At 43.6% G+C, this 125,154-nt stretch overlaps 3 protein-coding genes across 6 annotated transcripts in view; 2 read left to right on the forward strand and 1 right to left on the reverse strand.

The window, feature by feature from the left end:
• The window catches only part of INA (internexin neuronal intermediate filament protein alpha), a 12,697-nt gene extending 9,157 nt beyond the window's left edge, over positions 1 to 3,540 (forward strand). Inside the window, exon 3 of the mRNA XM_077258672.1 lies at positions 1 to 3,540. This exon is cut by the window's left edge and continues 689 nt beyond it. The gene's annotated coding sequence lies outside the window, so the exon portion shown is untranslated.
• A 44,681-nt stretch (positions 3,541 to 48,221) lies between these two features.
• On the reverse strand, positions 48,222 to 95,204 carry PCGF6 (polycomb group ring finger 6). 4 transcript variants are annotated; one of them, XM_077258674.1, is made up of 10 exons: positions 94,848 to 95,201; positions 91,774 to 91,873; positions 90,954 to 91,050; positions 86,542 to 86,597; positions 85,010 to 85,069; positions 84,758 to 84,866; positions 73,094 to 73,121; positions 68,895 to 68,993; positions 64,063 to 64,149; positions 48,222 to 48,541 (listed from the first exon to the last, which is right to left on the reverse strand). In XM_077258674.1, exons 1-10 carry the CDS (start codon positions 95,160 to 95,162, stop codon positions 48,485 to 48,487), a joined length of 1,008 nt encoding a protein of 335 aa, XP_077114789.1. In that variant the 5' UTR covers positions 95,163 to 95,201; the 3' UTR covers positions 48,222 to 48,484. The 4 variants fall into 4 exon arrangements, with proteins under 4 accessions (XP_077114789.1, XP_077114792.1, XP_077114790.1 ...); XM_077258677.1 differs by lacking the exon at positions 94,848 to 95,201 and adding an exon at positions 94,623 to 94,761 and having other exon boundaries at positions 48,262 to 48,541; XM_077258675.1 differs by lacking the exon at positions 48,222 to 48,541 and adding an exon at positions 56,455 to 57,916 and having other exon boundaries at positions 94,848 to 95,081.
• A 5,699-nt stretch (positions 95,205 to 100,903) lies between these two features.
• TAF5 (TATA-box binding protein associated factor 5) lies at positions 100,904 to 120,308 on the forward strand. Its single transcript, XM_077258673.1, has 11 exons — positions 100,904 to 101,410; positions 106,216 to 106,456; positions 108,669 to 108,984; positions 109,254 to 109,417; positions 112,842 to 112,977; positions 113,090 to 113,210; positions 113,692 to 113,821; positions 113,910 to 114,074; positions 114,278 to 114,455; positions 114,650 to 114,827; positions 117,834 to 120,308. The coding sequence occupies exons 1-11, from the start codon at positions 100,969 to 100,971 to the stop codon at positions 118,049 to 118,051; spliced, it is 2,289 nt and encodes a 762-aa protein (XP_077114788.1). The 5' UTR covers positions 100,904 to 100,968; the 3' UTR covers positions 118,052 to 120,308.
• Positions 120,309 to 125,154: the final 4,846 nt, after the last annotated feature.

Below are 125,154 nucleotides of genomic sequence, written 5' to 3' on the forward strand. Positions count from 1 at the left end.
TATTTTGTCCATGCATGGTGTAAATTGAGGAAAGAAATAGGTTTTCAGATACGCTGAAGAATTTGGAGAAAAGTCTGCATGTTTTATGATTTTGCTGCAGATTTTAATCTCTGCATTGCAAAGCGTAAAATCCGCAGTGTATCCTGCCCCATAAATTGACACATTGTGGATCTAAAATCCGCATCGCAGGTCAATTTCCATGTGGATTTTTTTCTACACCGTGGTGAGATTTGATAAAATCTCATCTACTTTGCTGCTACTGTCTTATGCTGCTGATCTTCAGCCTCAAAATCCGGACAGAAAATTGTCAGCGTATCTACCTAAAATGGACATACCCATAAGAGTTTTTCGTTTTCCCTTTTACCTGAAATAGCACCATTTCTGCTCATAGGCTTACTGTAAATCATCCCCGTTAAAATTAATGAAAAAATCTGGATCATGCTGTGGTGGTGCTGAAAAAACGGGTGCTGAAATAAATCTTGATCCTTTTTTTTTTAAACCGCAACTTAATAAGAAAGATTTTTTTTAAACAATTAATTTTAGCTATTTTAGTAATAAAAAACTTTGGGCTCAAACTCTTATAGCTGCTCTAAGGTTATGTGCACATGGCGTCTTTTACACGCATAGATTTTGAAGCAGAAGATGCTTCAGGAATATGCTGGAGGCATTTTTCCAAAAGCACTTTTTTTATCACCTTCTATGCCACTTGCATTTTTTTTATTTTATATAAGAAATAGTGCTGACTTTCAAGCGTAAAATGCCAGAAGAATAGGCAGGTCACTTCTTTTTGCCACTTAATGGCTTTTGAATAGTGATGGGCGAACCCCCCGATGACCGGGACTGGCGGGTTCGCCCGAGTTCTTTTTGTAAAGTTCGAGCTCAGGGTCGAAGATGGCGTGAACTTACGTGCGAACCCCGAGCTTGGACTTTACAGATATGGGATTGGGCATGGGGGGAACTGTAAACCAAAGCATAAAATGAATAAAAAACATAATTATACTTACCGGTCCTGTGACACGTCCTCCATTCCCGCTCTTTCCCTGCAGCATCTACTTCCGGGGCCGCTCATTAACTTCCGGGTGTTAGGGTTGGCGGAACACACCGAATATATATATATGAGACAGATGGTGCGTTCGCAACCCAGGGTCCACCATGCAGGAGAGAAACCTGCTGCTAGTAATATGCGGGACTATATGGCGGTATTAGCGAACTCTGTTACTTCACAGATTCGCTAGAATTACAAGATGCTGTGCCCTGTTAACCTCACAGAGGAACACAGCTACCAAACAGAGCAAAACTGTGGTTATGTAGTTAGCATAGCAGACAAACAACTCCTCACCGGAGATGCCGGTATTCTAGGGGCTTATTTCAGCCAAGGCCCTGATTCCAAACATACAAACTCCTCACCGGAGGTGCCGGTATTCTAGGGACTTATTTCAGCCAAACCCTGACCACATACAAGCATGACCACACTGGCGCTGAGCTCTTTAACATTGGTTTGATACTAGCGCATGGCTGTGCAGCCATGCGACCCTTTTATAGTTTTAGCACTCAAGGACCTTCCTAGTAATCCAACAGGAACCACTTCAGGACCTGCGCATGTGACCCCCGACCTCCAATGGGAGATCGTCCCGTGGGCATGCCCAGTATGGGAAAAGCAGGACTTAGTCCCAGAAAGATCTGCTCGCTGCTGATCAGTGCTGGCTACAAAGGCAGAGCCTGGAAGAACAGTAGTAGCCAGTCACCCAGTATCAGCCTGAGTCAGACGCTGGGACCGACGTGTCCGCTGAGCGGGTTCCACTGCGGCTGGAGAAGAATGGGAGACTGCAGCGGAGATGGTTCGAGATTCCCCCTGTGCAGAGGTGGGAACTCGACACCTAACACCGGGTTATTCACTCTACTGCTCGGCTATTTTCGGCCGGCGTCGGCAGTGTTCGTGCAGTGACATCAGGGTTCACCCCAGTTCATGGCCCGAGACATGAACTCAGGTGAACCCTGACATCACCGCACGAACACTGCCAGAAAAAGCTGAGTGCAATGAATACCGCCAGAAGTTAATGAGCGGCCCGGAGAAAGCGGGACAGGAGGACGCGTCGCTGGACAAGCAAGTATAATTATAATGTTTATTATTAATTTTATGCTTTTACAGACCCTGGACCCAAACTGGACCCAAACTGTAACACGGGTTTCCCATGGAAACCCGTGTTCGGGACCTTGTGACCAAACACTATGTGTCCAGTACGGGTCCAGAACTTTACAGTTCGGGTTCGCCCATCCCTACTTTTGAAGTCTGAAGTGGTTAGAAGAAGTTACAAAAGACTGAACATGTGCGCAACAAGTCGTTTTGACATTGCAGCGCATATGGAAATAATTTTTTTTAGCGCTTGGAATCCACCTGAAAAAGATGCCATGTGCACACACCCTATGCTGGGTTTCTCCCACGCCAAGGGCCGTGACCATGCTGATATGATGGATGCATGATGCAGACTTCTACATATCATGAGTAGACCATTCATTCCATAGTGAATTGTCATAGCCACCCATTATTGAAAAGCACATCACTCCTTAATCTATTTCTTAGTTTAGGACACAGTCTAAAATGTGCACTTAGTTCTTAGACATTTGGATGTAAACTAGTATCCAATTCTAATGGAAATGAATGGAAATGTGGGGACCATCAAAATCTAAAGCACATTGGAATCTGTGGGCATTTCAGATGATCACAACCTGTTTTTCCGATCAGCCACCAACTTTTTCTTCTAGAACACCTAGTACTGTAATACACAACTACTGTAAGTCACCGTTATCTTACAAAGCTGGTAGCATTACACGAAAACTAATATTATCAGGCAAGTTACAACGAGATGACTTGGGACAGAAGCCAGTAATGGTGAACTGCAATATACAGCAAAGTGAGACATCAAAATACCATCTAGTTGGAGGAGTCACATACACGGTGCAAATCAAAGTTAAGGCATGTGCACAAAAGACTCGACAGCATGTCTTAAAAATGCCTTACGACTAGTGACATCCTTCCAATCATCGATGTATGATGTATGTTTGATATTTAACCACTGGTGATGAGCAGTGATGAGCAAGTATGCTCGTTGCTCGGGTTTTCCCGAGCACTGCTCGGGTGGTCTCTGAGTATTTATGACTGCTCGGAGATTTAGTTTTCATCCCCACAGCTGAATGATTTACAGCTACTAGACAGCTTGATTACATGTGGGGATTCCCTAGCAACCAGGCAACCCCCACATGTACTTAGGCTGGCTAATAGCTGTAAATCATTCAGCTGCCGCGATGAAAACTAAATCTCAGAACACTAACAAATACTCGGAGACCACCCGAGCGTGCTCGGGAAAACCCGAACAACGAGTACACTCGCTCATCACTAGTGATGAGGCAATGATTAATGGCATTTCTTAGGGTGTTCTTTTTAAACTTTGCACCCTGAAATGTTAAAATAAATGCTAAAAACAGAGCGGAAGTAACATTGTTGTGCCTGCAGATAAGATATGAAATAAAAGTCATGAAATCAAACCATGTGTCCTTCTTTAATTGGGGAGGTGAATAGTTTTCCGGGTACAAAATGTGTTAGATTGCAATTCTAGAATATCAAGGTTAAATATCAAGGCTTAGTTATGAAAACCATTAATGGTCACAGCTTTATTTTATTTGAGTTTTCATCATTAGATCTCTGTTTTATTGGGAAGTAGGTGAGCCTCCATGATGGGGTCTATTTATATTGATGGCCTATCCTTAGGATAGGTCATCAATATCTGATCAATACCCGGCGCCCCCACTAATCAGCTGTTCCTGGTGCCGGATGTATGTTTCAAGTTGTGAACAGCTCGATCAACGGACAAGTGGCAGCATCATGTTCTGCACATCGGCCCCCTATTCAAATCAGTAGTCTTGAGCAACCCCCTTTGACTGCTTAAGACCTTCCATGGAGCAAGAATTGTCCTAATCTGCCTGGACTGGAGTCGCTGTGATGTTATGACAATCACTTTTTTTTATAAGACACTAATTTTAAGATTACAATATTTATTGCTTGGCCTAATACAGGATACAAGGATTATACAAAGTGGGGATGGCGCGATGGCAGCCATGTTACTAAGCATGACAGCTCCCTTTTTTTTTTTCTTTCTACCCCCCAATCCAAATTTCTTTATAACTTATAGCAGGTAAAACAGATGCACTGGTTATAACTAGTACAATGTATATGGAATCTGAGGTTAAAACAAATTTAGCATTAGAACATGACACTGTAATTAAGACTATTACGTGCTTGTGCTAAATGCCCAATAAACAACATATATGATGAAGTAAATCCAAAAAATGGATTTATTCAGTTCTAAAATCATACAAAAATAATACCAATCTAGCCTACGCTCAGGGCAGTACTACACTTCTTGAACCCTGAACTCTAAGGCAGATCCTAGATTTACGGAGTTTCACCCTCAGCAGTCTGGGTCACAATTCCCTTCTCGGTACAGACCACCCATTTTTCTCTGACAGGTCTACAGTTCACCTGTTTTTTAGAAGGCACAAAGAGCAATGTCTCTAGGCTTGACTGTGGTCTAAGTAATGGCGTATATAGAACTAACCAAATTGAAACCGCCATCTCTCTGCCATTAGACAATTCAGCGGGATCTCGTGTTTTCGTCACGGGCAAAGTGGCGGTCAGAGAGGTCCTCTACCACATTTAACCACATAGTTGCCTTGGTCGCAGTTCACCACTGTGAGGATTTAACTGTGGAGACTATAAGGTGGACCCACTGGACCGTGACAATGAACCTCCCATGGGCGAGCTGACCAAGTGAACCACCCCCTATACAGGGAGCGTTAGGGGCAGACCCGAGGGAGACTATCGCCACGGCAGCTGGTAATGAAGGACGGACAAGAAGGCAAGACGTGGGCGCAGGGACTGGACGGAGGACACGGGCACACAGGCTGGAGACAGGAACACGGACAAGGCGGAGGACACGGGCAGGCTGGCAAGGACACTGGAACACGGACAGGACGGAGAACACCGGCAGGCAGGCAAGGACACTGGAACACGGACAGGAAGGAGAGCACGGGCAGGCACTAAGAGGGAACAAGGAAAGGACCTGGATTAGATAAAGGATACAGCAGCGGGAAGTGAGCGTCGAACAAGAAGATAGGGAGGAACGCAGGAGAGATGTGGAGCCAGATTCACTTGTGGATCACAAATGAGCATCAGGCACGGCAAAGAGGAAGAGGCTGCCTAATAAGGTCAGTGCAGCGCAGTACTTCCGGGTTGGGATCCTCCAGGGAGACAGAGAGGACAGGCAAGAGAGACCAGGACCGAGCTCAGAAGTGTGCACGCACAGCGCTGAACCTAGCGCATGTGCGCTCCCGACATGGAGCAGAAGCCAGGTGCGAGCGCTGAGAAGGAGGCGGCCCCAGGTGGGGAACAGCAGCTGCGGGAGCGAGCTGGGACGCCGATGAGAAGTGAGTATGACAGGGCTCAGGAAGCGGCGGTGGCGGCGACGTGATAACCACAGCATCTATGGTGTTAAACTGTTGCAATCAGAGCTAGCTCCAATCTCAGCAGATACCAGCGAATGTCTGTTCTGTAACAGCTTGCCACCCGCGTATAGAACACTTTTTTTGTTGAGTCTCAATTGTCAGCTTTGCTGTGTAGACTGGGGCTGAATGATCAGATTCTGTATGCAGCTTCTTTATCAATTTTATCAGGCAAAGTTCTTTCAAAGGTTGCACTCCATAACTTCCATGACCCTTATTAATATCCGCTTCCATTAAACAAACACACCCATCTGTCGTATTGATGCAAGAAATAAAATATGGCCACCCTCAAGGAATGTTTTAAAAATAAAATTAATACATTATTTCTCTTTTTCAGGCTCATCTCTCACAACTAAATTTAAATTCACTGTGTTGTGCCAAGTACACGACCCGAGGGAACAGGGACACAGGGATCTCCTCTCTGGTGTTCTTTGAAGTCTGTGTCACACATGGTCCCTCAGGCACTTCCCTAGGCATTACATAGTTATTCCTTTTGATGGGAATGTTCCTTTAAAGAGGGTCTGTCACCAGGTGAAAAGTGGTCAGAATTTGCTCTAATTTTATTCCCACTGCTTCCCTGAATATAATAATATAGATGAATCCCCTTATCATATAGGACACAGGTATAAGGGGAATGTGCATTATAAAGATAAGAACTGCAAGGAAAATGATTTCATCTTCTCCGCACCAAGGAGGAAACCTACAAGAAAGGAGGCAGAGCAATAGCTGGAGGCTGTAAAAGCAGCACAGTGGGGGAGGCCATGGTCAATGAAATTCACCCCTGAAAGCACCGGCTGCCAGGACAGATTTCATACATTATGAATTATGAGTAACATTGAGCTTGCAAAAAAAAGGCATGAGTCCTTAAAATACCACCCGCCATTTAAGGAATATCTATTCCTAGGAAAGCTGAGTGATATAAGGTAGGAGTTCCCAGAGCTATACTTTAGGAAGTTATGCAATAGCCTCTGCTGAGTTTCTTTTATCTAATGACATTTGTGGATGGTATTATTCAATTTTTTTTTAATATTTGCAACTGGACAAGTCCTGGATGGAGTGTATGTGTCACAGAGGTACCTAGCCTCGGTGATGTGAACCCTAGATAGCAGGCTGCAGCATGGCAAGTGCTGGGAGTTTTTTTTTTTTTATTAATAGGCCCGGATTTTGGGGTCTGGGTTTTAGGAATGGCGAAAGGACTTGGTGAGACTGGTCTCATTCCCATACCTACAGTTCCAGGCCTTGGAATAGCCTATTTAAGGCAGCTAAGCAGCCCCATTCACTGTCTGGGAATGGAAGGTAGAAAGACCTGTATTGTGTTGGTCAATCTTTGTCTGAAGGCTGACTAGGTACAAAGCTGATTTAAGCGGGTGAGCTTGTACTTGCTGCATGGACTGTGTTTTTGTTATGTTGTACCTTTAATGCTGGAGAAAGGCCATTTGTTTTTCCTTTGGAAGATTTATGAACTTCAATACATTTTCCAAGTTGATTAAGAACCTCCTGCCTGTGCCTAATTCAAGCGCTGCCAGAGTGAGTGAATCCCTTCAATGTCAATTATGTGTCTTGAATGATTATTTTATAAGACGGATCAGGGTTTGTCCCATTCCAGACTTTTATGGTAGATTTTTAGAAAGATCTGATAAGTGTGGATCTCACATTTGGGTCTCATACTTTTTGAGAACACGCCCTGTTTTGTGGCCTTGGGAATAAAAAAGCGGCGTCAAATCCACAGCGCTCTCAATTCACCCATATGGGAGTTTAAACAATTGACAAGCAATTGTGTTTGGCAATTTTCTTTCTTTTTTTTTTTTTATAAACTGACTTTATTGAACAATAAACAAAGAGCACAAAAGTTGTACAAAAACATTATAAAAGATCTAACCAATAGAATTTCACTGTACATTGAACATTAGACAGTGTATTATGACTATAACCAACATCCCCTCCCACCCCCCTCACCCGGGCACACATCCATATCTTCATAAAGTAACATCAATCAAGCCTAAAAATGTGCTTTCTCATGTACCAGTCTGTAAATTGGAAGCAACCATGAATCGCCTGGCGTATAGACAATGTCTGGGCATTCATAAAAGAAGACCAAGTAAGGAAAAAAGCATTCAGCGTAATTCTCTTTATTCAAAGTGGACTCTATCGAGTCCATCTTAAAGAGATAGGCTACCTTCTTAGTAATTAAACTCAAAGAGGGAGTATTACCCTGTGCCCATAAATGAAAAATACTTTTGCGGGTGGCTGCCGCCCAGTTTTGGCAATTTTCAAAGTTACTATAAATGTAAATGCAAGACAGGGTCTGGATCTCAAAATGGGTTTCAGACCCAGAGGTGGGACCATATGGATCAGAAATTTATGGCATATTCAGTAGATAGCAATATCCCTTTAAATTAAATTTTAATTAAATTAATAACTAATAAATTAATGTAAAGCATCTGAAATGTTGATTATGTTCATACCTCTGTATTAAGAGTCCATTTCTCCATTTTATAGAAATCCATAGGCGAATGTTTCTGCAAATGAGCTAGTAAGTGCAGCCCAAAATTCCGAAAATTGAAAATGTTACAAGTCTCGGGAAGTGGTGACAAAAGCAAAACAAAAAAAAAAATCTATATTTTTGTCTTTTTACAAATTTCCAATTTTTTTTCACCACTTAAATAAAAAAAAACAGGCATGTTTATTACCGGTACAATCATACGGACCTGGAGAATTATATTGCCAGGTTAATTTGACCATATTGTGGATATACGGTAGTTAATAAAAAATCCCCCCAAAAATGGAAACTGGTAGCGGCGGAACGAGGTTAAAGTGAAGACATAAATTCTATCAGTTGTAAAAAAGACCATTGCTGCAATGCACATTTTTGTTTTATTAAAAGCAGACATACAGTATATCAAGAAACATTGATTCTAGAATTGCAGGTTCACTGCTTTCTGATCCATTTTGAAGGTCACAGAAGGGTTGCAGACAAATTAGCTGTTATCTGCCTCCTCGGTAATCTTGGCGTCTCCCATGTCTACTTATAGCACCTTTACCTCTGCCTTTGTTCTCTGCCCATCTGGGAATCACTGGCGTTTAATGAGAAAATGACACAGTGCAGCTGTTGCCTTGTGATTTGGGCATAGAAAGAACAGGAATGGGCCACCCCCCTGAATTAAAGACAAGAGGGCAGCAGGGGGATGTCTGGCACATTCTCCTGGGTGTCTGTCAATATATATTTTATCCCTTAACAAACTAATCTTCTGACTTCCTGAGCCAAAAAGTGAGATTTCCACATGGGACACAGTCTGCTATGAATTAAACAAGTGCATTACAAGTAATAGTGATTAGCAAATCTGTTGAAAGTCGAAAGATTTGCTCAAATTCGACAAGGAAATTTTGGTTTACATAGAATGTATTCAATGTGAATCAAAATAAGCCCCAACTGCCATGAATACGAAAAGACAAAAATAAACCTTTTATTGTGCTATGAGGTTTCCCGACCCTTAAGAATAATAAACAGATGTGTCAGGAAGCGGTTAAAGACATAAAATTATTATCCTCACCAAGGGCCGCCATCGGGGCATTACTGCCCTTACTGGTGTATGGGGCCCGGTGAGCAGAAGCAAGGAAGAGGACTCGGACCTCACCCCCTTCCTTGCTTCTGCTCACGGACCTCACCTAACCCCTAACCCCTGCTGATGCAGATCCATGATGACTTCGTAAAGGGAATCTGTCAGCAGGTTTTTGCTACCTCATCTGACAGTAGGCAAAATATCAAAAAAATGGAGTACTACGTCCACAAAATAGTTTAAAAAGGTATAACTTTAAATAGATACATAATAAATACAAAAATATCATCAAGAAATGATCATATTGTACATAAATAAGTAGGAGAGACACAAAAAAGCAAGGGACATCAGTCCAATCAGTCCAGATAAGTACCATGCCTCCCAGAACTAAATCCTCACCCCAAAGTGATTACCCATACTGCTGCTCAGACCGTAACACACACCACTCCGCCACCAACGCGCGTTTCGTGTAAACCTTTTCAAGGTGCGGACTGATTGGACTGATGTCCTTATACATTGATGTCTAACCTCTGTATTCCTCCTCCTTAACTTTATATGCACTAGCACTTTATAATACCCCTGTTTGTCTCAGCCGGGACACATGAGCCACCACATATCTGATCCCTTGCTGTTTTGTGTCTCTTCTACTTATTTATGTACATTATGATCATTTCTTGATGATGTTTTTGTATTTATTATGTATCTTATTAAAGTTATACCTTTTTAAATTATTTTGAGGACGTAGTACTCCATTTTTTTTATATTTTGGCTGTATAGAGGAGTGTCCTATTTTTGGGCTGTTTAGCCAATCCACTTGACGATTGGGCTATCTGGTACCGACTACTAATGGTTCTCTCGATGGTTTATATTCACCTCATCTGACAACAGCCTGATGTAGGCAAGGAAACCCTGAATCCAACAATGTATCACATATATAGAGTTTTTAGATTTCGCAATGAAGAAGAGCTGTGAGGCTAACCCCTCCCCCACCAAGCTCCTCATATACAGTGTCCATAAACAGTGAGATACCATATTTTTCGGACTATAAGACGCACCAGACTATAAGACACACCCCAAATTTGGGGTCAAAATTTCAGAAAAAAATATTTTTTATAAGATGGGGGTCCGTCTTATTGTCCGAATTTACAGTATCTTACCTGAGGCCTGGTGTCCATGGGAGTGTTGCAGCAGTGGTGTGGCGATGGCAGAGATGCGGGGATAATGAGCGGTATGACGTGAGCAGGGTCCCTTCCACAGGTGAGGTGACGCAGCGGAGCCGGGTTAATACAGGCTTACTGGCACTGGTGTGGCGGCGGCAGAGGTGCGGCGGCAGCAGAGGTGCGGGGATGAGGAGGCACAGTGAGCGGTATGGCGTGAGTGGGGTCCCTTTCACAGGTGAGGTGATGCAGCAGCCTGGTAAGCAGCAGAGCCGGGTGAATCATATTGTTATCGGTGGTGGCGGCCATTGTTATGATCCTAGTGGCTTAGGATCACAAATCTAACCAGCTAAGTAGAAAATAATAGGACGAGCTCTGGGGATGTGGTAACTGGACTAACCGCAAACCTGATCCTAACTGCACACACTATAGGCAGCCGTGGAACGTTTCCTGAAATCCTAGACGTCTCTTCACGGCCTGATAAACTGACTACCCCTAAAGAGAAAGTAAAGACCTCACTTGCCTCAGAGAAATCCCCCAGAGATATAGATGCCCCCCACAAATAATAACGGTGAGTTAAGAGGAAAAGACAAACGCAGAGATGAAACAGGTTAAGCAAATGAGGCCCGCTAATGCTAGATAGCAGAAAATAGCAAGGGATCTGTGCGGTCAGTAAAAAACCCTATGCAAAAATATCTACGCAGAGAATGCGAGAACCCCCACACCAACTAATGATGTGGGGGGAGCAACTCAGCACCCCAGAGCACCAGCAAGCAGGGAAATCACATATTAGCAAGCTGGACAAAAACTCATCATATACTAGGAAACATCTTGAACACAGATGAGCAAAAATAAGCAAACAGAACTTAGCTTCTCTTGGAGAGACTGATAACGGATGTAGACAGGAGCAATCAGAATAGCACTGAATACAACGGCAACAGGCAAGGAATGAAGGACCAGGTGGATTAAATAGGAAACCTAACTAGCAGATGACGAGACAGCTGATCCTGCCAGAAACCTGCAAAATAACAAAAAGAGCCACCAGGAGGAGCCCAAAGAGAGAACTCACACAGTACCACTCATGACCACAGGAGGGAGCCCGGAAACAGAGTTCACAACAGTACCCCCCCCTTGAGGAGGGGTCACCGAACCCTCACCAGAACTCCCAGGGCGATCAGGGTGAGCCACATGGAAGGCACGAACCAAATCGGCCGCATGAACATCAGAGGCGACAAGCCAGGAATTATCCTCCTGACAATAGCCCTTCCACTTAACCAAATACTGAAGCCTCCGTCTTGAAATACGAGAATCCAAGATCTTCTCCACCACGTATTCGAATTCTCCCTCAACCAGCACCGGAGCAGGAGGCTCAACAGAAGGAACCACAGGCACCACATACCTCCGCAGCAAAGACCTATGGAACACATTATGGATGGTAAACGATGCCGGGAGGTCCAAGCGAAATGACACAGGGTTGAATATTTCCAAAATTTTATAAGGACCGATAAAACGAGGTTTAAACTTAGGAGAAGAAACCTTCTTAGGAACATAACGAGAAGACAACCACACCAAATCCCCCTCACGAAGTCGGGGACCCACACAGCGACGACGGTTAGCAAAGCGCTGAGCCTTCTCTTGTGACAACATCAAATTGTCCACCACATGGTTCCAAATCTGCTGCAACCTATCCACCACAGAATCCACCCCAGGACAGTCAGAAGACTCAACCTGACCCGAGGAAAAACGAGGATGAAAAGCAGAATTACAAAAAAAAGGTGAAACCAAAGTAGCCGAACTAGCCCGATTATTAAGGGCAAACTCGGCCAATGGCAAAAAAGCCACCCAATCATCCTGGTCAGCAGAAACAAAACATCTCAAATAAGTTTCCAAGGTCTGGTTAGTTCGCTCGGTTTGGCCATTCGTCTGAGGATGGAAGGCCGACGAAAAAGACAAATCAATGCCCATCTTAGCACAAAAGGACCGCCAAAATCTGGACACAAACTGGGATCCTCTGTCAGACACAATGTTTTCAGGGATGCCGTGCAGACGAACCACATTCTGAAAAAATAACGGAACCAAATCGGAGGAAGAAGGCAACTTAGGCAAGGGCACCAAATGGACCATTTTAGAAAAACGATCACAAACCACCCAGTTGACAGACATTCTCTGAGAGACCGGAAGATCCGAAATAAAATCCATGGAAATATGCGTCCAAGGCCTCTTAGGAACCGGCAAAGGCAAAAGCAAACCACTGGCACGAGAACAACAAGGCTTAGCCTGAGCACAAATCCCACAGGACTGCACAAAGGAACGCACATCCCGCGACAAGGAAGGCCACCAGAAGGATCTAGCCACCAAATCTCTGGTACCAAAAATCCCAGGATGACCCGCCAACACTGAACAATGGACCTCGGAAATAACTCTGCTGGTCCATCTATCTGGGACAAACAGTCTCTCTGATGGACAACGGTCAGGTCTATCCGCCTGAAATTCCTGTAACAACCGTCGCAAATCTGGGCAAATGGCAGACAAAATTACCCCCTCTTTGAGGATACCAACCGGCTCAGAAACTCCAGGGGAGTCAGGCACAAAACTCCTAGAAAGAGCATCAGCCTTCACGTTCTTCGAACCAGGAAGGTACGAGACCACGAAATCGAAACGTGAGAAAAACAACGACCAACGAGCCTGTCTAGGATTCAACCGCTTGGCCGACTCAAGATAAATCAAATTTTTATGATCAGTCAAGACCACCACACGATGCTTAGCTCCCTCTAGCCAGTGTCGCCACTCTTCAAATGCCCACTTCATTGCCAACAACTCCCGATTACCAACATCATAATTTCGTTCAGCCGGCGAAAATTTTTTTGAAAAGAAGGCACATGGCTTCATCACAGAGCAATCAGAGCTTCTCTGTGACAAAACAGCCCCTGCTCCAATTTCAGAAGCATCAACCTGGACCTGGAAGGGAAGAGAGACATCTGGCTGACATAAAACTGGAGCCGAAGAAAACTGGCGCTTCAGCTCCTGAAAGGCCTCAACGGCCGCAGGAGACCAGTTAGTCACATCAGAACCCTTCTTGGTCAAATCCGTCAAAGGTTTAACCACACCAGAAAAATTAGCAATGAAGCGACGGTAAAAATTAGCAAAACCCAAGAACTTCTGAAGACTCTTAACCGATGTAGGTTGAGTCCAATCATGAATAGCCTGGACCTTGACTGGGTCCATCTCAATAGAAGAAGGAGAAAAAATAAAGCCCAAAAAGGAAACTTTCTGGACTCCGAAGAGACATTTGGAACCCTTCACAAACAAGGCATTGGCACGCAGGACCTGAAATACCATCCTGACGTGCTTCACATGGGATTCCCAATCATCTGAAAAGACCAAAATATCATCCACATACACAATCATAAATTTATCCAGATATTCTCGGAAGATATCGTGCATGAAGGACTGAAACACAGAAGGGGCATTAGAAAGTCCAAAAGGCATCACCAACTACTCAAAATGGCCTTCGGGCGTATTAAATGCTGTTTTCCATTCATCGCCCTGTTTTATACGCACAAGATTATACGCACCGCGAAGATCTATCTTGGTGAACCAACTAGACCCCCTAATCCGAGCAAACAGATCAGACAACAATGGCAAGGGATACTGGAATTTGACCGTGATTTTATTTAGAAGGCGATAATCTATACAGGGTCTCAACGAACCATCCTTCTTGGCCACAAAAAAGAATCCCGCACCAAGAGGGGACGAGGAGGGGCGAATATGTCCCTTCTCCAAAGACTCCTTTACATAGCTCCGCATAGCGGCATGCTCTGGTACAGACAAATTAAACAGTCGTCCCTTAGGGAACTTACTACCAGGAATCAAATTTATAGCACAACTAGCTGTACTACCCGGCTTCGCCCGGGTTAATGACTGCTGTTAGCAAAATAGAATGTGTTAACAAAAATTTATTCTGCACACAAAAACCACAAAACAAATAGATAGAAATGTAATTATTAAAAGGCAAAAACTAAGCAAATAGAAGCATTTCACAACATATATTAGCTTTGTTATACTGAGAATGTCTTTGTTGCCTATATTAACCAATCAGAGCTCAGGTTAATTAACTGTAGCAAAATAGAAGCTGAGCTGTGATTGGTTGCTATTGGCAGCCTGATAAATCCCCAGCCAACAGGAAGCCCTCCCCCCTGGCAGTATATATTAGCTCACACATACACATAATAGACAGGTCATGTGACTGACAGCTGCCGTATTTCCTATATGGTACATTTGTTGCTCTTGTAGTTTGCTTATTAATCAGATTTTTATTTTTGAAGGACAATACCAGACTTGTGTGTGTTTTAGGGCGAGTTTTATGTGTCAAGTTGTGTGTGTTGAGTTGCGTGTGGCGACATGCATGTAGCGACTTTTGTGAGATGAGTTTTGTGTGGCGACATGCGTGTAGCAACATTTTGTGTGTTGAGTTGCATGTGACAGGTTAGTGTAGCAAGTTGTGTGCAGCAAGATTTGTGCATGGCGAGTTTTGCGCGTGGCGAGTTTTATGTGTGGTGCATTTTGAGTATGTGCAAGTTTTGTGTGAGGCAACTTTTGCATGTGGTGCAACTTTTGTACATGTGGCAATTTTTCTGTGTGTGCAAGTTTTGCATGAGGTGAGTTTTCCATGAGGTGAGTTTTGCACGTGTGGCGAGTTTTGCGTGAGCCTAGTTTTGCATATGGCGAGTTTTGCATGTAGCGAGTTTTGAGTGGTGACTTTTGTGTTTCGACTTTTATGTGGCGAGGTTGGTGTGTGTGTGTGGTGAAATGTGTGCTGAGGGTGGTATATGTGTTCAAGCACGTGGTAGTGTGTGGCGCATTTTGTGTTTGTGTTCATATCCCCGTGTGTGGTGAGTATCCCATGTCGGGGCCCCACCTTAGCAACTGTACGGTATATACTCTTTGTCGCCATCGCTCTCATTCTTTAAGTCCTCATTGTTCACATCTGGCAGCTGTCAATTTTCCTCCAACACTTTTCCCTTCACTTTTTCCCCATTATGTAGATAGGAGCAAAATTGTTTGGTGAATTGGAACGCGCGGGGTTAAAATTTCACCTCACAACATAGCCTATGACGCTCTCGGGGTCCAGACGTGTGACTGTGCAAAATTTTGTGGCTGTAGCTGCGACGGTACAGATGCCAATCCCGGACATACACACATACATACATACACACATTCAGCTTTATATATTAGATATACCTGTATGTAATCTCCTGTATATAGTATATACCTGTGTGTCATCTCACCTATATATAGTATATATCTGTGTGTCATCTCCTGTATATAGTATATACCTGTATGTCATCTCCTCCTATACATAGCATATACCTGTGTCATCTCCTCCTGTATATACTATATACCTGTAGGTAATCTGCTCCTGTATATAGTATATACCTGTGTGTCATCTCCTCCTGTATATAGTATATACCTGTATGTCATCTCCTCCTGTATGTAGTATGTACCTGTATGTCATCTCCTCCTCTATATAGTATATACCTGTGTGTCATCTCTCCTGTATATAGTATATATCTGTGTGTCATCTCCTCCTGTATATAGTATATACCTGTGTGTCATCTCCCCTGTAAATAGTATATACCTGTGTGTCATCTCCTGTATATAGTATATAGCTGTATGCCATCTCCTCCTGTATTAGCCCTCGTTCACACGTTATTTGGTCAGTATTTTTACCTCAGTATTTGTAAGCTAAAATGGCAGCCTGATAAATCCCCAGCCAACAGTAAGCCCACCCCCTGGCAGTATATATTAGCTCACACATACACATAATAGACTGGTCATGTGACTGACAGCTGCCGGATTCCTATATGGTACATTTGTTGCTCTTGTAGTTTGTCTGCTTATTAATCAGATTTTTATTTTTGAAGGATACCAGACTTGTGTGTGTTTTAGGGCGAGTTTCGTGTGTCAAGTTGTGTGTGTTGAGTTGCGTGTGGCGACATGCATGTAGGGACTTTTGTGAGATGAGTTTTGTGTGGCGACATGCGTGTAGCAACTTTTTGTGTGTCGAGTTGCATGTGACAGGTTAGTGTAGCAAGTTGTGTGCAGCAAGTTTTGCGCATGGCGAGTTTTGCGCGTGGCGAGTTTTATGTGTGGTGCCTTTTGAGTATGTGCAAGTTTTGTGTGAGGCAACTTTTGCATGTGTTGCAACTTTTGTGCATGTGGCAATTTTTCTGCGTGTGGCAATTTTTCTGCGTGTGCAAGTTTTGCGTGTGGCGAGTTTTGCACGTGTGGCGAGTTTTGCATGTGGAGAGTTTTGCGCGTGGCGAGTTTTGAGCGGCGACTTTTGTGTTTCTACTTTTATGTGGCGAGGTTGGTGTATGTGTGGTGAAATGTGCACTGAGGGTGGTATATGTGTTCGAGCACGTGGTAGTGTGTGGCGCATTTTGTGTGTGTGTTCATATCCCCGTGGTGGTGTGATTATCCCATGTTGGGGCCCCACCTTAGCAACTGTACAGTATATACTCTTTGGTGCCATCGCTGTCATTCTTTAAGTCCCCCTTGTTCACATCTGGCAGCTGTTAATTTGCCTCCAACACTTTTCCTTTCATTTTTTCCCCATTATGTAGATAGGGGCAAAATTGTTTGGTGACTTGGAAAGCGCGGGGTTAAAATTTCACCTCACAATATAGCTTTGACGCTCTCAGGGTCCAGACGTGTGACTGTGCAAAATTTTGTGCCTGTAGCTGCGACGCCTCCAACACTTTTCCTTTCACTTTTTCCCCATTATGTAGATAGGGGCAAAATTGTTTGGTGAATTGGAAAGCGCGGGGTTAAAATTTCACCTCACAACATAGCCTATGACGCTCTCGGGGTCCAGACGTGTGACTGTGCAAAATTTTGTGGCTGTAGCTGCTACGGTTCAGATGCCAATCCCGGACATACATACATACATACATACATACACACACACACACATTCAGCTTTATATATTAGATCACAATCCCTATGAGGAGGTAGGGCACTGGATTTGGGCTCATCAAATACATCCTGGTAGTCCGACAAAAACTCAGGGACTTCAGAAGGAGTAGAGGAAGCAATTGATACCAAGGGAGCATCGCCATGAATTCCCTGGCAACCCCAACTCAACACAGACATAGCTTTCCAATCCAGGACTGGATTATGAGCCTGCAACCATGGCAGACCCAACACGACAACGTCATGTAAATTATATAACACAAGAAAGCGAATCACCTCCTGATGTGCAGGAGTCATACACATGGTCACTTGAGTCCAGTATTGAGGTTTATTCTTGGCCAATGGTGTAGCATCAATTCCCTTCAATGGAATAGGGAACTGTAATGGCTCAAGGATAAAACCTCAGCGCTTGGCAAATGACAAATCCATCAGATTCAAGGCGGCACCTGAATCTACAAAAGCCATAACTGAGTAGGATGACAGAGAGCAAATCAAAGTAACAGACAAAATGAATTTAGGCTGTACAGTACCAATGGTGACAGATCTAGCAAAGTTTTTTGTGCGCTTAGAGCATGCTGAGATAACATGAGCTGAATCACCACAGTAAAAGCACAACCCATTCTGACGTCTATGATTTTGCCGTTCAATTCTGGTCAGAATCCTATCACATTGCATAGACCCAGGTTTCTGTTCAGAAAACACCGCCAGATGGTGCGCAGGTTTGCGCTCCCGCAAACGCCGATCAATCTGAATGGCCAAAGCCATTGACTCATTCAGACTCGCAGGCGTGGGGAACCCCACCATAACATTCTTAATGGCTTCAGAAAGACCTTCTCTGAAATTTGCAGCCAGGGCACACTCATTCCATTGAGTAAGCACCGACCATTTCCGAAATTTTTGACAATACTCCTCAGCTTCATCCTGACCCTGAGAGAGAGCCAGCAAGGCCTTTTCTGACTGGTTCTCCAGATTAGGTTCCTCATAAAGCAATCCAAGCGCCAGAAAAAACGCATCCACATTCAGCAATGCAGGATCTCCTGGCGCCAGGGAGAAGGCCCAATCTTGAGGGTCGCTGCGTAACAGAGAGATAACAATTCTAACTTGCTGAGCGGAATCACCAGAGGAACGAAGTCTCAAAGAAAGAAATAATTTACAATTATTCTTAAAATTCAGAAACCTAGATCTATCTCCAGAAAAAAACTCAGGAATAGGTACTTTTGGCTCAGACATAGGACTGTGAACAAAATCGTGAATGCTTTGCACCCTTGCAGCACGATGATCCACACTTGAAGTCAGACTCTGAATATCCATGTCTGCAGCAGAACTCAAAGCCACCCAGAGATTAAGGGGAGGAGAGAAGCAGGACAGACTGAAGAGCAGAAAAAAAAAAATTGAACTCAGGATTTCTCTTATCCCACTTTTGCGATGCATTTAACACTTTTGGCCTGTTGCACTGTTATGATCCTAGTGGCTTAGGATCACAAATCTAACCAGCTAAGTAGAAAATAATAGGACGAGCTCTGGGGATGTGGTAACTGGACTAACCGCAAACCTGATCCTAACCGCACACACTATAGGCAGCCGTGGAACGTTTCCTGAAATCCTAGACGTCTCTTCACGGCCTGAGAAACTGACTACCCCTAAAGAGAAAGTAAAGACCTCACTTGCCTCAGAGAAATCCCCCAGAGATATAGATGCCCCCCACAAATAATAACGGTGAGTTAAGAGGAAAAGACAAACGCAGAGATGAAACAGGTTAAGCAAATGAGGCCCGCTAACGCTAGATAGCAGAAAATAGCAAGGGATCTGTGCGGTCAGTAAAAAACCCTATGCAAAAATATCCACGCAGAGAATGCGAGAACCCCCACACCAACTAACGATGTGGGGGGAGCAACTCAGCACCCCAGAGCACCAGCAAGCAGGGAAATCACATATTAGCAAGCTGGACAAAAACTCATCATATACTAGGAAACATCTTGAACACAGATGAGCAAAAATAAGCAAACAGAACTTAGCTTCTCTTGGAGAGACTGATAACGGATGTAGACAGGAGCAATCAGAATAGCACTGAATACAACGGCAACAGGCAAGGAATGAAGGACCAGGTGGATTAAATAGGAAACCTAACTAGCAGATGACGAGACAGCTGATCCTGCCAGAAACCTGCAAAATAACAAAAAGAGCCACCAGTAGGAGCCCAAAGAGAGAACTCACACAGTACCACTCATGACCACAGGAGGGAGCCCGGAAACAGAGTTCACAACAGGCCATCTTCCTGAGGCCGCGCATGCGCAGATGGAGTGCTCTGCTTCCTGGGGCTTCAGGAAAATGGCCGTGGGAGGCCGCGCGTGCACAGATGGAGATTGCGTCGGCCATTTTCCTGAAGCCGAGATCTAAATCTGCAAACTCGGCATCAGGAAAATGGCCACCGCGATCTCCATCTGCGCACGCGTGGTCTCCCGTGGCCATTTTCCTGAAGCCCTGGCTCACCCGGCTCTGCTGCTTATCGTGCTGCTGCATCACCTCACCTGTGAAAGGGACCCCGCTCACGCCATACCGCTCACTGCGCCTCCTCATCCCCGCACCTCTGCCGCCGCCGCCACACCACTGCCGGTAAGCCTGTATTCCAACTATAAGACGCACCCCCCATTTTCCCCCCTTTTTTTGGGGAGAAAAAGTGCGTGTTATAGTCGGAAAAATACAGTACCTATCACAGGAAAGGGCGTGTTGGAACAAGGTGCACAGCAATGATAAGCTACTGGTGCTAAAACAATCATTGTAAGCAAACAAAACCTTAGAGCTTGATAAGAAAGAAATCGCTGAAATCTGTCTTTTAACCTTCATCTCCTGTTGTCTTCAAATTACATAGCAAAAACACAATAACTAAAGCCGTTTGTTGGCCACAGTGATGACCTCACTATGAACAGCAGGCGTCAGCACCCGGTAATAATGGACAATGCTAGGCCAACTTAGCTTAGGGTACTGTCACACTCTGCAACTTTCCAATGATCATGACCAGCAATACGACCTGGCCGTGATCGTTGGAAAGTCGTTGTGTGGTCGCTGGGGAGCTGTCACACAGACCGCTCTCCAGCGACCAACGATGCCGAAGGCCCCGGGTAACCAGGGTAAACATCGGGTTACTAAGCGCAGGGCCGCGCTTAGTAACCCGATGTTTACCCTGGTTACCAGCGTAAAAGTAAAAAAAAACAAACCGTACATACTCACATTCCGGTGTCCGTCAGGTCCCTTGCCGTCTGCTTCCCGCTCTGACTGAGTGCCGCCGTAAAGTGAAAGCAGATCACAGCGGTGACGTCACCGCTGTGCTCTGTACTGCCTTACGGCCGGGAGTGTGTCTTCAGGATTCAGCAAAAGAGGCCACTCTAGCTAAATAGGGAAAGATAGGACAGAATACTAAGCGGTCAGTATTAAAACCCTTCCAAAAATATCCACAGCAGATAATACAAAAAGTTCCACAATCTAACTAAAGACATGGAATGTATATCTGCCACTCCAGAGAATCCAACAAGACTGAGAAAATACTGACACAATCTAAGCTGGACAAAAAAAACACTGAATAGCACAGAATTATTAAGCACACAGCATGTGTGCCACAGAAACCAAAACCAGACACTTATCTTTGCTGATTTGGCAGAAGGCAGAAGGAACCAAACCAGGACCAAAACCTCCCAACAACCATGGACAACTGGCAAGGACTAATGAATCCTGCACGCCTAAATACCCCAGTCAGAACTGCAATCAGCAGATACACATGACCAGGACTGCAACTCAGGGACAACTGCATTACCACCTACAACCACCGGAGGGAGCCCAAAAGCAGAATTCACAACAGTATATATATTCGGTGCATTGGAATCGGAGGGGTATATACCGTGCGTTCACTGCGAGTTCCCAATAACCGGCCCAGTAGTGAAAGCAATCGCGGCCTCATCCATCACCCGTCAGTCAATTGCGTAATTGTCCTGATGACTGGAGGCAGCGGAGTTGCGTCCCTTGACAAAACCCATTTAATGTACAGTTCTTGTACTGTTGCCAGTTTGCGTGAGAGTTGTCATCCTCTGACAGTGCCATGTTTTAGGTCACTGAGATTTCAAGTACAAGGCACACTAATAGCAGTGTTTGTCTATTGAGATTGCATGTGTCTTTTACCTGTCCCAGCTCCAGCGTTGGATTCCCCACTTGTTTCCTGCTATGGCTGGCTCCTTCCTTTCCTCTGTGCTTTGAGTTACTATATTAACCGCATACATCTGAATTCATGCTCCCCAACTTTATAGGTCGGCTAAGGCGGCAGCACATTTCTGACCATTTCGATAATTGGCTTGTAGCCAATACTTTACTTTTTTTTCTGATTCACTTGCCTTTACTCCAATACTAGTGAATCATATGACAAAACCATTTCTGCTACACCGCTGGGTACTGCTACAACAATCCACTCAGCTGCCATTACTGGACTTTCTTCCTTTAATACAGTGACATACCCAGCTCTGCTATTCTGCTTGACTTACTACAACACTCCAATCTGTCACATTGCTGGGCTCTGATACATTGTTAGTTAATTCACCAAACCTACTCGGCTCTGCTACATGACAAGAATGAATCTGCTGGTGCACATCAACGGGCTCTCCCCTCTTGTGCTCTACTATTCTACTCACCCGGTACCATCCAGCCATTACAGCCTCTACGGCTGGCCTGCGCCCATTCATCTCACTGCACCAACCTCATCTGTCCTTGTCGCAGTGGTCCTGCACATCCGGACCTAGGGTCTTTAGAATCCACCTTACCAGGTGGACATAACAGCATGGCCGAGCGGTTGAGGTTTCCCATCATTTTACAATAGGTCAGTAATATATCAGCAAATTCTATGTAATCGAAAAGTTCAGTTCTTTCCATTTCCTTTTCGGAAACATTACCTCTTTAACAATTTTAATTTCCATGAACTTGATAGGAAACTATAAAATAATCCTCCATGGAAAAAAAAAACAATCATAAATCAGCTTTTCTAAAAATGTGAGTAAAAGAATATATAATCCACATGAATGGTAATTCCAAAGGTCAGCGAAACAAAAGGATTTACTCAATCAATGCTGACCTTTCGCCTGCTCCCTGGTGACCAGGTCATTACAATTCCAGAAAACATCATTATCCCACAATCAACCTAAGAGCAATAATAGATGAGTTTACTGTAGACATGACATTAGCAACCATGGTACACGTGTGATGGGCTCAGAATAGTCACGACTTACAGATTGATGGGCATAAAGATACAGCAAGAAAGAAAAGAAAACATCAATGGCTTGGACACCTCAGGTGTTCTCTAAGGAAAATCTTTAGTCTTTGACATTCCAATCTTTACAGTGAATCTCGAAATCTTGTGAATAATGAGCATTGATTGCAGCCCTTTTCCCTTCACATCTCCCTGAAGGGCAAAAAAAAGTATTTTCTCTCCTGATTGATCTATAAATAAATCACGGTTTTCATCATGGCCCGGAGGAATAAGACATTTTAAAAATCGCATTATAAATAAAGTAATGTAATGCCAACAAAGGTGTGACACATTCTCTCCATTTATTGTTTTATTTGAACTTTAGCTAATTAAAAAAAAAAAATACCCCCCAAAATTGCAAGAAATTATGATTCATTCATTAACACCTCATGCACAAATCTCTTTCAAAGAAATCCAAGAGCCTCTGCTGTACCCCCTACATGGCGAAACAGTGGTTTTCGTTTCTATCAAGATCCAAGAGAACAAAATTACTAAACTCATTTTTAGACTATAACAATTTAGAGTAGAGAGTCTTGTGGCAAATTATTAAAAAATCTGGTACATGTTTAGACGCTTTTTTGTCTAACTATACATCATCAATTGGTTTACTTATGTTTCGCCAATTTTTGCTGCAAAATTTTGGCACAAAATGTCACTTTTTGAACCATACCATTTTCTGTTAAGTAACATTCCTTAACCTCTGAGGGCTGTCCCACACGTCCAGATAATTCCGGTACCGGAAAAAATCGGTACCGGAGTTATCCGTGTCCGTGTGCCCGTGAGCTCATGTAGGCCATACGTGCGGCACACGTGTGTCGCCCGTGTGGCGAGTGGGTACCACACGGAGCGTGCAGGAGACAGCGCTAAAGTTTAGCGCTGTCCACTGCATCGTGCTGAATCCGCGATTCATATCTTCTGTGCAGCAGCGTTTGCTGCATAGAAGATATGAATAATAGTGTTTAAATGAAAGATCTATGTGTCCGCCACCCCCCCACCCCCTGTGCGCCCCCCCCGCTGTTCTGAAAATACTCACCCGCATCCCTCGTTGGCTGTCGCTCCTTCCTGGTCTGGCCGCGGCTTCCACTGTATGCGGTCACGTGGGGCCGCTCATTTACAGTCATGAATAGGCGGCTCCACCTCCCATAGGGGCGGAGCCGACTATTCATGATTGTAAATGAGCGGCCCCACGTGACCGCATACAGTAGAAGCCGCGGCCAGACCAGGAAGCAGCGACAGCCAACGTGGGAGCGGGTGAGTATTTTCTGAACAGCGGGGGGGCGCACAGGGGGTGGGGGGGCGGCGGACACATAGATCTTTCATTTAAACACTATTATTCATATCTTCTATGCAGCAAACGCTGCTGCACAAAAGATATGAATGGCGGCTTCAGCACCATGTGGGGGGGACAGCGCTTACTGTAGCGCTGTCTCCTACACGCCACAGGGACTGCACACGGAGACCGTCCGTGTGACGTCCGTGTTTTACACGGACCCATTGACTTTAATGGGTCCGTGTAATACGTGCGCTCCCACGAACACTGACATGTCTCCGTGTTTGGCACACGGAGACACGGTCCGCAAAAAATCAATGACATCTGCACAGATGCATTGATTTTTATGGGTCTACGTGTGTCAGTGTCTCCGGTACGTGAGGAAACTGTCACCTCACGTACCGGAGCCACTGACGTGTGAAACCGGCCTTAGATACGTCCCCTGATGAAAGAGGCCCTAAAGCACTTAACGGAGTTGAACTATCCTTTGAATGCAAACACAATGGACCAGATTTGTTAGGACTAGTGTTTCATACAACAGTCATAATGACGAATGTGTAGTAATGAGATGTGCCAAATTCATGTGGCAGCCTGTTCTACTCATTGATCACCCTCACTGTCTAAAAGTTTTTTCTAATATCTAATCTGTATCTTCTCCCTTTCAGTTTCATGCCCTTGCTTCTCGGGTTTCCTTGTGCAAATGAGAATAATGATGATCCCTCTACACTGTGACATCCCTTCAGATATTTGTAGACAGCTATTAAGTCTCCTTTCAGGGTATGTGCACAGGTCAGGATTTCTTGCAGAAATTTCCTGAAGAAAACCGGAAATTTTCTGCAAGAAATCCGCATTTTTTTTTTTGCGTTTTTTTCCCATTTTTTTCGCGTTTTTTTTTAGCATTTTGCAAGTGAAATTAGCTTGCAGAATGCTAAAGTTTTCCAAGCGATCTGTAGCATTGCTTGGAAAACTGACTGACAGGTTGGTCACACTTGTCAAACATACTGTTTGACAAGTGTGACCAACTTTTTACTATAGATGCTGCTTATGCAGCATCTATAGTAAAAGATAGAATGTTTAAAAATAATAAAAAAAATTAAAAAATGGTTATACTCACCCTCTGCAGACAGCCGATGTCCTCAGCGGCGTCCGTTCCTATAGATGGTGTGGTTCAGGACCTTCGATGACGTCGCGGTCACGTGAGCGGTCACATGACCGGTCTCGCGACCAATCACAAGACAGCGACGTCATCGCAGGTCCTGAACCACACCATCTTTAGGAACCGAAGCGGCAGCATGCATCGGTGAGAGGCGGGAACCCTCCGGGGGCCATCGAAGGTGAGTATATGACTATTTTTTATTTTAATTCTTTTTTTTTGACCAATTATATGGTGCCCAGTCCGTGGAGGAGAGTCTCCTCTCCTCCACCCTGGGTACCAACCGCATATAATCTGCTTACTTCCCGCATGGTGTGCACAGCCCCGTGCGGGAAGTAAGCAGATCAATGCACTCCTAGGTGTGTGGAATCCCCGCAATTCCGCATTTTTAATGAACATGTTGCTTTTTTTTCCGCGATGCGATTTTTTCGCGGAAAAAAATGCAACATTTGCACAAAAAATGCGGAATACACTGTAAATAATAGGAGGCATATGTAAGCGGTTTTTTTGCGTTTTTATCATGTTTTTATAGCGAAAAAACAAGAAAAAACCGCGAAAAATACTGAACGTGTGCACATGGCCTCAGACTTCTTTTTTGTAAGCTAAACATTCCCAGATCCTTTAAGCGTTCCTTGTAGGACATACTTTGGAGTCCGCTCACCATCCTGGTAGCTCTTCTTTGAACTTGCTCCACTTTTTCATTGTATTTTTTAAAATGTGGTGCCCAGAACTGGACACTGTATTCCAGATGAGGCCTGACCAAGGAGGAGTGGAGGGGGTAATTACTTTACGTGATCTAGACTCTATGCTTCTCTTAATACATCCTAGAACTGTGTTTTCTTTTTTGCTCCTACATCACAATGTTGACTCATGTGCAGTCTGTGATCTATTAGTATACTCAAGTCTTTATCACATGTGCTGTTGCTTAGTTCTATTCCTCCAGTTCTGTAGATGTAATTTTTGTTTTTCTTGCCCAGATGTAGAATCTCGCATTTCTCCCTGTTAAATACCATTCTATTAGTCACTGTCCATTGTTCAAACTTATCTAGATTCTTCTGAATCCTTTCTCTGTCTTCTCTAGTGTAAGCTAATCCTCCTAGCTTTGCATCGTCTGCAAATCAATAATAATAATAATCACTGGTGGCAAAACGAAAAGAAAAGAAATAGACTAACAGTTTGCTGGGATTTGTGACGTTGAAGGGAATGTGTCATTAGAAAATGATCTTTTGTTTAAATCAAGTTTTTGCATGAACTATAAAAAAAAAATCAAATAAAAATTTTCCTTTATCCATATTGCAATATATATATATATATATATATATATATATATATATATATATATCTATATAAAAAAATCAGAAATCACACTGATCACGAGGCCTTATACTGGACTCATACTTCTTATGCTGTACAGGATACGTTTCATCAGTCTCATTATCATAACAGACAGGATTACACTGAAAGGTTATACCTCTATATACGGCAGATAACACAGGATCCAACATTCACAATAGGTAATGTCACTCCCATAGGTGTACTGTGCACCTTCATGTTTATTGGTGTTCTGTTCTTATCTGGAATGGCCCACCCTTCCATTCTGGGCCCATGTTCTGCTGCTCCAGCTCCACAGGCAGTATTTTTTATCTCTGCACAGCTGATGCTGGGCTGTGGAGTCAGGAGGATAAAACAACACTGATTGTCTGCAGTCATTTAACCAATTAGTGTTAGTCTTAATACCAGCAGCACTGGTCTCCTGGGAAGAGGGGTGAGCAATCAGTTATTGGAGCTATTAAAGAAAGCCTGGCGTTTCAGAAAGTAGGTGAGGAGATGCAGCAGTAGTCAGCAAGGCCAGTACCACGGCCTACTAGTGGATCCTCCGATGAACCTGTGGGCCAGTCCGATGCTGGTCACAGCTCTCCTCCTCCCCCTTCCTACACCATGACCTTTGCCCAGGTTAGAGCAGCTCAGAAGGCTGCTATACTAAAAACAAAGTCATGTGGGAAAATTGCAATACTTTTTATATGTTTTTTTATGTAGATAGTGATACTAAAATCATTTTAAAACATTTAGCATAAAACCTGTGGTCATTTTCTATGGATGCATTTCCCAAAAACGTGACTGCATGACAGCCATCTGGATGTGGCTTAAGGTTGGATTTACGAATAATAGTTTTCTGCTATTTTTGATAAATCATAACAAAAAATTAAGTGGATTTGCAAAATTACAGCGAAAACTGTGTTTGGCAATTTTTATGTCTCCTTTGATTCCTATAAACTATAGGGCTTCAATCTGCGGTTCTGCAGCCTTTGTGAAATGTTGGGAGTTGTAGTTCCTCTGCTGATGACTCCTCTGAGAATTGCACTGCCCGCACTTCCTCCTTTAGCTTCACCACTCAATTCCCTGCAAAGGCAAATTACAAATATTTGATGCCAGCCTTTCCTTGTCTGATACAAATGAAACGTGACCTCTCCTTTACGCCGATGTAGTGAGATGTTATGAATTGGGAAATGGTGAGTCACTGAACGGTGGAGCGATCCTGCAGGGAATTCACTTTATGCAACTACAAAAACACGCTGGATCATTAGCGGAAAACACCAGAGTCATCTCAAGTTCAGCAGTCAAACACTATCAGAAAGTAAAAGATTGTTTAGAGGTTTGCGTAGGTTCGAGGAAGATTGGGAAGGAATTGTCCCCTTGGCCATTTATGTGCGGGCTGAGAGCTGGTCAGTGGCTTGTCAAGAAATAATCAGATTCCTATCATTGTAATACACATGGATTTAGTTTGCTCTACTTGGGCTACACCAGCTCCCCTTCTATTCCATAGGACATCCACATAGACCACTTTTTAGAATTCTCAGCCCACGTCTTAGGGTCCTTGCACCTGGCATGGGCAGACCTATACCATGTGCCACTGAGCGGTGCTTCTGTACGGCATCACATTCTCCTCTATAAGCAGGGGTTCTGGATATAGTATCATTACCAGATTTGACTTTGCACTAAACCAGGGTGTGGATTTCCACCAAAACAGGGGTGTAAACATGGGGAAAGGTGGCTTTCTTGGAGTATTGTAGTTTGAAATACTTCCAAATACAGCCATTCTTTTTTTTTATAACTAATTTTTAGTAAGTTTTGTACCTTTCTAACAATCAAACTAAGCACAAAATATACCGTATACAGCCATTCTGACAAGGATTTTCAAAATTAGTACATCAGCCTCATCAGGTCTAAGATCTATGTCATAATGTCTTGAGCTTTTATTGTAAAATCTGGTGAAAAATCTGCTTTAAGGAGAAGCGCCATGCATTATATTCATATACTGTAGATTGCTCTGCCTTTCACCCGCATAGTTGACACGTATATACGTTTCCTCTGCCCAAAATCAAAGTGTCTGTTTTGTTGTATGTGATATTGGCTGCAGCACTGATAACGCCTTGAGAATGTGGCAGCCAATCAGGGAGCTCAGCAGCTATGGGGGACATTACCGTCTAGATGGAACCCCTTTAAGACTGACTTTGTAAGGCCGTATCCATCTACCGGGAGAGCTGCCATGGTGGGGCGCTTACATGACATTTCTGTTACAAATATATTAAGAACTACAGCTTATTGCATTGTAACTGCAGAATTAGGTAGTTGTCTGGGTCATCTGGCCCTTGAAGAAGCCCCGGAGACACAAAGCCCTATATTTGTTGGACAGATGGTATGAATATGAACAATTCCCATTACTGTGACAGATATCATTAAGGAAATGAACAGTTGTGATCAGATTAGTCTATAACACGTTGTTATTGAGCCTGGAAGAAGGTACAATATTATTGGAGTGTCTTTCGTTTTTTATTCTTATTTTATTCCTTCCAAATATTCTTTTCTTTTCTTAATTGCTAAATGGTTTCAGAGATACTGGCATTTTTATTTAGTGTTCATTTTAATGGCTTTTACAAGACGGCGTTGCGCAAAGGATCCTCGGGGGCGTGTCTTTAGATAGTCCTGCAGTGTTACCCTGTGAGCAACGCCCTCTTGATAAAAAAAAAATATAAAAATTTGGCACTAACTAAAAAGGCCCATATCAATAAAAATAATTAAGACTCAGGAGAGCAGCGGGAATAAAATACGAGCAAAAACCTGGCAACTTCTGCACACCTACACTTTCTCACAAGACTGTAGCAAAGTATGGTGTTGTTCCTCCACTTTCATTTCTCATCCCTCAAAACATAGCAAATTGCTACTGGTAATCATACTAGTCTAGAATGTCCAGTAACTGTCCCAATTCCAGCCATCAAGAAACCTCCTTATGTAACAGGTGACCATACAACACACAAGGCTTTTTTGTGTGTGAAGGAGATTTACACATCTTTATAATATGTTTTTTCTATAGGCGTGGGGAGGTTGTAATTCTTTTGATGAAGGGTAGCCTATTCCCTGGAGACTACATTCCCTCTATATGCCCCTAAGCCTTGGTGATACAATGTGGTTATGGTTCTGTATTAATCCTGAGGTTCAGTTTCTTATGGTAATAGATGGAGTCCAGGATTTCCAATGTATGAACATATGATAATGTTAATTGAGCACCTTTGAGGATGTAGACACAAGGGATTGAGATTTTACCATTTAGACCATGTATTTAGATCAGAATACATTCTGCACAGGTGTAAAAAGACAATATGAAACTGTACCCCTGATACGCAGGTACTGAAACTTGTACCAATTGACATAGCTTACTAGAATGTAAACGCATCTAAATACGGGGAATCTGCTGTGTGGGGCGCATGCGCATAAAGGAATCAATGCCTAAATATTATGGCCATTTGTAGACCCCGCGCAAGCGCAAGACGGCAAACAATGGGTGCCTCCAGCGCGCAGGCGCTGATCTCTGTATGACATGATACGGCTTACCAACGCGCAAGCGCATGTAAATATGGGTCTTTGGCCTCAGAATGCGCAAGCGCATAGAGAAAGGGACTATTGCGCAGGCGCCATGATACAACATGACCCCCATGACGTATTTCCGGGCCTCTGTCGGCAGTATGGACGCCACAATAACGAAATGTCTCTCACACCTGCCGCTAAGGTAAATCCAATTTACATAGTTTAAATAGCCGCTATCGCACACATGATATGCACTCACCTTGAGAAAGACACCGTGTGCGTGTCGGAACGCGTGGGTCTCGCGCTCTTCCATACACTGGCTGCACCGCTGCTTTAAAGGACCAGGGGGTGACTGTAGTGGACCGGTCAGGGTAAAGTACTCAGCCGTTGCTGATTGCCTCTTTTTGTCAACTACATGCTTGGTCTATCATGTCATTTGATCTATGTGTGAGCATCCCTCTGGGTAAACTAGGAGGTTAATCTGATTATTGTATCTAGATTACCATGTATCCTGATTACATTCATTATTGAAAGGGTGCTAGTACATGAAGAAGGCTCTCTCTTTATTTCTATTTTTTCAGGCTTTCTTTATCTTACATATACATATATATATATAGAGCGGTTCACTTTCAGATCCAAACAGAGCCTCCATAAAGGGTTCTATTTATTTGTGAAATTTTCTTTGTTAAATGTATGTGCAGCATTTGTATTCCATTACTTGGTGCAAATAATAATCTACGGCCAGATTATACATATTATAGTATGGAAGATTGGAGTTCTCTATTTTTTAGAGTAACCTTTTAGATGTTTTTAACTGTGTGTTGTATTTCTTGTGTGCATAAATAAAATTTGATAAATTTTGAAAGAATTTATTTGTGGAGTTCCAAACATTTTTTGCATGTATCTTTTTTCTTACTTCATAAATAGCATATATATTACATGCTTGTTAGTGAACCCAGAATATATAATAGTATTATTTGTGGATGGTGCCCACTTCTTAAAAAACTTTTTTCAGTATATGTTGCTTTGATTCCTTTTTTAAGGGTCATTTCTCTTAGTGGAGGCACATTGGATAATTATATATAATGGATTTAAAAGCCAGAGAAGCAGCCTGGCAGGATCAAATGAGAGACATTTTTGGGCCAGAGGATGGCGCGGCAGCCGCAAGCAGTGGCACGGGGGATGGGGAATTTCAAAATTTAACTTTAGAATTAACCAATCTGCATAAAAAATTGACCAAAACATGGTGGAATATGACAAGTCTGATTGAATATAAAAAACTAGAACTAGTACCACGGGGCCTCAGGGTTCAAATATTCCCGGCTTGGGAGGTGGATCAGGAGTTTAGGGCCACCTGGGAGGGTGGTCTACAGAGATGCTCATACATCATCATAGACATGTTGATAGACCAGGATAAATTGGTATTGACAAAAATAAAGGAGGATATAAAAAAGAGAGAAATAGAACTCGAGGTTTTTGACAGTAAAACTCAAATAGATCCCTTTAAGGTTCGACTAAAAGAAACAATTGACAAATATGAAAAAGACATTATCAGAGGGAAAAAAATTAAGTTTCAGCGGGATAAACTTGATAAAGAGAAACAGAGGATGTACAGATGGACACACCAAGGCAATGGGAGAACCTTTACCAAACCAACGGATAAAGGGGTGGGACTAAGCAAAAATGGAACAGGACCTAGCCTTAGTAGTGATTTTTTATCAACAGACACGAGCGATCGAGAAAGCAGCATAGAAGGGGGCGAAGAAAACCAAAATACTCGCACAAAAAGAAACCGCAATCTGAGACATTGGTCCCCGAGCTCGAAGCGAATCACGCGCTTCAACAACAGGAAACGGTTCTAAATACCTACCACCCCAGTGCCAATATGGGTAATGATACAAATGAATTTCGTATCATTAACCTTTCAACATATCAGCTATCACCAATGGAAACCAAATTACTTACAAAGGGTTTGTCCTTCTCACCTATGAGTGGGTTGGACAAATTCGAATTGACCAAAGACCTCTATTTATTTTGTCGACAATTGACGTTTAAAATGTTATACCATCAACCATCGCTAATAGATGATTTACCAGACCAAGATAGACAGACCTTTAGGGATTTACTGGATCTACTAATTGAAAATGATGGTGACAAGGGTAGAAGACGGTTTAGTGGCAGATTGCCGTCTCAAGCAACTCCCAAATTCTCCATGTTCCCAGCTATACAGATCTTCTTTGAAATGACATGTAATGATATTAAAAAACTCCATATAGATAAACATGGCCAGAACAACCTTACAAGGGAAGAAAAAAGGGCACTATCGATTTTGAGAAATAATGACTCAATAGAAATCAAAGAATCGGACAAGGGAGGAAATATCGTATTATGGCCCAAAGATATGTACCATCAGGAAGCAAAACGTCAATTGGACAATATTTCACATTATCAAAAATTGCCAACAGACCCAACATCAATCTTTAAAAATCAGCTAGATAAATTGGTTACAAGGGCCTTCACCCTGGGTATTATAAATAAAAGGGAACGAGATTACCTAACAACAGCTTATCCAATTGTTCCGACGTTCTACCTGGTGCCAAAAGTCCACAAATCTATTGTTAGGCCACCAGGTAGACCTATAATCTCGGGGATGGGGGGGCTCTACGAGAAACCATGCTCATATGTCGATTATTTTTTACAGCCGCTGGTGAAATCCCTGGACTCCTATGTGCGAGATTCCTCACACCTTATAGAAATTTGTGAGACCCTGGAAATCCCGAACAACGCAATTCTAGCAACCTTAGATGTGGAAGCCCTATATACGAATATTGGACACGATTTGGGTATGGTAACAACATCTTATTTCCTAAACAAACAATCTACAGGGGACAGGGCCCATGATGCATTTGTTTTGGAACTACTCAAATTTGTATTGGAAAAGAACTATTTCGTGTTCGATAGGAGTTTCTACAAACAAATTTCAGGCACAGCTATGGGGGCAAAATGTGCGCCCTCATATGCCAACCTCTTTATGGGGTGGTGGGAGGAGACCCATGTACAAAAACTGGAGGACTTCTCCACCCATGTGGTCAAATGGCTAAGATACATTGACGACATTGTCATAGTATGGTCAGGGACTTCTGAAAGGTTGCGGACTTTCATTGAGGGGCTTAATAACAATGACTGGAACATCAGGCTAACATCTCATTTTTCTACTATCTCGGTTGAATTTTTAGATCTGAAATTGATGATTGACCATAACCGGATTATGACCACCCTGTTCCGAAAACGGACAGCTACTAATAACCTTCTACATTTTGAAAGTTTTCACCCAAAGCATCTAAAAAGAGGTATTCCAAGAGGACAATTCCTCAGACTCAGAAGAAACTGTACTCGCACAGAGGATTTCTACAAAGAGTCTCGTGACCTGACCAACAGATTTCGTGAACGGGGATACCCTGGGAGAGTTATCTCGGGAGCGTTTGAACTTTCCAGAGAGAAAACGAGGGAAGAAGCCCTACAACCCCGGGTAAGATCAGAATCTAACACTATTAATTTAATCACCAAGTTTAACAATCAGTGGGGTGATATATATCGCATTTTAAACGCAAATTGGAACATCCTGAGGAGTGAACCCAAACTAAGACCCCTGATTGGAGAACGACCCAAAGTGATAGCAAGAAGGGCTAAAAATCTAAAAGATCATTTGTCGAACAGCCACTATAGACGCCCCACTACAAAATTAAGGACAGGTCACGCAAATAAAGGATCTTATCCCTGTGGGGGTTGCTCCATTTGCCCAAAAATGATTGCTGATAGGGGCATTATGGTAAAACATTTGTCAACACAGATACAATCTAAAGCGTACTTTAATTGCCGTTCACGCAATGTGGTTTACGCGTTGATCTGTGGGTGTGACAAAATCTACGTCGGACAAACAACGCAGGAGATAAGACGTAGAACCCAACAACATTTGTCTAATATAGCTACAGCCAAATCGGATAAATCAAAAGGGAAGCAGATCACATCAGTGGCATCACACTTTTTAGAGGCCCATGCAGGCCTGGGAGCCTCCCTCAGGGTCATGGGCCTGGAGGGAGTAAGTACCAACATAAGGGGGGGTAGTGTTGTAGAGGAACTTATGCGCCGAGAAGCAAGATGGATATATGAGTTGGGTAGCCTTGCCCCAGATGGTCTTAACGAGGAGCTGTTATACTCAGGCTTCTATAAAAAGAAATAACCTGAGTGTCACCTCCTAGTTAATCATGATAAATAAACCTTATTCGTCGATCAATTTCTTTTCGCCCCCTTTTTCTCTTGGACGCACACCATTTGAGTACATGTTTTACATCACCTTGTGTGCGTGTGTGTTTTCTCCACCAATTTTTTCATGTGTTTCACCATTCTAGGGGTGACTAAGGAAGCGATGTCTATGAAATGTGAAGACAAGATCTTTGGAAGGTCGGGAGTCACCAATACAAGCCTTCTACATACTTTACAGCGGACGTTAAAAATAGGTTTCCCTTTTTTTTTTTTTTTTTTTTTTCTCTCTTATATCATATGTTTACAATTTGGGGGATAGCTACAGCCATCAAGAAACCTCCTTATGTAACAGGTGACCATACAACACACAAGGCTTTTTTGTGTGTGAAGGAGATTTACACATCTTTATAATATGTTTTTTCTATAGGCGTGGGGAGGTTGTAATTCTTTTGATGAAGGGTAGCCTATTCCCTGGAGACTACATTCCCTCTATATGCCCCTAAGCCTTGGTGATACAATGTGGTTATGGTTCTGTATTAATCCTGAGGTTCAGTTTCTTATGGTAATAGATGGAGTCCAGGATTTCCAATGTATGAACATATGATAATGTTAATTGAGCACCTTTGAGGATGTAGACACAAGGGATTGAGATTTTACCATTTAGACCATGTATTTAGATCAGAATACATTCTGCACAGGTGTAAAAAGACAATATGAAACTGTACCCCTGATACGCAGGTACTGAAACTTGTACCAATTGACATAGCTTACTAGAATGTAAACGCATCTAAATACGGGGAATCTGCTGTGTGGGGCGCATGCGCATAAAGGAATCAATGCCTAAATATTATGGCCATTTGTAGACCCCGCGCAAGCGCAAGACGGCAAACAATGGGTGCCTCCAGCGCGCAGGCGCTGATCTCTGTATGACATGATACGGCTTACCAACGCGCAAGCGCATGTAAATATGGGTCTTTGGCCTCAGAATGCGCAAGCGCATAGAGAAAGGGACTATTGCGCAGGCGCCATGATACAACATGACCCCCATGACGTATTTCCGGGCCTCTGTCGGCAGTATGGACGCCACAATAACGAAATGTCTCTCACACCTGCCGCTAAGGTAAATCCAATTTACATAGTTTAAATAGCCGCTATCGCACACATGATATGCACTCACCTTGAGAAAGACACCGTGTGCGTGTCGGAACGCGTGGGTCTCGCGCTCTTCCATACACTGGCTGCACCGCTGCTTTAAAGGACCAGGGGGTGACTGTAGTGGACCGGTCAGGGTAAAGTACTCAGCCGTTGCTGATTGCCTCTTTTTGTCAACTACATGCTTGGTCTATCATGTCATTTGATCTATGTGTGAGCATCCCTCTGGGTAAACTAGGAGGTTAATCTGATTATTGTATCTAGATTACCATGTATCCTGATCAGGGCAGTTTCTAGCCCAAAAATGACACAGGGCGAGAGTAGGAAATTTCTCCCCCCCCCCCCCCCCCCCGGCACCGAAAATAATAAACATTATTTTTGTGGGCTTGAGTAATAAATAGAGAGCAGGCTTGTATCTTCCCTTTTTTTAATAAATTATAATTTGCCTTTAACTTATATAGAACTTGGGGAAAAGGGACAAGTATGCTAATTATTAACGGTGAGAACAAAGTTGTAGGTAAATAATATCTATTAATTATTTTGGAAACAGATCCTAAAAATTGTAGGTTGCAGATTTATGAGAAACTGACTCTTCTAGATTTAGCCGCTGCAAAAGCATTAATAGCTTCCGAATAATTCAGCTTTTCTGCCAGTTCATTTTCTAATTCCAGGTCACATTTACTAATCTCTTCTAAAAGGAGATTGGCGAGACTTTCCCCAGATGTATCAGTAGCAGGACGATAGCCAATAAAATGTTCCTTTATTGCTACGTGATCATCATCTATATCAACAAATCTTAAGGTGTATGACAACTGTTCAGTGTGACCTGCATCTTGTGTGCAGTCCAACATTATTGAAAAATACTTAGATCTTTTGGCTTTTTCTAGAATACATTTCTTCACCTGAGAGGCCATCAAGCAGATAATTTCATTTTGAATTAAATTTCCACAGTAATGTGTATGGATTTCCTGGGAAGTAATTCGTTTTAAATGATCTCTCATTACTGGTTCAAATTTTCCAAGAAGCTCTATAAGCCCAAGGAAATGTCCATTATTTGGTGTAAACAATGTATTTGACGATCCTCGAAAAGCTAAATTATTGGTTGCCAGGTATACAGTTACTGCCATAACTCTTTCCAACACTTCTCGCCTGGGTGAGGATGCCACCAGACTGCCAAAGATGAGGTAAGTCAGCTGGGCCCCCTCCCGGGTTTCATGCTGTGGGGCATGCCAAATCAGCATGCCCCAAGGGTGGTTGGGGGGGGGGCAGGTGTGGGGGTCCCCATCCAAAAAAAAAGGCTAGCCCAACCCATCCCATCCCTCAGACCCCCTCACCTGTTCAGTGTGTCAGTGCCCTCTGCCCTCTGAGTCTGAGCGCGCTCAGACTGCTAAATGGGGCTGCTGGGAAGGGAAGGACTAATCCATAGGCAGGGGGTGGGCATTTTTGCTATACTGCTACCACTGTCAGACTAGACTGCAGCCTGTCCTGTCCAGCATTGAAATTGGCAACAGCCAGGCAGCCTAGTCTGACAGTGATAGTGTGTGTGCTTAGCTCTTTGATCACTGTCTCAGGGAGCGCCCGTGCTCAGCCGAGAGCGCGGCGCCCCTGCTATCAGTGTGGGAGTGGCCGAGCTGCCTCATCCTGGCTGTTCATTCTCGCTGTTCATCCAGCGCGGAGCGGAGGTGAGTCATACCTCCCAACTTTTGAAGATGGGAAAGAGGGACAAAGTTTGCGGCGCGCTTTGCGCGCCGCGGCAAATTTTAGGCCACGCCTCTGACCACACCCATTCATAATTAGTCACACCCATATCCACATCCCAACCACACCCATTTAGCACTGCCGATCACACTGTTTCATATACAATAATTATAAACAAAAAAATATGGCCACACAGTGCCCCATACTGTATAATGGCCACACATGATGCTCCATACTGTATAATGAACACACATGACGCTCCATACTGTATAATGGCCACACATGATGCTCCATACTGTATAATGAACACACATGATGCTCCATACTGTATGACCGCACATGATGCTCCATACTGTATAATGACCGCACATGATGCTCCATACTGTATAATGACCCCACATGATGCTCCATACTGTATAATGGCCGCACATGATGCTCCATACTGTATAATGAACACACATGATGCTCCATACTGTATGACCGCAAATGATGCTCCATACTGTATAATGACCGCACATGATGCTCCAGACTGTATAATGACCGCACATGATGCTCCATACTGTATAATGACCCCACATGATGCTCCATACTGTATAATGACCGCACATGATGCTCCATACTGTATAATGACCGCACATGATGCTCCATACTGTATGACCGCAAATGATGCTCCATACTGTATAATGACCGCACATGATGCTCCAGACTGTATAATGACCGCACATGATGCTCCAGACTGTATAATGACCGCACATGATGCTCCAGACTGTATAATGACCGCACATGATGCTCCAGACTGTATAATGACCGCACATGATGCTCCAGACTGTATAATGACCGCACATGATGCTCCAGACTGTATAATGACCGCACATGATGCTCCATACTGTATAATGGCCACACATGATGCTCCATACTGTATAATGACCGCACATGATGCTCCATACTGTATAATGACCGCACATGATGCTCCATACTGTACAATGACCGCACATGATGCTCCATATTGTATAATGACCGCACATGATGCTCCATACTGTATAATGACCGCACATGATGCTCCATACTGTATAATGGCCACACATAATGCTCCATACTGTATAATGACCGCACATGATGCTCCATACTGTATAATGACCGCACATGATGCTCCATATTGTATAATGACCACACATGATGCTCCATACTGTATAATGACATACAGGCACGCAGCTCACACACAGGCACGCAGCTCACACGCACGCAGCTCACAAACACATGCAGCTTTGACACAAATGCATCACACACGCAGCCATCACACACACACGCAGCCATCACACACACACACACACGCAGCCATCACACACACACACACGCAGCCATCACACACACACACGCAGCCATCACACACACACACACACGCAGCCATCACACACACATGCAGCCATCACACACACACGCAGACATCACACACGCAGCCATCACACACACACACACACGCAGCCATCACACACACACGCAGCCATCACACACACGCAGCCATCACACACACACAGCCATCACACACACACAGCCATCACACACACACAGCCATCACACACACACAGCCATCACACACACACAGCCATCACACACACGCAGCCATCACACACACACAGCCATCACACACACACGCAGCCATCACACACACGCAGCCATCACACACACGCAGCCATCACACACACGCAGCCATCACACACACGCAGCCATCACACACACACACGCAGCCATCACACACACACGCAGCCATCACACACACAGCCATCACACACACACACGCAGCCATCACACACACACACACACGCGCAGCCATCACACATGCAGCCATCACACACACACGCAGCCATCACACACACACACGCAGCCATCACACACACACACGCAGCCATCACACACACACGCAGCCATCACACACACACACGCAGCCATCACACACACACACACGCAGCCATCACACACACACACACGCAGCCATCACACACACACAGCCATCACACACACACACGCAGCCATCACACACACGCAGCCATCACACACACACACACGCAGCCATCACACACACACAGCCATCACACACACACACCCAGCCATCACACACACACACACGCAGCCATCACACACATCACACACACACAATCTCCTCTGTGATGCAGGGGCGGCTGATGTCCATGTGCAGCTCTCTGCTGAAGTCTTCAGTCTCCTGCTCACAGCTCTGCACTATCCCGGCACCTCCCCCGTCTCTCCTTCTCTGCCGGGATAGCAGCTAAGAGCAGAAGCCGGAGCTCCGTGCACACACAGCCAGAGGTAGTGAATCGCTGACCTTTCTTCTTGATTGCTGCAGGCTCTCTCCTTCAGCGTGGCAGCGCCGCACAGGGGGCGGGAGGGGGGGGGGGTGTTGCGCGGGCGGTCAGGAGGCAGCTTTTATATAAAAAAAAAAAAAAACAGGCTCTCTCTACGTCCCGGAAGTGGGCGGGGCTTCACCGGCGGCCGCAAATTCGGGATTTTAAATGCCCGAAGCGGGACAGCGGGACCCCGGTGCCAAAGCGGGACTGTCCCGCTGAAATCGGGACGGTTGGGAGGTATGGGTGAGTGGCGGCGCCGAGGTGGCCGCAACCATTATGTGCGGTGCGGGGGGGGGGGCGCGGCGACGCGAGGCGATGATCTGACCGCTCAGCTGTCAGATTTGCAGCTGAGTTCGGGCAGGGCGCGCCCGCGCTCAGCACTGAGCGCGGCATCCGCGCCCCTGACAGCCCTTAAACAGCAGCAGCAGCGGGCAGGGGACCACCGGGGCCCGAGGCCTCTCCTGCGCCCCCCGGCCCCACGGCGCCCCGTGTGGCCGCCCTGCCCGCCCTGTTGAAGAAACGGCCCTGATCCTGATTACATTCATTATTGAAAGGGTGCTAGTACATGAAGAAGGCTCTCTCTTTATTTCTATTTTTTCAGGCTTTCTTTATCTTACATATACATATATATATATAGAGCGGTTCACTTTCAGATCCAAACAGAGCCTCCATAAAGGGTTCTATTTATTTGTGAAATTTTCTTTGTTAAATGTATGTGCAGCATTTGTATTCCATTACTTGGTGCAAATAATAATCTACGGCCAGATTATACATATTATAGTATGGAAGATTGGAGTTCTCTATTTTTTAGAGTAACCTTTTAGATGTTTTTAACTGTGTGTTGTATTTCTTGTGTGCATAAATAAAATTTGATAAATTTTGAAAGAATTTATTTGTGGAGTTCCAAACATTTTTTGCATGTATCTTTTTTCTTACTTCATAAATGTCCCAATTCTTATATTCTTGATCTATCTATCCAACCTATTTTGAGTAAATGGCTCCTCTTCATCAGCATTCTGCCAGCACTATAGGAGCTGGAATTTCCTTACTTCTACTTCCCATGATGCAATATGCCTTCCATTGTCCAATAGCTTGCATGTCCTGAACTGAGAGCACGCCTCTATTATTCCTGCCTGCTGTTTAATAGGTAGGTGAGGAATTAGAAAGCTGTACATATGGCAGAGGTCTCTATGAGGGGTTAGGCCTTATTGAGGTGGGCGAGTAAAATTTTAGCTTTTGGCCAGTATGACCTAGAAACACTAATTATGGACTATAAAACTAGGATAGTTCAGGCATATATAACAACACAAGGCCACGATCTATCAAACTGTCCCTGTCTGACATTTTATGTGTTTAGTGTGAGAATAGATGACAGGCAGGCATCGCTCTGCAGCCGCTGTGCCGGGATGAATTGGAGCTGTCCTCCATCACATTATGAGAGGTTCTCTCGGAGAGGTGGCAGGAAGGCGGCATTAACATAATATTCTCTGCGGCCTCCGCTCAGCTCGAATGTAATTATGTTAAGAGGGAGCGAATGGCTCAGGAACGTCCCTGAAGAAAAGAAGAATGTCTGCAACAATGGTGACGAGGAGGGAGTTACTGACTGTACACTGGATATGGCTCGGGTGAGATTGGCGTGTAGAGCGCCTGTTATGAATTTACAAGTGGCGCCAGGTTTATTAGGGACAGAGGGGATTGCTGCCGACTCTATAGGGCTCTTATCACTGAGGGATTTGCTTCTCACGTCTTGTTGACATTGCAGGGACTGAACCATGTTCTCTGCAATAGTTCACAGGAGCTAGAATATAGGGAATGCTTACCGATAAATGGTGGCCAGGCTTTAAAAGGGACCTGTCATGTCCAGAAACGCTATTTACCTGCAGATTTAGGGCTAAGCTGCAGGTAAAATCATGCCTGGTGGCTATAGGGAGAAAATGAAGTTATATCCTCCCTGCAGCCACTTACTTCCAGTCATAGGAATGGCGCACAGAGCCAATACAGTCACCGCTTACTACACTGTAAGTGGCAGTTGTGATCACTCCCCGGCCTGCTCTGCATCGTGTGTGTGCACCGCATGCTGTCAATCAAAGGAAAATATTGTAATGCACAGCCCATAGCCCTCCCTATAGTATAATTCACCTTAATTATCCTCCATATAGTATAATGCATCCTTCATAGTCGCCCATACAGTATAATGCACCCTCATGTAATATAATGTACAGCCATATAGTATAATGCACAGCCAAGTCATCCATGTAGTATAAAGCACAGCCCCATCGTCATACATGCAATATAATACACTGCCCAGTCATACACGTAGTATAATGAACAGCCCAGTCATACACGTAGTATAATACACAGCCCATAGTCATACATGTAATATAATACACAGCCCAGTCATACACGTAGTATAATGCACAGCCCAGTCATACATGTAATATAATGCACAGCCCAGTCATACATATAGTATAATGCACAGCCCATAGTCATATATGTAATATAATGCACAGCTCAAAGTCATACATGTAATATAAGGCACAGCCCATAGTCATACAATGTAATATAATGCACAGCCCATAGTCATACATGCAATATAATACACTGCCCAGTCATACACGTAGTATAATGAACAGCCCAGTCATACACGTAGTATAATACACAGCCCATAGTCATACATGTAATATAATACACAGCCCAGTCATACACGTAGTATAATGCACAGCCCAGTCATACATGTAATATAATGCACAGCCCAGTCATACATATAGTATAATGCACAGCCCATAGTCATATATGTAATATAATGCACAGCTCAAAGTCATACATGTAATATAAGGCACAGCCCATAGTCATACAATGTAATATAATGCACAGCCCATAGTCATACAATGTAATATAATGCACAGCCCATAGTCATACATGTAATATAATACACAGCCCAGTCATACACGTAGTATAATGCACAGCCCATAGTCATACATGTAATAACGCACAGCCCAGTCATACACGTAGTACAATGCACAGTCCAGTCATACACGTAGTATAATGCACAGCCCATAGTCATACATGTAATATAATGCACAGCCCATAGTCATACATGTAATATAATGCACAGCCCATAGTCATACATGTAATATAATGCACAGCCCATAGTCATACATGTAATATAATGCACAGCCCATAGTCATACATGTAATATAATGCACAGCCCATAGTCATACATGTAATATAATGCACAGCCCATAGTCATACATGTAATATAATGCACAGCCCAGTCAAACACGTAGTATAATGCACAGCCCATAGTCATACATGTAATATAATGCACAGCCCATAGTCATACATGTAATATAATGCACAGCCCATAGTCATACATGTAATATAATGCACAGCCCAGTCATACACGTAGTATAATGCACAGCCCATAGTCATACACGTTATATAATGCACAGCCCAGTGATGCACGTAGTATAATGCACAGCCCACAGTCATACACGTAGTATAATACACAGCCCAGTCATACATGTAATATAATACACAGCCCAGTCATACACGTAGTATAATACACAGCCCAGTCATACATGTAATATAATACACTGCCCAGTCATACATGTAATATAATACACTGCCCAGTCATACACGTAGTATAATGCACAGCCCACAGTCATACACGTAGTATAATACACAGCCCAGTCATACACGTAGTATAATGCACAGCCCACAGTCATACACGTAGTATAATACACAGCCCAGTCATACATGTAATATAATACACAGCCCAGTCATACACGTAGTATAATACACAGCCCAGTCATACATGTAATATAATACACTGCCCAGTCATACATGTAATATAATACACTGCCCAGTCATACACGTAGTATAATGCACAGCCCACAGTCATACACGTAGTATAATACACAGCCCAGTCATACACGTAGTATAATACACAGCCCAGTCATACACGTAGTATAATACACAGCCCAGTCATACACGTAGTATAATGCACAGCCCAGTCATACACGTAGTATAATACACAGCCCAGTCATACACGTAGTATAATACACAGCCCAGTCATACATGTAATATAATACACAGCCCAGTCATACACGTAGTATAATACACTGCCCAGTCATACATGTAATATAATACACTGCCCAGTCATACATGTAGTATAATGCACAGCCCAGTCATACACGTAGTATAATACACAGCCCAGTCATACATGTAATATAATACACTGCCCAGTCATACACGTAGTATAATGCACAGCCCAGTCATACACGTAGTATAATACACAGCCCAGTCATACATGTAGTATAATACACAGCCCAGTCATACACGTAGTATAATACACAGCCCAGTCATACATGTAATATAATACACAGCCCAGTCATACATGTAATATAATACACTGCCCAGTCATACACGTAGTATAATGCACAGCCCAGTCATACACGTAGTATAATACACAGCCCAGTCATACATGTAGTATAATACACAGCCCAGTCATACACGTAGTATAATACACAGCCCAGTCATACATGTAATATAATACACAGCCCAGTCATACATGTAATATAATACACTGCCCAGTCATACACGTAGTATAATGCACAGCCCAGTCATACACGTAGTATAATACACAGCCCAGTCATACACGTAGTATAATACACAGCCCAGTCATACATGTAATATAATACACAGCCCAGTCATACACGTAGTATAATACACTGCCCAGTCATACATGTAATATAATACACTGCCCAGTCATACATGTAGTATAATGCACAGCCCAGTCATACACGTAGTATAATACACAGCCCAGTCATACACGTAGTATAATGCACAGCCCAGTCATACATGTAATATAATACACAGCCCAGTCATACACGTAATATAATACACAGCCCAGTCATACACGTAGTATAATACACAGCCCAGTCATACATGTAATATAATACACAGCCCAGTCATACACGTAGTATAATACACAGCCCAGTCATACACGTAGTATAATACACAGCCCAGTCATACATGTAATATAATGCACAGCCCAGTCATACACGTAGTATAATACACAGCCCAGTCATACATGTAGTATAATACACAGCCCAGTCATACATGTAATATAATACACTGCCCAGTCATACACGTAGTATAATACACTGCCCATAGTCATACACGTAGTATAATGCACAGCCCAGTCATACACGTAGTATAATGCACAGCCCAGTCATACACGTAGTATAATGCACAGCCCAGTCATACATGTAATATAATACACAGCCCATAGTCATACACGTAGTATAATGCACAGCCCAGTCATACACGTAGTATAATGCACAGCCCAGTCATACACGTAGTATAATGCACAGCCCAGTCATACACGTAGTATAATACACTGCTCAGTCATACACGTAGTATAATACACAGCCCAGTCATACACGTAGTATAATACACTGCCCAGTCATACATGTAATATAATACACAGCCCAGTCATACATGTAATATAATACACAGCCCAGTCATACACGTAGTATAATACACTGCTCAGTCATACACGTAGTATAATACACTGCCCAAACATACATGTAATATAATACACAGCCCAGTCATACACGTAGTATAATACACAGCCCAGTCATACACGTAGTATAATACACAGCCCAGTCATACATGTAATATAATACACAGCCCAGTCATACACGTAGTATAATACACTGCCCAGTCATACATGTAATATAATACACTGCCCAGTCATACATGTAGTATAATGCACAGCCCAGTCATACACGTAGTATAATACACAGCCCAGTCATACACGTAGTATAATGCACAGCCCAGTCATACATGTAATATAATACACAGCCCAGTCATACATGTAATATAATACACTGCCCAGTCATACACGTAGTATAATGCACAGCCCAGTCATACACGTAGTATAATACACAGCCCAGTCATACACGTAATATAATACACAGCCCAGTCATACACGTAGTATAATACACAGCCCAGTCATACATGTAATATAATACACAGCCCAGTCATACACGTAGTATAATACACAGCCCAGTCATACACGTAGTATAATACACAGCCCAGTCATACATGTAATATAATGCACAGCCCAGTCATACACGTAGTATAATACACAGCCCAGTCATACATGTAGTATAATACACAGCCCAGTCATACATGTAATATAATACACTGCCCAGTCATACACGTAGTATAATACACTGCCCATAGTCATACACGTAGTATAATGCACAGCCCAGTCATACACGTAGTATAATGCACAGCCCAGTCATACACGTAGTATAATGCACAGCCCAGTCATACATGTAATATAATACACTGCCCATAGTCATACACGTAGTATAATGCACAGCCCAGTCATACACGTAGTATAATGCACAGCCCAGTCATACACGTAGTATAATGCACAGCCCAGTCATACATGTAATATAATACACAGCCCAGTCATACACGTAGTATAATGCACAGCCCAGTCATACACGTAGTATAATACACTGCCCAGTCATACATGTAATATAATACACTGCCCAGTCATACACGTAGTATAATGCACAGCCCAGTCATACACGTAGTATAATGCACAGCCCAGTCATACACGTAGTATAATACACTGCTCAGTCATACACGTAGTATAATACACAGCCCAGTCATACACGTAGTATAATACACTGCCCAGTCATACATGTAATATAATACACAGCCCAGTCATACATGTAATATAATACACAGCCCAGTCATACACGTAGTATAATACACTGCTCAGTCATACACGTAGTATAATACACTGCCCAGTCATACATGTAGTATAATACACAGCCCAGTCATACATGTAGTATAATACACAGCCCAGTCATACATGTAATATAATACACAGCCCAGTCATACACGTAGTATAATACACAGCCCAGTCATACACGTAATATAATACACAGCCCAGTCATACACGTAGTATAATACACTGCCCAGTCATACATGTAATATAATACACAGCCCAGTCATACACGTAGTATAATACACAGCCCAGTCATACACGTAATATAATACACAGCCCAGTCATACACGTAGTATAATACACAGCCCAGTCATACACGTAGTATAATACACAGCCCAGTCATACATGTAATATAATGCACAGCCCAGTCATACACGTAGTATAATACACAGCCCAGTCATACATGTAATATAATACACAGCCCATAGTCATACACGTAGTATAATGCACAGCCCAGTCATACACGTAGTATAATGCACAGCCCAGTCATACACGTAGTATAATGCACAGCCCAGTCATACATGTAATATAATACACTGCCCAGTCATACATGTAATATAATACACTGCCCAGTCATACACGTAGTATAATGCACAGCCCAGTCATACACGTAGTATAATGCACAGCCCAGTCATACACGTAGTATAATGCACAGCCCAGTCATACACGTAGTATAATGCACAGCCCAGTCATACACGTAGTATAATACACTGCCCAGTCATACACGTAGTATAATACACTGCCCAGTCATACACGTAGTATAACGCACAGCCCATAGTCATTCATGTAGTAGTATGGCCATGGTGTAATCACTGATTTAAAAGAAATAATCATCTTCCTTGTGCTCCCCTGCCGTGAAGCGTCCACTTCTGAAGCCGGCATCTGACTTCAGCGTGCAGGCGACGGGAGCGCATGATGTCACTTCCATGCACCCGCAGTTACGTGCACGCTGACATTAGCTGCTGGCCTCTGATTGGACGGCAGCATGAATGTGTGTCACCCACTGGTCTGGTCGCTACACCCCTGCACCATCCCTATAACTGGAAGTGAGCAGCCGCAGGGAGGAGATAACTTAATTTTCTCCCTTCCGAAAGTGAACTTGTCGTCAGGATTGTGCACAGTAAGCTACAGTGTCAGGTCGGTGCTGTTATACGGACTACTATGATACCTGGTGATGAAATCCGTCTTGTGGTTGTTGTTTAATCTTTATTCTCAGTTTTGTGTTAATGATAATCTCATGCTCCAGGGGCGGCCTGTGGGGTCTTCATGTGGTGCTCTAACTAGGTATTCATAATTCAGACTGCTGACAGATCCCTCACTGACCTGCCCCCTTGTTATGGTTTAAAAAAAAAAAAAAAATCACTTTTATCAGGCAGGTGGTGGCGCCTGTGCTGTAGCTTGATGTGGTGGATAATATGCTTATTTTCACTTTATTTAGACATATAATTTTTTTTTTTTTAATTATCGTAATCAAAATGGCCCGGCGGACGCGCCTGCGTAGTAGCTTCTATCATGTTCTGATGGTATTGCACAGGCGCCTCCTGCGACATTTTGCTAGAGAAAAAAAAATTAGGCTAAATTAAGGTGTATTGGAACAATGCTACTGCGTAGGCGCCGCCGGCACCATCCTGATGGAATCTAATTTTTTTCTCTACCAAAATGCCACTGGCGCAGTAGCATTGATCGCGTCCCGATAGAGGATCCTGCGCAGACGCCGCCATCTTGTTGGAGCCTAGTTTTATTTTTTTCTATAGCAAAATGGGGCAGACGGCAGCACCTGCGCAGTATCATCTATCGGAGCGCAGCAGCCGGCACCATTTTGATTAAGATAATTTTTTTTCCAAACAAAGCTATACGTCTAAATAAAACAAAAATATGCATATTATCAACTGTATCATACTGCATCGCAGGTCCCACCGCTGGTGCCTGCCCGATGAACGTTAATTTTTTTTTTTCAAACCAGTTTATATTTAGAATATAAAATAGGGTGCAGGTCACTGAGGGATCAGGTTTTTTCTATTTTTGAGTTTGCGTTATTTTACTCTCCTTCTTCCCAGAGCCATAACATTTTTATTTTTCCATCGATATGGCCAGGGACGAGATGTACTTTTGAAAATGCCACTGGCTTTACCATATGTCACATTTTTTGTCAAATATGTAAAACAAAACAAAAAAAAAACTAAACTCAATACTAGATTCACACTTCTTGAGTTTTCAGGAGTCTCATTATCATCACAGACAGGATTTTAATTAAAGGTAACACGTCTATTTACAGTCGAGAAAATTCACAATAAGCGATAACACAGCTCCTGTCGCTCCACTATGACCGCTGCGCTAATCCGCTCATTAGATTTTAAATACAACTAAGTAAGATCTGAGTCAGTCTATTGATGTCAATGTCCATGTGGCTTTACTGAAAGAACAGGAAGTACAAATCTGGAATAGAAAAAAAAAAAAAATTACAAAATAAATAAATTTAACATGAAAACAATTGTCTATTTTCTGATTACACATTTCCTCTATAGATGAAGATACACTGTAAGTAAAACGAAAGGTTCAGCGTTTCCCCACACGTCACCCTGACATTATCCTAGTTGTGTACTGGCCATCTGTTGTTACCGCCAGTAATTTGGCCTCAGTCGTGTGGTCATTAGTTATTGGCCACGTCTCTAGTGTCTCACTGGCCGGCCTGATGAATTGCGGTAATTATTTCTTAGGCAGAGAATTGTTCTGGCAGCGGCAGGTTTTGGAAGAAATAACCATTGTCTATTGTTGCCTAACCATCCCTACTGGATATCATGGCGCTGACCTCCTATTTGTCTTAGTGAACTACATTTTCATTTTCTATTTAAAGCACATTTTTTTTTACTTTTATTTTATATAGGAAAAACGTAGGAATAATCTTAAAAGTTTATCTGTACATGTGGCTTTACTTGTGGTTCTCTTTCCATCATAAACAAAAAATAACGAGGTAAAAACATAAAAGATGTAAACATTTTGAAATGGTGAATATTATGCCGCCATCTCACACCCACGTTCTTTCTGAATAATATTCTCTAATATGTTCTATGTTTTGCATCAGTCTCCAAAATTGGCCGTAATTCATCCAAGTAATTATGCCAAAATTCAAAAATAGTTTTTGAAAAGTCGCAAAAACATTTTTTGTTGTGATTTTTGGTGCTTTCACAACAGTTTTGCCCAGTTCTGCTAAAGTGGGAAGACCTGGGGCGGGACGGAGGCATGACGCCACAGCTTATCTACGGTAATCCACTTTACAAATGTGCCCGATTCGGTAAGAGGTGTGCCCATCCTATGACTCCAACCCGACGCCTCATAAAGACCGGCATGAACATCGCCAGTCTGGATGAATCGGGGCCAATCACAGATCGTACACCTCTGAAAAAGAGTGCACCATTACTCCCTGAGGAAGCAAACGCGAAACATGCTTTGACTGCTTGGCTGAAGAGCAGAGTTTCTTCTATCATGTACATTGGGGACGGACTATCTACTATATATTTTTTTACATGTGTGTTTGTTTAATTATTTATATAATTTATTCATATATATTTTTATTTATTAGGCCTATCTGTACATTGAACCATTTTATTCTGATACTCTGCTTTATCGTGATATTTTTATTGTGTCTGGTATGTTTATTTATTGTTTCGAAATTAGTTTATCAATAAATATTTCTATGCCTTCATGGTGTATGAAAAAGTAAATATACATTTTTGGGGGCTGGTATATGGTTAGTTTTATCCTTCATGTACCCGTCTTTTCATTTTGATACATTTTAAATATTGTTCATTTTTTTCTTTTTTTGGTTGGTTTATCGTCATCTAAAAATAACCCAGATTTAAAGTTTTTAAGCAAAACTTTTTTTTTTTTTTTTTTTTTAATCAATGTCACTTTCTAAATATTTTTTTCACAGTAAACCTTATTCCGGGCTGATATTTTTCAGCAGCTACATTATCATTACAGGCAGAAAAAAAAAAAAAAGAAAATTACAATTTATAAAGATAAGACAGGATTCACAGCTTAACATACAGCTCACCGTCTCCCCCTCACTGTACAATTACCGCTGCATACAGTATGTCTAGGAACTATTCCACAGAAGTCAATGAACGTCTCCTGTCTGTTGTTTCCTACGGTCCATGTTTTTGCTGTAAAGCATCTCTTTAAATTCCGTTACAGAAGCTAACAAATTATGGCGGCCGTCATAATCATGTACATAAAACAGAAAAAAAATGTACAATAAAACACATTCTATTCAGGGTGTTCTACTGTAAACTTGTAATACTGTATAGTCATTTACCAGAAACTACTATTGTGCTTGATTATTTATTTGACATTTCTTTTATTAACATGTAACAAGAAACAACAATATAGTTATATAAAGCATATGTGCAATCAAAAAGGTAATACTGTATAAAAAAACAAAACAAAACAAAAACAAACAAACCCAGTTTCACAGCCTGGAAAGACATGCATGTGGAACAAATACCGTGGGGAAAATCAGTATTTGATACACTGCCAATTTTTCAAGTTTTCCAATTTTTCATGTAATAAAATGCTAATTACTGTAATTATGTAAAAATAATACAATGTAATTTTCTGTTTTTTTTTTAATTTTTAGATTTTGTCTCTCACAGGTGAACCATACCTACGATATAAATTACAGATCTCTCCATTATTTGTAGGTGGGAAAACTTGCAGAATTGACACACATCGGACTGGACAGCTCTGTAGCTTTTTTTCAGGGCAGCTTGGAAAGGTAGGTTACATGGGAAAAGCCTAGTGACAGGTTCCGTTTAAGGGTATGTGCACATGTATTCCTGAGGTCTGCAGACTTTTCCTTTTTACCTGCGGATTTCCCGCGTTTTTTGTGCAGATTCCACTGTGGTTTTCTATTATGGAGCAGGTGTAAAACCGCACAAAGAATTGACATGCTGCGGAATGTAAACCGCTGTGTTTCTGCGCGTTTTTTTCCGCAGCATGTGCACTGTGGATTGCGTTTCCCATAGGTACTGTAAACGCATGGGAAACCGCTGCGGACCCGCAGCTGCGGAAACGCTGCGGATCCGCAGCGTGTGAACATAGCCTAAAGAATCACTCTTCTTCATCCTCCCATCAAATTTGTATCCTCTTAATATATTGCAGCAATCATATTATATAGCACTGTGTACTTACAATTGCTCATTTTACCTTTCTACCCAGATAATTCTTCTCTTTTCCATTAGGTCTATGACATTACGTGAATAAAAAACTGACTAGCTGAATCCTTTTAAGCTCTATGTAGAAACAGGAGGTCAATTTTGTATGTCATGAGTCACTGCAAAAGTCCATGGCGGGGGGGGGGGGGGGGAGGGAAGGAGCATCTGGGTCAGGAGTTTAGGAGGGGAATGATAAATGCAGAGACAAGAGACTTCCTGTTTTTTTCATAGAGCAAATAGAACAATTAGGTGGGTAGAAAGGCAAAATAAGCAATTGTAAGTACACAGTCCTATGTAATATGATGATTGCAATATATTAAGTGCTTCTTTAAAGGGGTTCTCTGGTGGAAACAAGTTATCGGCTATCCATAGAGTCAGTGGTACCTGTGTGCCCTAGGAACCCGAGTCTGACACAGATGACACCCCACATCTCCACCCACCCAGCTGGACGGTCGGGGGTGTACTTTCAAAGGATGCCAACTATTATAGAATAAATGTAAATAAACACTACGGAACGTCATAAATACTTTCTCTTGACTGATCCCAGATTATAACCTCCACTACAGTCTAGAGCAGTATTTACAATTTTACAAGCCTCACCGCAGAAATTCTATTTTATTCCTTGCCGGCGCAAAGTCTACATAAAGCTGTTGACGAGAGACATCTTTACATCAGGAACCATACAGTAATCTGGTGTTAAATAAAAAAACACGCCTCTAGCATTTCACAGGCGCTCTATTAATCATATACAGATGTGACTGCTGGTAAGATAGTCAGGCGTTTCAAATATCAGAATTATGAATGCAGCTCTGGGCTATAATGACACAGGCTGCTGCTCGGGATCTGTGACAGATAAGTGATGTAATGGTGAGCAATTACAATGTGTTAGCACTTTGCTGTGGGGAACTCTCATTCTTAGCTGCTGGATTGCCGGCAATGCTATCAGATAAGTGGTGCAATTTATGTTTCAGATTGATAGAAACGGAATACAATAAAATGAATAATCGGGCAGATTTTAGAAATCTTCTGCAAAATCTGGAAAAATCTGCTTAAAAGAGAATCTGTACGCAGGTTTTTGCCACCTAATCCGAGAGCAGCAAAATGTAGAGACAGAGACCCTAATTCCAGCGATGTATCACTTACTGAGCTGCTTGCTATAGATTTAGTAAAATCAGTTTTATCAGCAAGAGATTATCACTAGAGGACTTGTATAGCTGCTGCCAGGTAGTCCTCCATACTCATTAGCTCGACATAACTAAGCCCCAGCATTCAAAGAACTGGTAGATCTGCAGCAGATAATACAGTGATTTTATCAAAACTGCAGCACGCAATAAAGTAAGTGACGCATCACTGGAATCAGAGTCTCGGCCCCTACATTACAGTGCTCTAGGAAGAAGTAGCAAAAACTTGCTGACAGATTCCCTTTAAAACTATGTTCACAAACATGCTTTCAAAACTACCATTTTATGATGTTTTCTGTGTTTTTTTTCTTTTTGGGGGTATGATTTGCACGTGCGCTTTGTCTACAGTACATGTTTCCTAAAGTTAGTTTTAGCCATAAAAAAACACAAAAATGCCATGCAAAAGTTTGTTGCAGTGTTTTTTTTTCATTGCTTTCTATGGTTGAAAATTAGCTGCAAACTCACTGATAAGAATTCATAAATAGCAGTTTTCTAATTCAATCAGGAAAAAAAAACAAAACGGGTGTGCATGTGTCACTCCCCCTGGAATACTTAAGAGTTAGAAAATCACATAGGGTAATGAATCGCAGATCTTCTTTACAGATGGTGTGATGGGTCCCGTGGATTTAGGTTCCTCTGGTGATGAAGAGGTTAACCACCTTTCTATGCTGGTCAGAAACATGCAGCTCCATTTCATCTGCTTCTGATCTGATAATTACCTCTTCCTATTGTCCCTGCCGGTGAAAGATTCATCTTCCTGCGCTGTGTGCTAAAGCTAAGTGGTTGGAGTGGAGTTGCTGCAGTAGTGATCTGTGGTTTGCTGTAGTACCTGTGTGTTTATCTCCCGGACCCTGTTCCCATTTAGTTTATTCCTCCCTGTCCCTATCTTCCTCCCTATTGTTGGTTAGTGCTTTTGTATGATAGGTTTTCTGTGATCCGTTTTGTCTTTGTGCCTTGGTTACATTTCTGTCCCATGCCTCATGGGTGGGGGAGGGGACAGATCCGGGTTTAACAGGAACATAGTAAGGTCAGAGACTCAGGCCTCTCAACCTTCAAGAGTTTCCCTGCGACAGGGATACCTAGGGTCCCAGTTCCAGGGAGTTTGATGCCCCTCTCCCTTACCGAAGACAGTTGCAGCGTGACATTATAAGATTTCTGAAATCTCATACTTTTTTGCTGGTACTGTATAAAGCAGCTTTTATTTTGCATAAAATATGCAGCAAAAAAACCCTCTGCATAGTCCAAGCCTGTACTACATATTGCTTTATTTTTAATGCTCCACTTTAGCAGGAAATGGTTAATATTCTATTGTTTTTCAAGTACTGGGATTAATATGCCTTAACTAATTAATGTCACCGTTTCCTGTACCGGTAGTAATTACTTGCAATCAGTAAGGAATAACTATCATTAATTTACATTACTGGTCGCTCCTTGCTGCGGGTAATAAGCTGCAGTTTCCTTGCAGAAAAGGAGAACAATGGCGGTGCGGTGAGAGTACGACGGCGCGGTCAGAGTACGACACCGGTCTACAAGACAATACTACACGGCAGGCTTTGAGAACTGTTATATTCTTGCGGTCAGTAGGTTTGGAAAACATTGGCAGAGGTCGTCCATTACTAAAATCCTTTGGGATTTCCCATCTCAGAAATTCGACAGGAGATTTATGGTCCATCTTTTCCTATTCAGCCACAATTGATTGTTTATGTGGTTAAATTGCAGATCATTTTCTTGCCCATTGATCTCTGTGGCAGAATAGATTTTTACATAGGATCTACTAGATACGTGAAATCAGAGTATTAATTGTCAGACTGGCCCTGAAAATGTCAAACCCAAATCCACACATTCTTGACTGCATTCGCCTCCGTGAATAAAATCTTGTCATTATTTCATTTTTTTTTTTACTGCAAATTTATATTCATTGTCCACTTGTGCTTGCTTCCCGTCGCCCCTTTAAGACCTTATACTGATTCAGCACGTCATCACAAAAGATTAAGCATAGGCGACGTCTCACCCCAAGAGACCACTGCAGCCGATGGCAATGGTCACAATAACAATTGCAAGGTCCAAGCTTCACTTTAGTATTCCAGCAATTTTACCTTAAAGTGGATTTGGCACCAGATTTTTACATACAATATTAATAGATCTCCTAGGACCTGATGAGGTGTGTGTACTTACTTTGAAAATCCACGTAAAAATGGCTGCATGATTCTTTGTGCGTTTCTCTCTCTAAAATAAAATTAACATTGTAGTTGTAGCTGGACACAAAAAATGTTCAGTTTTAATATGGCGATTATAAAACCATTGCGACACGATTTTTAAAGTAAACACAACAGCCTCATCAGATCTAATAATGTATTCAGCTTGAACAGTTAAGTATGGTGACAGATCCGCTTACATATTTTTTTCTAGCTGTATGAGGGCTTGTTTTTTGCCAAGCAAGTTGCAGTTTTAAATGACGTCTTTCATTTTAATTTATGATGTCCTGAAAAACGGGACAAAAATAAAAACAAGTGCAGAGAAATGGTGAAAAAAACCCCAATGTATTGTTTTTACACTGTTCAATGTTTTTCAGGTCAGTATTATTATGATAACACCAAGCTTGTATAGTTTTTTTGTTTGGTTTTTAAAATGGAAAAAAAATAGATTTTTTTTTTTAAATCTGCAACAGTAAGGCTGCCGTCACACTAGCAGTATTTGGTCAGTATTTTACATCAGTATCTGTAAGCCAAAACCAGGAGTGGGTGATAAATGCAGAAGTGGTGACTATGTTTCTGTTATACTTTTCCTCTAATTGTTCCACTCCTGGTTTTGGCTACAAATACTGATGTAAAATACTGACCAAGTACTGAGTGTGTGACGGCAGCCTTATGTTGATGGAGATGTGATGTTTTTATTGAGGTGCTGAAGAAAGATGAGGTGAGAAATGCACCAGCAGTCAGTCCATTTAAATGTCACTGTTTGAGACATCTAAATATTTAAATTAAAAAGGACCCGTTACTAGGTAAGGTAGACAGTATTTCTCTTGGCTACTTCTTGCTCCTCCCGAGTACACCATTTTTAGTTGTTTTTAAATCCGCCATACGGTTCCAGAGATGTGGGCCATTTATTTAAAGGGAACCTGTCACCCCCAAAATCGATTGTCAGCTAAGCCCACCGGCATCAGGGGCTTATCTACAGCATTCTGTAATGCTGTAGATAAGCCCCCGATGTCACCTGACAGAGAAGAAAAAGAGGTTAGATTATACTCACCTGGGCGTCCGGTCCGGGGCCTCCCATCTTCATAGGATGATGTCCTCTTCTGGTCTTCACGCTGCGGCTCCGGCACAGGCGCACTTTATCAGCCCTGTTGAGGGCAGAGCAAAGTACTGCTGTGCGCAGGCGCCGGGCCTCTGACTTTTCCCGGCACCTGCGCGCTGCAGTACTTTGCTCTGCCCTCAACAGGGCTGATAAAGTACGCCTGCGCCGGAGCGTGAAGACCAGAAGAGGATCTCATCTGATGAAGATGGGAGGCGCCGGACCGCGACACCCATCGGACCGTACCGGGACCGCCCCTGGGTGAGTATAATCTAACCTCTTTTTCTTATCTTTTAAGATACATCGGGGGTCAGTAGTGAATCAAGCGAGTTCTGGTTTCTGCTGTTATAGGTAGATGGCGGCTGTGTAACATAACTTGCATCAGCCAGGTATTGTGCAGGCTCAGCTCCTGAGCATGCGCCATACATGACGTAGGACACATGTTGTGAAAAGGTTAAAAAGGAAGGTGTTGTTGAAGGACCAACTCACTATTTGGCCAGGGCCTTACGTCTAGGACTCTGTTAAACCTTGCGACTTATAGTACTGCAGTTAAGTGCTAGCTTGTCATTGCTCCCTTGAGGAAAACCTCTTTTATTGCAATCTGCATTTTATAAAAAGTAACAAATCAAATCACAATATTAAGAAGACGTCTCATACTTTATGTTGAAACTATTTTATTACAAGTACGGTATATACAGGAAAAAAAAAAAGAAAGAAAAAGATATATTTTCTTCCCAACACCTATGGAAACGCATGTCCACTAGCACAAAATAATCTGCAGTTGTAAGTGAATTAATTTCTGCCTGTAGAGGAGGATTTTTGGTACTAATCTACCCCCCCCCCCCCCCAAAAAAAAATGAATATGATGCCCAGCAATGTAAGAATGACTGTGTCTTACTCTCATCCGTTTTGTGAATCAGACTCCGCTATTAAAGTTTATGGGGATCCATTAAAAACAAATGAAAAGCAGAAGACAGGCTTTGTCCTTCTATTTTCCATCCGTGCTTCATCTATTTTTTCACTAATCCACTGCGAAGTCAATGGACCCCCCAAAAAATTTCAGTCAGTCTGTCTACTTCAATGTTTTTAAAAACTGATGCAAACAGGTTGACACACGGAATAATAATAATAAAAAAGTAGATTTTTCATAAATGTTAAAAAATGGAAGTGTCAGTGTAGCCTTATATCTGGACTGTGTGTGCGCCTTGTACTGCTCATGTTTATTGTTCTTGTCTATATATGCCCCTTTTTTCACATGTAAAGCTCCATGGGATAAATGGCACAATATAAAAATGAATAATAATAATAATATCTATTACTGGTTTTGATTTTGAAAAAAAAAAAAAACTGCATTAAAACCTGTATGTGTGATCCTAGCCCAACACAGAGCACCAGTGAACGACCAATTTTTTGTTGAGGTGGTCAAAAATCATGAGTTTTTCAAGCATAAACATCTTCAGGAAACAAATGTTTTAAGAGCGGCTTTGGAGGAGTTTTCTATTTCCTGAAGCAGTTTTTGATGAGTTTTGGAAAAGGTTTTCCGTTCCCTGAAGTGTTGCATTATGATTGGTCAGTGTCTACTTTCAAGAGAATTTTGAAGGAAACCACTCTAAAGAAGTCACAAAAGTAATCTCTTCAACCCCCCCTCACCCCCCAAAGAAAGGGTAAATTGGAAGAGTTTCTTTTGAGGAGGATTTTACTCCAAAAGCCTTTGTGTGCTCATAGCCCATCTGGTTCACATTTGCCTGAAAATCATGATTTGTTTTTTTACAAAGACTTACCAGTGCAAATTTACATCAGTGGTTTGCAATCAGCAGCTTGTTAACTACAAGTCCCAGCAAGCTGGAGACGATCACTACTCATACCAAGCTCACTGACATAGGAGAACTATGCAACACTAATAAGCACTGATTAGACTGATGCCGGTGACACTGACGACAGATAAACCCGCAGTAGCACTTCCAGAGTGCTCTTCCCATATCTCACAAACAGGACCAACGTCTGACTTCATTAGTGTCGTCTTCACATCCTCTGAGACCCGTGGAGAAAACTTGTAGAAAACCCTCCCAAGTCAATTATATTGGAGACAGGCCCAGGCCAAAGTGGAGGACGAGTAATCCATCCTGAAGGCAAACAATGCAGAACAAGGATACAGATTAGAATAGGACACATTGGTCTTACATAAATGGCGTCAAGTAACTAGATGCCCTGGTAAGCAAGGAAAGGGCGCGAGGCAATGCAGAACACAAGGAAATTTACACTATACACGGACACATGAGCCAGCATGGAGGTTACAATACCAGAAAGCTCGGAACTTATTAACCAGCTTCTCTTCTGCCGTCCCTGGGCACCTGCGCTAATTGCTCACTGGCCGCCAGGCTGTCTGCCAGCTGCCATCATGTCTCCCCAGCCAGTCAAGGACTTGTGTGCGGAAACACCCTGCTTGGGTGCACAAACACGACAACGTGCAATATTCTGGCTGTAGCTCTGTGTCACTCCCTATATTTTTATCTGCCCCTCAGCACGGAACTGCAGAATCACATTACATCCAGGTCCTTTTGTAGTCTATGGAGACACACGTCTGATCGGGACTGAATACATAAGCTAGCAGGAGGCAGTATTTTAGATACCTACCTACAGGATTTCACACCCCAAACTATTTGTCTGCATGTAGTGCTTTCTAAGACAAGTCGAGCAATACCTTTACGTGGCCAGTTGGTTCCTCCATTCCTGAGAAATCAGTGTTTGTTTGATATGGAAATAAGGCTGAGGGACCAATTGTAGATCCGAAGCCTCTGTCACTCCAGCTCTATCCTCCGCCTCCTCCTGCTTGACTTAAGACTAGTGATGAGCGAATATACTCGTTACTCGAGATTCCTTGAGCACGCTCGGGGGTCCTCAGAGTATTTTTTAGTGCTCGGAGATTTAGTTTTTCTTGCCGCAGCTGAATGATTTACATCTGTTAGCCAGCATAAGTACATGTGGGGGATGCCTGGTTGCTAGGGAATCCCCACATGTACTACTGCTGGCTATCAGATGTAAATCATTCAGCTGCGGCAAGAAAAACTAAATCTCCGAGCACTAAAAAATACTTGGAGGACCCCCGAGCATGCTCGAGAAATCTCGAGTAACGAGTATATTCGCTCACCAATACTGAAGACTCTGTTGCCTGAAGTTATACAGCAGAGAGGCTTTCAGTCAAACAGGAAGCGGCGGCTCCAGTTCCATGGTTAGTAAATCACGTCATCGCTACTGTTATCTCTCTTTCAAAGATAATTCCAGAAACACCTTTACATGGCCAGTCCGTTCTTCCATTCCTAAGAAATCAGCATTTGAATTGATATGCAAATGAGTCTGAAGAGCTATGGTAAATCTGAAGCCTCTGTCACTCCAGCTCTATTCTCTGCCTCCTCCTGCTTCACTGATGAACCATTTGCCTGTAGTTACACGACATAGAGGCTGTCAGTCAAGAAGGATGCGGCACTGGGTGGCCGGATAGAGCTGGAGTGACAGAGGCTTCACATCTACAGCCTCCTTTGCATATTAAAGCGCCAATATCTCAGGAATGAACCGCAGCTGATATTAGTATGGATGACACGCTGTGGTCAGTAAGTGGATGCCGCAGTCTCATGTCAGCTAAAACATTGGTTTGAGGACTCCACACATTATTTTGCTCGAAAAGTGAAAATTCTGGCATGTGCTGTCCACAAAATATACATTAAAATGGCCATGCAGGTACATGTACGTTAGGAGAATGCTTCTTTCTTCAATTATATGGAGTGGGAATGTGCAGTGCAGTCCCTGGAAAGGCCACAGCCCGGCCTGGATTGTGAATTCTTTCCATACAAAGGTCACCTTCCCGGCTGCGCTGCCAAGATTGTTATATTAGCACATTATAAAATATTCCTCCACTGAAACAATAACTGGAGCTACAACGTTTCCACTGAGTGCATCTTATAATTTATTTATTTTATCCTATTAATGGTGGATAGGAAAAATATGAAATTAGAAATAATCACTGGCGCTGACCTTGGCATTCTACTGCTTGGCACAATATATACTTGCTGGTTAGAGAATTATAAAGTAAAAATCAGTCACCGCAGTTATATCCTGTACAGTAATTAGGTAAAGTACAGAAAATATATAAAGAAACGCACTGGCGAAAGCTGGAGAACGAAGCATCACATGGCGGTATAAGGCCGAGCTCAGACGTCGGTGTAGCACGGTGCGGGACTGCATGCATGTACAGGCCTACAAGGCTTTTGTGTTAGAATCAGGAGATCCGCGGTCAGTACTAAAGTCGCTGTCCGTATTTGGCCCATGATACACGGACGTCAGAATTGTGCCTAAAAAGGATACTATGTCTATATAGAATCCTCCATGTCATGTCTTACAGGGAACTGCAGAGAAAACTACTAAACTAAACTGTTTCTGACAGTGTGAGCAGACACATGGATGATAGTCGCCTGCTGGAGGTCATTTTGCAGAGCTCTGGCACTGTTCCTCCTTGCACAAAGGAGGAGGTAGCAGCCCTGCCCTACTATGGCCCCTTCTATGTCTCCTGGTGTACTGGCCTGTCTCCTAGTTTTTGCTCCATGCTCTGAACATTCTGCTGACAGACACACAACCCTTCTTCCGACAGCCCGCATTGATGTGCCATCCTGGATGAGCTGCACTACCTGAGCAACTTTTGTGCGTTATAAACACCGCATAATGCTACTGTACCTCTAGGGGTGAGAGCATTTACATTACTGAGTTTCATTTCCCTGTCTTGAGGCATTTCCACTGAAGTTGGATCAGCCTGCAATTTGATTTTCCACTCTGATTTTGAGCATCATTCTATATCCAGACCTCCATGGGATATTAATTTTGATTTACATTGATCATTTTTATGTTTTATTGTTCTCAACGCATTCCACTATGTAATTAATAAAGATTTGACCGTATATACTCGAGTATAAGCAGAGATTTTCAGCCCAAATTTTTGGGCTGAAAGTGCCCTCTCGGCTTATACTCGAGTCATGATCGGTGGTGGGGTCGGCGGGTGAGCACTGTCATATACTCACCTAGTCCCGGCGTTCCTGTCGCTCCCCCTGCCTGTCACACTGTCTCCGGGTGCCGCAGCCTCTTCCCCTGAGCGGTCACGTGGGACCGCTCATTAGAAAAATGAATAGGCGACTCCATCTCCCATAGGGGCGGAGCCGCCTATTCATTTCTCTAATGAAGCGGTGCCGGTGACCGCTGATAGAGAAAGAGGCTGCGGCACCGAAGACAGGCAGGGGGAAGGAGCGGGACGCCGGGAGCAGGTAAGTATGACATATTCACCTGTCCTCGTTCCACACGCCGGGCGCTGTCTCCATCTTCCCGGCGTCTCTCCGCTCTGACTGTGCAGGTCAGAGGGCGCGATGACGCATATAGTGTGCGCGCCGCCCTCTGCCTGATCAGTCAGTGCGGAGAGACGCCGGGAAGATGGCGCCGAGGAGCTGCAAGAGAGGTGAGTATGTTTTTTTTTTTTTTTTTATTGCAGCAGCAGCAGCTATGGGGCAATAATGGTGCAGAGCACTATATGGCACAGCTATGGGGCAACGGTGCAGAGCACTATATGGCACAGCTATGGGGCAACGGTGCAGAGCACTATATGGCAGAGCTATGGGGCAACGGTGCAGAGCACTATATGGCACAGCTATGGGGCAATGGTGCAGAGCACTATATGGCAGAGCTATGGGGCAATGGTGCAGAGCACTATATGGCACAGCTATGGGGCAACGGTGCAGAGCACTATATGGCACAGCTATGGGGCAATGGTGCAGAGCACTATATGGCAGAGCTATGGGGCAATGGTGCAGAGCACTATATGGCACAGCTATGGGGCAACGGTGCAGAGCACTATATGGCAGAGCTATGAGGCAATGGTGCAGAGCACTATATGGCACAGCTATGGGGCAACGGTGCAGAGCACTATATGGCACAGCTATGGGGCAACGGTGCAGAGCACTATATGGCACAGCTATGGGGCAACGGTGCAGAGCACTATATGGCACAGCTATGGGGCAACGGTGCAGAGCACTATATGGCACAGCTATGGGGCAACGGTGCAGAGCATTATATATATGGCACAGCTATGGGGCAATGGTGCAGAGCACTATATGGCACAGCTATGGGGCAACAGTGCAGAGCATTATATATATGGCACAGCTATGGGGCAACAGTGCAGAGCATTATATATATGGCACAGCTATGGGACAACGGTGCAGAGCATTGTATATATGGCACAGCTTTATGTGGAGTATCTATGGGGCAATGGTGCAGAGCATTGTATATATGGCACAGCTTTATGTGGAGCATTTATGGGGCCATAATGAACGGTATGGAGTATCTATTTTTAATTTTGAAATTCACCGGTACCTGCTGCATTTTCCACCCTAGGCTTATACTCGAGTCAATAAGTTTTCCCAGTTTTTTGTGGCAAAATTAGGGGGGTCGGCTTATACTCGGGTCGGCTTATACTCGAGTATATACGGTACCTGGAATATTTCATTCAGTGATATTTAGGATGTGGTATTTTAGTGTTCCCTTATTTTTTTGAGCAGTGTATATGCTCCAGCACCAGTGACTCCAATGTGATGTATATACAGCAGTCTCAGTGTATCCTGTATGATGTATATACAGCAGTCTCAGTGTATCCTATGTGAGGTATACAGTAGTCTCCTTGTCTACTATGTTATACTCCAGCATCAGTGACTCCAATGTGATGTATATACAGCAGTCTCAGTGTATTCTTTGTGATGTATACAGCAGACCTTCCAGTGTCCGAGTTCTATGATACGTGAGCAGATATGAAATTCCCACTTTGAGAAGACCTGCAGAGTAATATACTTCTGTGTTCTATACGACTTACTGCTGCGAGTGCTTTACAAAACAGATTACAAAGAGTTGACTACACTCCAGACCAACACAAACCTGACCCAATATAGCAGGATCATTTTTAAGTTGATAATTTTGTATGGTCCCCAAATGACGGTGTAAATATCCAAATGTTTTTGGCAGAAAAAAGGTTCTCCACCCCTGGATTAAAATGACTTTTACCAGTTTTTTCCTGACTAATCTGAGAGTAGGTGCAGAGACCCTGAGTTCAATGATTTGTCACTTAGTGAGCTGTTTGATGCAACTTTTTTTTTTAATAAAATCATTCTTAATCAGCAGGAAATAACCACTAGAGACCAAGTAAACCTGCTTCTAGTTGGTCCAGCCAGTTATACAGAGCTCAGCATTCAGAGCACTGGTTGGACATGTGACATTTTTATTATAGTTTCTGTACATCTTTTATCCATTGAGTTATAGAGCCGCAGTATCATGTACGTGGATGTGGCTTCTTGTAATCAAACCGCTGTGCTTACAACACATAAAATCAGCACAAATAACATTTTTATTGTTAACACTGGAGATTCAGCAGACAGTGAAAATCTAACCAGTAAAATAACAATTAGCTGCACTGAGCAATTACATAGAAGTTATGAGCCAGGAAAGCCCATGTCTGCACTAAAACTGTCAGCTATAATGAACGTCTTGCTCCTCATCTCACTGCAGCAACATGATTTACAGGGAGGACGGAGATGGCTGGGGTATGAGCACTGGACATTATTCACAAAGGTTTCAATGGAACAATAGAAAAAAAGACATTTCCAGCCACACTGCACTCAAACCCCCACCCCATGATATTCAAGAAATTCTAAATGATAAATTATTAGTGTTAATTCCCTAGTTTGATGACCTACCTTAGGGCATTGATATGAGATGGGTGGGGGTCTGACGCCCAGCCCCTCCAATGATCAGCAGATGTAGGCAGTATACAAAGTCAGAACAGCACAGCGCCATACACTGTGTAGTGGTCATTCCTGGGTACTGCAGCTTAGCTTTTATTGAAGCAAATAGGAGCCGAGTTGCAGTACCAGGAACGACCACTACACAGTGTATGGAGCTGTGCTGACCCAACTCCATCCTGGCTCATCAGTATCAGACCCCAATGATCCGATATTAAAGGGCCAAGTCCTGGACCACCCCTTTAATTCACAGAAAAAAATAAAATAACATAAAAAAAACAGCATTTTGGGGTGAGCAGATTTTGGAACTCTGGTTAAAAAGAAAGTAGAAATGGAAGTTCTTTATTTCTATTTCTATTCCTCCAAAGGAACTATATGTGAATGAATGAAGCCTGGCGGTGGTAAAATGATTCCGTGGTGCTGGATGCCCAATATAGATTATACTATACCTGGACAGCGCCTTTCCCAATTTCAGCACTAATTTCCCTTAATGTCTGGTAATGTTCCAGGAGGTGATCCGCACATATAATATCCACCTGTCAACAATAAAAAAAAACAATAAGTTGAACCCTTAGATGGTCACAAACCCACCAAATCGTGGTAAATCAAGTGCATGTCTACTTATCTGTCTGTCCTACAACATGCGTGTTGACTAGCGGTGGAGGAGGCGCGATGTGCTGCGGTCTAGATGGAGGGGATCCGCACAGACTGATATATACCGACTATTACTGCCGTGCCCTGGATAAGGGGCTCCAACTCATGTTTAATACATTTCATCACGGCAGCCGTCGTTGTGTATGGTAATGCCAATTATTCATACAGAGGGAAGTGTGGAGGACCCGCATATCAAGACAAAGGAGGAGGCAGAACTGACTGCAGCTCTTTCCTCCGCAGTATACCACTATGCTGTAGTTATGCCGCACATTGGGGGTTCATATTAGTACACAGGGGTTTGTGTTACGTCATCCTCAAGGCATGAAAGTCATGGATCCAAGTGTGGAATTAATCACAAATCTAAGAAAAAGCAACAAAAATAAAACCAACAACTTATCTTATGCACATTTTTTCTTTACATTCAGTTTTCTTTAAGTATGTTGCAATATTCTTTTAAATCTCTTAGGAATGAAGTGCGGCTGTAAAAACTCCCCGATGATGGAAGCTACGACCTAGGCGCTGTATGATACAGTAAGAGTGGTCTCATTCAAATGAATGGAACTTGCAGAAATCTGAGAGTTTAGCGCTAAAACAACCCCATTTAGACATACGGGGCAGATTTTTAGTAACAGAAATTGAACCCTTATGGCTTTCTGATGGCCTATAAAAAGGTGTCTCATTATGAAGGAGCCACACAAGAGTCTTCACATGATAGATAAAACCAGTGAACTGTCTCAAGACCTTCACAACCTTATTGTTGCAAAACATACTGATGGCATTGGTTACAGAAGAATTTTAGTGATGAGCGAGCAAACTCGTTGCTCAGGTGGTCTCTGAGTATGATAGTGTTCGGAGATTTACTTTTCATCGCCACAGCTGAATGATTTACAGCTACTAGCCAGCTTGAATACATGTGGGGATTCCCTAGCAACCAGGCAACCCCCACATGTACTCAGGCTGGTTAATAGTTATAAATCATTCAGCTGCGGCGATGAAAACTAAAACACTAACAAATACTCGGAGACCACCTGAGCAACGAGTACACTCGCTCATCACTAAAGAATTTCTAAACTTCTAAATGTTCCAGTGAACACTGTTGAGGCCATAATCCAAAAGTGGAAAGAACATCATTTCACCATATATCGGCCTCAACCAGGTGCTCCCTGCACAATTTCAGACAGGAGTGAAAAGAATTATATGAAGAGTTATCCAAGAGCCAAGAAGCACCTGTGGAGAGCTACAGAAAGACCTGGAATCAGCAGGTACAATTGTTTCAAAGAAAACAAAAAGTAATGCACTCAACCTCCATGGCCTGTATGCACACTCACCACACAAGACTCCATTGCTGAACAAAAAGCATGCTGAAGTGCGTTAACAGTTTGCTCAACAACATTTAGGAAAGCCTGTAAAATACTGGGAGAATATAGTCCGGTCAGATGAGACCAAAATTGAACTCTTTGGATGCCATAATACACACGTTTGGAGGCCACAAGGCACTGCATATCACCCCCAAAAACACCATACCAACAGTGAAGTTTGGAGGTGGGAACATCATGGTGTGGGGCTGTTTTTCAGCAAAATGCACTGGCAAACTTCATATAATTGAAGAAAGGATTAATGGACAAATGTACAGAAACATTCTTGATAAAAATCTGCTGCCATCTACCAGGATGATGAAGATAAAACAAGGGTGGACATTTCCACAAGACAATGATCCTAAACACACAGCCAAGGAAACTCTCAATTGGTATAAAGCTGCTAGAATGGCCGAGCCAATCAAAGGACCTGTACCCAATAGAAAATCTATGGAAGGAACTAAAGCTCAGAATTCATAGAAGGAGCCCAAAGCCCCTTCAGGATGTGAAGAGTGTTTAAGAAGGAGCCAAAATCACACCTGAGCAATGCCTGCGACTAGTTTCTCCATACAGGAGTTGTCTTGAAGCTGTCAACACCAACAAAGGCTTTTGTAGTGTTAAATAGATTTCAGTAAGCGTGTTCAATACTTTTTCCCTGTGTCATTTCTCATTATTACACATAATGTATGGACATCTATGGGTTGAATTCTTTGCCTGTGTGGATTGGATGGGTTTTTACAGTAAGAAACAATGGTAACAGAGGAAGAAAGACTCCAAAGAAGTCCACTCAGAGAAATCCTGCAATGGAAGAACTGATGCAGGTCGTCACATGTGGAAACGAGGATTGAAATCTCCTTCTAGAGACGATGCAGAGGGTTTTATTGTGAGCAAAATTCCAGCTAGTAATCATCTGGAGATGATTGTATGTCATAGTCAGAACTTATAAGCGCAGGCACAGAGGAAACCACATGATTTATGGCTCACATTCATTACTGCGGGACAGAAATTGGCTGATCCTTCCAGCTGACCGAACACCCACAATTAAAGGTGACACAATTAAAGAAAACCTGTCACCAGACAGACCCCCACCCCCGAACATGGAGCATCTGCTGGACCTGGAGGCACGGCTCGATTAGTATACAGCATCACATGGCCGCCGTCAAGTGCCTCATTTGCACATTTTGGCAAGTAGACGTGCTTCTGAATCAGTTTCTAATAAATACAGGATAGGTTCACTTGAAAGGGAATGTGTCATCAGAAAATTAATTAAGGTTTAAATCAGGCTCTTGTGTTACATGTATTTTAAAGAAAAAATGTTGGGAATGTTTTTTTTTAACATCCAGATCTCATAAGACAAAAAAAAACCCCTAAAAACAAAAATAAAAGGCAAACCAGATCACAACTAGAAATCTTGCAATTTTCAGACTGGCCACTAGGGATTTTTTTTTTTTATTTAAAGGGAACCTGTCAGCAGATTTTGCCGCTATAAGGTGCGGCCACTGCCATTCAGGGCTTATCTGCAGCATTTTATAATGCTGTAGATAAGCCCCCGGTCCGACCTGCAAGAGAAGAAAAATAAGTTATATTATACTCACCCGGGGGGGGGGGGGGGGGGGGGGGCGGTCCGGTCCGAAGGGTGTCACAGGTTCGGGTCCAGCGCCTCCCATCTTCTTGCGCCGCCGCCCTCCTGCTTCTGCATCGCTCCCTGGTATCGCGCTCCGGCGCAGGGGTATTTTGTCTGCCCTGCAAAATACTGCAGTGCGCAGGTGCTGGGCCTCTCTGACCTTTCCCGGCCCCTGCGCACTGCAGAACTTTACATTGCCCTCAACAGGACAGACAAAATACCCCTGCGCCGGAGTGCGATACCAGGGAGCGATGAAGAAGCAGGAGGGCGGCATTGCAAGAAGAGTACAATATAACTTATTTTTCTTCACTTGCAGGTCGGACCGGGGGGGCTTATATACACCATTATAGAATTCTGTAGATAAGCCCTGAAAGGCAGTGGCCACACCTTATAGCGGCAAAATCTGCTGACAGGTTCCCTTTAAGAGTCCTACTTCCTGCTCTTTCATGAAAAGTTTCCTTATTATTAGAGGCAGGATCTACACCTCTATACAAAGCTAATAAAGGATCCATCAATCACAGCGGACACTGCTTCTCCTCCCGTTACAGTGACCATTGCACCTGCTCATTAGCTGCTTCAAGACAAAGATGAGGTCAGAGGCTGTTCATTGCTGCTAATGTACATGTGTTTCCCAAGACAATAAGTTAGAGTTTAAAAAAGCCCCAGTGGCCACTGTGAGAATTGCAAAATGTATTTTTTTTTTTATATTATTACAGATTGCGCCATGTAAAAGAAACCCAAAAAACATTATCACTTATTTTTAAATACATGCAACATAAAAAAAAAAAAGTTAAAGCACCATTTCAACGTTTTCTTCCCCCCCCTCCCGACTGGAGTTTTGTCCCTAATATAAGTTTGCCGTGCTGCTCCAGTTGTTTTCTGCAGGTTGTGATCTGCCAGATCGCTCCAGTGTTTGCTGGGTGATCCGGAAGTCACAACCTAATGTAAGTCTGTGACAGCCAGAACTATGGTCTCGTAGACTTACACTGAGAGCTTGTGACCGTCACCTCTGACTGACGGTCAGCCAGAAGTAGCAGTCACAAGATGGCGGATCGGGATTGGAGTGGCATCGGGAAAAGCTGAAGATGGTGGCTGGTAGGTAGAATACTAGGGTCAGGGAACCTACATTAATGGCACCACTCCAGTGCTGATATAAAAAAACAATCGCTGGAGTGGTGCTTTAAACAATGGGTCATTTTCTGATGATAAAAAGTAATTAACCTTTTGACCATTTAATATATTGTAGTCCTTTAGTTGCCTAAAGTTTGGTGAGAAGTGCATAGGCACCAAGCACAAAACGGCCTCCCAATCTGATCACCTCTCAGTGGTTTACTTAGCAATCGGTGGAGGGGGTCTCAGGACCTGGACCTCCCCTAACCTGCAGGCAATTAAAGGGTCTGAAAAATATAAAAATAAATAAATACAAATTAAATGATCAAAGCTAAGCTACTCTTATAAATGACATATAGTATTCCTGACAACCACTATGGCTGAAATCACAGTTTGCACAAAAGTTGTCAGCTTCTAGATTCTTGAAAGCCAAATGTTCCTTGGTACACAGTAATATCCTTACACTACACAAAAAAAATGTCACTATACTAAAAATTAACTGTGCACATTGAGGCTCCGTAGCTAATGGTTCACTCACCTGACAGGTCGCGTTCAATTCCATCTTCCGTCTTATAAATTTCTCAACATGTCCTATGGTGGCGTCTCCCGAGACACGTACAAACCTTCTCTCCAAAGGCTAATTCAGTGATAAAAGACAGTGAGCAGGATATCAGAGAATGAACATGGCTTTCTAGTCACGGAGCAATAACTGAGGACTGTGACAAACTAAGGGGCAGGTCAGTGAGGGATCAGGGACCTGTCAGCAATCTTCATTATGAATACCTAATCAGAGCACCACATGAAGACCCCCACAGGACCCCCGGCGCACGAGCATATCATTAACTCAAAACTGAAAATAAAGATTAAACAACAACCACAAGACGGATTTCATCACCAGGTATCATTGTCATCAGTATGACGGCGCCGACCTGACACTGTGTGTAGTTTACTGAGCACAATCCTGCTGGCAGGTTCCCTTTAAACAGTAAATGTATCCTTTACAGCCTTTGGGCCAAGCATAGAGGTCATCTCCTATGGATAGGATAGGGGGTAAGTTCCTGATCATTGGCGGTCCACCTCCAGCCCTTTCATAAAGTATTAATGGGGCAGTGGCGGGTGCATTCTCGACCTCGACTCTATTTAGATTGGGCTCTGCAAAGCCCCTTTCTCTGGATTGGTGAGGGTCCCACTACTCAGATCCCCAGCGATCAGAAAATGATCCCCTGTCCCAAGGATAGGGTACATCTTTCATACTTGGTTCAAACCCTATAAAAGGTGGCTGAACACTTGCTGAATGTCGGCCATATCGCTCATTTCAGTAGGATCAAATGGGGGTAACCCAACACTCTGATAGCAGCAAATGTCAGGGACAACTTGGGTGGGCATGTTGTATTTCATCATGCCCGATCCTTTGTTTGCACTGGAGATTAGCCGCCACCAGAGGTATCTGACAGCTGCCTGCTTCCCCCTCTTCCCATTGAAATCACATGCATGCCTGGCTGGGCTGAGCACGCACGCCTGTGTATGGGGAGGGGGTGAGGAGGAATAGATGTCCATCGAATGCTCAGCAATCTACAGCGAGGCCAGCTGGGGAGTACAACTGAAGCCGGGTTCATGAGAAGTCCACGGAGCCAGAGGACACTACAACGAGGCTTGTCACATTAATGCCCCGTCTTCACGATCAGCCTGTGACAGCTCTGCTCCTCCAGAGAGGTTTTGGGAAATTTCAGAGCTTGATAGTGTGAATAAGAAAATCGATGTTAATCATTGATGAGCAGAGTCCAGCGGCTGCAGTGGTTAGTAAGCACCAGGACTCCAGCAGAGACTGCAGATCTCGCTCCAGCTCCTGAACATCAAACCGCATCTGATGGGTTCTCCCCCCAATAACAGAGCAGGGCAGTCCCCAATATAACATCCTCACCTAGGTATTCTCAGGAGCCTGACAGTCAGATACATAACTAACAGCAAGTTTACCAAACAGTAACAAAAAGTCATCAGCGTCCCTGACATCTGCTCTAAATACTTGAATTTCCCATAAAATACTGGTATCTGTAGAATAAACTCCGCATTATGTCATTCCTCTGTTATTCTCCCTGGAAATGTATGAAGAAACAGGGTGCAAAATTCTCATGGGGCGGTGTCCCTACAAACTGCCCAATCAGAGATGACTGATACACTACAGGAACATATCCTATTGGCAAAAGGAACGGTAACGCCCAGTTGGCAGTTTCCATCCCTGTATCCCAGAGGAATAACAAGCAGTATCATTCAGAGTAGATTTCAGCTGGTACATTGTTGGGAGATATCTGATCTCATACACTGGCACCTCTTCACTATTGATTACACAACACCACTAACAATATGTCAATGTTGATTACTAGTAAAGAAGTGGTCCCATGATGCACCAGTACAACATAACATGGGCATCTGGAGCCAGTGCAGTCTCTGCCTGCTCTGGGCACAGTATGATTAACCTTCTCTGTATTTTGTAGTAAATAATCTAATATACTACAAGTATATAGTCAGGAGGCTGAATAATAATTGTTTGACAGAAGCTGTGTAATCATCAGCAGTACCTGTGATAGAAGTTTATGTCCCGTCACTGTGGTGACGTTAAGGTTGTATTAAAAATAAATCCTACTTCAAGTTTGACAATTATATTTCTATTACTAGAGGATCTTGGCTGCCTTGCAGATTTCCAGTGTTGGTTATTGGTATATCGTCTGATTGACTGATTTGACATTATGGGTAGAAATTCACATTTTAACCCTGAAGGAAATGAGTTTTAGGTCTCCACAGGTATGTGAAACTTATTTTCATCATACTGTCTAGATACAGACACAGTCTATATAAACAGGAGAGCAATCTGCATCGTCTTCTATTGACCGGAGCGGCCATCACTGGTGATCAGAGTGATTGGTTGTGTTCATTTAAGATTGGGATTCTTAATCTGAGGAGTTCGGATTTCTAACAACGAAGACAAAAAAATGTATCCCTCTAATGAGCCAAATATATAATTTAAAAGGAATGTTTCATGTGCTGACATCTTCCTACTAATCTGTGATAATTCATGATTCTTGCTGCAGGAAAGAAATATATCTTGGTACCGTAACTGTTTATCACCCATGGTAATTCTGCTTCATGTCACCTGGCTTATCCATGTTTTTCCCCCCCCCCCCCTTTTTTTTTTTTCTCTATACTATGTTGGGCATAAATATGTGATTCTTCAGAATTTGTTTTAGTCTTTGCCTGATGAAGAGACCTGTGTAGTCTCGAAAGCTTGCAATTTGTTACCATCTTTTCAGTTAGCCATTAAAAGGTATCAACCACTGAGGACTCTCAATTCTAAATATGATTCTTGCTGAACATTTCCCCTGCAGTAACCAAAACCATTCAGGTATAATCTATTTTTTTGGGCATAACCAAGCTGAATGGTAATAACTGAGTGAGAAAAGCATCAATAGTGGCCAGACAAACATGTCTATCCTAAGTAGCAGCAGGTTCTGCTGGCATATAGCTACCGTAATTATGTTTTTGCACATGCAGACTGTCTGCGGCCACCATTGGGTATTTGTCAGCAGAACACACTAACAATCCATCTAACCATTGTAGAGATTCACACTCTCAGGTAGACATAATGTGGTTTGGTCCAAACATGTGCAGCTTTATTGCTTTCATAAAACTCCAAGGGACTCAAAACAAAAAGCACCTCTTCTGTGCACAAAGGTATCACAGCAAATAAACAGATCATTCAGCAGGGTCATATATGTCAGTGAGGGCACACCCGAACAGATTACAGTCCTTTCTCTTGGAGCAAACTTTACACAAAGAAAAGGTATGATCCTGCCAATCTCGGTATCCCCTTCAGCCTGAGTTCCAGCGCCAAACAAAAGTGTTCATATCCGAGCACAATTCACACTGAACAGACAGCAGCTTCCGCACGTTCCCTGCAGCTCCAACACACACACTGCTCAGCTTTCCTAGCTTACCCGTGCAGTCTCCACTCAGAGAGAGGCTCGGTCTTGTCTCTCTCCCAGCTACAGCTCACATTTTGGATGGTCACTCGCCAGCTTGAGAACACTCGACTCTGCTCCACCCAGCAGACTAACACTCCAAGTGAACACAGTCCCTGGCTCTAAGTGAAAGCTAATCAGGTGCCTCAAGACCTGCAGTGCTAGGATTTAACCCTGTCCACCCTGACTTTGCTACACCCCCTATTTCTAAAAGAGATAATCGGTGCTACATGTCTGGCAGTCATTTATTTTCCTCTGTTACAGAAACGACATTAGGCCAAATGTGCATACTTTGGGGAGACAGAAGACAGTTCTTGGCCATAATTTGCAAAAGGAGTGGAAACATATTTCTCAAGGTGGTTCTTTCACAGTGCATCATCCAAAAAGTATTTCTGTTATTACAGAGCGCTTTGGTCCATTTATTCTGTCCCGCCATTATTCTACGTGGCCCTTTACGCAGATTGCCCAATTCCTAAGCGTCTGCCCTGTGGACTGAAAGTCATGCAAACCTATGTAACTCCCATCACAGCTCACATAGAGACCAGACGAGTGTAGCACACAACTGATGATGGCCAACCACCTGACGAGTGGCCAAAATCCTCCCTTTGGATGCCCATATTCCAGACAAGAAACAACCCCTCTAAGATTATGGTCAGTTTAGAGGGGTCCAGCCGATGCCACACATTTAAATATAAAAAGCCACAATTCATAGTAACAGCCTTACCTTAAAGCTTCCCGTGCCTTCATCAGCCCTAAAAGAGAACACAAAAAAACCTTTATTAAACCCACAAGGCAATCACCTAATTCCCGGGACAGACATTGTACATTTTGTAAAGGTTGGAAGCAGACGTGAAACTCTCTCCATATAATGAGAAGACTTTTCATTTGAGGTCCTAATGCACTTCCAGAACCAATTCATTGCCATAAATAATGCAGCGAGTCACGTGGGCGATAAGCACTTCCAGCTCCTCGTATGGAGCATTCACATCAGAAGGAAAAAACAGGGTAGTGTGTCACTAGACCCACGTCAGGGGAGAGCGATTATATCCCAGGGAGTTCTTAACGTCAGCCTCAATACATCAGGGTAATTGAATCCATCCTGACCGTCGCTGCGAGGCCAAACCAGAGTGCAAAAGTACTAATAAAGCAAAATATAATACAGCAGCTGTAACATACAGCACACAACATGTTACCAAAACAAGCACATGTTCACACTGCATGAATAAAGCATCAGGTCACTTGTCAATCACTGAATCCAGGCTTTTCAATCAGTCCCATTGCACTAGTATATTAAATTGTGGTCCTGGAATTGGAGCCACCGATGTAACAAGCCAGCATGACAAATTTCTTCCTTATATAATCCACCATCACCTGTGAAGAATATTAATGAAAAATGGAAGGGATAAAGCTATGGGGTTGCTATTCAGGGATTTGGCCTAGACCAGTAGTGGCGAACGTATGGCACGCATGCCAGAGGGGGCACGCAGAGCCCTCCCGGGGGGCACGAGCAGCATCTCCTCAAAACTAGCTCCGCTACCACTCTCCTCAGCCCGCTCGTAATCTCCCTCATCACTAGCACCGCAGCCACTCTCCTCTGCTCCTATCTCTCCCATCAGGCCGCACGCCGTTCCATCAGTCTGCGCGTTTGCTGAGGACATGGATCTTGCGTGGGCTGAGAAAGGGGATGGCGGCGCTACTGACGAGTTGGCGCCCATGCCCACAGGTAGGACTGATATATGAAGAGACCAGATCAGCTTTGGAGTGGGCAGAAGTGAGTTTTTTATGTGAGGCCATTATACAGTATGGAGCATCATGTGGAACGATTATACAGTATGAAGCATCATGTGGGGCCATTATACAGTATGGAGCATCATGTGTGGCCATTATACAGTGTGGAGCATCATGTGTGGCCATTATACAGCATGGAGCATCATGTGGGACCATTATACAGCATGGAGCATCATGTGAGGCCATTTTACAGTATGAAGCATCATGTGAGGCCATTATACAGTATGGATCATGTGTGGCCATTATACAGAATGGAGCATCATGTGGGACTATTATATAGTATGGAGCATCATGTGGCACCATTATACAGAATGGAGCATCATGTGGGGCCATTATACAGTATAGAGCATCATGTGGGGCCATTATACAGTATGGAGCATCATGTGGGACCATTATACCTTATGGAGCATCATGTGGGACCACTATACAGTATAGAGCATCAAGTGGGGCCATTATACAGTATGGAGCAACATGTGGGACCATTATACAGTATGGAGCATCATGTGGCACCATTATACAGTATGGAGCATCATGTGGCGCCATTATACAGTATGGAGAATCATGTGAGGCCATTATACAGTATGGAGCATCATGTGGAACCATTATACAGTGTGGAGCATCATGTGTGGCCATTATACAGCATGGATCATCATGTGGGACTATTATATAGTATGGAGCATCATGTGGCACCATTATACAGAATGGAGCATCATGTGGGGCCATTATACAGAATGGAGCATCATGTGGGGCCATTATACAGTATAGAGCATCATGTGGGGCCATTATACAGTATGGAGCATCATGTGGGACCATTATACCTTATGGAGCATCATGTGGGACCACTATACAGTATAGAGCATCATGTGGGGCCATTATACAGTATGGAGCATCATGTGGGACCATTATACCTTATGGAGCATCATGTGGGACCACTATACAGTATAGAGCATCATGTGAGGCCATTATACAGTATGGATCATGTGTGGCCATTATACAGAATGGAGCATCATGTGGGACTATTATATAGTATGGAGCATCATGTGGCACCATTATACAGAATGGAGCATCATGTGGGGCCATTATACAGTATAGAGCATCATGTGGGGCCATTATACAGTATGGAGCATCATGTGGGACCATTATACCTTATGGAGCATCATGTGGGACCACTATACAGTATAGAGCATCAAGTGGGGCCATTATACAGTATGGAGCAACATGTGGGACCATTATACAGTATGGAGCATCATGTGGCACCATTATACAGTATGGAGCATCATGTGGCGCCATTATACAGTATGGAGAATCATGTGAGGCCATTATACAGTATGGAGCATCATGTGGAACCATTATACAGTGTGGAGCATCATGTGTGGCCATTATACAGCATGGATCATCATGTGGGACCATTATACAGTATGGAGCATGATGTGAGGCCATCATAAAGTGCAGAGCATCATATGTGGCCATTATACAGTATGGATTATCATGTGGGACCTTTATACAGTATAGAGCATCATACGTGGCCATTATACAGAATGGAGCATCATGTGGGGCCATTATACAGTATGGAGCATCATGTGTGGCCATTATACAGTGTGGAGCATCATGTGTGGCCATTATACAGCATGGAGCATCATGTGGGACCATTATACAGCATGGAGCATCATGTGAGGCCATTTTACAGTATGAAGCATCATGTGAGGCCATTATACAGTATGGATCATGTGTGGCCATTATACAGAATGGAGCATCATGTGGGACTATTATATAGTATGGAGCATCATGTGGCACCATTATACAGAATGGAGCATCATGTGGGGCCATTATACAGTATAGAGCATCATGTGGGGCCATTATACAGTATGGAGCATCATGTGGGACCATTATACCTTATGGAGCATCATGTGGGACCACTATACAGTATAGAGCATCAAGTGGGGCCATTATACAGTATGGAGCAACATGTGGGACCATTATACAGTATGGAGCATCATGTGGCACCATTATACAGTATGGAGCATCATGTGGCGCCATTATACAGTATGGAGAATCATGTGAGGCCATTATACAGTATGGAGCATCATGTGGAACCATTATACAGTGTGGAGCATCATGTGTGGCCATTATACAGCATGGATCATCATGTGGGACCATTATACAGTATGGAGCATGATGTGAGGCCATCAAAGTGCAGAGCATCATATGTGGCCATTATACAGTATGGATTATCATGTGGGACCTTTATACAGTATAGAGCATCATACGTGGCCATTATACAGAGTGGAGCATCATGTGTAACCATTATACAGTATGGAGCATTATGTGGGGCCATTATACAGTATGGAGCATCATGTGGGGCCATTATACAGAATGGAGCATCATGTGGGGCCATTATACAGTATAGAGCATCATGTGGGGCCATTATACAGTATAGAGCATCATGTGGGACCATTATACAGTATGGAGCATCATGTGGGGCCATTATACAGTATGGAGCATCATGTGTGGCCATTATACAGCATGGATCATGTGTGGCCATTATGCAGAATGGAGCATCATGTGGGACCATTATACAGTATGGAGCATCATGTGGGGCCATTATACAGTATAAAGCATCATGTGGGACCATTATACAGTATGGAGCTTCATGTGGGACTATAATACAGTATGGAGAATCATGTGGGGCCATTATACTTTATGAAGCATCATGTGGTGCCATTATACCGTATGGAACATCATATGTGGGGCCATTATACAGTATGGAGCATTATGTGTGGCCATTATACAGAATGGAGCATCATGTATGACCACTATACAGTATGGAGCATCATGCGGGGCCATTATACAGTATGCAGCGTCACGTGGGGACATTATACAGTATGGAGCATCATGTGGGACCATTATACAGTATGGAGCACTATGTGGGTCTATTATACAGAATGGAGCATCATGGGAGGTCATAATACTGTATCAAGCACTATGTGGGGCTATAACCCTGTATGGAAGGCAATGCAGGGCCCCGTTATAATGTAAAGAGCACTATGTGGAGCCAATTACACTTTATGCAGGACTATGTAGTGCCCATTACACTCTATGGAGCACTATGTGAGGCCCATTACACTGTATGGAGGACTATGTGGAACCATTGTACTGTATGGTGGACATTTTGTGCACATTATACTGTATGGAGAGCTGTGTGGGGATTACCTTTGGAGGATCACACTGTGATGGGGTCATCATTCTTTGTTGGGGGAATTGAGGGAGGGGGATGTTGTGTATGGAGGAATACTGTTTATGTATCCTTGACATATTTATATTCGGCCATTGGGCCACATGCTTTTTACTTCTGTTACATAACATTATATTATTCCACTATAATTCCAAAAGTTAATTGTTTTATTTGATAAGGATAAACTTCCTCAATTGTAGACCTATTTTTTTTAAACAAATATCAAGGTTGGCCCGCGACTTTGCCCAAGCTTTTAATTTTGGCCCTCTGTGTATTTAGTTTGACATCCCATGCTTAAAGGGTTATTCTCATCATGATAAAGGGTTACAATTGCAAAGAGGTAGTAAAAAACAAACAACTTGGCAATTTTAGTTTTGAATAAAAATCCCTTTCATTCTTAAGAACAGACCTCCACTGTAATCGGTGGCTAGTATCTTAAGCTTGGAGTGCAGCACTTACAAGCTCTTTGCTATAGACGCTATAGGGCGCTAATGTAGGAGTTGTTTTTCTAATCTAAAACCTCAGTATTCCAGTTAAATTGCAGTGTTGGCATTTTGCGATAAATAAGTGGGTTTTAGATTGCAGTTTGGGCACTCAGTCTCTAAAAGGTTCGTCATCACTGGCCTAGAACTTAGTCCCAGTCAAGGACATCTTAATGTCCCAACATAGAAGACATTTTGGACAATTGGAGTTTCCAGCTTTGAGGCAACAGTTTTCAGATCCCCGTTATTGTGCCCACTGCACAAAGCAAGGTCCATAAAGACATTTTTGGGACAGTTTGGTGTAGAAGAACTTGACCGATCACACAGAGGCTGGACCTCAACCCCATCCAACATCGTGGAGATGAACAAGAATGGAGATTACAAGCCCAACACTCTCCTCCAACATCAGTATCTGACTTTTTCTGGATGGATTCTGTCACGAGGTTATCGCAACGGAGTTGAGCCAGAGGACCACAGCATCTGGTTGCTCCTACAACGCCGCTGAGAAGCAGCACTTCTCTGGTTTATTAAATGTGTTTATTTCTTCTAGCAGAACAGGGGTTAATCGGCCATTTTGGAAAACGGTTAGCCACTCCTTTCCCTATATAATCTGGGCTCTATTACTAATCCTTGTCAGAGAAAGCTTTATGCAAAAGGATGGAGAAAAGTTGGTATGAGAAGGAGTGCTGGAGGAGTTATTAGTGACTGTTGTTTGGTTTGGACACTTGGCAGTTCCTTATCCTTCCCTATTCTGGTTTCTTCCCCTTCCTGCACACCCCGGTGGATTCCTCTGTTATATGTGAGTGAATATTTTGGGTGTGTGGAGTTTTCAGTTTACCCTTGTCTTTAGTGTCCTGTTTGTTGGGTTGGTGTACTGCGGTGCACAGTAGCGTCCTTCTTCCCTGGGTGGGGGAAGAGAACAGACTGAGGGTTAACTCAAGAGACAAGGCAAGGGCGGAGGCCCCGGCGTCTTTGTCATCTGAAGAATCCCAGGGAACAGTGCGAGCTAGGGCACCTCCTAGTGTTAGGGCCAGAAAAGGAGCCCCTGGTCCCAGGTCACCCGACAGCTGTGCCTTGACAGATTCCCACAGACTCCACCAAAATCTTGTAGAAAGTCTTCCCAGAAGCAGAAGGGGGACCAGCTCCATGTTAATGCTGATGGATATATGGGAGGTGATAAAAGCTCCTGTAGGAGTAATGTGGGGGTGACAACATTTTTGTCCATACATGTGCTTATAAATCTACATCACTATAGTCATCAGTTATTCGTGGATATTTCTCCCCGTGATGGTCTGAAAGGCCACACTTCAGAGTAAAACAGTTCCAAGTCCACGTTTTCGGGGTAGAAATCCGCAAATTAACACCTGACCCACCAAAAAATAACAGATACCTGCGCAGGATTGGAAAGTGTTATGTCCTTTAGAAGATGGATATCTATACTTTTCCTAAATCTATCTGATATCCGCCATTACCAAGTCCTGTAAGATCTGCTTTATCACCATATACTGTAAGTCTATAATATATCTTGGTATTTTTTTTATCCAAGTAATGACTATTTTTTTCATCTGTTTTTCCATTTCTAATTTCTTCCGTGATGTATTGATTATTGGTGGTACATATGTTTTTACATGCAGGAAACGTGAGCACTGGATACACACTTGGGTGTAGGGCTGAGAATCCTGCATTTATCACTGTATGTACCGGTGAAAGCTTTCTAGAACCTGATGCAACACCAAGTACATGGAAACAGGAGATCCCTTAAGAGATGACCCACCCCGTGACTAATGCTGGTGTCTTCTGCCCCCTTGTGGTCATCATTTAACATTTAGAACACAGAATAAAGGCTTTTTTTTCGGACTCAAAAACATCCGAGCTTCATCAGCGGCTTTGGACAGATTTTCTTCAGTCTGTCATTTTTTTATCATCTGAGTTTCATCAGTTAAAAAACAACAATACATTGATAGAGGTTTCCATCAGTCCATGAAAAACAGCATCTGAAAGCTAAAGGATATTTTCATGGACCCAGATTTGCATTGACGAGACTGATCCATGACAAGGATCAAAAATCAGACATTTCTCCGTGGACCACTCGGTCTGCAAAAATAGAAGGACGTGTTAACAGCTTGATAGACAATGATCAGTGCGAGTTCTATCTGTGAAAACCACTGACTGAACTGGGAAGTGAACAACTGACCTCTGAACGAAGCCTAATAGTGGAATAGTTAATTGATAGGTCTATGTAAAAAAATGCAGGTTCTCCTAAATACTGAATCATCCTCTTTAGGAATTCCTGAAAAAGTGTAGGAAAAAAAGTGCAGGATCCTGAAGGAAACCACTCCACACTGTGCACTGTCAAGTCAAAAGGGAAAAAAATATTCAAAACAGCTTCAGGGGAAAAAAAAACTCCTCCTCCTAAAAAACCCCCAAAGGATTGGAGAGTTTCCAGAAGTTTTTTGTTGAAAGGATGGAGTCCACAGGCATGGAAGTGACAGGCCAAGCGGCCAGGGGTGCCCCAAGAGCCAATATACCGCTGTGGACATTGTTGAGCAACTTCCCAAAAGTTCACAGGGAGCAATGCTCTGCTGTGGGACTGGACTGAGTGAGTCAGGGGTATGTTGAGGATGCACCCCATGACCCCTGTGAAGGCAGCAGAGATTGCAATAATGGTGCTGGACGGAGAGGCGAGAAGCTCCGTCATGTTCCGGCCTCCTCAAGATACCTTCGACAAGGTGTTCCAAATATTAGAGGAGATGCATGGAGATTCCACAGATGTCAGAGAATTGCGCATGCGCCTGTTTAGCCGTGTCCAAAGGTAGGGGAAGTGGGTGACCCAATACATGAATGCGCTGCAGGAGATTCACGCTGCAATCGCTAAGGCTACGTTCACATTTGCGTTGTTGGGCATTGCGTCGGCGACGCAACGCACAACGCATGCAAAACGCATCGCTTTGTGACGCATGCGTCCAATTTTGGCTTGATTTTAGGCGCAAAAAAAATGCAACATGCAGCGTCCTCTGCGCCCTGACGCATGTGCCCAAAATGACGCATGCGTCACAAAACGTGAGACAACGCATGCCCATGCGCCCTCATGTTAAATATAGGGACGCATGCGTCGCGGAACCTGCGCCCGACGCAACGCTAATGTGAACGTAGCCTTAGCGGGATGACGTAGACGTAGGGCCTCCTGATATAATTCTGAGAGACCAGCTAGTGGCAGACTGTTATGATCCGGTGACCTTGAAGCCGCATGAAACTTTCTCTGGAGTCGGTGGAACCTGTACTGACCGCAAATCCTGAACTAACACCGCAACTAGAAGTAGCCGTGGGGTGTGCCTAACACTCCCTAGACACCTCGACACAGCCGGAGGACTAAATACCCCTATAGATGGAAATAGGAATGCTACCTTGCCTCAGAGCAGACCCCCAAAGGATAGGCAGCCCCCCACAAATAATGACTGTGAGTAGGAGAAGAATAGACACACGCAGGTAGAAAACAGGATTTAGCAAAAGAGGCCACTCTAGCTAAATAGGAAAGGATAGGACAGATTACTAGGCGGTCAGTATTAAAACCCTTCCAAAAATATCCACAGCAGATAATACAAAAAGTTCCACAATCTAACTAAAGACATGGAATGTATATCTGCCACTCCAGAGAATCCAACAAGACTGAGAAAATACTGACACAATCTAAGCTGGACAAGAAAACGCAAGAATAGCACTGAATTGTGAAGCACACAGCATGTGTGCCACAGAAAAAGAAACCAGACACTTATCTTTGCTGCTTTGGCAGAAAGGCAGGAGGAACCAGGCAGAGGTCCAACACCTCCCAACAACAATTGCCAACTGGCAAGGACTAATGAATCCTGCACGCCTAAATACCCCAGTCAGAACTGCAATCAGCAGACACACCTGACCAGGACTGCAACCCAGGGACAACTGCATTACCACCTACTACCACCGGAGGGAACCCAAAAGCAGAATTCACAACAGCAGACTTTACAGATGAGCTGCTTAAACAAGTTTTGCGGGAGCGCCTGCGTGCTCGGCGGCGTATGACTTTCTCAGAAATTGGGGCCGAAGCGTGCATAAGGGAACAGGAGCAGGGGACCGCAGCCTTGGCAGGGATGGTCAGGAGCAGCAAAGTACCTACCCCGAACGCGGCAGAGCCTGCGTGGACCAGTGAAATACGGAGGGAAATGCGAAAAGTGAGGGCAGAAATAGGGAGCCTAAAAGAAGCCCTTGCTGCTGCCTTGAAGTCAAATCCCACAAGCTGGGGTAACTTACGGCAAGGGATAAGAGACGTTAGAGGAGAGACACGGAGCGTAAGAGAAACTCCTGCAGCAGCCCCAGAAACTAATCCTATAACCGAAGGGCCCCCCAGACATGCGCAGAAGTGAGTGTTGGACTTGTGGAAAAACAGGACACTGTCAAGAAGTTGCCCTACATGAGACAGCCGACGGCGAAGATTTTCTCACCCTTCCGAAAGTCATGCTCACTGGAGAGAACGCCGCAACTGGAAGAAATGATACGGTGAGCGGAGGGGAACCTCACCCAGAGCAAGGCAGAGCCATGGCGTCGGCCACCGAGAAGTGAGGGAGACGGTGTCATTTGCCTGCAGCAAGATTTCTGCATTACCCAAGAGCATGGAAGTTGAAGATGACGGCGGCCCCAGCAAAGAGGCGGAGGTAGAACTCACACCTAGTGCACAGTCAGGTGTTGAGGACAGCACACTAACGCAGCTGAAGGAGGTACCGAGTATGAGGGTGTCACTCCATGTTCTGGATGGCTGTGATGCTGGAGAAAACCGAGAGCTGCGGCCTGATGAAGTGCAGTCAGGTGACCTAGTGGAGGAGGATATTGAATGCCATGGAGAACAACCCGATGTCGAAATTCTGTATGAGAAACCTGAAGTTCTGAGTACTCCTGACGAGAAGTTTCAAAAGCTGCCTCAAAATGCTCAGTGTGACTACACTGGTGTTCCGCCCCTGCAATATACACAGAATAAATTTTCTTTGGCAAAATTAAGTGCAAGAGAGGCAGAAATCGGTGGAAAAACTGTGGGCATCTGGGCCCACCTCCAAAGAACATAAAGGGGCACAAAGAGTCCTCGCCCGTGGAATGGTGAGATAAGGAGAGGGGGAGTGTAGGGAGGAAGACTGGACTGCGGGTACCTGTGCCAGACCGGGTCTGGAACTGCTGAGGCTGCGTCTCAAGTTGTCTGGGGGAATGCAAAAATGCCCGGACAGGTTCCCTGCCCAGGAAGCTGGGGGCGTGGTTATAAGTAAAAGCGCGCGCAGCGTCGAGCAGTTTCCTGCTGGCATGACAGAGGTAAGGTGTGCGCTCAGCAAGCTCCGGGGGGTGCGCAGCCGGGCCACAATGACACGCGGCCGATCCAATGCCGGGACGCTGCCGGAGCCCACCGCAGTAATAAGAAAAGAGCCGGGAGCCCTGTTCAGCTAAGCGCCGCACTTCAGCCTAAGAGCCAGGGCAGAGTTCAGGACTGTTCACTGCTGCCCTCGTCGTCGGACCGTAGTCTACAGGAGCTTTTTGGAGAAACGTCGCGCCAGCTGTTGTCGGCGCTACAGACTCGGCTGGAACAGGCAGTGCGCAGCACAGAGAGAGAAGTGCAGTGGGCCCGATAGCTGGCAGAGAGCAAGGTGCCATGTGCTTCGTGACCTTGAGTACAGCGCACGTGCTGCAAAGAGAGACCCGGGTATTCGACAGACGTTTTCAGCCCACCTTACCAGCATATACCTTCCCGCCCATGGGAGACCCTGATCGTGCACCGGCCGCATAGGATCATGGACTAGGGGCTCAGCGGAAGGTACTGGACACTGACAGCTGCTGCCAGAAGACGGACCATCGTTACCAGCTGCACCGCGCCAGCCACCGGCGAAATTGACTCGACAGCAGCATTCACAAGAACTGCCATTATTTGATTCATTGTTACTTAGCTCTGCATATCCTTTACAATTGGACTCTTATTCTCCCCATTTAACCCAGCACCTCCCTGCGAGGAGTTAACCCTCTGTTAAATTAAAACTGTTATATTTGTTAACCCTTGCTCTGCCCTCTTGTTGTCACTGCATCCTGCTTACACAAGTATAGAGAAATTTTGGAGCAGCCAGTGCTGTCAATCACCAGTGAGGGAGGCAGGGCATGCAAAACAGCTTTGTGGCCACACCCAGGTTGCCCCAGCATATTTGACTGAACTTCAGTTTCTGCAGAAAGGAAGCAGAAACGACAATCCAAAAATTGTGCGCACACAGAGTTTTTCCAAGCAGAAATGCTTTTCATAAACTTGGAAGTACTGCTCAGTTTCTGCACTGAAAACTCAACAAAAATACCCATAAGCAGGGCTCTTTAAGTATGCAGCAGAAATATGACAGAGACATAACCCCCTGCTATAGAGGCTTCAATGTCATTATTACCGTCAATCAATCTGCTTCATCCTCAGGTATGTGTACTGGCTGCAAAATCATCATTCATATTTCCTGACCGCCTTCACCCTGTACTTGTAAATACGGGTCCCTACAAACGTCCATGGAACTCAGTGTAAGCACAATGTGCAAAGCAATGCATGGACTGCTCGTGGGTCACCCGACCCGAATTGGACAGTCTCATACATGTCTGAGAGGCCATCACGTTCAGGTCAGGAGGTCCGGAGACAGTCCGTGCTTTGACCGAGTTTCACGGAAGTCTACAGGAGCCGTAATAGTGAGATTTTAATGGGAGCTATATCCTCACAAACTTCTGTGCAAAGAGACTCCCTTTAACGGTGTTAGACATGTCATTCATAGACTAGAACATATTACTTACCCCGCAACACAAAATAAATAAAATAATGATGTAATAAAATAAATGAGAAAAAAAAAAGTTTACTCACCCAATAAATTCCAGAAGAAGGGACACATCTAGTTCTGGTGGAATCTGGAATAAAGGACCAAAAGGTTTCTTTTGTCTCCCTCGACCAGTGGACACAGAATGTGGCACTACTGTGTATAAAGAGAAATAGAATAAATGTAGAAAGAAATAAAAACAATACACATGATAGTAGTAGTAGTAAAGTATAAAGTAAAAATAATAAGAGTGGTGCAGAAAAATAATTCAGTCTGGTGCAAAAATGCTCATCACTCACCAGGTTTAGGCACCTCAAGACCCCTTTCTCTGTAGAAATCATACATTTGATTTTTCTCACCTAAAAGAAAAAAAATCATAAACTGTATCTCTATATTTTACATTGTATGAGAAGTGATAACATCTACAGGTGCTTCTCACAAAATTAGAATATCATCAAAAAGTTAATTTATTTCAGTTCTTCGATACAAAAAGTGAAACTCATATATTATATAGTGTCATTACAAACAGAGTGATCTATTTCAAGTGTTTATTTCTGTTATTGTTGATGATTATGGCTTACAGCCAACGAAAACCCAAAGTCATTATCTCAGTGAATTAGAATACTTTATAACACCAGCTTGAAAAATGATTTTAAAATCTGAAATGTTGGCCTACTGAAATGTATGTTTAGTAAATGCACTCAATACTTGTTCGGGGCTCCTTTGGCATCAATTACTGCATCAATGCGGCATGGCATGGAGGCGATCAGCCTGTGGCACTGCTGAGGGGTTATGGAAGCCCAGGTTGCTTTGATAGCAGCCTTCAGCTCGTCTGCATTGTTGGGTCTGGGGTCTCTCATCTTCCTCTTGACAACAATACTCCATGGATTCTCTATGGGGTTAAGGTCAGGTGAGTTTGCTGGCCAATCTAGCACAGTGATACTGCTGTTTGTAAACCAGGTATTGGTACTTTCGGCAGTGTTGATAGGTGCCAAGTCGTGGTAAAGCTACTTTATCAAATAGCAGATGATGTTTGATAAATTTGTTTGAAAATCAAAGAATTGTATTTTTGTTTCTTTGGCCCTTATTTGAGTAACATGGTAACACCCTCCTCCAAAAAAAAAAGAAAAAAAAAAAAGACAGATTTTGAACTTTCACTATAGTTCAATTCAGGAAAAGTTTGCGGTATCTTAAAAAGTCTTAATGATAAATTAGCTGAAAACATCAGGAAAATGAAACCACAACAACAAGCAAGTAAACATAAAAAGTGATGAAGACTAAATAATTTGACTAATAATGGAAAAGTCATAATGAATATAATGCAAACACAACCATTCCTAAAAAAAAAAAATGGTGATATGAATGTATGCGACTCTGGAGTACAGACGCGTGGCGGATACAAATTAGTGATGAGCGAGTGTACTCGTTGCTCGGGTGGTCTCCGAGTATTTGTAACTGCTTGGAGATTTCGTTTTCATCGCCTCAGCTGAATGATTTACAGCTATTAGCCAGCTTGATTACATGTGGGGATTACCTAGCAACCAGGCAACCCCCACATGTACTCAGGCTGGCTAGCAGCTGTAAGTCATTCATCTGCAGCGGCGATGAAAACTAAATCTCCGAGCAGTCACAAATACTCAGAGACCACCCGAGCAACGAGTACACTCGCTCATCACTAATACAGACAGCACATTAGTGACTACGCTCACTGCACGGAAGAATCAGCTGCAATAAAATAAGTAAAAATCCACAGAATAATCTGCATCAGACATACATGTTGCTGTAGATTTTACAGTATATAATTTTAAGTAAAGTGAAAAGAAACACTCACGATCTTCTAAATTGACGACTAATTTGAAGACTAGGTCCTGCAGTTGTCTATCCAACCTAAAAAATAAAAGATTACACAATTATTCCGGGTGCAACAGAAACAGGTCGGCATTTCCCATATACTATATGCCAGTGACAGACACTTTAATCTTAGAAGATGGCACCAAACACAACGGATTCTGTTCATTCCTACTGAATCTATAAGGATTAAGCTATTTTCACACTAGCGTTCGGCAGGGCTGCGGATGGCAGCCTTCTTCGTCCTCTGTTAAGCCCCGCCCACTGCCGCGCCTTCCTTGAGCTCCGCCTACGTCTGCATGCATCCTGCGTACCCCATCTTTAACATTGGGTACGCAGGCCATGAGGATGTATGTGGATGCCTCTGCATGCATCGTTTTGACCCTACGCCGACCGCAACAAAATGCAACATGTTGCGTTCAACGCAGCGACAAAGCTGAATGCTTTCCTGTCCCGGTCCAGAAGAGGAGCTGCTGCCAGAGAGTGCAGAGCGATCTCTGTGCTGGCAGGTGATCTGTGTCTCTCAGCTACAGTTGTGGCCAAAAGTATTGACACCCCTGCAATTCTGTCAGATAATACTCAGTTTCTTCCTGAAAATGATTGCAAACACAAATTCTCTGGTATTATTATCTTCATTTAATTTGTCTTAAATGAAAAAAACACAAAAAGAATTGTCCTAAAGCCAAATTGGATATAATTCCACACCAAACATAAAAAGGGGGTGGACAAAAGTATTGGCACTGTTCGAAAAATCATGTGATGCTTCTCTAATTAGTGTAATTAACAGCACCTGTAACTTACCTGTGGCACCTAACAGGTGTTGGCAATAACTATATCACACTTGCAGCCAGTTGACATGGATTAAAGTTGACTCAACCTCTGTCCTGTGTCCTTGTGTGTACCACATTGAGCATGGAGAAAAGAAAGAAGACCAAAGAACTGTCTGAGGACTTGAGAAACCAAATTGTGAGGAAGCATGAGCAATCTCAAGGCTACACGTCCATCTCCAAAGACCTGAATGTTCCTGTGTCTACCGTGCGCAGTGTCATCAAGAAGTTTAAAGCCCATGGCACTGTGGCTAACCTCCCTAGATGTGGACGGAAAAGAAAAATTGACAAGAGATTTCAACACAAGATTGTGCGGATGTTGGATAAAGAACCTCGACTAACATCCAAACAAGTTCAAGCTGCCCTGCAGTCCGAGGGTACAACAGTGTCAACCCGTACTATCCGTCGGCGTCTGAATGAAAAGGGACTGTATGGTAGGAGACTCAGGAAGACTCCACTTCTTACCCCGAGACATAAAAAAAGCCAGGCTGGAGTTGGCCAAAAGTTACCTGAAAAAGCCTAAAACATTTTGGAAGAATGTTCTCTGGTCAGATGAGACAAAAGTAGAGCTTTTTGGGCAAAGGCATCAACATAGAGTTTACAGGAGAAAAAAAAAGGCATTCAAAGAAAAGAACACGGTCCCTACAGTCAAACATGGCGGAGGTTCCCTGATGTTTTGGGGTTGCTTTGCTGCCTCTGGCACTGGACTGCTTGACCGTGTGCATGGCATTATGAAGTCTGAAGACTACCAACAAATTTTGCAGCATAATGTAGGGCCCAGTGTGAGAAAGCTGGGTCTCCCTCAGAGGTCATGGGTCTTCCACCAGGACAATGACCCAAAACACACTTCAAAAAGCACTAGAAAATGGTTTGAGAGAAAACACTGGAGACTTCTAAGGTGGCCAGCAATGAATCCAGACCTGAATCCCATAGAACACCTGTGCAGAGATCTAAAAATGGCAGTTTGGAGAAGGCACCCTTCAAATATCAGGGACCTGGAGCAGTTTGCCAAAGAAGAATGGTCTAAAATTCCAGCAGAGCATTGTAAGAAACTCATTGATGGTTACCGGAAGCGGGTGGTCGCAGTTATTTTGGCTAAAGGTTGTGCAACCAAGTATTAGGCTGAGGGTGCCAATACTTTTGTCTGGCCCATTTTTGGAGTTTTGTGTGAAATGATCAATGTTTTGCTTTTTGCTTCATTCTGTTTTGTGTTTTTCATTTAAGACAAATTAAATGAAGATAATAATACCAAAGAATTTGTGATTGCAATCATTTTCAGAAAGAAACTGAGTATTATCTGACGGAATTGCAGGGGTGTCAATACTTTTGGCCACAACTGTATGTGCCCACTGTAATCTGTTCCGCCCCGCTATGTGCCTTAATATGATGTCTTTCCTCCCCCAACTATAAGCCCCCTGTCATCTCTGTGCCTCCCAGCTATGTGCCCCCATATCATCTCTGTGCCCCTCCTGTGATCCTTGTGCCCCTCAGCTATGTGCCCCCTGTGATCTCTGTGCCCCCCCACTATGTGCCCCAATATGAGCTCTGTGCTCCCCCAACTATAAGCCCCTGTTATCTCTGTGCCTCTCAGCTGTGCCCCCATGTCATCTCTGTGCCCCTGCTGTGATCCCTGCCCCATGCTGTGTACCCCGTGATTTATGTGCCCTCCAGCTATTATGCCCCCTGTGATCTCTGTGCCCCCAGCTATGTTCCCCCCTGTGATCTTTGTTCCCTGTGATCTCTCTGCCCCTCCAGCTATATGCCCCCTGTGATCTCTGTGCTCTCTAGCTATATGCCCCCTGTGATCTCTGTGCCCCCAGCTATGTGCATCCCTGTGCCCCCCTGCTATGTACCCCCTGCAATATTTGTGCTCCCATGTGATCTGAGCCCCCTGTGATCTCTGTCCCCTTCAGCTATGTGCCCCTCCATGATTTCTGTGCCCCCCCTGCTATATACCTTCCTTTGTTCTTTGTGCCCCGTTATTTCTGTGCTCTCCAGCTATATGCCCCCTGTGATTTCTGTGCCCTCCAGCTATATGTCCCCCCTGTGATCTCTGTGCCCCCCAACTATGTGCATCCCTGTGATCTCTGTGACTCCAAGCTTTGTGCCCTCCTGTGATCTATGTGACCCCTGTGACCTATGTGCCCCCCTGTGCACCTCTGCTATGTACCTCCTGTGATATTTGTGCTCCCATGTGATCTGTGCCCCTTGTGATCTCTGTCCCCTCCAGCTATGTGCCCACCTTTGATCTTTGTGCCCCCCCCCCCTGTGATTTCTGTGCCCAGTGATCTTCGTGCCACCCCTGGAAAAGCAGCTGTGAGAAGCAACATGATCAGCATCACCTAACATCACAGCTGCACCAAAGAGAAACAGCTCCAGCCGTCACATTAAGGGTGAGTTACCGTAATTAATTGTTTGGCTAAATATACCGGGGTAATTTTCAAGGTGATCATTTTTATGTGGCCCCCGGATGATGGTAGAAATTTCCAAGTGGCCCCCGGCTGTAAAAAGGTTCCCCACCCCTGAACTAGACACACGATGTAATACAGGCTGCAGAGAAGAATGAAACACTTATTTTTTTTTTTATGTTTCTCTCTAGAGATAATAAACAAAGTATTTGGCACCAAATGAGTTAACTTTTGTTAAGACAAGTGGGTTGTATCAAACAGTTTTCACTGGGGGCATGTACTTCTTCCTCCTGTAGGATGCTGCCCAATCATAAGCAGGTAGCAAAAAACTGAAAGAAGATCATGACCCATCATAACTTAAGTTTCTCAGTGTGTGACATGCAAGGATACAGCGCTGGTCCCCTGGTCTAACCCTCTGCATGATTAGGAAGTGCTGGGAGATTATAGAACACCTTTCAGATAAGGTCCATGTGAGGGTAGGGTTAGCACAGCTCACATTACAAACCCTTCCATTAGCTTTCCTCCTTTCATAGCATGATCAGCTTTCTTGTACTGCCACGTCCCTCACACCCTGTTGTCTGGAGATGAGTCAGTAATCATACTTACTTCTGTTGTGCTCAAAAGTTAGTTGCTTTGAGCACAGTGCACATAAGTGTGACCTATCTCTGGTCATCCAGTGTGAAATGAAGGACAGTACAGCAGATCTGATAGAAGGATTTGTAATGTGACACAGCTAAACTCAGCTGTGCTGCCCATCTCTCCAAAGGGACCTTATCTGAAAGGCGTTACATTTGTGCTCTAATCTCCCAACACTTCCTAATCCTGCAGGAGGTTAGACTAGGAGGTCAGATCTACATCCTTGCACGTCACACACTGAGAAAACTAAATTATTGTGGTTGGGGGTGTTCTATTGCTGCATGCTTACAGCGACCAGCAGAAGGGTAACATTGTTTTGAACTTTTGACTTTCAGGCTCCATAGCTCATGGTTCAGGATGGCCTCCAACGTGAGACTACCATCATTTTAGACAATCATCTTTTCTGTCTCATACATAAAACATGGACATTTGAACAGACCCATAGACCTCTTATGTGAATCATCGCCATCTGAATGAGTTTCTATTTCTTAGAATAATTATATCAAAGCAGCAATAACACCCACCTGATATTATAAAGCGGCTGTGTTTGATGCACTATAACATTGCATTTCGGACACCGATTATTGTAATAGAAGTGCTGCACAATACAGCTTTTACAAACTGGAACAAAAACAAAAAGAAACATTACCATAGAGTCCAAATTCAGCTAATTTAAAATATTTTTATATTACATTTTATATGTTGCCTAATTTAAAGGGTTTCATACATAGTGATATTTAGGCATCTCATACGTAGTATATGGACAATATGAATTTCAGGAGTGGCCCGGCCCTTCCCCTTCATCAGGTAAGTATACAGAGAATATGGACCACCCATTTAAAGGGGTGGTCCACTACCTGAAAATTCCTGCTTATTCGATTTAGAAGCCAATTAAAACAAAAACTATATATTCACCTGCGGCATCGGCACCGTTCCGGCACGGCTGTTCCTGGTGGTGATGTGACTTGTGTCACTTGTCAACTGCAGCCTTTAATTTTCCATCCGCCCTGATGATATATTGATGAGTTGCAGCTGACAAGCGGCCGCTCATGACAAGTGACACAACAAGTCACGTCACCACCAGGAACAGCAGTGCCGACAGTGCCAAAACAGCGCCACCGCAGCAAGCGAGTATACACTGTTATTATTTTAATTGGGCTCCTGATAAGCTGGGCTTGTCTATTAGTGGGCAACCCTTTTAAATAGGTGGCCCATGTACTCTGTATATTTACCTGATGAAGGGGAAGGGTCGTCCCTGAGACGCATAGTGTCCATATACTCCGTATGAGACAGAGATAAGCGTAGCGGACGCCATATCACTATGTATTTCAGCACAGTACTTACATGTATGCAGGCATTCGGTTATGGTAGTGGCATCGATGAAGTAACCCTGGCATATTGAGCACAGGATGTATGGATTCAGGTCAGCGAGGCGAATCATATGCTGTGAAAACAGAATAAGGAGACAGTAATAACGACTGGAGAGAATTTTGCCTACATCGATCCACCTTACTGAATGCTACTGGATTATGGCTGTTCTGGTTACTCTAAGAATTAAAATTCCCCCCAAAATAAAAAAAACTACAATCTTTTAACTATTATTCTTTATTGGTAAATAATAAACAATACGTTCAGTAAATATAAGAAGTGCCCATTAGTCACCAGTAAAGATATAATGCGCTGGTCTGTCCTAATGGGTGAGCTCTATCCCATACAGTAAGACTGTGCCAATTTTTGTGGTCTTTATGAAGGGGCCGTGGCTGACAGGACTTTTTGGGGGTGTCCTCTGCATTACTGACCTCTGGGCCACACCCTATTGGTAAAAAAAATATAAGATTGGCACAAACTAAAAAGGCCCATATGACTCAGGGGAGCATTGGGAATAAAATAAGGGCTGATCATGTGCACATGACCACTGCAGACAATCATTGCTAACATCACCGCTGAGGCCAGTGATTGGCTGCGCCATATGACAGAAAGCCCACAGATCTCCTCCCCCATCACAGTCAGTGCAGACCCCCCAAGTAACGAATCCTGTTCTGTCATTTTTATTTTTCTGTTCCTACAATAAAAATCTCAGAGAAATTTAATCACTACACAAACAAATCACAGGGGGAAGCGAGGACTGAACTCCACCCAGCCATGGTGGGCTACTGGCTGCACGACTCGGGGGAAGAGAGGGGGCTCCATGGCCTGGCTCTATCCAAGGGGCAATGACAGCAAGTCTGTTTCTTCCGATTCCCACATTTTCTGGTACTGGCAGGATCGGGATCTTCTCATTAATCCTCTCTGTACCGTTAGTACCGGATCTTCTCATTAATCCTCTCTGTACCGTTAGTACCGGATCTTCTCATTAATCCTCTCTGTACCGTTAGTACCGGATCTTCTCATTAATCCTCTCTGTACCGTTAGGACTGGGATCTTCCTATTAATCCTCTCTGTACCGTTAGTACCGGGATCTTCTCATTAATCCTCTCTGTACCGTTAGTACCGGATCTTCCTATTAATCCTCTCTGTACCGTTAGTACCGGGATCTTCCTATTAATCCACTCTGTACCGTTAGTACCGGGATCTTCCTATTAATCCACTCTGTACCGTTAGTACCGGGATCTTCCCATTAATCCTCTCTGTACTGTTAGTACCTGGATCTTCCCATTAATCCTCTCTGTACTGTTAGTACCAGGATCTTCCCATTAATCCTCTCTGTACCGTTAGGACCGGGATCTTCCTATTAATCCTCTCTGTACCGTTAGGACTGGGATCTTCCCATTAATCCTCTCTGTACCGTTAGGACCGGGATCTTCCCATTAACCCTCTCTGTACCGTTAGGACCGGGATCTTCCCATTAATCCTCTCTGTACCATTAGTATCGGGATCTTCCTATTAATCCACTCTGTACCGTTAGTACCGGGATCTTCCCATTAATCCTCTCTGTACTGTTAGTACCAGGATCTTCCCATTAATCCTCTCTGTACTGTTAGTACCAGGATCTTCCCATTAATCCTCTCTGTACCGTTAGGACCGGGATCTTCCCATTAATCCTCTCTGTACCATTAGTATCGGGATCTTCCTATTAATCCACTCTGTACCGTTAGTACCGGGATCTTCCCATTAATCCTCTCTGTACTGTTAGTACCAGGATCTTCCCATTAATCCTCTCTGTACTGTTAGTACCAGGATCTTCCCATTAATCCTCTCTGTACCGTTAGGACCGGGATCTTCCTATTAATCCTCTCTGTACCGTTAGGACTGGGATCTTCCCATTAATCCTCTCTGTACCGTTAGGACCGGGATCTTCCCATTAACCCTCTCTGTACCGTTAGGACCGGGATCTTCCCATTAATCCTCTCTGTACCATTAGTACAGGGATCTTCCCATTAATCCTCTCTGCACCATTAGTACCGGGATCTTCCCATTAATCCTCTGTGCACCATTAGTATCGGGATCTTCCCATTAACCCTCTCTGTACCGTTAATACCGGGATCTTCCCATTTATCCTCTCTGTACCATTAGTACCGGGATCTTCCCATTAATCCTCTCTGTACCGTTAGGACTGGGATCTTCCCATTAATCCTCTCTGTACCGTTAGGACCGGGATCTTCCCATTAACCCTCTCTGTACCGTTAGGACCGGGATCTTCCCATTAATCCTCTCTGTACCGTTAGGACCGGGATCTTCCCATTAACCCTCTCTGTACCATTAGTACCGGGATCTTCCCATTAATCCTCTCTGGACCGTTAGGACCGGGATCTTCCCATTAATCCTCTCTGTACAGTTAGTACCGGGATCTTCCCATTAATCCTCTCTGTACAGTTAGTACCGGGATCTTCCCATTAATCCTCTCTGTACCGTTAGGACCGAGATCTTACCATTAATCCTCTCTGTACCGTTAGGACCGGGATCTTCCCATTAATCCTCTCTGTACCGTTAGGACCGGGATCTTCCCATTAATCCTCTCTGTACCGTTAGGACCGGGATCTTCCCATTAATCCTCTCTGTACCGTTAGGACCGGGCTCTTCCCATTAATCCTCTCTGTACCGTTAGGACCGGGATCTTCCCATTAATCCTCTCTGTACCGTTAGGACCGGGATCTTCCCATTAATCCTCTCTGTACCGTTAGGACCGGGATCTTCCCGCTAATCCTTCCTGTATCTGCACTTTCCCAATAAACCTCTCTTTACATAAACCTCACAGTTCTCCCTCTTGCTCTGACACAATAACTTCTCATCGTGCACACTATCGGACATAGTATCTGCACCGCGCCGGACATGTTCTCAGGTATTACACCTGTCCTCCACATGACGTGTACAGTGCTGTGGTCTGATTACGTCATTAGATCGTATTATTGTCACATGACCAGAAGAACAACATGCAGCGTGACGTCACTGCACCGCTGATCACGTGGGCCCGGTCTCACCTCGCGCAGCGCTTCCTCACTCCCGCTCCGGCTGCGCCCATCTTCATCCCCAAACGAGGAGCGTGTGAAGGAGCGTGTGATACTGGCGGCTGTACGGCCCAGGGCCGCCCTCGTCCTCTCCTCCTCCTCACACTTCACGAACTCCAGCTCCATTCCTCCCCTGCAGCAGCAACTCAACAAACAGCGCGCGCTACTTTCTTTTCGACACTGATCTGCGCATGTGCGGCTGCGCCAGGCATGCTGGGAACTGTAGTTTTTACTGCACCTACTACGATTGTAGTTTTGTCTCAAAACTAATAAACTATAGAACTTCATGTGTCAGGATGAGCGTGGACTGTAGGGCTGCAAAGCGTGCGCTGACAACGGGAAACACTGGTGCTGCTGTGCCACTGGCACCTGAAGGGTTAAAGGGATCACCCGCCACCTCCATGTGTAGCTATCATATAGGGAGTTTACAGGTCCTGGCCACACCCACTCATGTGCAGGATGTAAAGTGCCCCCTCTCCTGCTCAGATCCCAATTTGCCAGAAATGTATATAAAAAAAATGTTAGGATCCTGCTAAATGTGTGACTGAGAAGCTATATGCACCTGCAGGAGTGGGAGTCATTACCAACAGCTTGCCTGTTTTTGTTAAGAAACCACTAAACACAAGGAAGAAGCGCTTAAAAGTAACAGAGCTTTCCCCTTCTTGCCCTGCATGTACCTTCATGTCCAGTCTCATTGCCACATGTTACCACGACATAGTGACCGAATAATATATACAAGAAACAAATACCACCACATCATGACCAGACCACATATTACCACCACATAGTGACCGAATAATATTTACAAGAGACAAATACCACCACATCGTGACCAGACCACATATTACCACCACATAGTGACCGAATAATATATACAAGAAACAAATACCGCCACATCATGACCAGACCACACATTACCACCACATAGTGACCGAATAATATTTACAAGAGACAAATACCACCACATCATGACCAGACCACATATTACCACCACATAGTGTCCGAATAATATTTACAAGAGACAAATACCATACCACCACATCATGACAAGACCACATATTACCACCACATAGTGACCGAATAATATATACAAGAAACAAATACCGCCACATCATGACCAGACCACACATTACCACCACATAGTGACCGAATAATATTTACAAGAGACAAATACCACCACATCATGACCAGACCACATATTACCACCACATAGTGACCGAATAATATATACAAGAGACAAATACCGCCACATCATGACCAGACCACATATTACCACCACATAGTGACCGAATAATACCACATACAAGGATCAAATACCGCCACATCATGACCAGATCACATATAGCAACCGAATACTACAATACTTATAATCCTCCCACACGCCAAAAACATACTGACACACTTTAAAAAAAAATTTTAGTTAAAAATAGAAAAAAAATATCATTATATGAACAGAAAATCTATTTCCCATAGAAAAAATAAAGTTTTGAAAGTATTTTTAGGAGTATTTTGATTGAAGAGGAGGAGGAGAACTAGAAATAGAGCTGAGAGGATTGATGCACATATTACCACCACATCGGGGCAGACATACCGCATGTGCAGACGGGGCGGCTGCACTGGGGGCCTGAAGATGGAGGACCCCTACGCAAGGCAGCTAATAATGAGGGCAATCAGGCCTGTTTCTCCTGCCCTGAGGCTCCGTGGGGGGGGGGGGGGCTGCCAAAATTGCCCTCATGTGCGGCGGTCAAAGAGCGATCTCCGCTGCCTACAGGAGAAAATGGCAGCGGAGAGGAGCTGCAGGGATCCGTCCTGCCAGCACTTCCTGTCTGACTGACACAGTGGTGTGGCTGGATGATGTCAGCATTCAGCACGCGGCTCTGCCAGAGAGGACGCTGCCAGCAACGGAGATGCTGCGGTTGTGGGAAATGTGCGGAGAGGGGAGTGGTGCTGTGTGTGCATGTAGCGCTGCGGGGGAACGTGCAAAGAGGTGAATGGTGCTGTGGGTGTCTGTGTGTGTAGGTGGAGAGGGCAATGATGGGGGTGATGGCAGTGATGGAGTGGGCAATGATAGGGTGGTGGGGCAGAAAGCAATGATGGAGGTGGTGGAAAGCACAATGACTGGGGTGGTGGGGGAAAAGGAAATGATGGTGGTGGTTGAAAGGACAATGATGGTGGTGGAAAGAGCAATAATGGGGGTGGTGGGGAAGTAGGAAATGATGGAGGTGGTGGAATGGGCAATGATGGGGGTGTTGGGGGAAAAGGCAATGATGGTGGTGGAAAGGGCAATGATGGGGTGGTGGGGGAGGAAATGATGGAGGTGGAAAGGGCAATGATGGGGTGTGGTGGAGAGTTCAATGATGGAGGTGGCAATGATGGGATGCGGGGGGAGGAGGACAATGAGGGGTGTGGGGGATTGGGATGGGAGGAAGGGGGATTTATAATGGACTTACGAACAGGGGGAGGTGGAGGAAGACGTTATTATAGTTTATTATGTCTAACACAGTCCCTTAGTATATAGTGTACTCACTTATACATAGCACAGTCCCCTAGTATACAGTGTACTCGCTTAATATGTATAGCGCCATTCCTTAGTATATAGTGTAGTCACTTTTTATGTATAGCACGGTCCCTTAGTATATAGTGTACTCACTTATTATGTATAGCTCAGTCCCTTAGTATATAGTGTACTCACTAATGTACAGCACAGTCCCTTAGTATATAGCGCACTCTTATGTCTAACAATCCCTTAGTATATAGTGTACTCACTTATGTATAGCACAATCTTTAGTTAGTTTCCTTTTATTATATATAATACTGTCCCTTATTACGAACCATCCTCTCTAGTTATATATGGTGCCGTCCTTAATTATATAGCTTCCTCTGCTGTTATGTACAGTGCTGTCTCTTACATAGTGTATTCTTGTTATTTTTGTTATTCACAGCGCCCTCTTTTATTACTTAGTCCTCTCTTGTTAGATATAAAATGGCTGCTGATGGAGGAGCCGATGACCAGACCACCAGTCCATTAGCTCCTCCATTAAAAAAGAAGCTTTCCCATGCTCCATCAGCCGTCATTGCATTATATATCTAAGAGACGACAGTATATAATAAAAAAACAGGGCTCTATATAATCCAATATGTAAAGGCAGGTACTGCACATAACAAGAGAGGGCTCTGTGTAATAAGGGACGGATATATATATAATAAAGGAGATATGTAATATATATATATATATATATATTTATATATATATATATATATATGTGTGGCTCCAGGACTTGGAGGAAGACACGTGGTGTCGAAACATGTCGTCCATAAGGGATTGAATGTATGCAATATTGTAACTAAAGAAATCTGGAACTTTTTAATGGATAAATAAAAGGTATATTTTACTCTACCATTAGACTGATTGCTGGAGAAACAAAGTATATATATATGTATATATATATATATATATATATATATATATATATATATATATACAGTGCCTACAAGTAGTATTCAACCCCCTGCAGATTTAGCAGGTTTACACATTTGGAATTAATTTGGCATTGTGACATTTGGACAGTAGATCAGCCTGGAAGTGTGAAATGCACTGCAGCAAAAAAGAATGTTATTTCTCTGTTTATTTTTTTTTAAATTGGGAAAAGTTTTTTCAGAGGGTCATTTATTATTCAACCCCTCAACCCACCAGAATTCTGTTTGGTTCCCCTAAAGTGTTAAGAAGTAGTTCAGGCACAAAGAACAATGAGCTACACATGTTTGGATTAATTATCTCTTTTTCCAGCCTTTTCTGACTATTTAAGACCCTCCCCAAACTTGTGAACAGCACTCAAACATGGTCAACATGGGAAAGACAAAGGAGCATTCCAAGGCCATCAGAGACAAGATCGTGGAGGGTCACAAGGCTGGCAAGGGGTACAAAACCCTTTCCAAGGAGTTGGGCCTACCTGTCTCCACTGTTGTGAGCATCATCCGGAAGTGGAAGGCTTATGGAACTACTGTTAGCCTTCCACGGCCTGGACAGCCTTTGAAAGTTTCCTCCCGTGCCGAGGCCAGGCTTGTCCGAAGAGTCAAGGCTAACCCAAGGACAACAAGGAAGGAGCTCCGGGAAGATCTCATGGCAGTGGGGACATTGGTTTCAGTCAATACCATAACGTACTCCACCGCAATGGTCTCCGTTCCAGACGAGCCCGTAAGTTACCTTTACTTTCAAAGCGTCATGTCAAGGCTCGTCTACAGTTTGCTCATGATCACTTGGAGGACTCTGAGACTGACTGGTTCAAGGTTCTCTGGTCTGATGAGACCAAGATCGAGATCTTTGGTGCCAACCACACACGAGACGTTTGGAGACTGGATGGCACTGCATACGACCCCAAGAATACCATCCCTACAGTCAAGCATGGTGGTGGCAGCATCATGCTGTGGGGCTGTTTCTCAGCCAAGGGGCCTGGCCATCTGGTCCGCATCCATGGGAAGATGGATATCACGGCCTACCTGGAGATTTTGGCCAAGAACCTCCGCTCCTCCATCAAGGATCTTAAGATGGGTCATTTCATCTTCCAACAAGACAACGACCCAAAGCACACAGCCAAGAAAACCAAGGCCTGGTTCAAGAGGCAAAAAATCAAGGTGTTGCAGTGGCCTAGTCAGTCTCCTGACCTTAACCCAATTGAAAACTTGTGGAAGGAGCTCAAGATTAAAGTCCACATGAGACACCCAAAGAACCTAGATAACTTGGAGAAGATCTGCATGGAGGAGTGGGCCAAGATAACTCCAGAGACCTGTGCCGGCCTGATCAGGTCTTAGAAAAGACGATTATTAGCTGTAATTGCAAACAAAGGTTATTCCACAAAATATTAAACCTAGGGGTTGAATAATAATTGACCCACACTTTTATGTTTAAAATTTATAAAAATTTAACTGAGCAACAAAACTTTTTGGTTTGTAAGATTTATGCATCTGTTAATAAATCCTGCTCTTGTTTGAAGTTTGAAGGCTCTAACTTATTTGCATCTTATTAAACCTGCTAAATCTGCAGGGGGTTGAATACTACTTTTAGGCACTGTATATATATATAGACACATTTCTTGCACGTGGGCCCCAAGCTGTCAGTGTCTGCCCCTGCACCACATAGTGACAAAGTAATATCACATACAAGGGACAAATACCACAACACCATGGCCAGACCACATATTACCACCACATAGTGACCAAATAATATATACAAGGGACAAATACCACATCATGACCAGACCACATAATGACCGAATAATACCCCATACAAGGTACAATTACCGCAACAACATGACCAGATCACATATAGTAACCGAATACTACAATACTTATAATCCTCCCACACGCCAAAAAACATAGACACAATTTAAAAAAAAAAAAAATTAAGTTAAAAATAGAAACAAAATATCATTATATGAACAGAAAATCTATTTCCCATAGAAAAAATAAAGTTTTGAAAGTATTTTTAGGAGTATTTTGATCGAAGAGGAGGAGAACTAGAAATAGAGCTGAGAGGATTGATGCGCAGGCCCCGGTCCACATTACACAGGGCAGCAGATTAGCCGCTAAAATAATAATAAAAAACCTAACAAGTGTGGCGTCTGAGAGATTACCGCGTCCTGGAGCATCACGTGACCCGGCAATATTTACTATTTAATATGAACAAAGTAAAAAACAAACTCGGAAAACAACGGCCGAAACGTATCTTTATTTTCTCCATTCCCCGGGACTTAGAATTTTTTCTTTGTTTTTTTTCAGTACATTATACAGTAACGTGAATGGCGCAGTTATGGCTCCTGAAAGAAGGGGAGAAAAAAACCATGAAATGTGGTCAGGTTTTCAAAGGGTTAATCATTTTTATATAGATAAAAACCGCAGAGAAGCCGCACGGCAATGACAGTGCACAGTAACGCATGTTGTGGCGCCAGTCAGACCGCACACTACACAGCCGCCGTCCTCCTGACTACTCCTCCAGCCCTGTCCTCCTGTCAGCAGCCACAGGAGCCCGGAAGTGACCTTCACCACGCCCATGGTAACGTAAAACGCGACGTCGTATAGAATAAACTCCCGCTCCAAGATGGCGGCGGCGCCAGATGAGGCGAGTGTGTCGGTGAAGACGGAGCCCGAGCTCCAGGACGACGTGAAGCAGGAGACCCCGGCGTGTGCCGACAATGAGGAGCCGGCGCTCGGGAACGGGAATGGAGCGTCTCCAAAGGCTCCGAGTCCCCAGGCTGCAGCCCCGGCAGCGGTCACCCCACAGGCGGGGAGCACGGATGCTCCGGACCGGCAGACGCTGCTGGCTGTGCTGCAGTTTCTCAAGAAAAGTAACCTGAAGGAGTCCGCGGACATCCTGCTCCGGGAGACCGGGATCCTGGACGGGGAGGACGCGCCGAGCCTCAGCCCCGAGCAGCCCAGCGAGCAGGATGGCGGGGAGCAGACGCTGCTGAGCCGGGTGACCGCGGGGAGCGGGGGAGCGGCCGCCAACAGCGGAGCCGGCGCGGGGGTCCTGCCGGGGAAAGGTGAGTCCGTGCACGCCCGGGGAGGACCGGCACCGCGCCTGCATGTGTACGCCGAGCCGGCACAAGTCGGCGGTACAGACCGGCCACACGTGTGCGGCATCATATACAGCTAGTGCAGGATCACAGGAGTGTCCTATGTAATGTGTACTAATATAATGTGTATATATAACGTGCATGTAGCATCACAGGAGTGTCCTATATAATGTGTACTAATATAATGTGTATATATAACGTGCATGTAGCATCACAGGAGTGTCCTATATAATGTGTACATATATTACATATGTATGTAGGAGTGTCCTATATAATGTGTACTAATATAATGTGTATATATAACGTGTATGTAGCATCACAGGAGTGTCATAGATCAGCTGTGTACTAAGCTAATATGTACATATATTACGTGTGTGTGGCACCACAGGAGTGTCCTATATAATGTGTACTAATATAATGTGTATATATAACGTGTATGTAGCATCACAGGAGTGTCCTATATAATGTGTACTAATATAATGTGTATATATAACGTGCATGTAGCATCACAGGAGTGTCCTATATAATGTGTACTAATATAATGTGTATATATAACGTGCATGTAGCATCACAGGAGTGTCATAGATCAGCTGTGTACTAATATATTGTGTATATATAACGTGTATGTAGCATCACAGGAGTGTCATAGATCAGCTGTGTACTAATATAATGTGTATATATAACGTGTATGTAGCATCACAGGAGTGTCCTATATAATGTGTACTAATATAATGTGTATATATAACGTGTATGTAGCATCACAGGAGTGTCCTATGTAATGTGTACATATATTACATATGTATGTAGGAGTGTCCTATATAATGTGTACTAATACAATGTGTATATATAACGTGCATGTAGCATCACAGGAGTGTCATAGATCAGCTGTGTACTAATATATTGTGTATATATAACGTGTATGTAGCATCACAGGAGTGTCATAGATCAGCTGTGTACTAATATAATGTGTATATATAACGTGTATGTAGCATCACAGGAGTGTCCTATATAATGTGTATATATAACGTGTATGTAGCATCACAGGAGTGTCCTATATAATGTGTACTAATATAATGTGTATATATAACGTGTATGTAGCATCACAGGAGTGTCCTATATAATGTGTACTAATATAATGTGTATATATAACGTGCATGTAGCATCACAGGTGTGTCATAGATCAGCTGTGTACTAATATATTGTGTATATATAACGTGTATGTAGCATCACAGGAGTGTCATAGATCAGCTGTGTACTAAGCTAATATGTACATATATTACGTGTGTGTGGCACCACAGGAGTGTCCTATATAATGTGTATATATAACGTGTATGTAGCATCACAGGAGTGTCCTATATAATGTGTACTAATATAATGTGTATATATAACGTGCATGTAGCATCACAGGAGTGTCCTATATAATGTGTACTAATATAATGTGTATATATAACGTGCATGTAGCATCACAGGAGTGTCCTATGTAATGTGTACTAATATAATGTGTATATATAACGTGCATGTAGCATCACAGGAGTGTCCTATATAATGTGTACTAATATAATGTGTATATATAACGTGCATGTAGCATCACAGGAGTGTCCTATGTAATGTGTACTAATATAATGTGTATATATAACGTGCATGTAGCATCACAGGAGTGTCATAGATCAGCTGTGTACTAAGCTAATATGTACATATATTACGTGTGTGTGGCACCACAGGAGTGTCCTATATAATGTGTATATATAACGTGTATGTAGCATCACAGGAGTGTCCTATATAATGTGTACTAATATAATGTGTATATATAACGTGTATGTAGCATCACAGGAGTGTCCTATATAATGTGTACATATATTACATATGTATGTAGGAGTGTCCTATATAATGTGTACTAATATAATGTGTATATATAACGTGTATGTAGCATCACAGGAGTGTCCTATATAATGTGTACATATATTACATATGTATGTAGGAGTGTCCTATATAATGTGTACTAATATAATGTGTATATATAACGTGCATGTAGCATCACAAGAGTGTCCTATATAATGTGTACTAATATAATGTGTATATATAACGTGCATGTAGCATCACAGGAGTGTCCTATATAATGTGTATATATAACGTGTATGTAGCATCACAGGAGTGTCCTATATAATGTGTACATATAACATATGTATGTAGGAGTGTCCTATATAATGTGTACTAATATAATGTGTATATATAACGTGTATGTAGCATCACAGGAGTGTCATAGATCAGCTGTGTACTAAGCTAATATGTACATATATTACGTGTGTGTGGCACCACAGGAGTGTCAGATCAGCTGTGTACATATATTACGTGTGTAGCACCACAATGTAATGTTACATATATGATGTATATACTAATGTAGCTAATATGTACAGATTACATGTGCATTTAGGGTTGCACTAATGTAATGTGCTTAGTTACATTACACTAGTATAAATATATACATGTAATTAATGTTTACCTGATACTATATGTGGAATTATACTTGTATAAATGCACACATTACTTGTAAATGTATAGTAATGTAACATGATACATGTATTATACACTATACAGCATGTATAATTCTGACTAATGTACATATATTCTAATAGTGCACATGGTTTATTCTGTAATGCATATTTCTGACTTATACATTTTACAGTCAGTTAACAGATGCTGTGCTCCACTATCGGGGTACAAGCCTCAGGACCCAGGTTATAAACCCTACTAGTCCATAAAGAGGAAAATCTCAGAATAATTCCTATTTTAGAGTTTATTGGGCCGAATTAAGTTGTCACTTTTTATGACCCCATGATTGTCCTCATCACCTTCGATCAGCCTTCTCTTGGATCAGTCCTCTTTTGTATACAATTGAGGAAAAAATCCCATCAGTTTAAAGGCTTGTCTACAATAAAGACCTTTTATTGTCTTATCCCATTTCACACCTTCCTTATCACTTACTCCCTTCACTGACAGCCCAGACTAAGCTCTTATTTCCCTGTGTGTGACACTGTTTACAATTGGAGTTATTCTGCACTGCTCTCATTTTAGCTAACATTGCATACACTGTATACACAGATACATGTAGTAACTTATGTAAGTGTGCTGTATGCCTACTGCAGAGATCTCACACCATGTATACAATGTATCGGATAAATATTTACACTGCACAGATGATACACTTGCATCTTAAAGGTTACATGCCCTTTATAGTCAGGTCTGCTGTGATTTATTCTTGGGTCTGGGAATTTTTGCATAATCCTGGCTATTGTACAATGCTGCCTGCCCACAATCAGGAGTAGTAGTGTTTTGGATGTAGCATACTTTCACTGCATTCTACATAAATGCATGTGTTTTTGGAAATACGCAGATTTACAGCATTTAATGAATGTTTATTGGGGAAAATACAGGAGACTAGCATCCCCACTACAGAACTTGAAATGCTGCGGCTTGGAAACCCACACCGCGGGTGAGTATACGCTGTGGTAAATGGATGCACAGTAGGCCTGGGATTTCTATAAATGCTTGTAATGTAGAACACAGCAAAAATACGTATTGTCCAAAACGCTACTATTGCCGATCATGGGCACGCAGCCTTACAGGAAGGTAATGTTCCTCTATATTGGATGCAGGTTTTTTTTCACATTGCTTTTCATTTTATTCCATATTTTCTGAATACAGCCGCATCTCTGGTAACTCAATTATGTGCAACATCATCTCCATAGTGATCACAGGTTCATTTACTTTGCCCATAACAAGCATTTTTGGATTGCTTACATCTTCGGTTTCTTTCATTAAAGGGAACCTGTCACCAAATTTGGCTGATGAGATACAGCCACCACCTTTCAGGCCTGATATTAAGATTTCTGTAATGTTGTGTATCTGCCCCTAACCCGACCTGAAAGAGAGGAAAAAGCTTTTATCGTACACTCCTGTGGGTCTGTCTGGACTGAGGGGTGTCGCTGGGCTTGGTCCGGCACCTCCAATCTTCTTGAGATCACTACCCTCCTTCTTGCTTCGCATGGATGATGCATCCTACATCATCCACATAGGCTCCCCGGCATCACGCTCATGCCCTGACTAGTGCAGAGTAAAGTACGGCAGTGTGGATATGCGCTGGGGCTTTTTGACTTTTCCTGGCTCCTCAGCAGGACATAGAAGTACGCTTATGCAGGAGTGTGATGCCGGAAGCCTGTGTGGATGATATAGGGACGCATCTTCCTCATGAAGCAAGAAGGAGAATGACATTGTGATAAGATGGGGGGCCCCTGACCACTAACCAGATGAATCAGAACCTGGCTACATGATTGCAGCCAGGACTGTGTTTCTCTGAAACACTGCGGCACTTCGGAAAAGTCAGTTTTAAGTTCTTGTTGGAAGAGACGAGAAGTCTGCTTACTGCTCCATGTGATTGACAAGTTTCTCCAGTGTATGTACAATGGGAGAGACGTGTAAATCACTGGGGCGGGGAGAAGCCAAAGCAGTCATCTAGCCTTTCTTGGTCAGCTCTTCAAAGTATGACTTTTCTGAAATGCCAGTGTTTCGGAGAACTGTATAACTGGCTGCAATTAAGCAACCAAGCTTTGATTCATGCCGCACCCAAGGAAGTTATGAATCAGCTGATAGGTTCCCTTTAAAGATCTGTTGCCTTAATGGATAGTTGGTATTTGTTTTTTTTCCCATTTGTCATGTGTACATTTAAATATAGTTTTCATGTCATTCCAACAATCTGGATTCTTTTCTCTCTTCAGCTCCATTGAATAGCGGCCCCCAAGATCAGCCCGACGTCAGCGCTGTTCTGTCTGCCTACACCCAGCAAGGGGATCCAGCCCTGTATGAGGATTATTACAGTAGTCTGAAGAGATTCATAGAGTCTGTCCTGGACTGTCATCGAGCGGAGCTGTCTCAGCTATTCTACCCATTGTTTGTACATATGTATCTGGAGCTTGTATACAACCAGCATGAAAATAAAGCCAAATCTTTCTTTGATAAGTGAGTACAATGACACTCAACCTGGCTACTATAAGCTTAGTTATTATTTGGAAAGGGGGAAGGGAATGCATTGCTAACTCTGGTGGATAGGTACCGTCACATTTAGCGATGCTGCAGCGTCACTGTGTGGTCGCTGGAGAGCTGTCACACAGACAGCTCTCCAGCGACCAACTATGCGAAGTCCCCTGGTAACAAGGGTAAACATCGGGTTACTAAGTGCAGGGCCGCGCTTAGTAACCCGATGTTTACCCTGGTTACCAGCGCAAACGTAAAAAACCAAACACTACATACTTACATTCCGGTGTCTGTCCCCCGGCGCTGTGCTTCTCTGCACTGTGTAAGCGCCAGCCGGAAAGCACAGCGGTGACGTCACCGCTGTGCTCTGCTTTCCGGCCGGCGCTTACACAGTGCAGAGAAGCACAGCGCCGGGGGACAGACACCGGAATGTAAGTATGTAGTGTTTGGTTTTTTTACGTTTGCGCTGGTAACCAGGGTAAACATCGGGTTACTAAGCGCGGCCCTGCACTTAGTAACCCGATGTTTACCCTGGTTACCAGTGAAGACATCGCTGAATCAGCATCACACACGCCGATTCAGCGATGTCTACGGGAGATCCAGCGACGAAATAAAGTTCTGGCCTTTCTGCTCCGACCAACGATGGCACAGAAGGATCCTGATCGCTGCTGCCTGTCAAACACAACGATATCGCTATCCAGGACGCTGCAACGTCACGGATCGCTAGCGATATCGTTCAGTGTGAAGGTACCTTATGGCAAAGCAGAGGATTGGGCATGTTAAACACATTCATGCCCATTCCTTGCTTCAACCATTGCAAATGATTGGACGGTCTAAGGCTGCCGTCACACTAGCAGTATTTGATCAGTATTTTACATCAGTATTTGTAAGCCAAAACCAGGAGTGGGTGATAAATGCAGAAGTGGTGCATATGTTTCTACTATACTTTTCCTCTAATTGTTCCACTCCTGGTTTTGGCTTACAAATACTGATGTAAAATACTGACCAAATACTGCTAGTGTGACGGCATTAACTGCACATCGAGTATGTATATTAGTATGGTACCTACTTGCCCTCAAACTGCACCAACCGCACAGAAGAGTGGTAATACTTCACTTCTACAATAGTTCACCATATAAGGGGGAAGTCCGGGGTTGGTCAGTTGTCGGCAGTTATGTATCCATTAAATTGTGTAATTAAAAGCGTTTTCTCACAATAAGACTTTCATTGCCTATACACATGATAGGGGTGAATGTCTAAGGCTATGTGCACATGTTCTGGATTTTTCGCATTTTTTCGACGGTTTTCCGCTGCAAAAATGCTTAAACGCTTACATTAAGCATCCCATCATTTTTAATGCATTCCGCAATTTTTGTGCACATGTTGCATTTTTTTCCACGATAAAAACGCATCGTGGAAAAAACGCAGCATGTTCATTAATTTTGCGGATTTTTTGCAGATTTCCCGCTATATTATTGCATTGGGAAGTTCCGTGAAAAATCCGCCAAAAAAAAAAAAAAAAAAAAAGCGAAAAATACGCGTTCGGATTTCCTGTGAAAGTAGTACAGATTTGCTCAGGAGAATTCTGCACACTTTCCTGAGCGTGGGCACATAGCCTTCTTGCTGGGATCCTTATCAATCAATGGAAAAGGATTCTGGAGTCCTTTTTGCTACCTCCACTTCTCACTGTGGTTGTGTCTTTGAATGCAACATATGTACATTATTCCTCAGTTCAATGTCTACGGGCTGATGGACACAATCCTGAAATTATAAGTCCCTATTGTCACCTTGGACATTGAATGAAGCGTCTAGGGGCGCATGCGTGTGTGGGGGAGACATCCCTCTGTTCTCTGTATGCTAAAATAGGGGATATGGATAGGAGGTGCCTTCAGAAGAGTATACCTTAAGGATAAGGCCACATTGTGACTTTTTATAATGTTATTGACTGATTTTTAACTATTTATCTACCGTTAGTCCAAAGCAAAGCTGCAGTCCTCTCAATAGCATGCAACTATGGTGCTTTTATACAACTGAATTGAGTTTTTGCACTTGTGGTTTTCTTCCAATCTCTGGCGTCTTGGCTGTGTCCCCTTTTTTCTAGCTCCTCACATTCAACTTATGTCCTAATGACAAGTATAAAGAACATATTGCTTATTTATTATATACCACAATTTTTTTTTTCTGTGCTTTCTTATAGATTTCACGGAGACCAGGAATGTTACTATGAAGATGATCTGCGGATTTTGGTCAGCCTCACTAAAAAAGAGCACATGAAGGGAAACGAGACCATGCTTGACTTTAGGACGAGCAAATTTGTTTTGCGAATATCCCGGGACTCTTATCAGCTGCTGAAGCGTCATCTACAGGAGAGGCAGAACAATCAGATCTGGAGCATAGTCCAGGAACATCTGTATATTGATATCTTTGATGGCATGCCACGTAGCAAGCAACAGATTGATGCAATGGTGGGCAGCCTCTCCGGAGAAGCAAGAAGGGAAGCAAATAAAGTCAAGGTTTGTGCTATTAAGAGGAAACTATTGTATAAAGTGACCCCCTTGGGCAGAAGCGAACAATCATCCCTTTCCTAGACAGAAGGTATTTTCCTTGGCTCCTGTCAATCTAGAGATCTTTCCTCTACTGTTCGCCAGCATGTTTTTTCAGCAGTGGCAAAGTGTTAAGATTTCTTTGCTCCCTATAATGTAGCACTGGTGTGTCCTAGCCCTGTCCGTTCGATGAAGATCCTAGGTCGACGGAGCTTTATTAACTTTTATTCCTTTTATAGGTGTTTTATGGTCTTCTAAAAGAGCCGGAGATTGAGGTGCCCTTGGATGACGAAGATGAAGAAGGGGAAAATGAGGAAGGCAAGCCAAAGAAAAAGAAGCCAAAAAAGGATAGTATTGGTTCAAAAAGTAAGAAGCAGGACCCTCATGCTCCTCCGCAGAATAGGTATGGGGGTTTAGGTATTTATCATTTTGACAATTCAGATTCTGGCTATTTTTTATTTTTTTTGTGATTTTAAAACTTTGGATTCCTGCTAAAGGAAGGGTATCTAGTGAACACGACCCCTATATATGTTTTATGCATCAGGAGAGAGGTTCTTGAGTGCTGATCCAGAAGCCTTTTCATTGCAGCTTTATAAACATACAGATTGTCCTCAAAAACCTGAACACAAGAAATTATGCCGCCTTGGATCTAAGCGATCACAACTACATTTAAAAGGACTCAGTTTGAGAAGCAAAGTTTAAATATGTAATATACCAAGTTATATAACTTATAAACTTTCACACAATTTACTCAGATTTTATTTACCGAAGGGGCCAGAATCTCCTGATATCTGCTTTGGCCATGGCATCACTTAATCATAGTATTGCAGTGCTCTGTAAGCAGGGGCTGGCTTATTGAGTTTCCGTATCTAAGCCACCTCACCCTTTTCATTTTTTTATGCATCGGCCATGACCAAAGGGGGCTAGCTTAACTGTTCAAATAATGTAGTAATTAACTCCCTATTTGTGCGCAGCGTTGCTTAATTTTCACTATAAAAGCTTGGCCCCACGTGGACTGGACTCATCCATTTTGTTTAATAGTTAACAATTTATTTGAATGGCAGGCAAATATAGTATGGTTTCCTGCAGGAGACAAATGTATGGCTGATTACTAGGTTGTGAAATGCTGCTTTGCATCCTAGAACTTAATTTCAAGGTCGACTTTAACCCCTTAATGACAGCCAATACGTCTTTTAACTGAGATATAAGAGAATAGCATCCCCATACAGGTGACAATCCAGCAGCTCTCGGCTGTACACTATAGCTGACAACTTGCTGCATCAGCCACGATCAGTGTTTGCACCTTCCAAATCTGTTTAACCCTTTAGATGCTGCTGTCAAGTGACTACATCATAAAAATGGTTAACAGAGTGTGGGGGCTTCCTATTTATCCCAATTGGTGCCCTGAGATCATGATTGTGTGGTCCTGATGTTTGCCATGGCAGTTCATGACCAAATAGTGGCCTTAGAGTCTGATGGCTGTTGTAACCTGTTCAGAAGTTAGCGGCATTTAGGTGGTGAAAATACACATTTTCATTTGTCATGCCACTTTGCATTAATTCCTGAAAATCACCTGAAGGGTTAATAAACTACCTAACTGCAGCTTTCAATATGTCGGGTGGTGCTGTTTTTAAAATGGTATCACTTTTGGGGGTTTCCCAATATATGGGACCCCTAAAGGCACTTCAAACATGGATAGGTCCCTATAAAAATACATTTTGCAAATTTCCGTGAAAAAATGAAAAATTGCTGCTACATTTTTAAACCTCCTCCTAAAATGCTAACAAAATAAAAGAACATTTTACAAATGGTGCTGATGTAAAGTAGGCATGTGGGAAATGTTATTTATTAATGTTTTGCTGTGGTGTGACTATCTGGCTTAAAGGGATAATCAATCAAAGTTGTTAAAAAATTAGCAATTTTCAATTTTTCTCAAATTTCTGACTGTTTTTTATAAATAAACACAAAATATCGCCTTAAATTTACTATTATAAAGTATAATGTGTCACGAAAAAACATTCTCAAAATCACTGGGATTTGTTGAAGCGTTCCAGAGTTACCACATAAATTCAGTGGTCAGATTAAAAAAAATTGGCTCCGTCACTAAGGGGTTAAAATATATATCTTATTGTGTTGGCATTGGTTATGTTGACCTTATTCTAAGGGGTAACTAATGTATAGCCACAAGATGATGATAAATGTTCATTTGCTAGGGGCCCTATCTCTTAGACCCCATTGTTTATATATATATATATATATATATATATATATACACATTGAAATATGGTATCACACGTCAATGTCTTTAGTGTAGAAGAGCTGTGATTAAAACGCGTAATTGGAGCCTGTGATTTGTTGTATACTGTTTTTTTTTTTTTGTTTGTTTTTTCCGTTTCTCCTCGGTCATCACTGACCCATAGTTTCATTGAGCCATACACTCCGATTTAAAACTGATCAATGACACTTGGATCGTACCATGCGCTCATCTGTTTTACAAACTGTCATTAAAGTTATGAGGATCCAAGTTTAATGTTTCTGACTGATCCATTAAGATGGGGATGGAGACTTATCAAGAGTTTGACCTGAGTCTACAGTGTGCCGTGTTTTCCTATTGAGCTACTGGGAGTTGTCTTGTAGTGGCCATGCCTCTGTTCCGTACACTATAACCTACAGCTTTTTGCCACATATGAAGTGAAAGTTAAAGGCAATCTGTCAGTAGGAACAACCCTACTAAGCGGTCTATATGGGCATGTAGGACCTATAAAATGACACCTTGATACCTGCGATCTGATATCATTTTACAGAGAAATCCAGTGTGAGCCTTGTAGGTTAGGGGAGTAGTCTGTCACTACACGTCTCACACTGGTAACCCCTTTCATTTACAATAAGCTCTGGAGGCAGATTCTCAGGGAGATCTATGTCGGTCCCATAGATCTTAACAGCTCACTATATAAATTAAGAAAAATGTGGATTTCTTTGGAATAAGACATCAGATCACTTAGTTAGCTTCCTATGACCTACATATCCATGTAGACAGCTTAGGAGTGTTGATCCTACTGACAGATTTGCTTTAAAGGGGTATTCCCATCTCCAAGATCATACCCCAATATTTAGATGTGATTATTAGCAAGTACCTCCAGTTATAAATGTATAGTTCTTCTGATTTACCTCATGTGCTGGGCATTTCAGTAGCTTTTAGTATCCATGATTACAACCGCAAACCGCTAACTAACGGTAACTATGAGTGGATGTAATCATGGATGCCTAAGCTACTGCTGTGCCCTGCGCATGGGGTAAATGACGTAGCAAATCAGAAGAACTATACTACATTTCTAATTGGAAGTACTTGCTAATATCATATCTAAATATTGGGGTAGAATTGTAGGGATTGGAATACCCCTTTTAACCTTGTATGAGTTAAATTTGGATGGAACTCTGATTTAACAAGTTGTGTTTTTTTTTTAAAAATTTTTTTTTTATTTTCCATCTATCTAATTGATCTCCATAGACTTTAATTGGCCGAGTCTGATTCTCAAAATGGATGAGAATAGGACCTGCTCCAAGTCTCACGGATCAGACACATGGATGAGTTTTCAAAACTGATGTGTGTGAATTAATGAAATATGGGTCTGTGAAAAAACCCTACAGCTCACAGATGTGTGAATGTAGCCTTAGCATGCACACAATGCAGCTGCATGGGAGAAACCAATCACAGAAGGTTACACCTCCACCAGTTTTGTATTTTTACCTGTATCCTGTTGGAATTCTGAATTACATTTGTTAATACATTTTTTTTCATTGCATTTTCATTTTGTTTTTACTCTTAGGATACCTCTCCCAGAGTTGAAAGATTCTGACAAACTTGATAAAATCATGATAATGAAGGAAGCAGCGAAGCGTGTGCGACTTGGTCCAGACTTTTTACCGTCAATATGTTTTTACACATTTCTCAATGCATATCAAGTATGTTGAAAATGTCCCCTCACCTACTTTTTCTTTAATCAGATTTAAAAAAAAAAAAAGTGGGGAAAAATGGCGCTGCCCATGTATAAAACTGTTCCTAATTTCCATGCAGGGCCTTACCGCAGTGGATGTCACTGATGATTCCAGCATGATCGCAGGAGGCTTCTCTGATTCCACCGTGCGTGTCTGGAGTTTGACGCCTAAAAAATTACGTAGTGTTAAAAGCACATCTGGTAAGAAACTTTTATTCCACCTCTGTACAGCACAGGATTGTATTTTAGAACTTAAGCCAATGGTAGAGCAGTAAGCCTTGAGAAAAGCTACTGAATAATACAGGCTCATGCCTATAGTAACTTTTTAAAGGGGTTGTCCTGTTATGACAAACAAGGAGTCCTCTCATGAGGCAGATGAGGGCTGCTCTGTAATTTGTGTGGACCAATGATCCATGTCTGTAATACACGGCTAGTTAAAGCCTCTCCTATTGATCACTGTTTGGCCTCTATTTTCTGAAGGCTTTAATCAGGCCGATCAAGTAAAGCAGGACATAAAACTAAACCTAAAACCACTACTTTGGGCATGGTTGTGGATACTTTGTGGAGTTTTGCCACCTCTCAACCTAAGTGAAGACCTTTTGCAAATGCAGAACCCATTTGTCTTAAGTTGCTGAATATCTAAAGTACCGTATCTAATTTAATTTTTTTTTCCCCTGTCAAGATCTTAACTTGATTGACAAGGAATCAGATGACGTATTGGAGCGAATTATGGATGAGAAAACCGCCAGTGAGATTAAAGTCTTATTTGGTCACAGTGGTCCTGTATATGCAACCAGCTTCAGCCCAGACAGGTGAGAGGAATATGGTCAGCATGAAACGTGATGACTGGAAAGCATCCATAGTTCATACATGTGTATCTATATAACTCTTGTCTTCTAGGAACTACTTATTATCCAGTTCAGAAGACGGCACTGTCCGGCTATGGAGTCTGCAGACCTTCACCTGCCTGGTAGCATACAAAGGTCACAACTATCCTGTATGGGATGCACAGTTCTCTCCATTTGGTTATTACTTTGTTTCTGGAGGACATGATAGAGTTGCACGGTAAGAGTGTGTGTGTGTTACTGAATTTGTGTACACTTACACCATATCTGGCGCCGTCATATTTATTCATTTAATCCATAGTGATCATGTAGTGGCAAAATAATTTGCAGAGAAACGATTTCTTCTTAACTACACATTTCTGTACAGAACGTGTGACTGAATTCTGTAAATATACCTAACTTTACCCTTGTTGCCATTTTCAGCTTATGGGCCACTGACCACTATCAGCCACTTCGTATATTTGCTGGCCATTTGGCAGATGTCATAAGTACTCGTTTCCATCCAAATGCTAACTACATAGCCACTGGCTCTACAGACAGGACAGTCCGGCTATGGGATGTTCTCAATGGGAACTGTGTAAGGATCTTTACTGGACACAAGGTAACGTACAAACACCTCCAGCTTTTGGTTGTTGTATTTAGACCTAGTGCCTATTAAAACTATGGAAGATGCTTGAATCTTGATTTATATATGATATGTATATATTCTGCTGTAGGATTGAGACCTGATCAATGATTTCTATTTCTCTGAAAACTTTGGATGCCGATTGATATGCGACTTGTATATTTCTGCAGGGACCTATTCACTCCTTGACCTTTTCTCCTAATGGAAAGTTTCTAGCCAGCGGGGGAGCAGATGCCAGAGTCTTGCTTTGGGACATTGGCCATGGATTGATGGTTGAAGAGTTAAAGGGTCACTCAAACACAATCTATGCACTTAAATTTAGTCGTGATGGAGAAATTTTAGCATCAGGTATGTTTAACTTTTTCAACACTTAGATGTTGCCAGATAATTTAATATTTGTATCTGTTTGAATTTCTTAAGCTCTAATTAAAATGAGCGTTTATTCAGTTAGTGTGCTGCCCAGTTAGTGTGCTGCCTATGCACATAGGTTTCCCTTTTTGCGACAAACCAGTAGTTCATGTGGGGAAAAGCAGCGTTCACTAGTCTGGGCCTGGGAATCGGGGTAGTGCATCTCCACAGCAGGCGGCCCCGGCACTTATCCTCTATGTATGTATGCATGCCAGTGTAGCGCCCCCACTGCCGCGGGGCCGAGGGGTACCCGGTACCGGGCCTCTGAGTCTCTGCTCTGGGGTTGTCACGGTGGCTGGACCCGGTCCGTGACCCTGCTGAGGGGCGTACAATGAAGGTGGAGGGTGTAGTGGTGATGTTATGATGTGGTGCAGGCCGCAGTAAATAACGAGGACACCAGGTTGCAGTCTCTTTACCTCTTTACTGAAGGCTTCAGGATCCTCAGTCCGGAATACGGTTAACCAGGCTGCGCAAGTCCGGCCGGTCCGATGGCACCTCCAGAGTTCCCTTTGCAGGTGGAAATCTGTGCCTACCTTCTAGCGCTTGTGTGTTGTGGTCCTCCCCTGCTGTGCTTACGGGATAGTCCCCACAACTGTTGTCTGTTTCTGAAGTTCCCTCACAACTCGATTATGATGTTCTTCTTCGTCCCCCAGATCATATGGCTAGGACGCACCCGTATGACGGGTAGGCTCGGAGCTCTTCCGGGACCCTAGAGTCACCACTTTCCAGTTGTTGCCCCCTATGTCTTATTAGGTGATTTGAGTGAGACAGCCCGCCTATAACTGACTGTCCTGCCGTAGGTTTGAAGTAAGGCCTGGAGCTCAATACTTCCTCGGCGTTCCGGCCACCGGCTACGCGCCTCAGTAGGATGTTGCCTCGTCTTACAGCACGACTCCTACTGGTATTCTCCTTGTTGCGTTGATCTCGTTTCTCACTCAGCACAATAAACCTCGCTTCTTGTCCTTTCTTGGGGTACCGCCGCAAGGAAGTGCAGGCGCGGTCCCTTTATGTTCTCTCTGGTTCGCTAGGTCTCTGCCAGGATCCCACCCCTGACAAGGACCCCCCTGAGTCTCTCCCCGCAACACCCTCTGCCACAGGATGTTGCCTGTTCGATTCCCAGTCAGCTTCTCTCTAACTTCCTATCTAACCCCTAGTTTTACCAGTATGTGAGGAGTGGCCTAATACATAGCGCCCTTAGCTCCCCCTGGAGGCCAGACTGTGAAGTGCATTGGTGTCTGTGATACCTGGTCAGGTGGACTCCTTCAGTGCCATCAGATGTACCATAGCTCCCCTTAGCGGCGGAGCATCAGTACTGCAACGACCAGGACTCTGGGGTGCTGCACCAGCAGAGCTGGTCATACAGATGTCACTGGCTTGAGTATAAGAGAACCCTGGCTTTGGGCCTTATTCACACATCTGTGTTTTTTTAAACAGATAAGTCAAAAGAAAAATGGTAACGTTGTTGTGTTTTGAATCAGTGCGTCATCCGCCTATGGTCCTTGTCTGTTTTTACTTTGTGTATCAGTGTTTTTAAGGACGGAAATATAAATGACAGCTTCTCTTTTCCAATGATTAAATACAGATGGGTACACTGCCATCTCTGTGCTGTACGTGTTTTTCACAAACCCATAGATTTGTATTGGCACTTTGTCTGTGATACTGGAAAAATCAGACTTGTCCCTGAGTTTTGCACAGACCTAAGGTTTGTGCAAAAACACATGAACAGCACAATATATTAGAATGTGTATGTGTTTGTATTTTCCCGATTAGAACACACGTTTGTGCAACATAGACATGTGAATGAGGCCTTTATTTATTTATTTTTTGTCACTAAAACAAACACTGGCTAAATGTATGTAAATCGATAGGAATCGCATTGGAAACACTTGTTGTGTTTTTCTCCCCAGCACTACCCTCTTTGTAGAACTTTTGTTCTTGTGTACGTTTCACCCATTTTCTGATTGGGAAGGATCCTAGCGCTGATCTTGTATACTGTGCAGAATCTCTGCTCTCATTGAGATCATGGAGTAACCAAAATACAACTGACCTAGTTAAGGTACCTTCACACTAAGCGACGCTGCAGCGATATCTACAACGATGCCGATCGCTGCAGCGTCGCTGTGTGGTCGCTGGAGAGCTGTCACACAGACAGCTCTCCAGCGACCAACGATGCCGAAGTCCCCGGGTAAACATCAGGTTGCTAAGCACAGGGCCGCGCTTAGTAACCTGATGTTTACCCTGGTTACCAGTGTAAATGTAAAAAAACAAACACTACATACTTACATTGCCGTGTCTGTCGCGTCCCCCGGCGTCCGCTTCTCTGCACTGTGTAAGCGCCGGCCCTAAAGCACAGCGGTGACGTCACCGTTGTGCTTTGCTTTCCGGCCGGCGCTGACACATTCAGTGCAGGAAGCTCTGAGCAGCAGCGCGGACGCCGGGGACGTGACAGACATCAGAGGGTGAGTATGTAGTGTTTTTTTTTTTTACTTTTACAATGGTAACCAGGGTAAATATCGGGTTACTAAGTGCGGCCCTGCGCTTAGTAACCCGATATTTACCCTGGTTACCATTGTAAAACATCACTGGTATCGTTGCTTTTGCTGTCAAACACGACGATACACGGCGATCTGACGACCAAATAAAGTTCTGAACTTTCAGCAACGACCAGCGATATCACAGCAGGATCCAGATCGCTGCTGCGTGTCAAACACAACGATATCGCTATCCAGGACGCTGCAACGTCACGGATCGCTGTCGTTATCGCTGCAAAGTCGTTTAGTGTGAAGGTACCTTTAGAAGTGAGTTTTTTTTTTTTTTTTTTTTTTTTTCTTAAACAGGCTTTTGAGCATTTTACTCTGCAATGAATTGGCTGGAATCCTAGCCAATCTTTCCCTATAATTCCATTCTGATCACTGATTTTTTTTTTTTCCCCTCTATCCATTATAGGATCCATGGATAATACAGTTTGTTTATGGGATGCAGTAAAGGCTTTTGAAGATTTGGAGACTGATGACTTTACAAGTGCCACAGGTCATTTAAACTTACATGAAAATTGCCAAGACTTATTACTTGGTTCCTACTTGACAAAATCCACCCCTGTTATCCATCTTCATTTCACAAGGCGAAACCTCCTAATGGCTGCAGGAGCGTATGGCCCACAATAAGCCAATGCACTTAAAAGACTAATACAGAGGGAAAAAAACCCAGATGTGTCCAGCCACGGGCAAAGGCCAACTTATGCAATGAAGTTACCAAATGCGATTCAGATGTCAATTTCTGCAAGATCATCTTGCATTCACTGCGCTGCCTTGTTTGCTTTATGGACTGGCTATGTGTAAAGCTATGGAGCTCAAGTGTATGCGGAAATGGTGCTGTGATCGAATGACCGTTATATTAAGCACTGAGTGCTTGTGTACATGTAAAACTGTGTATCATAAATGCTGATTCTGTGGTGGTCCCAGATTTCAGGAGCTATACTAAATCTGCTATAGTGCAATTTTTGCAGACTGGGGCATGGAGAAGCCTGTACATTAAAGGTCCATCAGTGGAAGTGCCTCACTATTTTGCCATCCTATTATTTTCAGTGGAGTGACTTTGTCCAGCTCCTCCTGTTTATCAGGAATTGGTAGTGGCCTTGCTGCTGAAATCCTCAAATAACACGTCAGGTTGTATGATGTGACAGTGAGGCTAAACCTTGTGCCGATTCAGGGGGTACATGAGCAGCATAAACGTGTCCATCTCGGGGCTGTGGCTTCTTGTGGAAAATGCACGTTGGCCAATATGAGATGTGAACATAGCCTATGGAAAAGCCAATCACTTACCTCTGACTGAGGTGGACTAGAGGATTTAGTCCTCCAAATTGTATAAAGAAAACCTCAGATTTTTAAAACGAATGTGAATCAGTAAAAAAATATATATTAAGGGTGGGCATTAAACACAGTGCTGTGCAAATCTTAAGTTGGGGGAAAGACTGTTTTTTACCTTTTTTATTTATTTTTTTTAACGAAATGCAAAGTGAATGAACAAGACAAATCTTTTCAATATTTGGTGTGCCTGTCCTTTTGCCTTCATAACCACATCAATTCTTCTAGGTACTCAGTTTTTAAAGGAACTTTACAGGGAGTTTGTTCCAAACATCTTGGTGAACTAACCAAAGATAATCTGTGGATGGAGCTTGAGTAAATACTTCTGTATCTTCATACAATCCCAGTTTTAATGTTGTGATCTGGGCTCTGTGGGGGCCACATCATCACTTCAGGACAGGTGGTGTTTTTTACACTGATAGTTCTTAATGACATGCTCGAAATTTATTCTACAGCAGGTCACTGACCCCAAACCTACTACCAATCGGATTCCTCCATGCTGGTATTGCATGATGAATAAGTATCTGCCTGTATTTATCACTGAGGACAACATTTATCCTGACCAAATCTATTGCAGCCCCAAACTTGCAAGGAACCACAATACCTCACTATTGACTACAGATGCTCATTATGTTATTGCGCTCTAGCATGTTGATCTCCTAGTTCCTGTGTTGTGCCTTGCTTTGTCTTGTTTCCTTGTCAGATGGATGGGTTTTGACTGCAATTTGCCCATGAAGACCACTTCTGGACAGTAGCTAGGACTCGCTAGTTCCTGAGGGTATGTGCACGATTCCACAGCGGTTTACACCTGCTCCATAATAGCAATCTGCAGGTGGAATCCACACAAAATCCACAAAAAAAAACCCACAGCAAATCCAGTGTGGTTTACCTGCAGATTTACCAAAGACGAACGGATTTGCACAAGTGCCATCTGCAGATCTGGGGTTAGGTCTCCAAGATGTTTGGAACACCCTCTTTGCAGAGTTTCTGCAAAAACTAAGTGGAGCTAGTACAATTTATGCTGTTTTTGAAGGCAAACTATGGTCACAAAATTATTTCTTCATTTAATTTTACAAATTGACAAACTGTGAAAACATTGTTTAAAAGATTCTCAGTTTGCAATTTACCTGCTTAAGGTTTGCATGATACTGTGTATCAATTGAAGCTGTACTATAATCTCTGCTTTCATGAATTTGTATATTGTCTTGTTTACTTTTGTACACTAGCTGCACAGTTTTTATCTATTTATTATCTATTTAGCATCTTTGAGAAAATATATAAAACATTAAGGCTATATGGATGTTATCATAACTTCTGGATCTTTTTGGAGCAGTAGTCCAGGAAGGTTAAAAAAAAAAAATGTATACCAAGAATGGTCGCTATGACCTGTGTAACACAGTAGCGCAGGCATAGGGATGCATTTATAATAAATGTCAAGGTCTGTAGCAGATCTTTTCTATATGTGACCTTGTTCAATGGTGCATTTTTTTATTTTCTGGGTTATTCTTGCTAAAAAAAAAAAAAACCACAAAAATGTTTAACTTGAGTATGGGTTTTTTCTTAGTCTAGCTTGGAGTCCTTTTCTTCACTCAGACACATTGCTACTTTTTTCACACCATGTGAATGGTGTGTTCCCATTGAAACTTATTCAAAGAATATTTGTAGTTTGTTATAGTGGCAAATCCACTCCAATAGTTTATTAACATACCCAACTATACAGATTTTGTGGATTTGACATAATTTTCTTTTAAGGCGACAGCAGTGTTACAAGAGTTTCTCCCAAAAATTTGTTCCATACATATGAATGTTTTTTTTTTTTGAAGACTCGATTGATTGCACATTTAATATTCAATTTCTCTATCGCCTCATTGGGGGACACAGGAACCATGGGTCTATGCTGCTGTCACTATGCATAAAAAAAAAAAGATCGCTCCTCATCTGCAGTGTACACCCCACCGCCTGGCATTATGAACCTCCGTTTAGCTTAGTGTCAGTAGGAGGTGGACACGGGTCTTTTATTAGACCCTTATCTACCTCAAATGTGCGTCTTTCCCTTTCAGGTTTCCGGAGGGATACAGTGTGAATGGTCACACCTGTAATCCCACAATGTGGACTATGAGTACAGCGTGTACTGCCACCCCGTATCCTCATAGATCCCACAGCAGGACCAAGACCCCTAACACAGAGTGTTGAGGAGATTCAGACCGGTCCTTGCTCCGTCTCCCACACACTCGCCCTCCAGAGCCTGTCGGTTGGTGGAGACGAGGACATCCATCAGCATCTGGACGTCTAATCTTATTCCCTGGGCTGAGGTTCCACTCTTTCTCTTCCAGGACACTACCTTCATGAGTGATCCAAGCGATGTGGAATGAATGAGGTGAGTATTCATTAGCCCCCCTCCTCAGATAGGGACTGTTCTGGCTGGGGGCGCAGGGCTCCTTCAGGGTTACCTGGAGGCTCTTCCCAGCGGTTTCCTTTTACGTCGCGTCTTGTGCCACATCTGCCCTACAGCTCTCCCAGGGGGTCGCCTCTGCGTCTGGGGAAGGCCTTTTGCATGCGGCCCCGCTTTTTTTCCCCCCTCGGCGGCCGGCAGGCGCTCTGTCTTCCACCTCACAGACGATTGCCGGTTACTAATTTAGTCCCCGGCTTCTGTTCGGGCCTAGTTCACCGCCGTGACTCCGACCCCTTCCCCTCTCCTTCGGGCGGGCTTTTCTCCCGTCAGTCTTTCACCTCATTTTCCTGTTTCTCCGGCGAGCTCCGCTCACTGGCGCCATCCTTGTCCTCCCGGATTGCATGTCTAGCCCTGCCCACTCCTCCCAACATAGTAGCGAGCTCACCTGCTGCGCTCGGCGCCTTCTTGGTCCCCCGGGGGTCTGATGACTGGCTCTGCCCGCTCCTTTGCAAGACTCCGGAGTCAGCGATTTCGGTTCCCTACCGCATGGTTGGCTCCGCCCCCTCTTCCGGCCATGGAGAGCGTGGGCTTTTTGCTACCCCATGCCCACAGTGTGACCCTGCATCTCCTTGCGGTCGCCATTTTCGGCGTGGGATTTGGCGCTGATTCTTCTGCAAGGACCTGCTTTATCTTCGCAGCCTACAACCGGAAAGCTACAGGATGTAAGTAGCTCTGCACTGCAGACTGACTCTCCTCTGCCCTCCTGTCCCCTAACCACCTGGCATTTTTTCCTCAGAGGCCCGTTCATCATGTCTAATTCTAAGGGAGGTCGCTCTCGTCCTCCTACTTCTTATTCTACTTCCTCTGCCTTAGTCAAACACTGTGTGTTCGTCTTGTAACTGCAAGCTTCCCTCAGGTCAGTCCTCTCCCCTCTGTCAGACCTGCAGCAACCCCATTATGCCCACCGCCCAGGATCCCCCTGCTGCTTCGCTGGAGAGTGAGGCGTCCACCCAAGGTTGGGCTTCCGCTCTGTCACAGTCGGTAGCGGATCTAACACCGGTGTCACAGACCCTTGAGTCTGTGCTTGATAGGTTGCCCCTGCAGACTCTCGCAGTAGCCAGCGGGTCGCAGGAACCTCTGTCCGAGCCTCCCATTATAGGCCGCAAAAGATCCAGACAGGAACGCAGGACTGAGTCCTCTCCCTGTTCCATCTCGCCCCACGGTCCTTCTCTGCGATTGGCTTCTCCCCGATCCTCCTCACCTGAGTCAGGCAAAGCTTTCTCTGATGTGCCTTCAGAGGATAATTTGGAGCTGGATTCAAATCAAATCGCTAGCATGAGGGATATGGTTCAGTCTCATTGAAGCAATCAATCAGACCTGTGGCATCAAAGATTCCTCTATGGAACCCGCAGATCAGTTTCGTTTAGACGGTCTAAAACACCTTCCAAGGTTTTCGCTCCTCATCGTGAGTTCGATCAGCTTCTGACCAGAGAAAGGGAGAATCTGACTAGACGCTTTCAAAGAGGAAAGCGCCTTGGTGTCTTATATCCTTTTTCCCTGGATCTCATCGCCAACTGGACTTCTCCCTCTGTGGATCCGCCAGTTTCTAGACTTTCCACCAACACAGTCCTCCCGCTGTATGGGGGAGCGTCTCTGAAAGATTCCAACGATAGAATCATAGAGTCCTTTGCGAAGTAGGCCTTCGAAGCGGCCGCGTCTGCCCTATGCCCGGCTTTTGCTTCCACCTGGGTTTCGAAGTCTATATCTGAATGGGCCAAACAACTCCGTCCGGGCATTCTGGCCGGAGCCCCACCAGAACAGCTGGCGGAACTTGCCACCCAGATTTCTCACGCTGGGGAATAATTGGTCTCTGCTTCCCTGGACGCCGCGTCTTGTGCCGCTCAGGCGTCTAGTAATGTTGTTGCCATCCGTCATACCGTTTGGCTCAAGGCCTGGCAGGCGGATTTGTCATCAAAAAAGTCCTTTACCAGTCTGCCTTTTCTGGGATCTCCTCTCCGGTTCCAAGCTGGACCAAATTATTAAGGATGCTACCGGGGGCACAAGCTCCCTTCTTCCCCAGTCCAAACCTCGACGGCCTCCTCCTAGGCGGCAATTTCAGCCTTTTCGTCGCTTCACGGCATCAAACTCCTTTTCCCAGCAGCAGCAGAGGCCACAGGCACGTCAAGAGAAGAAGACTGTATCCTTTAGACCCACTCCTTCCTGGAGTTCCCGCTACTCCCAAGGTAGATCTTCCAGGTCTAGGACTAGAAGATCCACCTCAGCATGACTCACGGCAAGACCCCAGCGCACCTCCCAAGCTGGGTGGCAGTCTCTTCTTCTTCAGGGACATCTGGATCACCTCAGTGGAGGACGCATGGGTCAGGGAAGTGGTATCCTCAGGATACAAAATAGAGTTCATTTCACGGCCCCGGGATCGTTTCTTCGAATCCTGCCCTCCAAGAGACCCCGCTCTAGTTCCGGGTTTCTTTGCAGCCATCGCTTCCCTCCTCAAATCCGGGGTAATCATTCCCGTTCCCAAAAAAAAAGAACGGTTCACAGGGTTCTATTCGAATCTTTTTGTGGTACCGAAAAAAGACGGCAAGGTGCATCCCATTCTGGATCTCAAATTGCTGAACAAGAGGGTTCGTCTGAGCCACTTCAGGATGGAATCCCTTCCTTCAGTAATTGCTTCCATGGAGGTTCAGGAATTCCTGTGCTCCAGACATCAGGATGCCTACCTCTATGTCCCGATCTTCCCGGGACCTCACAGATTCCTGCATTTTGCAGTACATCAGGAGCATTTTCAGTTTGTCGCCTTGCCATTCGGTCTTGCAACCGCCCCCAGGGTTTTCATGAAGATCATGGCAGCGCTGATAGCCATCTTGAGGGTCAGAGGCCTGGTTCTGTTTCCATACCTCGACGACATCCTCATCAAGGCTCCATCCTTTTCTCAGGCTCACGAAAGTCTTTCCATCGTCTGACAGCCTAGCCCGTTTCGGGTGGCTTGTCAACCGGAAGAAGTCCTGCCTTATTCCTTCTCAGCGCATCGTTTTTCTGGGCATGCTCTTCGACGCTCATCAGACCAGAGTCTTCCTTCCCGAAGACAAGAGATCCATCCTTCGTCAGGAAGTTCACTTGCTCCAGGGCCCTAGACTTCCCTCCTTCCAATCGGCCATGAAGGTTCTGGGAAGGATGGTTGCCACATTGGAAGCGATTTCCTTCGCCCAATTTCACTCAATGCCCCTTCAGCAGGCTATTCTCTCACAGTGGGACAGTTCTGTCCTTTCTCTGGACCGCCCGATTCTGCTTTCGCCCAGAGTCAAACGGTCCCTCAACTGGTGGCTGATGACACCTCATCTCCCAGGGCAGGTCCTTCCTTACAGTTCACTGGCAGGTGGTGACGACGGACGCCAGCCTGCTCAGCTGGGGTGCTGTGTTTCGCCACCTGACTGTTCAGGGTCATTGGTCGGCGCAGGAATCTGCTCTGCCGATCAATGTACTCGAGATTCGGGCCGTCTTTCTGTCGTTTCGTCACTGGGAAAGGATTCTCAGGGGTCTGCCAATTCAAATCCAGACAGACAGTGCCACAGCAGTGGCATATGTCAACCACCAGGGGGGGACTCTGGGATACTTTGGCCAAGGCCAGAGTACTCAGATCCTCATTTGGGCAGAGGCAACGGTTCCGGTGATATCCACGGTGCATATCCCCGGTGTGGACAATTGGGCCGCCGACTTCCTCAGCCGCGAGGGCCTCGTGGCAGGGGAATGGTCCTTGCATCAGGAGGTCTTCCATCAGATTTGTCTTCGATGGGGGACTCCGGATGTGGACCTCATGGTGTCCCAAATGAACAGGAAGGGCCCTTGGTTCGTCTCCAGGTCCCGCGATCCACTCAGTGGGCGTCGACGCTCTGGCCATTGCTTGGTCGCAGTTCGTGCTCCCCTAGCTGTTGAAAAAGATCAAGGCGGAAAGGGTGCCGGTCATTCTGATCGCTCCGGATTGGCCCAGGAGATC

The sequence above is a fragment of the Ranitomeya variabilis genome, chromosome 4 (assembly GCF_051348905.1).
Source record: "Ranitomeya variabilis isolate aRanVar5 chromosome 4, aRanVar5.hap1, whole genome shotgun sequence".
In the NCBI taxonomy this organism is placed as follows: Eukaryota; Metazoa; Chordata; class Amphibia; order Anura; family Dendrobatidae; genus Ranitomeya; species Ranitomeya variabilis.

Coding starts and splice junctions, on each gene's coding strand:
- PCGF6 (XM_077258674.1), bottom strand. CDS start 95,162: ATGAAGTTCTATAGTTTATTAGTTTTGAGACAAAACTACAATCGTAGT. Junction 85,070..86,541: donor AGTCGTCAATTTAGAAGATC/GTGAGTGTTTCT, acceptor TTTTTCTTTTAG/GTGAGAAAAATCAAATGTAT. Junction 73,122..84,757: donor CTTCTTCTGGAATTTATTGG/GTGAGTAAACTT, acceptor GTTCTCTTTTAG/GGCTGATGAAGGCACGGGAA.
- TAF5 (XM_077258673.1), top strand. CDS start 100,969: ATGGCGGCGGCGCCAGATGAGGCGAGTGTGTCGGTGAAGACGGAGCCC. Junction 113,822..113,909: donor ACCAGCTTCAGCCCAGACAG/GTGAGAGGAATA, acceptor CTTGTCTTCTAG/GAACTACTTATTATCCAGTT. Junction 114,075..114,277: donor GGACATGATAGAGTTGCACG/GTAAGAGTGTGT, acceptor TGCCATTTTCAG/CTTATGGGCCACTGACCACT.